The sequence below is a fragment of the Haliotis asinina genome, chromosome 12 (assembly GCF_037392515.1).
Source record: "Haliotis asinina isolate JCU_RB_2024 chromosome 12, JCU_Hal_asi_v2, whole genome shotgun sequence".
NCBI classification, from domain to species: Eukaryota; Metazoa; Mollusca; class Gastropoda; order Lepetellida; family Haliotidae; genus Haliotis; species Haliotis asinina.
Genome location: NC_090291.1, coordinates 15,049,334 through 15,193,512, shown reverse-complemented (window position 1 = coordinate 15,193,512; position 144,179 = coordinate 15,049,334). Strand labels below are relative to the sequence as shown.

Here is a 144,179-nt window from a genome sequence, read left to right as displayed (position 1 = left end):
ACCCTTAAATCCTTTAAGCAAAGCAGTGATATTTCAGCGTCGTCACATAATCACTGTCTATGTATTTTCGGAGGAGGGGTGGGGGAGTGGTTCTTCTTTAAAGTGGCAACGTTCATAATCAACTGTACTTATCTGTCTCACAGATCCGTGCCTTCGTTTGTATTGGGATTTTTTGAGTGCGTATATGATCCGTATTCATTTATAATACTTCTTTATGGGCATAAACGATGAATACTTACCCAGGCCCTTTCCCCGGGGTGTTTATGTCTGCTGTTTTACAGACTGACATCCAACGATCACTCTTAGCTCTTCTTAAACCAAGGAATTAGGACGCAGGTGAAGTAAGCATACACGACATAATACAAAACACTGGTGTCGGTCCGGAAAGGGAATCAAATTACATCGGGACGTTTTATGAGGACGTGTATCTTTAGGTCCCCTAGCATTTAGGTTCCCTGTTCCCTGTCGTCATATTGCCTGAATACAGCGGCGTAAAGGTAAACTCAATCACTATCTTACTTACTTTCTAAACGATCGTTGGTATTCCAGCCCCGGCTCCTGTGTGCCGACAGTTCCTGGAGGTGACCCCCTCCCAGCCAGACGGCGTCCTGTCCTCCTCCCGCCTAGGGCACGAGATCACGTCCTACCAAGTGCCACGCCCTTACGACTGCACGTGGGAGCTTCACACGGACAAAAGCTACGGGGTAGGTTGAGGATCCCTGTCGACTTAAGTCGCCTTCAGTCACTATAGAACTACCTGAAGGTTTCACACGTAAAACTGAAGAATAGAAATTCTAGATTACAGTTATGGTTGGAAATATTGAAAATTGTGATTAGCAACACTCAAGAAAAAGGTTTAGATAGACACTAGGAATCGGTCCACAAAATACTTCCTAACGTAACCGAAAGCAGGGCATTGTTTTTTTGTCAGCACCACAATAGTTTGTTGTTGTTGTTCCTGTTGTTGTTGTTGTTGTTGTTGTTGTTGTTGTTGTTGTTGTTGTTGTTGTTGTAACGAAACAGTTCTAACTGGCCATAACCGGAAGTTCAGAATTGTTTCATAATACAACCCGACGTTAAGGGCTGGTACATGGTATTCTTCAGAATCTAAGATGTATAGCTTCCTGAAGCCAAGGTTTGGTGACTGTGTCGAAAGAAAAGTCATGTTTGGTTTCTGCTAATATAACAGTGTGAAGAGGCTGATCACAGAAACACCGTTTAAGATCTGGTTTAAGCTTCAGTGAAAGCGTGGATGAAGGCGTGGTCTGAATTACATTATGTTATCAGTCATCATCATGATAATCATCGTCGTCGTTATCATTATCATTGCTATCAGTATCATTACAGATCTCCAGTCATCATCATGATATTATTAGCGTTCGACGTCATCATAATCATCGTTACCACATCATTACAGATCTACATGCAGCCACGCAATATGAGTTAAGACATAACAGGGCGGTGGGGTAGTCTAGTGGTTAACGCGTTCGCTCGCCACGTCAAAGACCCTGGTTCTATTCCCATCATGGGTACAATGTGTGAAGCCCACACTGAACATACAAAAAATACCCCCCGCCGTGATATTGCTGGCATATTGCAAAAGACGGCGTGAAACTAAACTCACACACTCACTAAAACATAACCAACCATCATAATTATAATCATCAATATCATTACAGATCTACGTGCGGACACACAATCTGACAATGCGTCGTCCTCAACGTTGCGATCAGAACTTCATCGCCCTGTACAAGCGCACCACACTAGACAAGACGAAGTATGTTCAGTATTGTGCCGGGCCCAAGGCGGAGATGAAAACCAAGGAGAACAGGGTGTTTGTCCGGCTGTATGGCAAGACCCCCGCCAACCGACCGGACGTAGAGATGGTCTACACTATATACAAACATGGTCAGTATAAGCGATGGGGCGGCGGAGCCTAGTGGTTACGTGTTCGCCCGTCACGCTGGAAACCCGGGTTCGAATCCCTTTATGGTTGCAATATGTTTAAAGGTCATTTCTGGTGTTCCCCGTGAAAGCGCTAAAATATTGCTAATAGCAACGTATGACCCAATATACTAATAGCAACGTATGACCCAATATACTACACCCTGGTGAAAATACCCGGATGCAGACATGATATCGGAAAGGTTCATTATCTGTTGTTAGCTGGTCAAACCGTACCTTTTCACCTTTCCCTACTTTAAAAAAACAGACTTTCGAAAATATTGTTTACGAAAAATATCATGAATTAATACAAGTCAGCTACTACAAGAATTGTTTTAATTATCTTATACTTTTTAGTTCGTGTTATTCAAAAACCCACCTCATGTGCATAATCGGTCTGGACTCTGAATACATAACTCTTGACATGTTTCAGTTTCAAGAACAAATAACGCCAACTCCATCTGAAACCGAGACAGACTTGTCTACTGTACCTTTAACTCGCTCAGTAAAAAAGCATTAGTTATATTATATATTATTTATCCCCTTCCGTTTGGTCACGTTTATATACAATGGAAGCTCCCCAAACCGGCATCTGTCCAATCCGGACAGTTGCCAGCAGTAGCATAAAATCTCATTCCTGTCCGTGGTTTGTTCCTTTATTATCAGCTCTACAATCCGACACATTCTCGAAACTGGGTTATTTCTTTATCAGTCCCAATGAGTGCCGGTTTAGACAGCGTCCACTGTGTATGTGAAGTTGCAACTGATGAATGTGTTTCTGTTGTAGTAATGGACTGTTATATACCTCTCAAATGATGTTAAGGAATGAGGAATTCTTTCATATTACTACTGTTAATCTGTCACGTACTTTTGAGCAGTATACACATGTGTTCTGTCTGTTGTGTCGGTAAAAGTGAGCTTTATGTATGCAGTTATGTAAATTTGGGCTTAGTGTTTTGTTTTTGTTTGGTTTGGTTTTTTAAGGTGTGAGGGTGGGGGCAGTCACATATTTATTCACAGTCTGTGCATGAAGGTCAAAAGAAGGGGGTCATGGTACCCGTTGTATCTGCAGGTGTGAAGGTATTCTTTATTGTATTCTTTACAGTAGTGAGTTCTGGTGAAGGTGTGTCCGGTTCTCCGGACAGGTATGAAGGTGTAATCCGCTCTCTGGATAGGTGTGAATATGTGTTCTGTCCTCTGAACAGGTGTGAACGGATGTTCTGTTCTCTGGAAAAATGTGAAGGGTTGATCGGTTCTCTGGACAGGTGTAAAGGTGTGGTCTGTTTTCTGACCAGGTATAGAGCTCTGTTCTAATATGTTGACATGTGCTCTGGACTGCAATTTGTGCCTAGACGTTCTATGCCTATATGTTCTGTTCTCTAAACAGGTGTGAACATGATTTCTTGTCTCTGCAGGTGTGAAGGTGTGTTCATCCGGTGAGTTCAGCTGTGGAGAGATGTGTCTCCCTCGCAGCCTCCTCTGTAACGGCATCCCCAACTGCCCCGACGAGGAAGACGAGGACAACTGTGCAGGAAAGGAGGGTACGTACGCATAGTGACGTCACTGTACAATAGGCCTCACGAATAACATGCATTCAACGCCATTCAAGCCATTTCAATTTAACAGGGCATTGTTTTTTTCTCTAAACAATGTTGTGTTGTATATGGCAGGCATTCAAAACATGTCCTTTAAACGTTCCATTGGACATTTCAAGAGAAAATATCTTAAATGTGAGGTTGTATTAATATGGCACCCGAATGTCAAATATTCGTAACAAAAATATACATAGCTCAGAGAGGAAAGAAGATAAAAAATATAAAGTGAGTTTGATATTTTCAGTGGCTTCGTCCGGAACCACACTTCCCCTTCACGCTATCATCGCAGGAAGTATCGGTGGGGTCTTACTGACAGCCATTATCATTGGAGTGTGCGTGTCTTGTCACTACAAACGCCGGGACAAGCGCTACGAAAAGGAGCTAAACAAGAAGATGCAACAGAGGAACGCCCTGGAGATGGCCGTCTCCAACTCCTCCACAACCACCTACTCCTTGTCCAGACAGGGTGGCCCAGGGGCCGGGTCAAGCCCCGCCTCCCACCACCCCCAGCTCTCACCCCGCAGCAAAGACAACACCCACCGGTACAGCCTCGGCAGTTCCATCCAACACTCGTCCGAGGGGGACCCTGCAGAAACTATGTCCGACGTCAGCAACTACAAACGTTTCCTGACAATGGAGATGACCCCGGATGAAGAGTCTAGCCCCTGCCCCTCCCTCTACAGTCAGACGGGCGTGGTCACGGTGGAACGGCACCCAGCGTTGGAAACTCCCTATCCTCGCTTCACCTCCAATGCCTGGCGGCCGGAGGACCCTATGCTCTACCCCTACACAAGCTTAAAGAAACCGCCACAGTTTAACGTCACCAAACCATTCTCATATAGCCCCGAAAGCAAGTACATCACAAGCATACCCTCTTTAAAATATACAAATAATGATATTCGGCCCGACAATTAATTTTTTCAATTGTCAAACAATTTTCAATTTTCAGTGTCTTTCATTGTAAATGACATTATGTTTTTCAAATGACATTAAGTGTTTTTTTAATGATGTTTGTATCATTGACTGTGCCAATCATGAGATGTTCATACTACGTTCCGAGAATACTGTTTCCCTATCGTGTAAGCCTGATGTAATTATATTGAGTACGGGTTAACATTCGGAGCTTATCGTTTCATGGCCTTCGTATGATCATATTTATGTGTCATTTTTCGGTAAATAAACAGAAAAAAAATTCCAAGTGCCAATTTTTTTTCCTTTGTGGTACGGTTATCGAGGCAACGCATGAGTACCTAATACAAGCGGTATGCGAGTCCCCGCGCGTGTTGAAATTATTTCTCGGAAAGAAGACAGTGAAGTAATTGCAAGTGACAGTCTACTGTAAAACGTCTAGTCGACCTTGACGGACGCATACTGCCAATAGTTTCTCTCTTTGTAGTTAGTAGTTACGAGCCTGAACCAGGTCGTGTTAATCAGCTGCCGACATGTTTTAAAGGAGGGATTCCTAAAGGGCGTGTCCTCTGCCTGGGGGACGTGTGTGGTACGGTTATGGGCAATTAAATAGCCCGCTTCAAGGACAGTGTTTTTTGTGTGTCGGATTCCTTCAAAAACATTTTTTTAGTAATTAGATGTTTTACGCCCGCTGTCATGGCGGCCCGTAAAAGTTGTTGTTTTGTTTTTTCGTCATTAACTGCGAAATAAGTTGGATTTTGGAGATGTTTACGTTTCTGAACTCCCTGTGGAGAATCCCAGGGGAATTGTTCCATGTTTGTTGTAACAGTCGAGTAATGAAGAAGGGTGAGGTTACGATGTGTGCTGTGGCTGATAGTGTGACAGTTTACTGGCGACGGTAAGCGATTAGCGTTCCGTCTGGGGACTTTGAGAGAAGCCCTGCGGTTGGAGCGGCCGCATGTCAAGGTTAAGAGCTGGGTTCGATCCTTTACTTGGGTAATATATATTTATGGCATCTGAGTGCTATATGATAGCTTAAAGCGACAAAAAAAGCTTCATTCACTCATCATTCACATCATAGCCTGTTATGCAGACCTAAGACAAATGTATCAAAGAAAGCACATGCAAGCATATAGTATGTGAATAATAACATAACATGAAGGGAGTATTTTATGTTCTTCCTGTTATATTATATTCTGTTAATTGTTAAAACTTATTTTCTGCCACATGTGTTAATCTCCGGCACAAGATGCTAGTCCCCGCTTTTTCCTGGACTCAGTTGAATCCGTGAGGCCTGAAATACCCGATGTTGATCTGTGTTTGGACTGCACTTTAGCAACCCATGCTTGTCGTAAAAGGTGACTAACGGGATCGGATGGTCAGACTCGCTGGTTGACACATGCAGTCGTATTCCATTTGCGAAACTCAATGATATCAGTCAGTGGATTGTCTTGTCTAGACTCAATTATTTACTGACATCGTAATATAGCTAGACTATTGCTCAGAACTGCGGTAAACAACAAACAAACACGCTATTGTCAATGGTTCAGATCACAAACACAAACAATATAACAAATCGCTGTCAAATATTTGGAATATTGTTGAACAATGTACCCTTATGTACACATCTCCAATTTACAGATACATCACGGAATGTCGTGCAAGATATTTACTACTTTGGCGCAACAATCAGAATTTATTTTCAGTGATCACGAACGATCCGACAAACCTACAAACCTACTACACACGATCCTGCGTTTCTTTCACACCAAAGGGAAGCAACTCTGCTAAGCGAAAGAGTACCACTAGGCAACCAGGAAACCTTCAATTGTCTTCTGGGTCTTTTGTTATGAAGGCTTTTTTCGTTTGTTTTCCTTTAAGGACTTTGTTTTCTCGATTAACAACTTGGATAGTCGATAAGAAAGATAATTAATGTTCTCTTGCCCGAAATTAAAAGTGAAAGCAAAATCATACACAAGAAATGTCTGGGTTAGTGCATTGTAGGTCTGTTAAGTCATTAAGTCTTTTAAATCAAAATTCAACATTTTCAAACTTACAGTTTTATTTAACGGTACGTTGAGCCTGCAAACCATTTAACTGAATTAAGTTTGTCAACAGGTCCAACCAATAGCGGTTAGGTCGTCACCTTGTAAAAAGCACGGCCATACCAGCATGTATATCTCCGGTAATGGCTGTGCTGCAATGCTCACAGCATGTCTGTTACCTGACTTCCGAGATTCTTTCATCACACAATCTACTCCGACTGCAAGGTAACACAAACCGCGCAGTCAGACAGCGGCATGTTGTGAATGTGCCAGTCTCGTGTCTAACATTGCAGCGTGTGGAAGCCTCACTACCTGTCCTGATCAACCTATGCTGTCAATATCCATCTTGATCAAGCGTGAAATGGTTTCTACCTCCGTGTTAGTTCCGCCATCTTACATTGGTCACCTTTCGCCCCTGTCCGTAACCTGCCACTCGGCTGTTCCGGAATGTCACGAGTGGTCACGAAAGTCATTTGTAATAGACGTGTAACTCATGGGCCAATGGCGAATGGTGACGGAGTAGCACAGGTCTGTCTGAGTAGCATCGATCCATTATGAATGAGAGAGTGAGTTAGTAAGGTTTTACGTCTCTTTTAACAATATTCCAGCAATATCACTTGTGGAGGATACCAGAAATAGGCTTCACACACTGTACCCACGTGGGGAATTGGTTCTGGGGATTCGGCGTGGCGAGCGAACGCTTTAACCATTTGGCTACCCCCACCGCCCCGTGCAATCAGTAAATGAATGTGTTAGGAAAGAATGAGTGAGTGATGACGAATTACGTCTTCGAGTGAGCGCATGGTGTGAACAAAGGAGTGAGTGAAAAACTGAAGGAACGGGTGAAAATGAATGAATGAGTTGATGAATAGGTGAGTGGACAGATGAATTAGTGGATGAATAGATTAGTGAGTGAATGAATAGTTGATTGAGTGAATGAATAAGTGGATGAATAGATTAGTGAGTGAATCAGTGAGTGAATGTATAGGCTACCTCTTCGCCCCACTTTAATCATGACCGACTCGTGCAAGGCCGGGGGAACAGGACCCAACGAAATCAGCCCACTCGCTGACACTCCCACCGGATCCACCTTAGTATGAAGTAACGACAGAGAATGAGGCCCAAAGATCCTCAACCTCACAGAAATCCCCTGCATAATTCACCTGGAAATGCGCCTCGTTTGACAGGTTTTGTTTTTGTTTGGTAGTGTTATTACCGCTACACTCAGCAATATTCCAGCTTTATGGCACAGGTCTGTAAACAATCTAGTTCGGACCTGACAATACAGTGATCAACAGCATGAACAAATGTTAGCCATTCAGTTCAGCTATCCTGACCACCCGATCCCGTTAGTCGCCTGTTACGAGAAGCATTGGTCGCTGGGAACCAATTCCAACCCGAATCATCACATGTAGTTTCAAAGGTTGTTGACATGTCGCTTGAGTACAACATTAACAAGTCAGTCCATGATTGTAAGATCCGACCAATCGGGAATCAGTTAGATACAAGAGGTGTGATCAACTGTAATGATTTTCGTTACCGTGTCACTTGTTCCCGCTTGTTCTCAACCCCTTGCTGTTCATGTTCAAGTATCCACCATTATCCAGAAGTACTGTCACGGCTGCGGCGAAAAACAACATTCTCTCCCTCACGACACAGAGCAACAAAACACGCACCATCACAATACTGCAGTTCAGTTTAACGTTAAAGTAACACTGCATTCTCTAAGCGCTTCCCTGTTAGATTAGCTTGTATGTTTTTAAATGTCACACTGAACAACATTCCAACTATATCAAGTCGGCCTGTAAATACTTGTGTCTAGTGCCATGTCAAGTGCCATGATCAAAATCTCATCACAATCAGATCTTAGTTTCGGATTAGAACTGCATGTTTTGCTGAAGATTCGGGTTGGTACTGGTTTCCAGCAACCCACGTTTGCCGTAAAAGGCGACTAACGACCTGAGGCGAACAGGCTCGCTAACTTGGTTGATATCATAGTTTACCATTGTGTAGATTGATGTTCATGCTGTTGATCACTGCCGGTTACTTAGTGACCACTGCCACAAAGCTGCCCTATTACTGAGCGTTAAACAACAAACAAACAAACTAAACTGCTGAATTCAATATTAGAATGGTATGCTATCAACAGCTAGACTAAAGCATATTTCAAAACACAATAGGTTTACGTCCATTCTACCATCACAACAAAAGCGCTTTGAAAAAGGTGGGAACACTTCATGCATAAAAGCGGCATGAAAACGTTCCGAAAAGGGCTTACGAACTAAACCATAGGACATCGATAATGAATTTAGAAATTAATGAGATTTCAGATGTCAGAATAACTTTCCGAGAAACTCAGAGAAAAGATTCAAATTTTCATAAAAAACACACATATGTATAGAAGTACGTATATAATTGAGCACACGAAATGAAAGCATCGAATATTTCTACCTACCTATATTTTCAATAATTTATAATTATTGAAATCATATTCTACATCTGTTTGGTTTGTGTGGTGTTCACGAAGGAAATACGGCTCTACTGAGATTATTGACTTTAGTCGATGGTCGAGTAAATTCTTAAATTTGAACGAATCTACTTTTTAAAAATATAACGGTTAAAAGGAGAGTTATTTAAAACTTATAAAACTTTACTCGGCTGAAAACAGTCGTTGAAACAATATCCACCAAGATTCAAACAGAAGTTTGATGTTATTAACTTATTACATTATCAAGTCCATCACTGTCGAGACACAAGTTACTGTTTGTTTCGTCACCATTTTAAATGTATTTGACAAAAACAGTAACGCAGCAACGCAATTCTAACTCTTTGTAAAGTATTTAAATAGAAGACGTAGGCTTAATTTAATGAGATTTAAAATTTTTTTTCGAAAATAGATGGGGGGTTTCCTGGTCAGTATAGGTGTTTAAATCCTTCATGAGGCACTCCTGGTCGTTTATAGTGAGCACATGAGGTCGTATTAAAGAGATATTACGGTAAGAATCACAATTGAGCTGTTCTACTTGGCATGGTCCATACCTGACACCGATTGTACAAGAAAACCCAACATCTTTCCTTACACGTCAGTTTGGGTTTAATGGTAAATGTTTTTAGTGTTCATCCTCGCTAGACCTCACACCAGGAACTCCGGTTTTTATCATCGACCATCTGGCTTTTCCATATGTTTTTACAGGATTTTAAGTTATTGGACGTTCTTAGCACACATCAATCAAAGGTATGGTAACGCCCTTGGGTAACATCTAAACACGCTCCCGTGTATTCTTTGGGGTAGAACAAAGGCAAACACGTGAGAAAAACAGCCTTTTCACATTGGTATTCCTTCGCCTGCGACCGTTTCTAAACTTAGGGTAGTTTTCACTAAGAATCCGTGACAAAATGTAGTTTGTACAAAAGAAAGATATTTACAGACACTTTTAGTAGCAAATGAGTCATAAATTACGCTACTTGATGTTCAAAATATCTTTTAAAAAGGGATCGTAATAACAATCACTGGAGGGAAAGGTGCAGAGGTGATGAGTTCAACCTGTGTTCCAAAGAGGGTAGAGATTTCCATAAAAAAACTAGCAAAAGAACAGAGAAGCTATAGTTTAGTTTTCCCCAGGGCGCCGATTCCTCCGATAAATCGAAACATAAACAGTGTCCCCTGTTGACAAAATGCATAGGCCTTTATCATTAATACTTCTAAAGTCGAATTTATTTTCAAAGAAATCTTCCTTTTGTATATTGTCCTAGGTTTTTTCCCTTTGAAGAAAAAATCAAATAAACATCCCATGATACAACCTTTATGAAGAAGAAGGGAAGATTCTGAATTCGCAGAGAAAACATGTTTTTAACCAAATTAAACATGTTTCTTGGTGAGATAACACCTTGTTATCTATACCGGGTGAGTAGCAATTCTAAATACTGGGTTTATGACACAGACAGCTGGTTTATCCTGTACTCCCATCCACTACTCTCTTCAACCTGTCACCTGACACAAGCTATGCTTTCTTTAGCTTATTAACAAAGTAACAAATTGCTGATAATATGATGATATTCCAGCCTCATTTCAGAGACAGTTATGTTCACACTGAGTGAGTGGGTGTTTGTTATGCCGTTTTCAGCGATATTCCAGGTGAATCTCGTTTTTATATGTACCCGTTTGCATTCTGGGTTTTATGTGAAGAGCATGGGGAATAAAACAAAAAGACTGAGTGCCACGTGGAGATCGAATAGTGAGCTAAACCGTTACTCTCCATGTGAGTGATGAAATCAGTGTACAAGTGACTGAGAGTCAGAAAGGTAATGCCACTTTATTATGATATCAGCGAGTGAGTGAGTGAGTGAGTTTAGTTTTACGCCGCACTCAGCAATATTACAGCTATATGGCGGCGGTCTGTAAATAATCGAGTCTGGACCAGACAATCCAGTGATCAACAACATGAGCATCAATCTGCGCAATTGGGAACCGATGACATGTGTCAACCAAGTCAGCGAGCCTGACCACCCGATCCCGTTAGTCGCCTCTTACAAGCTGAGTCGCCTTTTATGGCAAGCATGGGTTGCTGAAGGTCTATTCTACCCCGGGACCTTCACGGGTCTGATATCAGCGAAGGAACAGTTTATCTATTAGGTGGTTGTCAGTGTTTTAAAATCAGATTAAATATAAGCTGTTTTCGTGTATTTGTCTTTGAAACATTGACAAATCAGAAAGTGAATCAGTTACGTTGTACGCCGCATTTAGTTATATTCCAGCAACATCTTGGCGGGGGACACCAGAAACAGGTTTCACACATTGTACCCATTCGCGGAATCGAACCCGGATCGTGGAGGGCAAACGCTTTAACCACTAAGCCTTACTATGGCTCCGGTTGACATACAAAACAATACATGATCAGAACGTTGCTCACCCATTTAATCCAAAATATATCGATGAAGTTATAGGTTTTAGTGTCAGCTGTGCAGCAATCTTGCTCTGCACAGCTGCTGTGTAAACTTTTGTATTGGCATTTTATACACTTATCGACTCAACTATCGATTTTTCGGACCTCGTGGGATGGTTTAATTCGTGTCGTGGACACAGTTTCAATCGATCGAATTTTCTGGTCGATTCGATTATGTAGTTATAGTTAGAAAGTTTTGGATAAGGAAATACTAAGCAGTGTCAGAAATACATGTACACACAGTCTTAGTTATTTCCACAACCAACGCATTTTACCAATTTTGGGTCTCTGCACCAACACTGGGAACTGATTTCACGGAACCATCTCGCCAACAACACCGACGATAAGAGGCACGTAAAAAGCTTGAGAAATATAATTTGGATATAAACTGAATATTCCAACCTCGACAACTGCTTATAGGGACCTCACGTACCAGCCTCGACAAACAACACTAACGTTAAACTTAACGCGAAGACATCAAAGCCGGCAACAGCCTCAGGAACTAGGCAAACAGCCTCAGGAACTAGGCAGACAGGCTCACGTACCAGCTGCAGCCTCGAAGGATATGAAGGTTCCAACGTCGACAACTAACACAAATGATAAAACATCACTGGCCAACCTCGGTAACCAGCCTCAGGAACAAACCACAATTCAAACCCTCGTACCAACAACAAGTAACAAGTAACAGATATGCACACGTGTGTGCGCGCGAGTAATGCGCACGCACACAAAACTGCTTATTTGCATGCTGCATGTTCGGGCGAAATGCGTTGTGAAGAATTCCATTCAGAAAGACGTTTATCACGGAGCGCCCTCTACATACCCCTACACCCCACACCCCTAAACCCCTAATTTATGTTCACCAAAACATTCACCCCGAATTCAGGTACAGGCAGAGTTGTAGCGAGACGCCCCCAGTAAACCCATGGTTGGCTGCAGGTATTCCCAGAAGTCTTTACCACACAACTAATACCTTCACAGCAATTTCCCATCTGCTTTTTGAATTGAGGAATCTTTTCAAGTTTTACGAGGAGGACTGAAATACCACCTTAAAAAACGCCCAGTGTTTATCTTACGGGAAATGCTGTATGGAACGAGTTAAGTACGATATGACGATGTTATCAAAGAGACCCAGAAGTAACGAAACGGGTATGTTTTTAAAGCAAGCGCTTTGACGTTTTGAACTAGCAAATGTAAACAACCTATTACGAGTTAAATCTGTTGGATTTTATGTTTCCGCGTCCTCCTACCTACAAGTGCGAGATGTTTTTTCCACTGCGGTTGGTTGTCAAGATTGGTTCTCGAGGCTGGTTGTTACCTAAAGTTTATTGTCTGCTTACAGTGAGTGAGTTTAGTTTTATGTCCCCTTTAGCAATATTCCAGGAATATCACTTCTGGGGACATCAGAAACGGGCTCACATATTGCACCCAGTGATTCGAACCCGGATCTTGGTATGACGAGCGAACGCTGTTACATCTTGGCTACCCCGTCCCCACTGATCAGCTTGTTGGTTGGCGTTCTTGGTTGGTTGCCGAGGTGGTCCCTGAGTCATTATGACAGGTTTGGTTTGGGAGAGGTCTGCTGAGAGCTGTTTGTCACGGTTGGTGATTTAATGTCACCTTTGATTGAAGGATAGAACAAAATGATTTTTAGTACAGAGGCATTCCTTCACAAAGTACTAAGGTGATCGTAAGTCACGAAGGTAACCTTAGTGCAATGTTAAAGATTGGGAGCTAAGGTTAACCTTAGTAAATTTTGCTGGCTATTGTCAATACTGTTTCTTGACATTGGTATTTGAAGCTGATAGTCAGAATTGACAACGTGTACGAACCTGCTGCTAACTTCAGGATGCTAAAGTAGGTAAGGCTGGCTGTGGAACCTGGTTGTCGAGGTTGGCACTTTATTTTGAGCGTGAAGAAAGGATTTACAAATGCCTCATGTACAATGGCTGAAACTGTAAGTGCTATTTCCGGTCACGCCGTGCTTGATGATGTGCGTCGTTCTGATGGTTGATATTGTACTTGAGAAGCGAATACCTGTACACCATGGATGTAAGTATAATCCTGTCTAAGCGTGCGGACCTCAGATATCGTTGACAAGTGTCCACATGTGGACTTTACCTTTCAAATGCATGGCTGCTTTCAAAGTACTCGACGGTCGAAACGATGCTTCCATATTTCCGTAGCGCAACTCCTTCATCTGTGGAAGATAACGCCTTGAAACCGTTCAACGATCACTTCCGGTCCAGGGCTGGGTAAATCGGAAGTACACTGACTGGCCTAGTGTAATGTCGGTCTACACGACGCACCTTGCGTTTCACATATTTCATGTCTTCATTCACATAAAGACTAAGACTTTCATCAAGTTTCTATGATCTGACACTCTGAACACGCTAACGACCTCGTCTCCTCAATGTGTTTTTGCCTTTTGCTGGAAGTGGGGCAAGTTCGAACAATCATGGCTGTGTTTTCACTTAAATCTACCAAGCACAGTTAAATCCGGAGTACTCAGTTTCTCAAAATAACAATGTCTTAAGATGATTCCTGGTTTTCATTTTCTTCAGAACAAATGACCTCAGGTGCTACTAAGCGAGGATACAGGTCTTGTAGCATTGATGAGTGCCAGCAATGACTGGAATCTTAACAGATTTTCAGTTTGCTGCAATTTGAAAATTATTAAATAATTCTGTCAGCATATGGTGTGCCCTGATACCACGAAAGTGTGGAGTGTTCAGATGATCCCATTACACTTTCGAGGCTAGGACTGTGTAGATATAAAGCTATTTGTAGTGTCAAGTATTTCTATCTCTGTGGGCCTGGGGCTACCTTCACGAAGCTACCTTTACTGGTTAACCTTAACTCCCATTCTTTAACATGGCACTAAGGTTACTTCGGTGACTTACGATCACTTTAGTGTTTAATGAAAGGAGGCCCTGGCCTTCTAGAAATGTCGTTTTTGCAGATGTGTATATGAGTGTGAGCTTGGACCAGAATAAAGGTGTGAAGCTGTGGAAATTTGTGGAAATGTCGCTGTTGTGTGGCTGAGTAAACTCATTGCCAGGTGTATACGTGTATACCTGGGTGTACATTTAGATTCGTAACTTATCGGGCTGACACGAAAATATTAGCTAGCTACACGTCTGTACACGTGAAACTGTTTGTACGTGTATAGCTGCATATAGGTATGTATATGACAAGTCAGCTAGTCTGACCACCCGATCCCTAGTCGCCTCTTACGACAAACATAGTCGCCTTTTATGGCAATCATGGGTTGCTGAAGGCCTATTCTACCCCGGGACCTTCACGGGTTGCTGAAGGCCTATTCTACCCCGGGACCTTCACGGGTTGCTGAAGGCCTATTCTACCCCGGGACCTTCACGGGTTGCTGAAGGCCTATTCTACCCCGGGACCTTCACGGGTCTGAACCTGATAGTACGTGTGGAGCTGTGTGCATGTGAGTACCCAGCTGTAGTGTTTACCTATAGTTGGATTGGACCTGATTCTACGTTTGGGTTGTACGAGTGGATCTCTGTGCGTTGGACCTGACTGTACGTGTGGACCTAATGGTACGAGTGGACGGTTGGACCTAATGGTTTCGTGTGGCGCTATGTGCACGCTTGGACCTAATGGTTCGTGTGGCGCTGTGTGTATGTTTGGACCGAGTTTTATATGTGGTCCTAATTGTACGCGTGGACCTGAGTGTAATTGTGAGCCCAAGTGGATCTGATTCTACATGTAAAGTTGCTTTTGGATTGTAAGTTTGAAGCTATAATGAGAAGCTGCAGATCAGGGGCTCATGTGAAGACCAGTCTCTGCGATAAACCTTCGATCGCGTGGACAGATGTGGATGTGTAGATTACACTTTCAAACACACATCTATTCCTTAAATTCAAGACATTCGTTTTTTTCAAAAGTGATAGTGTACCCACATTCGCCCACTAGTGATTTTTTGAATTCCACATTTCCACTCTCGTGCAAGGTTTGAGACCAAGATCAATTACGCAGACCCGAGATGATTTATTACAAAAAGATGTGCGAATAAGGTTAAAACATGAAAATCTTGAGCAGCTGCAGTGTGAGTGTTGAATGAAAACCCACGACAGTGTTTCATTATTTTATTTCACCCCAATAAAAAAGGTTTCGGAATTGAGCACCGTTCACACAGTTTACACAGCAGGTGCGGCGACCCGCACACATGGCGAGAGGTGAAGTCGGGTTAAACCAGGCTGAACGTCGAGTTCAACATTAATGAGAGCATATGTAATTCTCCTTGAACTATTCCAGACCAATTTTGGTTTGATAGAGATATCCCAATTACATAGCAGGCAACAATATAACAGTACTACTGGATGCCAAACTCAGACACATTTATGTGACATTACATTGACTCCTGACTATCAGTGATCCGGATTGCAGTTGCTGTTCAGCAAACCAGTGCTTGCTGACTTGGTTGCCATGTCATCGTATCCAACTTACGTAGATCGATGCTCATGATGTTGATCACTAGATTGTTCGTTCAGATTCGATTATTTACAGTTCGCCGCCATATATAGCCCTGATATAGTTGGGCGCGGCGTTAAACTACAAACAAAGGAAGTGATTCCAAACGGACAGTGCTTCCTCTTACCCTTAATGTCAAGTACAAGGCAGGGTAACAAAAAGTACCATCTTTTAACGACACTAGTCCATGATCGAACAAAGGACTTTCTGCCGTCCTAAAAGACGCTCTAACCACAGAGCATTGTGTAACTCTGGTAGAAGTCACATGCTTTATTCCAGGAAATGTACTCCATATGAAACACCGTGTCATTGTTATAGAGATATTGTGCCATTGCCGATTTTGATAAACATCAAATATTGATTGTATACTTAATGTCCTGGTATAGTCACACTCCATGAACCACATTTTCTCTCCTGTCTCTCCCTGGCTCCAAATGAAGACAGTCTAGATTCTCTCGGAATTTCCTTTCTCACTGAGGCTCCTTTTTCATGTTTAATGTTTCTATTAAAATTATGCATATTCAGAGATAAAGCGTTAGTCTGTACCGAGAAACTGTGATGCACACCGAGTCGTTACGGCCTAATTCCAATGTCGGACCCCCAAATGTGACTCTATGTATCCTGTTGGAACATAAACTGTTCACAGCGCCAAACTCTACACTTTCCCAATATTTTAGAGCAGCCCAAAGAAATCCAGACAGTGGTTGATCTCATGAGCATCGGTCTGCACATTAGGGGTGCATTGACATGCGTCAGCGAGTCAGACCACCCGATTCTGTTGGTTGTCTTACGACAAGCACTGGTTGCTGAAGATCAACTGTAATCCGGATCTTCATGTGCCTTTTCAGTGGGCAAAGACGGCGCAGGTAACCAACCACGTGATCCATATTTTCGCCAGCTATTCAAAGACCAGAATCGCCAGCTGGCGCGCCGGGATATTGGGGTTCAAGTCTTTTTATCAAGTTAAAATATCACTGACTGAATCTCAACAACTTGTGTTGGTAAATGGATGGACCTAAATACATCAGAAGCTAGAGAACTGACATGAGACCTCCATTAAGTGATCGCAGGAACACAGACGTGTGCCGTTCCAGCGCCAGCGTACCATTTTACTGGTGCTTCACTTCTTTCGGCTTTGGTCGCCATGATTTACACCTCCCATCAAATCTAATTTAGGCTGCGTGAGTTTAGTTCTACGCCGCACTCAGCAATATTCCAGCTATATGGCGGCGATCTGTAGACAATCGAGTCTGGACGAGACAATCCAGTGATCAGCAACATGAGCATCGATCTGCGCAAAAGTGTCAACCAAGTCAGCAATGGTGACCACCTGATCCTCTTAATCGCCTGTTACGACAAGCATAGTCGCCTTTTATGGCAAGCATGGGTTGCTGAAGGCCTATTCTACCCCGGGACCTTCACGGGTAAATCTAGTTTAGAACAGTTGAAGGAAGTAAGTTTACAATACTGAGTGTAAACTATTGGTGGGTAGTATACAATGTCTTAAGTGAGTGAGTCTTGTTTACTGCTGCTTTCAAAGAGAATTTTGAAAAGAACTAAATATAATTAACATTTGGGATGGTCCTCGAAAGATCCATGTCATGTCAAATCTGTGCTTTAACGCTAACCGGTTGATTCTGATAAAGTAACACATCAATAAAGACCACTGGGCCATTTGTTTCAGTGATTCAGTTGCAGATCAGTCTTCCTAACAGAGCGTTCATCATTCATATGATCCACAAGAGATTTGGTTTTAGTGTATTTTCTTTGTTTTATACATCAAAACTCATTTCAAGAATTCTATTTGATGTGGGATGAAATGAGGTTCAACATTTCCATTACAATTACTAGTTTGCGTGTTTGTGTATCGGTATCACAGCGTGTCTTTGCCATACTGCTGAGTGCGGCGTAAACCTAAACTTGATGTGTATTTGCGAGTCTAACTGCATGTCTTTGCGTATCTAAATGCGCTTAAGAGTCTGTGTGTTTGCATGCCCGTCTGCATGTCTATGTATTAATGTTCAGTGTGTTTGCTAGACTGAGTGTCTACTTCCATGTCTTTGCGTACCTGTCTGCGTTTGTGTGTCTGTGCGTTTGCATGTCAAAACATTGATCACAGAAAAGTCTCGTTTCCTGTTTACTGGGCCCCGTCCAACTGCGCAACTTAGTGCGATAACCAGTCCAGAATTTCACTGGATAAATAAATATTAATCAGTATGTTTTAATAAGTCTAAGCACATGTATGTTGAAACACTACCCGTGAAGGTTCCAGGGTAGAATAGGCCTTCAGCAACCCATGCTTGCCATAAAAGGAGACTATGCTTGTCGTAAGAGGCTACTTACGGGATCGGGTGGTCAGGCTTGCTGACTTGGTTGGCACATGTCATCGGTTCCCAATAGCGCAGATCGATGTTCATGTTGTTGTTGATCACAGGATTGTCTGGTCAAGACTCCCGCCATATAGGTGTAATATTGCTGAGTGTGGCGTAGAACTAAACTCACTCACTCACTCAGTGTCTGTGAATCCATAGTTAAGGTGTGCTTCCTGAAGCTCGACATTAAGTATAGAAAGACAGTGTTATTAAAGTTTCGAATTAAAATTCATTCGAGAAAATTCGGATCGGATGAAAAGTATGTCATTGTCTGAAAAGGGTAATGAGACATGTTTCGGTATGAAGTCTGCATGTTTATGCATTAATGTGTCTGTGTGTTTGCGAGTCTGTTTGAGAATCTTCCTGCATGTCTTTGTGTAGCTGTCTGCATGCTTACTGGAGAAAGTGTGTCTATACGTGAAGTACTAACACGCCAACTCCAAAGCTGCAAATATACATGGAAACCCGAACTGATAATTGCCATGTTCTATAATACTTACAGACAGGTTGCAATAATGCTGCCCTTTTTGTGTAAAGAACCACCACCAACCATCTGCTCCCAAATGCAAAAGTCTTCCTGTACTCAACAGCAAAAGAAACACATATCTATTGTTTTTTGGCAAGTGTTTAAAAAGAAGACATAAACATCAACACTTACTTTTATGAGATTTCTTTTTTTCAAAATTTGCGTTTGTTTTGCTGTTCAGCTCATTTGTGCTTGTCATCAGTAGGTAAGTATGGTTTTACACTGCTTTTGGCAATATTCCAGCTATAGGTTACCTTTGGGGAACACCAGAAATGGGCTTCACACACTGTACACATGTGGGGAATGGAAACTGGTCGTCCCTGTAAGTTTGTTATCAATTACATCCAAAATTGTCATTTACAACAAATATGGGAGAGTGCATTGATTATATCAGTCTATTTATTGATCTCCATTATGTCAAAATATATAAACCTGGTACCAGTCTGCCGAAAGACATCCACTTGTGATGGCACACTCATGATGACCTAACATGATAGATGAATGTACATGTGTTATACTCTACAGGACAATGCCAAAACTGTTCAAAAGAATCAATAATTCATAGTATTAATTCAGTGTGAGTATCACATGGTTCCATGTCTCCTTTGAGTTCTATGAAAGAGTGTTAGTTCATCATGGTCAGCAGGAAGGGGAACCTGTGAGGGTTACGCCCTGTTGGTTCAAATTCACCAATTTCATTGGCTACAAGACATCCACAGTTCAGCAATTTGGGTTCTGTGGACAAGGTTCAACAAAAATCTGTTGGCAAAATAGGAATAAGGGACCATTCATAATGTATGGTTTGGGGGTAGGGGTAAGAAGCATGTACAATGTGCATGACACCCTGCCCCCCTAACATTCAAGTACATAGTAAGTGACCCATACTTCCCGCAAATTATGAATGGTCCCTTAGATTTGGCACATATACAGTTTGTATTCAAGTAGCAATCACAGTTGGCATCAATCTTCGGATAATACTCTTTAGTGAAACACCCTGTTAATCTGGGTCCTGAACAAAAGGTTGGTCTGGAAGCAAATCTGTAACTTTAAATCAAGACAACAACAACAATTTGTGAATCAACAAACACTACGTAAAATTAATATCCTGGTAACAGTAGTGTAGAACTTGCAGGGGCATGTCTCAAATGTCTTTGCACTAAGGTATCACTTAATCAACCAACTTTTCAACTTCATTTGCTACTGAGTGAGTGAGTGTAGATTAATGTCGCTTTTAACAATATTCCAAAAATATCACTGCAGGGGACGCCAAAACTGGGCTTCAAACACGGCACCATTTGGCATCATCATCATCATCATCATCATCATCATCATCATCATCATCATCATCATCATCATCATCACCACCACCACCACCACCATGAATAACAGTCTCATTTTAAATATCAACTATCCAGTAAGAAGGGTTTCCAGACTAACAGGGTGTCACTGTCTATCATCTCACACAATCACTGATGAAATTCCCATCACAAATCATTTGTAGAGGACAATCCAATTTGAAGATTATCTAATGATGAAGACATTAGCATCAGTCAGTAATATATTTACTGCACTTACAAGTGTGGAGAACCTGCATCAAACAACAGTCCTTATTGGAAACAAAGATACGTCAGGAACCAGTACAAGATCAAGCGTTTGATATTAAATGACAATTACATCTGGACATCACTTGGCACATCCAGAAGATGGGAGCTAGGAGCAACTCTCCTTAACCTGAAGGCTTTATAAGTCTCCTGAAATGAACTGTGTAGCCCCCAACATCCCACCCATGAGTTTTGGGGGTTTCTTCAAATTATAAAATAGACATTTGTAAATTTCTCACCTCTAAGGAAGTACTAGAATGTTAGGAACATAAATTTCTATTTTATTTTTATGATAAATCCAGTCATGACTTGGAACCAGCTTTTGGTGCTTATGAAACGGAAATTTAATGACACACACAAAATCAGCATTGTGAAAAATACTGTTAATCTAAACAAGTGTTCCAAAATTGTTTGTGTTTGATTAGGAGAAAACTATGATCAACTGCCTTGTTGTTTAGTCACTGCGAACAATCTTTGATTATTTCATTTAATAAGATCACCACATCTAAGCATCTGACCCATTACCCACCAGATGGATCTGCAATATTAAAGCACTACAATCATCTGAATATCATATCCTAAATCATCATGGAATGTCATTCAAAATAATATGGGACAATAAGATAGCCTAGTGGTTGAAGCATTTGTTCATCATGCCTTCAAGGGTTTGATTCCCTTCATGGTGCATTGCGTGAAGCCCATTTCTACTTCATAAATATCACAGCAGACGACACCAGAAATGGGCTTCACACTCTGTACCCATATTGGGAATTGAACCTGGGTCTTCAGTGTGAAGAGGAAAGACCTTACCCACTAGGCTACCTTACCACCCCTCCAGTACTGATGGTGCATTCAGGTGGACACCTTTCAGAAATGGAATGAAATTATAACACTGAATGAGCCCTCTGAAACAGCCTAAAACAACTATCTCATTCATCATTCAAGCACGTTCAATATCCAATTCATGTGAAGATCTATGAATATCACAGAGTCTATGTCGTGAAGAAACTAAACTTATGATATTTGTTGTCATAAAAAACTATCTTATTAAGAAAATCACACAAGACAAGGTTCAACAGTCGTTGCACAACTGAAAGTGTGTGATTTTGGTTTAACCTCACTTTGAGTGAGATTAGTTTCATTCTAGCAATATCATAGCTGGGGATACCAGAAAAGAGCTTCACAAGTTGTACGTATGTGCTGAATCAAACTCAGGTCTTTGGTGTGACAAGCAAATGCTTTAAGCACTTGGTTAACATGAATAAATCTCCATCATACCCTGGATGCATACACAGCTCAGACCAATGAATTTATTACCTCCCTTGGCTGGCTTTTTATCAAAATCAGGTACCTACGCTAGGAAGCTGAGCATGCACATCACAAATCACCTGTTTTGACTTATCTAACCAATAAACTTGTCAACTTGTCTCATACAGAGGATCTCTGAAAGAGGTAGAAGGAGTTCTTGCATATATATTTTTAAAGTTTCAGACTTGTCAAATTGTCTGTGTGATTTCCCACAAATCTGAGTCACATTGCAAACAAACCTTCACAGCTGCAAATGTTTATCTTTACAGACACTGGCAAGCTCGGTTGTAATGGCAGCTCAGCTGATTGGCTACTGTGAGAATGCGGATCCATCAAAGGGAGGTAATAAAATTATCAGGCTGAGCAGTAGATGCATCTAGGGTTTAGTGGAGATTTATCGGAACACAGACATGGAGATATCAAGGATGCCTAGTCACCGATTGCCCCAGTAAGTTCAAAGTACCACGTAAACAAACATGGCAACAATTGTCAGCACATTATTTCTTTACAAATCTAAAAGATTTTAGTGCTAGAACACATATGTGTGGTTGATTCAGATATAATTGAAAATTTAAAATTGGAACAGAGCTCTTTACACCCCATGAATCACCTTGTGTGTCAGTTTATGATATATTGTACATACATTTTTTTAAATATTAGATCTTCTACTTAGATACCACTCTCTCTCTGTGAAGACTTGATACCCCCCTAACCTGCCAATCAGGATTCGTTCTTCTAAGTTCACATACAAATGAAAGAAGTGTATATAAGACAAGAGTATTGTTTGTCTGTGTAGAAACAAAACATGATTTTAAAAATGAACACCAAAGTGTAAAGGGCATTATAAAGGACATGGAAACTTTTGAGACAGTCTCTCAGACATCAGCATACTCAAAAAACCAAAAAAAAACCCCAAAAACGAAACAACAGTAAATATGTGCAATCTTTGTACAGAAAATTTCACAGAATATACATCAGCAGCAAACTTACATGCACATCTAAAAATGACATGGAAACCTTTGACACAGTCTCTCTCATATATGACCTATTCAAAATATTACTATTGGTTATATTAAAAGTTCTTGTACAAGCTTAATGAGCACCAGTTGGATATGTTAACCCTGTATCACATGTTGGAATGATGTGTAGCAAAAATTCAATAGACAGGATAACAAACAGGAATAGATACTAGCAATGAAACTTTCCCTCAATTATAGTACCAGTTTTAGAAACTAAAGGTGCCCCTTGTGATCAATTAAGTACATATAGTAACAAAACCATAGAATAGCCTTTCTTTGCTCATTTTGCTAAGATTCTGACTATGGCATGTTGTGAACAGTGGCCCATTTCAAGCTGTCTTAGCACTAATATGATTGTAAATCCCATACTTTAACAAAAGCTCTGGTGCTGAGACAGTCACAACCGTACACTTTAACATTGACTTATGACAGTCGCAGCACTCTCATGATTGTAAATCCCACACATTAACATTAACGAACGACAGCTGTAATGCTGACATGGTCATAAAACGTGCACAATAACAATGACTTTTGACAGCTGTGGCACTAATATGATTGTAAAACCCTTACTTTAACATAGCACTAATGAATGCTGAGGCGGTCACAAAACGTACACTATAACATTGACTCCTGGCTGATTTGGCTAAGAATCTGACTTGGAAGCATTGAGAACAGTGGTCCTTTTCACAAAGGTATAGTAGCACTAAGATGTTCTAACTCCCATACTTTAACATTGACTTATCACAGTCATAGCAAGGCGATAATTGTAACTCCCCTTCTTTAACATAAACAAACAACAGCTGTACTGCTGAAATGGACATTAAGCTTATTTTTTAACAGTGACTGACAGTCGTAGCTCTGAGACATTTGTAACTCCAATTCTTTAACAGCTGTAGTACTAAGAAGGCAATAAAATGTACACTTTAACATGTTTGAAATGCCTCTGTTAAATGTAAGCCTTCAACATAGGGAAAACCTTTTTCTGGTCAACATTACTGGCAAAGAAGGATAAGCTGGGTCAGCATAGAGAATATGCATGGCAATGAGCAAACTCATTTGGGGTCTAGGCTAACTGCCCCCTGGACAACTGCCCCCTGACAACTGCCCCCTGGCTATCTGCCCCCCATCCATTGTGCCCCCTGGACAACTGCCCCCTAGGCTAAATGCCCCCTGGGACAAATGCCCCCATATTAACAACACACCAACTAATACATGTAATTGATAGCCTTATGTACCACACAATATATCAGTCTTCAGATTCATTTACAGTTCATGTGTTCAAAATGTTTATAAATCTCATGTTATCTTGGAGAAAGTTAATCTTGGAGATGGCTGTTCAGTAATATGGAGAAAGTTAATGTTGGAGAAGGTTGTTCAGTAATGTGGCCTTTGCTAGATGAGCTCAAATCACTAATTGCTGTGAAAACTTTCATTTAATCTGGAGTCACATCTTGAAAACCACAGAATGTCATAGAAAAGGGGGCTATTAACCCAGGGAGCAGCTGTCCGGGGGGCACAATGTATGGGGGGCAGATAGCCAGGGGGCAGCTGTCGGGGGGCATTTGTCCAGGGGCAGTTAGCCTGATACCCTCATTTGGTTTGAACTCTGGGGCCCTTTACTCACTATTACAAGCACAAGAGGGCGGCCCTAATACATGATAATACCAGTTATTGCTCGACTTGTCCTTGTTTGCTAACAATCTTTCCATACACATAAAGTGAGGTGAGTTGGCAGCATAGATACATGAGCATGTTTATCTCTTAAAGGAAGACGACACTCTGCTCAACTGGCAGTACCAGTTGGATTGAAGAAGGTCAGTCAATAGTATAATCGGTTAACAGATATTTTTTTATCCACTGCTAAATAACTCAAGATTCTCAATAAACACTATATTTCGAGGTGGGAGACATTTTTCATGCAATCAAAGAATCACTTCCCACAAAACAATGCCTTGTGAAAGTGTAGAACATGCCATTGTCAAGCATAGTTCATATATATTTCATGGGATATCACCCTCGATATCTCCAAGATATACTTTCCAATAACTTTCCACTACACCCTGGATGCATCTAAAGCCCTGAATGATGAATTAATTACCTCCCTTGGCTGGCCTTTTACCAAATCAAGTGTCAATGCAGGGAAGTTGAGCGAACCAATCACAACTCATTTTTTAAAGTTTCGAACCTGTCAGTTTGTCGGCATGATTTCCCCAAAATCTGAGTTGCACTGCGAACAAACCTTTACAGCTGCGACTGCTATCTTTGTTGACAATGACAAGCTCGATTGTAACGGCAGGTTAGCTGTGAGAATGTGGAGCCAGCAAAGGTAGGAAATACGATTGTCAGGCCAAGCCATAGATGAATCCAGGGTATAGTGGAGATTTATCGGAGATATCGAGGATGATGGGATATATGAGTTTGCCATTGCAATATATGAACTCAACAAATTTAAATTATTCACAACTGAACTATTTCGATCTTAATCACAGATTTGTTTTTTTTCCACAGAAAACAAATATTGTGCATGGAACAAAAGGCAATCTTTATAAAAAAAATCAGGAGAACCTTCAATGCAAGATGTATTCGACTCACAGACGATGCAATCTGCAGGTTCAGCTTCATACAAAGTCTTTCTTCCAACATCAAGACCAGCAAACATGGGCAGCACAATGTGACACTAGTTTTTCTTTCAACAATAACAGCATCTGTGGAGTTCAGTGTATACATCCTTCATCCTTGATTATCATATTATCATACACTCATGATAATTACATTGGCCTATTTTACTGATCTATCAGACATCATGTCACCATGTAAGCCTGTCTTATATATAAATGGACAATACTCGTAACACTGTGTTATCTCAATCTGCTCATAAAAATATAAAACTATGAAAACGATTTGTCCAGGGAATTTGACAACATTGACTGGAAATAAAATACCCTGTACTGTAAAGGATGTGACTGAATGAAGTATTTTCAGGTGAGAATTATGGATGTGATATTTCTAAAACCATCCCTGGTGGAATTCATTACAATCCCTATGTCAGTAGTTGTGTGTTTATCCATTCAGCCACTGTGGGAGCAGTTATCCACACTGCCACACTATGACAGTCTTGTCATATCCTCCTGACAACAGCCTCCCATCTTCAGCAACATCGATACTTGTCACAGCATCTGCAACAGATATCATTCACAGGGTCCAGTTTGTTGAATGAGTGAATGTTGATAAATGTGACAGTCATCAATAGTACATCTACATCACTGTCACACTAAACCCTTCATGTCCGTACTGGACACACTAGTGGTTGACGACATGAATGCCCCCATGGTAATGTAACATGTAATCCATAACATCACCTGGAGTCATCACAGCATCCTCCTTAGTTCGTGAAGATCTGGATTAGAACTGATCTGAGTGAGTGAGTAACTGAGTTTAGTGAGTTTAGTTTTTACTCCACAATCAGCAATATTACAGCTATATGGTGGCGGTCAGAAAATAATCAAGCACAGACCAGACAAGCCAGTGATCAACAGCATGAGCATCAATCTGAGTAACTGGGAACCAATGGCATGTTTCAATGAAGACAGAGAGTCTGACAACCCAATCTCATTAGTAAGTCGCCTTTCACGGCAAGCATGGGTTACTGAAGGCCAATATTCTAACCCAGACCTTCGTGGGTCATTTACTGTATGAGAACACACACAGGGAGTGAGGGATGTGGGGACCTTCTTGATACCGAAATACCCACATCGTAATATATGAATGGGATATTGGGGACCTTTTCCACACCTTAAGCCCGCATAAAGATAATCATTGGGTGTTGTGACCTATCTACCCTGTAATCTCCAAAGGAATGCCACACCTTGATGAGCCTTTGACTGGTGAAGTATCTGCCCCTTGTCCATGTCCCAGACCTGAACAAATCCAGCGCTGTTCCCCGACATCACCAGCCCACCTGCCCACTGAAGACAACTGAAACAACAGTGGCAACATCGTGAATGCATTATGTTAGATCCAAACGAATGGTGCAGTATGTATGTTCACTCACATTTTACACATGTTGTACTGTTGGCCTCATGGCCATCCATATGGAATACATGAGTGAGTGAGTGAGTGAGTTTAGTTTTTACTCCATAATCAGCAATATTCCAGCTATATGGCGGCGGTCTGTAAATAATCGAGGATGGACTAGACAATCCAGTGATGAGCAGCATGAGCACTTGTCTACCAAGTCAACGATCCCGACCACCCAGTCCCATTAGCTGCCTCTTGCAACAACCTGTTCTACTCCAGATTTTCACTGGCTGAATAGATGATGATGATGATGATGATGATGATGATGATGATGATGATGATTCATTAAGATTAAACTGAAGAGTCCTTACAGTATTTCATCATGGACGTCCTTGGTGAAGATCTCAGTGCCGGTTCCGGTGTCCAGTACTTTGATGTAGTTGTCTTCTCCACAGGACAAGATCCGTCTCACATCTGCAGCATTCAGACACAGTACATGGATAGAAGAAGGAACATAGCACTAATTCAGAGATGCCAACCCGAAAGTGTTGCAAATAGTAGTTTCAACATTCAAAATTAGTAGTTTGACCACAAATTTAATAGTCAACTGAATAAACAAAATCATGATGGATTCTGAGAAAAAAATGAATGATATTACGGTCACGTGGTTAAATTTTTTCTGCTGGGACTAAATGTGTCAAATCGCAAAGGTATTCAAACCAGCTTTGCTAAAATTACGTTTTATTTGCAATCATTCCAGTTCAAATTTGTCATTAAATATGATGAATGGAAGGTATGTGAAGTCCGAAAATGTATTTCATCGTTGAAAATATGTTTTTGTCTATATATCCAAATTTTAATGCGTTTTATTCAAATTTCGTAAGATTTCTAGTGGAATCGTGTTGGCGTAGTTTGAAGTTAAAATTCGTAGTGACTACGATAAAATCGTAGAGGTTGGCATCGCTGCTAATTATAGAAGTATACCACTTATCTGACAGAGAATAAGCATGCCATGCAAGCAAAAAAATATGATATCCTCTCTGCCCCTAAAATGTACTTAGCATTTTTATGATCTACTCTAAACGTCAGTATCAAAATCATGTAGTCTGGAGGTCTACATCAACATCATGTACTCTGGAGGACATCAACATCAAGTAGCCTGGAGCACAACATCAACATTATGTACGCTGGAGGTCAACATCATCTACTTTCAAGGCCAACAAACCATTTATGTCCTTAACTCTTAAGAAAGAGGATGCTGTTCCTGACATATCAGAACAAATGGGCAATACAAACCAAGCAGGGTTGTATCAACAAAGGCAAGCTGTGTAACATATATTCACCTGGACTCACAAGGACTGCGTTGATTCTCCCATGATGCACTGTAATTTAAAACAGTGTTAGCTTGTATTGTGTAAACAAATGTAAATGACTATTACACAACTTCATGCAGAGTCCATCATCACAGAATGAGTCAAAAGTCTTGTAAAAAAAACTTAGAGACCAGCTTTTACTGACCATGGACTATCTTTCTAGTGTTAATACTAATAGTTTTGGCCATGACTGTGTGGCGACCTCATGTACCTGCTAGCTGGTTGCTGATATACTGAGTGTAGAGATCCCAGACACACAGATGGCCATCCTTGGTGCCCGTGACCAAAAGGCGACTCTCGGGATCCAGGTCCAGACATGTCACCCCCTCATCATGATCCAGCTGGCCCTGAAACACGGACCCAATATGCAGACATTCCAGATTGGTAGAGGTGAACGGAAAACGTAGGCATAAACAAACAGAAGGTTTGAGCAATGGATTGCTCGACATAGCTGCCTGACCACTCCAACCCAAGAAGGAGATGTATGACAATTTCAAATTGCAAATTATTATCACCATGGGATATTTATACAGTGCACATATCAGGCAACTATTGCTTGCTCAAGGCGCTTTTCAAGCTCAACAGTCCATCATATTATCAATCTCAACTCCTTTGGGAGTATCCAACTCTTGCTGTCTCTAGGCATTCTGAATTAATTGTGGCTTTCCCATGTTAATGAGGATGTGTGTGTGTGTGTGTGGTCTTTCGCATAGAGTCCAAGCCACAAAGCAGTTAAGAGAGTCCTTGGATGGGTAACTGACTCCTGAGAGTTTCTGGGACTTCTGTCCTCCTGTCTTGCCCCACAACGAAGCAAACATGTGGTCTCACCTAAGGCTAGAGTCTGTTCAAAATTGTTCAGCCAGCAGAAAATGGGTACCCGGTGGGACAAATCATGTGCTTAATAACCTTCTAATGCTTCACAGGCATGAAGGATGAAATAAGATGTCAAAATGATGTAAGTGATCCTATGGTCCACAAGTTCTATGGAGGTACAACTGTGTTATCTTGAACCACTACTGTTCCTAAACTCACCAGGTATTCTGCTGATGAGAAAGCCTGGCCAGGTTCTGGTTGGGGCAGCTTCCAGATCTGAAACAAACAGCACAGTACATGCACTATCCACAGTATTGTACTGTCAGCATTTATAGCATTGTTTTACTTCTATTATAGAAACTCGTAATACAGGCTGTCTGTCCTGCATACTACGTAGACCAATGAAGATCCATCTGAGTTATAACATTGGCCTTCAGAAACCCATGCTTGTCGTAAGCGGTGACTAACCGGATCACTGCATTCTATGTAGACAGTGGACTAGATACAGGTTGTCCAACCTCCATGCCTGTGATAGAAAAGACCGACTTACCTTCACTGAAGAGTCCCATGAAGCTGTATACAGGGTGCCTGACCTCCAGGCAATAGACGACACTGGAAGCACAGATTTAGTTGCCATATCATAAAGGATATAAAATGATTTGATGACATTAGCCTATATTTCGGTGTGTTGGAAAACTATGAACCAAAATCCTGAGTGGGTTAAGATTTACCATCAAATCGAAATTATTTCAGTCATATTGTGACCAAAGCCTCCTATCACAAAGCACTAAGGTGATCGTAAGTCACTAAGGTAACGTTAAAGAATGGGAGTTAAGGTAAATCTTAGTAAAGCTTGCGTCATGAAAGGAGCCCCAGAACATTTAATTGAGTTACAAAGTAATTTATGGTAAATTATATAAACCTGTCATCGAAGGACAGTAAAACCAACTTGAATATCAGAATATCAAGAAATAAAACTAGCATATATCAAGGACAATAAAGAAAAGAAAGGGCTGAGGATCGCTAACTACCATAATCCTGAAGGATTGTTTAAATCTCACACCTGCATCATCATGGCCATGAAGAGTGTCCAACACCCGGCCGTACTCGATACTGTAGAAGTACCTGAAACACACAACAGTTTTCATAACTGGACAGAATGTAAGCCTCATCAAGTTGCAAATAGTCTATATTTTGAGTACAAAAGCTTTGTCGGTTCAGTATCATCCACAAATTATTTCCAGCCATATGTTGGTTATCTACCAACCTGGACCAGACAAGACATTTTTTAATATTGTGACCAACTGAAATAGAATTGCGTAAACATTGAACTCATTCACTCACTAGCTCATTTCACCCTTCCACTCATTCAAGTGTTCCAACAAAGAAACAGGGTATATGTTGCTCTGGTGACAGGAGGCTGCAGCACTGATACTCACACATTATTGTCCCAGGAACCCACAATGATGGTCTTGTTGTCGGGCATGGCTAAACACGAAGACAGGGCCTGCAGGAGAGGAAGAATGGATGTCAGCAAACAAACGACTTCGGTTACAACATCTGCCTGGTTTCATGTCAGTGAAACAAAACAATTCAATTCAGGTGCACTACAGATACTGTCAGGGCTTATGCCACTGTTAGCAATATTCCAGCAATATCATGGCAGGGGACACCAGAAATGTTCATCACACATTGTACCTACACAGGGAATCAAACCTGTGTCTTCTATGTCATGTGCGAATGCTTGAACCAATAGGCTACCCTACAGGCCAACACAGAAACTGGACAAAAGCAAACAGATGCTTGAATACTGTGTGTCAATATTATTCTTATAAACCTGAAACATGTAGTGTAGGGAAAACCACCACTAACCTTACTTTTGTGATAGACTTTACATGTAAACTTCAGTAAATTAGAATTACAGTAAAACAGTCAAAGGCAAGATGGTGTCAGCTACCATCCAGCATCCTTCATAGTTTGTTGCTTCCATGGGAGACATATTTGTTATATTTGCCTAATCTCACAAACTGTCTGTAACAAGTTTGTGGAGGAAGAAGGACGTACCATGCTGGACAGATTGACACTGCGGAGTTGACGTTGTTCTTCCAGTGAGTACATCTTCAGCAAGCTGTCTGTAACAACATAAGACACAGAACTGATACTTGTCTTACATCAGAGCGAGTTTAGTTTATGATTAAGTATACATCCGTCATCGTGCAGTGTCAGGTTTTCCAGAGTTGCCTCCCCTGGGTTGTGAAACTCCTGTGGGAGCTGGCATGGGTGAATGATCGAATTTTGTTTTACGCCGCTTTTAGCAATATTTCAGCAATATCACAGTGGGGACACCAGAAATGGGCTTCACACATAGTGGGCAAACCCAGGGCATGAATAGAGATCCCTTTAACCACCCCACTGCCCCTGTTACATAAGAAGGGCACAAAGTACATTCATGTGCAGGCAGGTGCTACTTGAATCATACACATGAAAACTATAATTATCTTCAATAGAATAATGCTGTACCTTGAGAGACTGAGAAAACATTCTTCCCATCAACTGAGAGTTTGGCATCAGTCACAGCACTGAAACCAAATAATGCTCCCATAAAAGCGAAACATGTTTCAATAATTTATATACTAGTATTACATTATTTTCACCATTCCTGATTTATAATGTGAAAGGATCCATGAACAAACTTATGAAAACACATACCACCAAATGATTAGTACTTCAGGATTAGCATATTGGAAAAGGTGCTGTATTCAGTGACCAGTCGACAAGTCTTTCAGAGGTATTTTGACGTTTAGCTAACTGAATAAGTTTACTCGGTATTCACCTGATGAGTGAGTTCAGTTCTACATGGATTCTTGCAACGTTCTAGCAATACCCTGGCAGTGTCGCCAGAAATGGCGTGCACACACTGTCACCATGTGGGGAATCAAACCAAGGTCATCAGCATGACAAACTCACGCCTTAACCACTGGGCTACCCTACCACCCCTCGCGTGATAAAAGAGCAAGGTGTTGCTCTGAAATATTGTCACAAAGTCTTCATGAGCTGTATGTCTTAAGACCAATGAGCAGACCCCCAAAACATCTTTTCTTAATGTTAAAATAAAGCATAATTGGAAAGAGAGCCATAGTATGCAGAACTTAAAACTGGTGTGACAAAGATATCTGACTCACTCTTTATGCAGGGTGTATTTAAGATGTGTTCTGATCTTGGTGAAGTCGACGGTTTTGACGATTGGCTCCACTACCTCCAGACTCTTCTCAAATGATGACTCTGAAACCAACAATTATGAAAGTTCGTTATTCCAAGTATCAAATTATACAAAAGTATGTTTATGAAATTCTGATTAGTTTTCACCACTTTTGACATAAAATAAATGTAACTGTTTTTCTGCTTAAATCATTATAATATATTCTCAAATGATACGATGTCAGATTTATGATTACCTAACATTGATTCACAATTTTAGTTTCATACTGACACAAATCAATTTATTGCATTGAGTGTAATGAAAATAAAGAAAATACAAACTGGAATAAAACATCAGACAAAATAACTTGTTTCTCACCTAATGATCGTTTATCTGAGTCAGAGTCTCCTCCCACTTCCACTTGTGGTCCTCGTTTGGGGACTGTGCGGGACATAGGGTGGGGCACTGGTGTGGTACAGAAACGCCGGGGGTGAGGAGTTGTGAAAAGCTGTTTGGGGACCTGGCCAAACTCCATGATCTGGGTCTCCAGGCCTGCCCGCTCATTGGGGTCCTCGATGCTGAAACATGGTACAAAGACAATAGAAGCTAGACTAGGCTTTAGGAAAATAATGATGAGATATACATACCACATTAACTGACATTTCCAAGGAAATTGTACGTATAGTTCAGGTTAAATGCAGAATTTCCATCTTCATTCAGGATCATCCTTCTCCTTATGTTCCTAACCATCCCCAGCATCCTACCCTTAACCTTCCTACTCCCCCACTTCCCACTATCCATCTTTCCACTCTCCATCTCGACAAACTCCCAGTCATCATTCCCCAAACAACCTTGTATCTGCACCTCCTAACTCTGTCCCCATCCTTCCTACTCTCTATTTCCACTCACCCTCCCCTCCTCTCCCCCACCACACCACCCCACTGTGCCTCTTTTCACAAAGCACTAAGGTGATCATAAGTCACTAAGGTAACTTTAGTGCAACGTTAAAGGAAGAGAATTAAGGTTAGCCTTAGTGAAGGTTGCTTCATGAAAAGAGCTTCTGACCTGCATGTCCCCACTCTCCCATTCTCTCTCCCTCCCTTTATTTGTCTCTTTCCCTAACTTCCCGTTTCTCTCCGATCTTTTCTCTTCTCTTCCCCCACTTTATAACAGCTTCCTCTATCTGTCTCTGTCAGTAACTTTAACTTACTCTCCTATACTTCCAGTTCTATTTCTTTCTTACCTTCCCGATCTTTCTCCCTCTTTCACACTTTCAACCTTCCAACTCTTCGCCCCCAACTTCCAACATGCTCTACCCCTTACAACACTCACTGCCTTACCTGTCCAAGTCAATCGCTCCCTCGTATGTCAGATAGTAGAACACTGAAAACAAAGGACGATATGAGAAACCAACAAAACACAGGCAACTGAAAACAACTAAATAATACAATCATTATCTCAAAAATGGAACTGAACAAATATCAAGAACAGTCAGACTTGATAATCAACATGACTCAATTCTCTCCTGAGTCCTGCAACTTACAGTTGTCAGCTTTCTCTGCCTCCTCGCCCCGCTGCTGGTAGCCAAAGATGAGGTCAATCCAGTGATGGATGTTGGACGACACATACTCTGACTCAAGAGCATCTTGAAGTTTATGGACAAAATCTGCTGGACCTGTGCAGACAACCCCAACTTAGACATGTGTATCGTACACAAACTTGTCTGTCTACATATGGTAGGGATAATGTAGGACTCTAGGCATGAAAATAATTGTCTGAAGTAATCACTGCAATCTGTTGACACTGCTTTTAACAGATTCCAGCAACATCATGGCCACAAAGGACATAACATCTGCAAGCTAACACTACTCTATGCCAGACTTCCAAGTGAGTGTTGTTTCAATGTCAATTCAGTAATGTTGTGGAAATATGATAGTCACCTGAACAGGAAATCCAGTGATTGGTATCATTAGCAAAGAACTATGTCATCAAACTACACTGACACCTTCTCAACAAAGCCAATATGTCTGACCAGCCAATCCACTTAGTCACCATTTAAAATAGCAAGTTGCTGCAACCAGCGCCAACACAGAATCACCACAAGAACTGGAAATAGTCATTACATGACCTGAAACATCATGACTACTGCTGATTTGCAAAACTGAGACTGAGTGTGGTTTTACGTCACTTTTAGCAACATTGCAGCAATATTACCACAGGGGAAAACAGAAATGGGCTTCACACATTGTACCCACATGGGGAATCAAACCCAGGCCTATGGCGTGTCAAGCAAAAACAAGCAGCTACCTGACTGCCCTGAAATGATCAGGAAGAAGAAGATAAAACATAGAGATGACCAATGGAATGGGTGTTCTGGCTTGGTAATTTGCTTCAGTGAATGTCATTATATACAGGGGGAGGCGTTAGATGTAAATGTTGGTGGAATGCATTTCCATTCAATGATCTATGCAGGGTCTACGATTTTTAGGGTCTAGACTACGTTTTTATCTTTTCTACATCAGCTGGATCCAACTCACATGATGCCCATGGAGGAAGCTCAACATCAGCAACAGGCCGACCATCTTGTTTGATGCCAAAGTTAATGATCTGAAAAAGAACAAGAGTCATCAGAAGATGACAAATTCCCCTGGCCCCTACAGATTTGCAAAACAAAAAAAATCATCTGCCCATAACTTAAAGTCCTATCTTTTTTCTAACTAGTCCAAATCATTTCCATGGAAATCATGAAAATATCAATGCCAAAAGTCTGCATGCAGCAAAAATAACCTCTTTGAGATCTATTTGATAGATCTGCCAAACCTTGTAGAAAGATACTGAACGGTTTTTGAGTAGTGCTCCTGAAACGAGCCAACCCCTCCATTTGAGAATAATTCAATTTGTTTCCATGAAAACTGACCACATTGACATCTGTCTCATATATCTGCCAAGTTTTGTTGAAAAATATTTTTGAATTATGCCCCTGAAAGGCAATAATCATGGACAAAGGGGTGGATACACAAACAGAAAAATGACGCATTGTCTACATGATGGGGTGATATCAATTTCAATGAATGACTTGTGACAATACTTAAACCTGAACACCTCATGAACACTCAACAAAGCCACTCATCCACAAGGTCTTAGACATGAAAGATTAAACTGCTCTACAAGTCTTGTTACTTCAATAATTTACAGTTGAAGAGGCAATACTAATCTCATAGCACCTATATTACCCACACTTCAATCAACAATTACGTCCTCAATCACACTTTATCAGTAATCATACAACCAATTTAGAACTTAGCTCCTTGAAGCCAAAGGGAGACGACTCACTATTATAGTAGCAGCAGAAGTGTGTTCAGAACCGCGAGCGATCGCATGGGTCCTGAATGGATGCAAGCGCTTGCTTACATCAAACCATTTGTGACCAACTCGTGTTATTCTGAGAAAGGATGAATACCTTATCTTCTTGTTGGAGGTTACGGAAAGGAGCGAGTGGTGAAGAATGACATTAAACATGTATAAGACAAAATGTTATGGATGTCAACTTCTTCTTCGTGCTTTACGCAACGTTTCTTGGCTATTCCTTGCCCATTCGTCAGGTGGATGCTAACTAATGACATGGTCATGGTCACCATCTTTGTTCGCTGTGAGGATAGTTTGCAAGTGCTCACAGGCGCTCATCCGCGCACAGGCGTTCAGGATTGAGCGCTCATGATCGTGGGCGAACGCGATTCTGAACACACACCTGAGTTGTTGCAAATCTTGGGTCTCAGCTCCTCCACACCAAGTGGAGATAACTCACCCCTTTATGTACAAAGAAGTCTGTGGAACCATCGTAGAATTCAGGTATCAACTCTTTGAAGTCAGCGGCTCCCTGAAGGCAGTTGTTCCAGGTGTCTTGGAGGCTGTTGAGTACATGTGCATTAAGTGACAACAGTACAGAAGAACAACTGACTTAATTCTCAAAATAACTACTTTTAGTATGTACACATTATCATTTACATTAAGGTATTGATAGTTTTCTACTGGCAATCAACTTTTAGTCTCTCAATCTAGGAGTCATTCCATTAAGTGCATTTAAACACATTAGTGAACCTTTGATAAAATAGTTCTGTGGAAACCATTCTGTTCTACCAAATCTTACTATGGCATGTGCCAAGATCTAGTCCCTTACTCAAAAGCAAAACATATCTTATTACACCCAGACTTAAACCCTATTCACATTATTTACTTGAAAATACCTGTATTTGTTATGCCTTCAATCAGTCAAATCAGATGCTAACACCAGCTTGATTTCTATTAGACTAAGTTCAAATCATTTCCATGGAAATAATGAAAAAATAGAAATGCAAAAAATCTGTAAATAGCAAAAGGCATCACATCAAGATCCCTCTGTCTGCCAAGTATTGTAGAAGTGAAAGCTTTTCAACTTGTGCACCAGAAATGAAACCCACCCCTCCCTTTTGAGCTTAAGTCATTTCCATGGATATAGTGAATAACAATATTGCCCCAAATCGGCAAATTGCAAAAGGCACCACTTTAATATCTGTTTGATATATCAACCAATTTTTGTTGAAAAACACTGCATGGTCTTCGTGTTATACTCTGGAGAAAAATGATTATATGACAAAACCTCACATTACTACCAGACGAAACCATTCTGCAGCCTCAGCGAGTAAGGATATCATGTGCACACACACAATCCTGAAGTACCCACATTTTAATAACATCAAACCAAACAAAGTGAGACAAATTACTCATAGTACAGGGATTACTAATGTTTTGTTTGCATATTTGTTGTTTAACGCCACACTTAGCAATATTCCAGCAGTATGGCGGCTGTCTTTAAATCATCAGGTCTGAACCAGACAATCCAGTGAACATGAGTATTGAGCATTGGGATACAATAATATTTGTCAACAATAACATTTGTCAACAATGTCAGTGAGCCTGACCACCCAATCCAGTTAGGCACCTCTTACATTGGTTACTGAAGATCATTTCTAACCCAGATCTTCACAAGTGGACTACTAATGTAGAATACTGAATAGCAGGCACTGGTGCACGTTTCATGTCACTAACTCAAGCCCCCAAAAGTCTCAATAACAGGCTTACAAATGATTCCAAGAGATGATAAACTCTGTAATGTTCATCTGATGATGTCTTAATCATGTAAGGCCATGACTGACACATGTAATTCAATTATACACATGATACTGACAAAAGGAAGATCACAGATCAGTTTCATCATAGCCATGGTTTGTGTGACAAGTAAAGTTAATACAGTATCTAAAAACATAGAAAAGATCTGATACGAGGCTAAACGGAAAATACAAGAGTCTTACCTGTTGAACATTCTGTCGGGATGGTCGAACTTTCCATTCTGGAGACAGAGCACATACTCAGGACCTGGCATGAGAAGAACCTCTGTAGTTACCATGACAACTATATTGAAACACATGACAAGCATTGTCATTACTAAGTTCCTTCTTTCAATGAATACTATGTTTTGATTTTCTTTTTCACATTTTGTTTGTGTAGATTGTGGCCAGTTGTAAGTGTGCTTGATGTCACATACAGTAATATTCCAGCTCTCTGACAGCAGACGAATTAATTGTATCTGGTCCATCTCATTCAAGATTTTACCAAACATGGCAGTCTAAGTAGACTTAGCTCCAGTGTTATTTGTTACGCTCCTACACTGGGTCTAACAAAACCTAGTACTAGGTTGCGTCAGGTAACATTTGAGTGACCTATGACCATCCAATCAAATGCGAGACAGCTGAACGTATTTAACCAATTAGAAAACAGCTACTGTTTGGGGTTTGGTGGGACTTACAAAATACACTGGTCACTGACACTGAATTCTCAACAAACGAAGATCCACATATACACTATTATTTAACATGCAGTATATATGCTTTTTGGTTTCTGTTGACATGGTTACCATTAGCCAATATTTCCGCAAGCTGACATCCTTGAATGTTGCCCAAACCGCTATTTTCAGTGACTGTTTTTTCACTGTTGTAGCATGCTCCATGTGCATCACCCAGAAGCAATTGTAGGAAAAATAGCATTCAGAATCATTCGGGTACAAACCTTTGCGTGGGTAAAAGTTCATAAGGTATGTTCGAATGTCCACTTTCGTGATTTGGTAAGACATGCTCTGATTGGTCAATCTCAAAGGTTACCTGACCCGACCTCCTACTAGGTTTTGTTAGACCCACTGTAGGAGTGTAACGAATAACACTGGGGCTAAGTTTACTTAGACTGCTAAGCATGGATTACTGTCCTGATTATGATTTGTTTGTTGTTTAACATCAAAGCACACATATAACAGGAAAATGGCAGCAGTCTGTTAATATTCGAGTCTGGACCAGACCATCAAATGATCAACAGCATGAACATGAATCAATGCAATTGGGATACAATGACATGTGTCAACCAAGTCAACAATCCTAACCACCCGATCGCATTAGTTAGAAATGTATTGTGCCATCTTTTCACGAGTTGTGTATGGCACAACCAGGAATCTAACATCCTGGACGACATTCTGTTCACTATATCAGTGAGGATAACACAACAAAGCATTTGATTTTATTGATAACAGGCCCTTTTTCACTGCAGTTGATATAAAATCATGATTCATTACACGGTATCCTTAAAATTGCTATTTACATCAACCTCCAGAAAGCTCATCAGACAATTATGATGAAACACTTACATATTCTAGCAAGGAAGAACAGCACATAGCCGGGAGTGGAGTAATGGGAGCCATACATGAATCTGGGTTCCGGCATGTCGACAAAGCGCTCCTGGAACACATCATCAACATCATCGTCATTATCGTCATCATCATCATCATCATCATCATCGTTGTCAGTGTCATAAATCACCCTTATCCTTTCACCCAACTCACCCAAATCCTATCCCATAACTCACCTCATTTTGTCCCACCTGTATCTTACCCCACAGGTCACACCCCTATCTATCCTCCCTCTCACCTTGATCCTATACCCACCCCAGCTCACCTTCCTAACTGCCAACTCACCGCCTTCAGGTTTCACAATTCATCCTTATTCCCAAACTCACTCTTGTCTATACCCTAACTTACCTCATCTCCCCAACTCACATCATATCCTCTAACATACCTTGATCCTACGCCCAAACTCATCTTCTTTTCATCCCTAATTCACCCTTATCCTGTTCAATTCACTCTTGTATTCCTCAACTCACCCTTGTCTTATTCCTCAAATCACCCTTGTCCTAATCCACAACCTAATCTTGTCCTATTCAACTCACCCTTGTTCTATTCCTCAAATCACCTTTGTCCTATTCCTGAACCTAACCTTCTCCTTTTCCACAACCCACCCCTATCCTATTCCTCAACTCACCTTGATTCTATCAAGTCTCTCCTGGTTCAAAGCTCCGATGGGCTTCTTCAGATCACGGTAAACTTTCTCATCTTGCAAGTCTGTGGAGGAATATGAGAGAATGTGAGATCCAAATAGCAAGCAACTACATCAAACTACAACTCCGTGTCAAGATTCAGACAGCAGTATCTGAGGACATACCTAAATGATCGCTGGTGAAGTCTGATATCACCCATGGCATTACCGGGTATTGGGTCAAGTCATTAAAACTGCGGTCCGCCAAACTGAAACACATCAATATGACATCATAAGCATTTCAAAGTTTTGTATCAAATTAGATTGATTAACTTCATCAACCACAAACAAGACAGATGATCATGAGTATTATTTCCAATCATTTAGTGAGGAAGGTTTTTGTTACAGCAATATGACAGCACACTGTCAGTAATCCAGCCTGGACCAGACAGTCAAGTGATCTACCACAAGGAGATCTACCAAGAGTATACCACGAATCTGTTGGTACTATATGACCAGATGGTGGCCACATGAATATATGCATACACCTAGTTGCGGTTACAGCAACGTGTAGTAAACTTGGGCGAAGTACTGTTATTATGTGTCTCAGTCCACCCCGCTGTGAATGGGTACCTCATAAGGATGAGAGTGCCACAACACTCAGTGCACCTAGTGGCAGCAAGAGTTGTATACTCCCCAGGGAGTTGAGATGGATAATACGATGTGACGTTGAGACTGACATCCGAAGATCGAGGGAGCCATATACCAGCACCTTGAGCAAGCACTAGATGCATGGATATGTGTGTTATATAAATATCTGTAATAATAATATCATTTACATTGGTACATGAGAGTTTGGTGCAATGACAATCAACCATGTCACCAAATCTGACCACATGATCCCCTAAGACAATACTTTCAGTGACCAGCACTGGCTGCTGGAGACTATTTCAAGATCATAGTCTCATGGGGTCCAACCTGTTCAGGTAGAGGAGGTACTCGTAATTAGAGATATAGCCACTCTGCCACCTCAGGGTCATGTCTTCTTGGCCCACTTCTTCCAGTTGGACATCTGAAACACAGTAAGTATCATTTGAGTTAAGTACAGTGTGGAGAAGTATTTCAGAAATAATAACTGTCAACTTAATATGGGAGGACAGCCCAAAGAAATGCAGATCTTACCCTGCTGTGATCATAGAGTCACAGACCCACTTTACCTTGTTGTAGGATGTGATCACAGAGTCACTGACTGTCTTACCTTGTTGTAGGATGTGATCTTAGAGTAAGTGACCCATCTTACCCTGTAGTAGAATGTGGTCAGTCACTGACCTGTGTTGTAGGATGTGATCATAGAGTGACTAACCTATCTTACCCTGTAGTAGGATGTGATCACAGTCACTAAACTGTCTTACCTTGTTGTAGGATGTGATCATAGAGTGACTGACCTTTCTTACCCTGTAGTAGGATGTGGTCAGTCACAGACCTGTCTTACCTTGTTGTAGGACAGGATCATAGAGTAAGTGACCCTTCTTACCCTGTAGTAGGATGTGATCACAGTCACTGACCTGTCTTACCTTGTAGGACCTGATCATAGAGTGACTGACCTATCTTACCCTGTAGTAGGATGTGATCACAGTCACTGGCCTATCTTACCTTGTTGTAGGATGTGATCATACAGTTGGTTCCGTATCTCCTCAGTCTTGAAGGACAGATACAGATGTGTAACAGGTGCATTGTCACTGCAGTAGATCTCTAGACCCTGATAATATATAAATCTGCATCAATATCCACTTGTACTATCCTTTTTCTAGGTAAATTTATGGAATTTCACACAAAAAGTGAATTTTGTTAAAGATGACTTAAGTTTCTTCAACATCCGCTTAAATGTCATCCAGGCATCATTTTGTCTGTGTCTGTGTGTATTAGTCTGCATTTATCTTTGTGTGAGTGAGTGTTTGTGTTCATTTATCTTTGTGTATACATGTATTTATGTATGTGTAAGTGTGGCTACGTCTACTAGTCAACCCATTTTTTATACCATAAGAGTTTAAAATGGAAGCACCATACTAGGAAAATATATATTGATCCTGTCTCATCCCTTAATGCAACTGCAAAGCACTAGACTGTGTATCAACAAGTACAATCTTTAATGAATATGGTGATACAAGCATGAATTACAACCCCAACCGTCCACCCGACACTCTTAAGTATTGGTGCCTGGTCCTGTGCACAGAGCTCAGGTTATGAATCAGTTGAAGTTAAGCACCGCTGAGCTCATGGAGTCATGGGATGGGTGACCATGGATGACAACTTGACTCCTGAAAGTTTGTAGGACTTCACTCCTGTCCCACGAGGTACATGTGATACATGTGGTCTCATCTTAGGCACGTGAGTTTGTTCAAACATGCCTTTGTTCATCCAGCAGAAAATGGGTACCTGGTGGGACAAGCCATGTGACTATAACCTTCTAGCACCTCACAGGCACCTTGGGTTATCTGGGGTAAACATGAACTGTCTGCTTCAAGTATGCACTTTTGGTTTGGAATTTAGTGCTATGTGTGTACACATTATTATCACATTATTATTCACTGTACCAAGTTTCAGCAACACTATTTCATGTCAAAGCAAATAATCACAACAAAGTATGCTTCTGTTTGGCAACATGATCAGGCTTTGAATTCATGAGCTTACCAGCTGCCGGAGCAGGTATCGACGTCTTATAAGCCTTTTGATTTCTTTCAGTCTGATTTTCAAAACTGGCCACTGAAAAATTGAATTAATTGGAATTCAAACATTGTTACATTTCAAAGTGTTTGAAGAGAGACTCATTCCAAAATAACACAAATGATCTTGGTTCAGTTCCACTGACTTACTTCTACGCTCAGTCCAAAGTAATAAAAGACATTGATAGGTGACAGCTTCTTATCTGAGTATAACAACAACACTTTTCAAAGTAGCACCTTTGCGACAAACAAACAAAACCTGGTTACCAAAACCTTCAAAAACATACAAGAAAATTAACCGTTGTTTTCCTTTCAGCAGAAATGGATCCTACTCCCTAGAGTACTCTGGCTATGCTCTCAAATACTATGATTTGCATACGTTCAGTTGTACAGAGATTACAACAGACATGCCAAGAGGCTGAATAAATGTTGTTCCTAATGTAAAGTGCTCAGTGAGTGAGTGAGTTTAGTTTTACGCCGCACTCAGCAATATTACAGCTATATGGCAGCGGTCTGTAAATAATCGAGTCTGGACCAGACAATCCAGTGATCAACAACATGAGCATCGATCTGCGCAATTGGGAACCGATGACATATGTCAACCAAGTCAGCGAGTCTGACCACCCGATCCCGTTAGTCGCCTCTTACGACAAGCATAGTCGCCTTTTATGGCAAGCATGGGTTGCTGAAGGCCTATTCTACCCCGGGACCTTCACGGGTCGTAAAGTGCTCAGACCACTGACCCTGTCGATGTTGTTGAATGGCTGGAAGTAGAGTCTGGAAGAAGTGAGCATGATTCTCCCAGGGTTCTTGGCCAGGGGAGTGTTCCTGTCTCCCTGGGTCTCAAGCACAATCTTCTCATACAGGTCCTCAAGCCTGAAGTCAAAACAACACACCATACAGATCCTTCTGTATTGAGTTAACACAACATGCCAAATCATACACACCATAGACATAACACATCACAAGGTCCTTCTGCTTTGAGCCAACACCCTCCATCATACAGATAAAACACTACATCATACAGATTCTCCAGCCTACAGTCGACACTACACACCACACCATACAGCTAAAAGACTACATCATACAGATCCTCCAGGCTAGAGTCAACACTATGCACCACATCATATAGCTAAAAACTACCTCATACAGATCCTCCAGCCTACAGTCAACACTATGAACACCACACAGCTAAAACACTACATAATACAGGTCCTCCAGACTAAAGTAAACACTACGCACCACATCATACAGCTACAACTCTACATCATACAGATCCTACAACCAATCAATAGTCACCCCAAACCTATTTCATACATGATTTTAACACAAACCACTTTATTCCCCGTTAATCACTCTTCCACTGTGACATAATTTATATTCAACACAACGTTGCAAAGAAAGACTGAAGTAAACTAACCAGCTGGTGTTGAACTTGACTCTCGATTGTCTCGACAAAACAATGGCATTGATCTGAAAGAGTAATCATCAAAGCCATGACAAAGGACAAACAAAACAAGACATTCCGCCACTTCAGTCTTAAAACTAACACAGTGGTGCGCACTTGGATATGGAATCAATAAGTGTAAAACTGTCACAGAGATAGAACTTAACAGAGGTTGCAGGCATTACTGATAGTCAAATATTTTCATTATAAAAACATAGAGAATGAAAAGAAATATCTCATCATTCAGAGAATCATTCCTGATTTCTGCCTCTTCAGTCTGGCTTATTTACACACCCTAAATGTAATTAGAAGAATACTCAGTTTTCCATTTTGCAGTCCATTATTGCTGATTTGATACCATTAAATATAACTTAAAAATCGAACACATACTATATAATTTAATATACAAGAGCAGGTCAAATATTTAATTAGGGAGCAAAGAGTGATTAAAGGTTCATAATTAACTGAAAAAATACATATTTTCATATGTCTTGTACCAAAATGACTGAGGGGGACCGTTTGCCATACCATGTGAGATTGGTCTGCTGGCGGGAGGGTGGAAGCTCTCTGCAGCTGACAGAATAGAGGCAGACAGTCGTCCAAGGTAGCATAGTTCAGAGAGAATCGATGTTCTGCTGTTTCCTGACAAACAGAGCAGTCTCCATTTCATAACTGCTAACATAATGCCACTGCACAGAATATGTTACTGATAGTCATTATAAAAGTGTTTGTCCCGTTTATGGAACATGTCTTTCATGCGTCATATTTTAAGCCTCATGGAATTTTCTGTTCTTTCCCAAACTGATTACCTTGGTTACAGATATAAACAGAATGTAGTCAGGCTTAGGATAAACCTACCTTCCTGAAGACAAAAGGGGCAATGATGTTCTTCTCCTTCATCTCCACAGCCTGCTCAGAAACAACCTTCAACACACGGTCCTTGATGTCTAGCCTTTAATAACAATGACGATAATTAACCCTTGATGATGACATGGAGGAGGAGGAGGAGGAGGAGATGGAGGAGGAGAGGGGGTGGTGGAGAAGAGAAGGAGGAGAGCAGGAAGAGGAGATGAGGAGATGGAGGAGGAGGATGCAGAGGTGAGGAGGGAGGTGGAGGAGAGGAGGAAAGGAGGTATGAAGGAGAGGAGATGAGGAGATGGAGAGCAGGAGGAGATGGAGGAGATAAGGTGAAGGAGGAGGAGAGGATGAAGAGGTGGAGGAGGAAGAGGTGGGGAGGAAGAGGAGGAAGTGGAGGATGAAGAGGAGAAGGTGGGGGAGAGGAGAGAAGGAGGTGGAGCAGGTGGTGGAGGAGGAAGAGGAGGTGGAGAAGGAGGAGGTGGAAGTGGAGGAAAGAAGGAGAGGAGGAGGAGGTGGTGGAGCAGGTGGAGGAAGAGGAAGAGGAGGGGGAGGAAGAAGAGGAGGGGGTGTGGAGAGGAGGTGGAGGATGAAGAGGAGGAGAGGAGAGGAGGAGGAGGAGTGGTGGAGGTGGAAGAGGAAGAGGAGGGGAGGAGGATGAGGAGGTGGAGGAGGAAGAGGTGGAGGAGGAGGTGGAAGAGGAGGTGGAGGAGAGGAGGAGGTGTTGGTGGAGGAGGATGAGAAGAGGAGGAAGTGGAGGGGGAAGAGAAGGCGGTGAGGAGGTGGAAGAGGAGGAAAGGAGAGGAGGAGGAGAGGAGGAGGAGGTGGAGGAGGAGAGGGAGGAGGAGGAGGACACCATCATTTGTCTTGAAATGATCAAACTGCATGAGATCATAAGCCCAGCCAAGATGTATAAAGGTATTCCAATAGATTTTCTGCAGTGAAAAACAGAAATGCTACTTTATCATATTAGACTATATTATTGTTGATATTTTTACACATTTAATATACATATACTTTTAACAACATGGCATCAACTCAAAAAATGTGTGCTGTCAACATGGCAAAGGGTATATTTGTGTTCGGTGTTCTGTCATAATTTCAAAAACATAGGCCATGAAAAATGTTATGCTAAATCATTTTAGGGAAACATGAACTCTGATTGGCCCAAGAATTCTGGCTGCTTTGATATAGATTGGGAATGAATGTTCATGAGACTGATAGGCATATTTGACGTTACCGACTTTCACTGTGTCGATAAGTATGGGCATCGTTCCTCTTTTCCCAAAGTGTATAAACAATTCTTACTTTGAAAACAGTCCTCCAGACCATTCATCGATCGTTGTTACGCATCGCATCGGGAACTGAAATGATAACAACCAGTTAGTGTGGTCAGTCTCAAAGGTACTAGGAGAAAATGTCTTCATTGGTTGGTTTGTTACTAAGCATCTCGCCCAGCAATTTTCCAGCTACATCACGGTCTGTATATAACAGAGTATGAATCCTGTGATCAACAGCATGAACATCAACCTATGCAACTGGGATACAATGACATGTATCAACCAACTCAGCAAGCCTGACCACCTGATCCTGCTAGTCCCATCTTACAACAAGCATGGGTTGCTGAAGACCTATCCTAGCCAGAATCTTGATGAGTGACAAGCAGAGAGAGTCATCCAGACAATCCATGTGTGATCAGCGGATCCATAAATCACACAAGAATCCAAAAGACAGTCTTTCTCCAGACAGTTATGCCCAGTAATGTCTTAGTAACTGAAGAGTTCCAGCAATATCACAACAAGGGACACCAGACACAGGCTTCACACATACCAATGTAGGGGATCGAACTTTGTTCTTCGGCATGATGGGCAAACGCTATAACCCCTAAGTCACCCCATAGTCCCTTTATTATCAGGAACACAACATCCCATATTCATTTGATCATTCAACCTAAGGCACTAATCACAAATACACTGTTAGTGTTTCCTCCAGAGCGTTTTAGAAGGGCGCTGCACCATGCCCTTTTCTTCTGGCGCCATGCCCTTTTTCCTGGCGCCCTGCCCCTTTTTACTGCACCCTGCCCGGTACTTGATGGTTGTGAAAGAGCACAGGAACAGACTGAAAGTCCACAACTGTAACAAGCATCTTATGATCAGCCTAAACACTGACAGCCACAATGACATCGACTTGGAAGCTGTTGTGAAAAACTTCCTGAGATAAAAGCAAAGGAGACTGTAGGTTAATAATACATGAGGCTCGGATTATCTGGATTTGGTTTTTATTGTGGTTTGTGTCCTTTTCAAATTAGGGTGCCCTTTTCTGTAGAAACTTCACCCTGCCCTTTTTGTGGTCTGGAGGAAACACTACACTGTGGACTAAATGGAGAGAACCAATATTTGGAGAGGAACATTTCCAGACTTCCGATGTGTCTTGGACAAATCCCTCCTTGTAACATTCACTATATACTGCACCTACCTTAATAATAGGGAACTGTATATCCTTCGGGACAAAAACAATGGACTTGGAACACATCTTGAGATGCCCCCTTTGTTTCCTACAAGGGAATGAATATTATTCTGCAGCACTGTCTCTTCCATCCTCGATATCTCCAGGGCATACGTTCCGATGTATCCCCACTATACCTTGGATGCATCTATGGCTCGGGACAAAAATTTTATTACCTCCCTTTGCTTTCTGCGCATTCCCACAGTAGCCAATCAGCTAAGCCGCCGTTACAACTGAGTTTGCCAGTGTCAACAACGGTAGCGGTCGCAGCTGCGAAGGTTTGCTCGCAGTGCGACTCAGACCTGGGGGAAATCATACAAACACATTGATGGGTCAGAAAGATTTTATAAATACATGCAAGAACTCCTTCTGTCTCTTTCAGAGAACATGTGCACGATTTGTGTTGCCAGTTTTTATCAGTTAGACAATTTAAAAAGTGAAAGTGAGTTTTGATTGGTTCGCTCAACTTCCTAGCATATACACTTGATTGGATGAAAAGTCAGCCAAGGGAGGTAACAAATTTATCGGGCTTAGCCGTAGATGCATCCAGGGTATAGTGGAGATTCATCGGAACGTATCCCCTGAAGATATCGAGGATGTGTCTCTTCAAGCAAGGTGTACATTTATGATGTTTATTTTAGGATATCCTTGTGTCTTCTGGCAATGTGCATGTTACAGAAGGAAAACGGATGAGTAAACATGATAAATGATTATTATTATTATCTACTGATAATATCAGTGCTGTGATCCTTTATCACATTTAACTATGGACTAGGAAATTATTAATGTCAAATACTTTGAAACGACCTCAGATACCAAACTATGGTGGTGTCAAGTCAGAATAGATAATTTTTTTTCTGGAAGTATTTCACATCTCGTCCAGATTCAAACTGCAGCCAAAAATTAATGCACTTTCTGCAATAATGAAGGAGAAACATTCCTCATGTCTTCTGCAACAGTACTCATACTCAGACATTTTGGAGGCTATTTCCAGACATGTCAAAAGAGGTGTATATGTATGCAATCTTGGACTAATCCTTGAGCTTATCATTGTTTGTCTCAAAAAGAAAATTGTTTCACAGTACACCTTTGACTTAACATTGTTAATGGTACATTCACAAATGCATACCAGTACTCTAGGCTTAAGGTATCGTAACAGTCTTTGTGCCTGTTGAAAATTATCGCATATTGAAGCAACAGATTGCAGCACACTTCATAACATTCACTTGTTTTAGTACAGAGACCTGCCATCATTGTAAGGATTCATGAATAAACACTTCACACTGTACATATCAACTTATCAAAATTCATTGCAGTCACACTCACCCATATGACATCACTTCATATATACTATATATTTTATTGATGATGTTTTTTTGTGTTTTTTTATTAGTGCTAATAGTAGGAAAATTGAAAAAAAATGAAATTACTCTTCTTTGTCTGTTGTTTGTGCAATATCTAATAATTTCTTCAACAGAGTAAATGCGAGAAAAAATGTGTTGTCCTGGATACTTTTTCTTAGACAAAAATAAGAAAATCTTTTTTACACTATTTTCAACATCTGCTCATGCTTTCTTGCTTTTTCGTTGTTGTTTAACACTTCACCCTGCAACATCATATCCATAAGCATGTGGTCTGTAAATAATTAAGTCTTGACCAGAGTATCCAGTGATCAACAGCATGAGCATCAATCCAAGCTCTTGGAATGCAATGCCATGTGTCATCAAGTCTGATCACTTGATCCTGTTAGTCGCCTCTTACAACAAACATGGATTCTCAGAGACAACCAATAAAACCAGAATTTTCAAGGATCTGGAACTTTTACTTGTAACAGGCATTTCTTAAATAAAAAGATAACTGGAAAAAGACAAATGTCTAATGTTAACCTCACCTTCTGATAGCATCTTGCTCTGATAATCCTGTGGGATAGTAAAACACACTGAAGTCCTCAAAGTAGATCTCACCAGGTTCCAGCAACAGGAGGGAAAATCTAAAATAAATGGCTTTTAGTGTTAGAATTATATGTTACTGCACTTATACTAGTGCAGCAATGAACACACTATGTGGCGATTATGATACGTATCACAAATATTGGGTAACAAATACGAATAATCATTCACAAATATATTACTGTTGTTAGGTGATTGATGCACAATATGTTGACTGTTAATTTGTCGGAGTAATAACTAGTTATGTGACTTGACATTCAAATTTGGTATATAATAGACTGACAGTTACAGTCCACAGTACCATGTGCAGCCACTGCAAACTAACATAACTTTCCCTTCTACAATTGGAACCGCTACCAGCAGATCCACATGTGACCTTCCCAGGTCTGGTAGACCACATATAACCACCCCTGCCCAAGACTGCTCCATCCAGTTGTGCCACCTACGCCAGTGGACGACAACTGCTGCCTCTATGGCGACTGAGCAGGATCTTGGACCAAACTGTCCAAAACCCATCTAAGAGAGGGGTTGCAACCAAGACGTTCGAGGCATAGTTTTGCCTAGGCAGCATCACTAGCTACGACTGCAATGGTGTTGAGTGCACAGGGTATGGCCTTAGGGACAATGGAGACATGTATGGTTCAGCAATGAATCCTGGTTGATGCTCTGCAGACAGGATGGAAGGGTCCATATTCCCACCGAAGAGGTGAAGGTGAAAATTGCATACAGGAAGTGGACAGATTTGGTGATGGTTTGTCATGATATGCTTATCAGGTAGAGGACACATAACGAACTGTACGTCAAATGTGATATTGGGGCATTCTGTGACTCTTACAAAAGCGTTAGTTGATGTTGTTTAACCGTACAAAATTTCATATTTCTTTAATTTTCGGTTCATAAAGTAGATATCTTTGAAACATGTTACTTTTTTTTAAAAGTATATTTGAAAATGTCTCAATGCAAAAAATTGGAAATACTTTGTGAAAAACCTCATTTTTTTGCTGTTAAACACCACACTCAGCAATATTTTATGGCAGTGATCTGTAAATAATCTAGTTTGGTACAGACAACCCAGAGATCAATAGTATGAGCATCAATCTACCCAAAAGGGATGTGATGACGTATGTCAAACAGCAAGCCTCTTCTGCAAAGTATAGTTTGATGGAGACCAATTGCAACCTGAATGTCCAAAGGTGAAATACCTTTGGTATTTTGAGGGGCTTAACCATGTCAGTTCACCATAATCTTGTGCTAGTGTTTGAAATCAAAACAAGTTCATGGGTCCTTCTCATCTAGTACAGTCAGGCCACGTTAGTCCGGACCCCGACAATCCGATTCCCGCGATATCCGAACGATAGCTAACTGTAACCAATCTTGTTTACTATGTAAACTCATTACCTGTTGATTCAGTAATCCGGTGCTTCACTCTCCGTATCCGAACGTTAATCAGCGGTAACAGATTAGCTAATTACACATAGTTTTGCTTCATTAATCCGGCGGTGCATCAAAAAGGTTGGGATAATCCCTTCACACCATGAGCCCCATTCAGTAATAATTGTTAAGTGACACTTGCGAGTTGAAGATGTCGTTAGTTTGTGATTTTGATCAATTAGTTGGTCTCACTTTTGGTTAGTTGGAGTAATACCTGTCATGGTTACTTCCTGTATAAAACACTGATCGTGTCAAAATGAGATCAGCTGACGCTTGTCAGTCATAATGGAAAAGTCCCGCCCCTAGGCGTAAAAGATGTGAAATTACTGCCGCACAAAGAAAAAGAGAAAACCTTAAAGCCAACTTTGATCTTATGTGTAAACATTTTGGTCAAGAATTCAGACAGTCTATCGGCAAGAGCACAATTTCGGACATCGGATATGTTTTGTGATTGGTATGATCGTTTGACAGACAGATGCAATCACGTGGTTGACACGTGATCTCACTTCGTAACAATGCTGCTAGTCACAATTATGCCAGTGTCAAACTGACCAACGTGAAAGTTGATTTCTTGCCCCCAAACACCACATCGCACATTCAGCCAACTTGTATACGTTCGTATGTTTTTGTATTGCCATGTCAAAGGGAAGTAACCCTACTGTAGTTGTGTCCATAAAAGTTCATTTCAGTAGTCCGTATGTTTCACTATCCGAACGTTTTTGATGAAAACGGACGTGTTCGGATTAACGCGGCCTGACTGTATTTGTATCCAGGGCTCTCTTATCATAAGCTTTTGACAATTGGCTTACTAAGTGCCAAGGGCTCCTTGACTTTCATGTTTAATTAACAATGTTTGTTAACTAAAATGAAATCAGCAATCTTCCAGGTTATCAAACTTGTATTACATGGAGGGCCTTCCTCCGAACAACGTCATGGGGACCCGGGTTTCAACAATGTTTAAAATATGTTTACCAAAACAAATTTTAGACATCAGGCGGCACATAAATGTTCAAGATGTTTACATGTTTTAACATTTAATAGATTTCAACATATATATTAAATTGCATGCAAATTATGTGATAAGTTACTTCAAGAGGAACTCAAACGTATCATAAAGCTAAAGTTAACAACAGTGCATAACTGACATTCTAAAGTGAATCTGAAAGTATTTCAAAAGTAATGACATGCTCTTCGTGCAACAGGTTCCGATCTTGCTAATCAGTCTTAAATGAATAAAATCACAGTGTACACGAAAATATACCTTTCCTGTCCAAGTGTATCAGTTTCCAAAAATGCCATCACAGACAAAAACGCCCTTTTCTTTCGAAGGAAGACAGAATTATCTTCCCTTACAAATAGGAAATCACGTGATTGATATGTGGGATCATTGGATATTGTAAACTTCACGGTTTCTAAACAATCCCCGTGTTCATCTCATGTTCAGCTTGTTGAGTGTATATAATATTTCATACATCTAATAAGACCTTTTTACAATATATAGAATCAAAAGACATTGAAACTGAACATTTTGTAACACATAACCTTTTGCGAAAAGGAAGAGTCCCTTGTGCTGGCCTTGAACTAACAAACATGGCGTCGAAGAATAAGTACACGGTATTGCTGCCAACGTACAACGAGCGAGAAAATCTCCCACTAATAGTGTGGCTGTTGGTTAAATATTTCTCTGAAAGGTATGACTCAATTTAGGTAAAACACGTATCAATCATTGGAAGATATGACATACTTGTCGTCTGAGACAAAGATTACTAGCAGGGTCTGTCAAAAATGAGGTGGCACGATTTCATCAGAAAAAAAAAACAAATAAAAAACTCTTACTCTTAGCTTCAGATACCTTTAGACATTAATTCTACGTATTGTGAATCGGTGGCCGAACATGTGTGAAGTTGATGGAAAAAATATCATTAATGGTGGTGTTTTCGGATAAACTAAAATTCCATCAGCTGTTACGTGTTATAAACACGAATACGTGGTATTCACTCATATTGATTATTGTGGAGTCTGATTGATCAGTTTCCTGTTTAACCGCATATTTTGCTTTGTTGTGAGACTGTCATGTTACCCATTATTTATGAAATTTACGTGTGGCTGGGCAGAGACCATGTAGTAATACATAAAATGACTCAATAATTGCATGAGCAATTGTAAAATGTTGCTGACTCGGGAGTGCTGTACTTTACTATTCGCACCTTTTCAGATTACTTAACGCTCCCTAAAGATGAGAAAGGGTACCTAACCCTAACCCCAAACCCTAACCCTAAGGGAGCCTTAACCCTAAAACCAAACCCTAAGGATCAAAAGGGTGGAGGTGCCGTAGTGAGATATTTGCACTGCGGCACTGGTTCATGCTGCGCCCGGTAAACTGCATTTTAGCCTATGACATGTAAAAGCTAACTTTACTTTATCCAACACACAAACTATCTTTCAGCTTGGGTTATTCCTGTTCCACAGTGCTTAATTAATTATGATTTTTACAAACACACTAATGAAAATGAACACATATATAAATGATATGTCAAAACTTGCATCACTTCCAACTGAAAAAATAAAAGTACTTCACCTGCTTTTCCTAAATATTTTACATGCATCGTTACACATGATATTCATCTCAAAGACTTTTCTCTTCAGTGACTATGACTATGAAGTGATTATCATTGATGACGGCAGTCCTGATGGAACTCTTGATGTTGCCAAGGATTTACAGAGAATATATGGAAAAGAAAGAATTGTAAGTTTTTAGTAACTTTCAATGTATGATTCTTCTTCTGGTCAGGACAGAATCTTACAGCTGATTTGTACAGAGCAATATACAAATGCATGTTCGTTCATTAATTTTGTGTTGAAGGTATGATTAAGTTTCTTTTAAAGAAAATGTGGAAAACCAAGAATCTTGATGTTATCATGTTTGTTTGTTTTATAACCATAACCTTAAACCTTTGCAGAATTCATGACTTTTTCAGTATTGTTCTACCATTGTTCAATATATTTTACTGTAGTAGAAGTAGTATGAACAGAGAGTTGCCTCTTGTGTGAACTTGATACATGTTTATCCTTAATATCTGGATTAGAATTGCTCTTCAGCAACCCATTCTTGTCATAAGAAGTGAAAAATGAGGTCGAATGGTCAGACTTGCTGATTTTTGTTGACAAATTTGATTGTATCCCAGTTACGTAGGTCAATGCGCATGACGTTGATCACTGGATTGTGTGATTCAAGCTCCATTATTTACAAAACTCCATAAATGTGGAATATTGCAACAAACAAATCAGTAGAAGTTGTATGGCATGACATTTATGTCTGCAGGTCCTCCGACCAAGGGAAAAGAAACTTGGATTAGGTAGGTCAACATATGCTGATTTTTCCAGCATCGAAACATTTGTCATCTTGTGAGTCAGTGTGACAGGATCATCAAACTGAAACTGTGCATTTTAATCAGTCTTAATCCCTGCAATGGATTCAGTCACGAAAAGCATGTAAACTTTATTCACATTTCCAGCCAAAATCCCAGGGTAATTTCAGGAAAATGAAAACATGATATTTTAGTATCCCTTAGCCCAAGCCCTGAACGTTAGTGTTTTGAAGGGTTCATTAAAAATTATATTTGTAATTATGGGTGTTATACTTTTTCAGGGACAGCCTACATCCATGGCATCAAACATGCTACAGGAAACTTTATCTTTATAATGGATGCAGATCTCTCACACCATGTGAGTGCATGTTCTTGTCATGGTTGTGTCCAAAATACTGCACAGCTCATCAGTGATCATCATTGCACATAGAATGCTGTTATTTATGATTGATTTAATTTCACAGCACATTTATCAATCAACTGTTCTCAGAGTCAGGAAAGTGTATGATCTTAGAATCATTGTTACTCCTTAAGTGAATTTGAACTGGGGTCAAAAGTTATTTTATTCTTTCTTTGTGTACCATTGTCTACCAATCATGTATTTGTTTAAATGTGTAAGGTGATAAATGGTGAAAAAGGTTGCAAAAAAGACATAGATATTGGATCTTTAAAAGTGAACACCTACTTTGGGATTTTTAGCTTGCTTTAATTCTAATGAAGAAAACTGATTTTATTTTCAGCCAAAATTCATTCCAGAGTTTATTGAGTAAGTATAATCATGCCAGTGTTGCCACATTCCCGGTCAAATGTTTACCACAATTGTCTATGTAACTGTACAAACCTAACTGGTAACTAAATAAAAAAGAAGGGCAATTTAAAAAATAGGTATGTTAAAAATAGGTAGAATTATCATATCAGACTTTCCCAATGTGCATAGTCAAGGGGAGGTAATGAAAATTATAAATGTCGTTATTATCTCCCCTGGTTTCTAAGTTTTTTCAGCAATCTCAGCACTGCACACTCAGAAGCAAATGACGCATATTATTATGATCGTATCTTATTACTGGCCAGATGATACCTATTCCTTTTTATCTAAAAATGTATACCTCAATACATTACCTTACAGGAAGCAGAAGACACATGATTATGATATTGTGCTTGGGACTCGCTACAGTGGTGATGGTGGAGTGTTTGGCTGGGATTTGAAGCGAAAGTGCATTAGGTATGTTAGATAGTTCAGTGATTAAAGCATTTGCTCATCATGCCAAGAGTCTGGGTTCAAGTTCCTTCATTGGTACAGCATCTGAAGCCAGTTTCTGATTTCCCTGGCTGTGATTTTAGTGGCATATTGGTGAAACGTGAGAAACTGCAACCCACTCTTGTTTGTAACCATGGTAACAATAACTAACATTTTGAATTTCTCATCCAAGTCATACCTAAATTCATATTTTACATAGAGAAATTATCTGCTCTTTTGTTGGTTGTCTTTGAAGTAGGTGGTACCTTCCAAACAGGTTGTGTTTTCAAATTGAGTCATTTTGCATCTGACCAGATGCTGGTAGTTGATGTCAGAACTACATGTATCTTTGACTCATGTTACTTAGTAGTGACTGAACTGATCGATGATGTTGATGTTTCAGTCGTGGCGCTAACTACATCACACATGTGTTGCTGCGTCCTGGAGCCTCAGATGTAACCGGCAGCTTCAGGTATGTACTCATAAAGTATATTCAAAGTTGCTGTTTTTATAAATAAACATATGCAGTGATAAGTATCAGTGATTAGTCAGTTCATGCTAAACAAATATGAAATCAGAAACATAATTATGAGGTGATTTATTAACTTTTTTAAAGCAAAATGATTTCATTATAATTTATACTATTTTACACTATTGCAATACTGATCTAGCTATCAAAGTGGGGTTTACCACAACAGTGAAACCTCAATTATCCAGACACTCACATTATGGAAACTTCATATGAAAATTATTGACTTGTTATTTCAAACATCTGCACATGATTATTTAAAGCAGCACTTCTAGCTACCCATGTTCTTTTTATCCAGAAATGAAAAAAATCCAACCATACTTCTAGTGAACAGTACTGTACTTTAACGTATGACTGGGATAAGCAAGAGTGAGTGAGTTAAGATTTTGAGTCACATCAGCAATATTGCAGGCATATCATGACTGTTTGAGCAAGAAGTTGCCTCTCGTGTGTGCTTGATATGACTTCACCTGAGTTAGAATTGGACTTCAGCAACTCTACAACTAACTACTAACAGGATCGATGGTCAGGCTCCCTGACCTGGTGACACATGGCATCATATCCCATTTGTGTAGTTTGATAATCGTGCTGTTAATCGCTTGGCTGTCTGGTCCAGACTCAAATATTTATGGACTGCCGCCATATTGCTGGAATGATGCTGACTGCAGTTTTTGACAACAAACATAAGATCCAGAGAAAGATGATATATGCTCTGATTGCAGGTTGTACAAGAAGGATGTACTGGAAAGCCTCATTCACTCATGTCGGTCCAGGGGGTACATGTTCCAGGTTGAGATGATTATACGGGCCAGACAGTTTGGAAACTCCATAGGAGAGGTAGGGGAGACAACTCTCTAATGTATTGAAAATCATTCCCAGAATCCTCGGCTTTTCCTTTAGTAAGTAAAGTAACATTTTACATCACCGGCAATGTTTCAGCCATATCATGAGTTAGCCTTGTGGTTAAAGTGTCCACTCGTTATACCGAAGACCTGGGTTCAATTCCCCATGTGAGGACAGTGTGTGAAGTCCATTTCTTATGTCCCCTGCCATGATTTAGGTGGAATATTGCTAAAAGCTGCGTAAATGTTACCACACACTCTCACTCACTCTTTGGAAGGTGGTCCTTTTGTAAGAGGTTCTGCAATGCAATGTGCAGACATCAAACTGGCATGCTAGAATATTATGTTATGGGTTCAAGTTCATCAGTCTTGAATAACTGTTTCAGAGTGTGTCTGCACCATACAAATAAGTTTCAACGAGTCTCTTCTGTATCAGTTTGTCTTTACCTCCAACATCAAGATATAACTGAAGTATTGTTTAAAAATTGTGTTAAGCACCAAATGAACGAACAAATGAGTGCAACGTCAGTGGCAGATGTCATCGAAAAGTATGTTTGTTTAAACTGTTGGATCAGTGTGGGTTGAATATTCATCATTTTTTTGTAAAGCATTTAGGAACCTGCCAGTTAAGTTTGGAGAATAGTAGGATAAAATCATTTCTTTTATGATTACAAATTATTTCACAATTATACAGGGTTAGACAGCCTTGATTTTGCTTGTTTTTCTTGATGTAATCGGCTGTTTGAGTTTGGAATTACTTTTCCTGAATTTTCAAATAGCATCCAGATTATTGTGCTGATGTTAACAGTGATGTATTTGTTTTATCAGGTTCCCATCTCATTTGTTGACCGAGTGTATGGAGAATCTAAACTTGGAGGAAGTGAGATCGTTGACTGGATCAAAGGCACACTCCATCTGTTTGCAACAACCTGAATATGTTGTGATGTTGTTAATAAATCTATACCTTACTGTTTCTCTTTATTTTGCTTTTATTTATGGTAAATATATCATGGCGACATTCCAGGGTGAATATCTTGCTTATAGCACTATGATTATTACCTGGATAACCCAAGCTGCCTGTGAAGGGCTAGAATGGCAGTAATCTCTTGACTTATCCCACCGGGTACCCATTTTCTGTTGGGTGAACATAGGCAATTTTAAACGAACTCACTTGCCAAAGGTGAGACCACATCCATCACATGTGCTTTGTTGTGGGGTAGGACTGAAGTCTTAGAAGCCCGCAGGAGTCAAACTGCGACACTCTGTCACCCATCCAAGGACTTTCCAAGCCTGTCCTTGCTTAACTTCAACTGATTTGTGACCTAAGCTCTATGCATGAGCCCACACACCACCATGGTGAGACAGGGCATAAGTCTTTTATGACAAACAAAACTGGTATACCTCAAAGAACAACTTTATGAACTGGTTCATCAGATCATGAAAGCATTCATACAAGATTAGCATTACGTCATGAGTCAGTGCTAACTATTGTGTTTTGTTGTCTTGGAAACAAATTATTTTTACGAAAGTCCTAAATTGACCCATTCTCTGACAACAGTGGTTGCCTTTCATTACTTCCTGTGTAAGCTAGGAGGAGATGACAGGAGTAACCTCTGTGGGAAGAGAATGACAATATCAAGAAGTTATACAAGGTATTTCAACGTACATTTTGCTAAATCCATAACAGATAATTTCACCGCTGCTGAGAAACAAGGAACAACAAGATTCAGAGGATGGAACAGTTTTGTGTTTTCCGTGAGTGAGTTGAGTTTTACAGTACACTCAATATGCCAGCTATATGGCAGCCGTCTGTAAATAATCGAGTCTGGACCAGACAATCCAGTGATCAACAATATGAGCATTGACCTGCGCAATTGGGAACTGATGACGTGTCAACCAGGTCATCGAGCCTAACCACCTGATCCCCATTAGTCTTATGACAAGCAAGCACAGTTACCTTTTATGGCAAGCATGGGTTGCTGAAGGCTTATTCTACCCGGGACCTTCATGGGTCTTCATTTTCAGGTTCACAAACAAATTGTATAGTAAAACAAAAATGATTATTTGTTTTTTAAGCTCCGTACCCAAACTAATTTAGAATCTTTAGCTGACTGTGAGGAACAGTATTGGCAACTTAAGAAGGGGACTGGAGATCTTGTTTCACATTTCATTTACTCTAGTGCATTCATTCACCATCCGCTGTGGTCTTGTTTCCTCAATATCTGGGAGAGCAGTCACCACGTGACCCCGAACCCAGAAAGGACCAGAACGTTCCCGAAATGAGGACTGGGTGCCTCAGTTTTGTAGAAAACTGAAATGGAGTTCTCACATTGTACCCGTGTAGGGAATCGAACCCAGTCCAGTGATGAGAAAGTGCGTGAACCACTAACCTACCCAATCTATTACAGATTCAGAACAGGATAGAGTAGAAACATTCAGTTCAGCAATAATTCCAACTCAGTGTGATGCACAAAATAAATTTCTGCAAATAAAGACCCTAGTGGTCTTAGAAAGATGTAGTTTGAGTGACGTGAACTGTTGCTGATCTTATGAATATAGATCTAATCCCATGCAGGTGATGACAAGCAGGTTTGTATGTTGATGTATGTGGAGTATCAATGTACAGTTGAGAACAGTCTTGATTTGTGAAACCTGGAAAACGTTTCTCCACAGTAAACACGCACACGCACACACGCACACACATACACACACTTGTGGTGTAGAGCTCTTTTTTAATAATACTGTCCCTAGCCGGGAACTGAAGCTATTCAGGATGTCTTAGCTGTTGTCGATTCCATCGTTTCTATTTAAAGTAATTACGTACACTCTAGTGTGAAAAGTGGGGGTTTCAATTGTCATATAACAAAAACAACAACAACACACCGTACCACGCAACACCACACCACACCACACCACACCACACCACACCACACCACACCACACTGGATCCGCCTATGCAAATTAACATACACAAGACCATCAGAAACACAATGTCACTCTCGATTGTAATCTAGTATATGGTCAATGGAACCACGCTCATCCGACTACTTGCGTTTTCTTACTTTTTGTCCAGAGATGTAACAGCAATAAAGTTACCACCACCCTTTTACCCACATACTGCGTGTGTTCATTTTGACATTACAATATTATTTACAATTTAAAACATGGGCTCTAAGAATTACTTGTACACATATATGTGGAGTCGCGAATAAGCATGAGAAACATCTACATGCCTACGCACACATTCGCAATACTGGTTGTGATGCTTGGCGTGATTAATATTTTACTTCTTTTTAGGGAGATGGTCGGGTTCAAAGCCACTTTCAACAATATTCCAGTTATTCAAGGACATACACATAATGAAGGAGCAAGAATTAGCTCTGAAATGATGTATAATGAATAAAAAGTTTAAACGTGTCTGTATTCAGGACGTGTTAACTTGTTGCGGGTGGATATCACTGAGTGATGCAGGTCTCAGTTAGTTGTTTGGTTGTTCAACGTCGCGACCCGTGAAGTTTCGGGGTAGATAAAGCCTTCAGCAACCCATACTTCCTATGAAAGGCTACTATGCTTGTCGAAAGAGGCAACTAACGGGTTCGGGTGGTCAGGCTCGCTGACTTGGTTGAAACATGTCATTGGTTCCCAATTGTGCAAATCGATGCTCATGCTGTTGATCACTGGATTGTCTTGTCCAGACTCGACTTTTTGCAGACCCTTACAATATAGCTGGAATATTGCTGAATGCGGCGTAAAACTGAACTCACTCACTGTTCAACACCGCACTCAGCAATATTCCAGCTATATTTAGCATCGGTCTGGAAGTAATCCAGCCTGGACCAGATAGTCCAGTGATCAACAGCATGAGCATCAGTCTACGCAATTGGGATACGACATGTAGTCAGCAAGCCAGACCACCCGATCCCGTTAGTCGCCTCTTACCACAAGTATGGGTTGTTGAAGACCCGTGGTATGTATGGTTGTGCGTACATGTATTTGAAAGTTAAGTTTAAACTTAGCCTGTTTTGTATTAAAACATGTACTATTTATTATGTGTTATATGATTCTAGATCGATATATTCTAAATCCACCGCCATATATACTAGCATTTTTAACACTTTTCTTATGCATTTGCCTCATACATGTTGAGCCAAAATTCGATTAGAAATTCTCTCTCAACAATGTAGTACGTCAATCAAAGGTCACACTAGATGTTCTGATTGGGGTGTGCCGACTGCATTTAAGGGGCGATAACTCTGAAAGTACTTTGCTTGGCGGGAACGTTTATGATTATACACTCGAAGTAGATTATTGGAAGTTATAATTGCCAGAACTCACTTCATAAAACGGTGTTGCGTTTCTCAGGAGGGCAACTAATAACATAGCGAACAAGTAAGTGTAACACAGATACGTTTAAACAAACTTTAGCTTAGCTTTTGGCACCAAACTTCAATCACGTGAAGAGACAGCGCAGCCATTTCTGATTTCACAGCAGAGATTTTTATCATTTCTTACAAGCCGTGTCAGTCCAGTTTTTACAAGTTGTAGAAACGATATGTGATGTAGATGAGACGAATAATGGTGATGTGCCGGAACCAGAGCAAATGCAGCCAAACGAAATTGCCAAGAAGTATCATACACACGTCTTATTTGATTTTCACTTGGAACTGATTATCTCTCCTTAGAGAATAACATCCTCGTTCCACAAATGGTGGACTGGCTCCACTGTAACCTGTGTTTCATACAGCCTGGTGCAGGAGCCCACTTCTCCCTCACCAACTGTGGACATATCTACTGCGAGAAATGTTTGGTGGACGGTGAGTCAAATAATAATTTGTGTTTGCCAGTTGATACAGTTAATATGTATGTACTTTGGCTGATTGGAATGTTCAGGTTTCAGGTGAAGCAAGATCTTGTGAAATAGTATTCTGCATTTAACATACAACATTTTCTTGCTGAAATAGCAAAAGTACATGCACCAGGTACCCCAATTAGACATGGAACACACCCTCCGAATGTTCTAGGAGAGGTCCAGATTTTCTACCCTACATGTTAATTCCTTATATCAAATTGGTAAGTAATGGCAACATATTCTTCAGCTCAGATGCTTAACTTTCGAATATTTTAATATCTTAACCCTGTATCATATTCAAAAGAAGTGACTGGAATTATGCATAAATTCTCAACGACAATACAACCATTTAATAATGAAAGAATATAACATTGTTTAATCTAATAGTCACAGGATCATAATGGATCCATGTACTGAGACTGGTATTAGGATCCAACTCGTTACCCACCTGTCCCAGGTATCTGGTTACCACATGAAAGTCAGTACTTTATGATAGGGGACATGGTCAGTGCAGTCATCTGAGGCATAGGAATTAGCTTACAGAGCCCATGCTCAAATTGTAACCCAATTCTTTTGCTCACTATTTTCTTATGGCAAACAATCTTGGACATAAGGTGAAATGTAAAAAACTTTCAGAAATAGATGATGTTTCAGGCTGCAAAGAACGATGTCGAATGTGTGGATCCAGCTGCACAATCATCAAGCTGTCTGCAAATGTGAGTATATTTCTGAATAATTAGTTATTGGACACGTAGCTGACTTTTGTTGACAATTTTAGCTTTTTGTTGAAACATACTGTCTGTTCAGATATAATTGCGTACCTATGGTATATTGGTCCAACAGTAATTGATAAAACCCCAGATTAGAACCCAGTTTGATGTCAGTTTAGAGAATAATAAGGATAGTGGCCATAACATAATAACTGTTGTAACATAATAACAGTAATATACCACAAAGTCAGTTATCACTAAACCTAGGTCTTAGGTGACAGCAGACTGTCATTATAGTCATAGGATGCAGAGATGTTTTTATTTATTTCTCAACGCTGAATGGCAGGGATCTTTTCCTAAGTAAGGCCAATTAGACAAATATTCTTGTTTCTCATTACTGCTTGACCCCAAATTCAACTCGACCCTAACAATTATTTAGTTTTTACCACAAGAGAAATTCAACTTTGACTCTCAAAATGTGCATATACATTCTTCTAAGTTTTGATTTTCTATTGGAGGAAAGGTGTAAATTTCAACAGAAATCAAGGCATTTTGGACTTAGTAAAATAAAACAGAATGTAAAAAATAAATCTGCCTTTCAGACCAATATTTATTTTGTAAAAGTGACGAAAAACAAGATTAACAATTTTGTTAGGTGGTCTAATGAAACATACAACTTTCTGTACATGAACTTCTTGTTTATTGCAACCAGCAATGTTTTTGTGTGAAGATTTTTACTTTATTTTCAAGCTAAGTGTGCCTATTAATTGACCAACTTCTAGAATGCCGATCAAACAACTTTGATCTAAATCCTAGGGTTATGGGGGAGTTGAGTGATCCTTTCATGCAGGTAGCTGTAACTGGATATGTATCATGTTTACTGTTATTAAATTCACACAGTGATTTGTTTGGTATGCTGATATGAAACCTTACAACACTTCAGATGAAACCAGAAGTGGAACTGTTTTTCACTGACCCTGTGGACATACTGCGGAAATGTTTGAAGCAAGCCATACAGGTACAGTAGGCAATGTCACCCCTGCTATTTGTCTTAGGTTCAAAACAAATAATTATTGTGCACAAAATTTTGGGTTTTTCTTTTTTAAAGTATCTAATTTCAGAAGTGTTTTAATGTTTCATCCATTGGATGAATTACATCTAAACCTCTGCACCCCATCTTTTTTATGCATAGGTTCATCAACTATAGTACCTTATAGGCAACATTGAATGTATACTCCCCAAAGAGCTGAAATCAAAACTGAAATACAAGTCAGGGCTACAAATCCAAATAATAGTTAAAACTGTAACAAAGAGTATTTGCAAATAACTTAAATTTTGCTCAGGGCAGTGGAAGTGTCTTCTCAGACAGATGATTGTATGGTATCTCCACATCTCAGTTGATTGTAATGTGACTGTTCACCTTCGAACAGCTTGGGTTGTAATCACCGAAAGGAGCTGAGGTTGAAAATTTAGAGCATTGTGGTCTGTATCATCATCTCCATCATCATGTTGCTCATTATGTTGCAGGTGTTAGACTTTCAGAAGAATCATCGTGCAAGGATGCTGAGTCACTTTAAGGGAAAGGTACTGTTCCAACATAAATATAATATTCAGGAGTTTGTAAAGACTGTCCAGTGTTCGAAAATAACTTTTTAAGCTTGTAGCAAGTACTTGCTACCTGGTTTGAAAATAGGTAGCAAAATCCCTTACCTGGGGGCAGCATTCTTTCTTATTGCTACCAATCCCCCACCTCCCAGATGTATTATAGTCATATAGAACTGTATTAGGTCTCCTGACCCTCTCTTCTCTCCCCCACCACCAGTTCACTAGTGGTCTATTTGATCAAATTCTCAGGACTTTGTAAAGACTGCCTCAGTGCCTGTCTTCCTTACTGAATGAGTGAGTGAGTGAGGATGGTTTTATGCTTTTTTTAGCAATATTCCAGCAATATCACAACATGGGACACCTGGTAAGAATGGGCTCCCAATATTGATCCGTGTATGGGAATCGGAACCACGTCTTTGGTCTGGCAAGCAAATGCTGAACCATTAGGCTACCCCACTGCCTCCTTAATGAAGAAGCTGACTACAAATACAAGTACTGTTCCTGGAGAAAAGGGAAATGTCTGTCCCCTGGCATAACAGCTTGAATAGACAGGAATTAAGGAAAATTGCACAGTCCATTTTGTTATAACAATGTTAAAGTATATTCCTCTCAGGTCTCGAAGCAGCAGGAGGTGTTGGACAAGGCACAGCAGTCTATACTGAAATACCAGCAAGTGGAGAGGTAAGACTTGGAAGTGTTAAATGTTGTTCAGTGCCTTCCACAAGATTAGTACTTATGTCTGTCCTATTTTTAATCAAATATCATTAAACAGGGCTGGAAGCATTATAATTATTATGGAAATTTATGCCTTAGTGTAATACGTTTAGGAGCTTGCATGTGTTTTTCTTATAAAAGGACCAGTCCAATAATGACAAAGTGGTTTAAAAAGCTTACTTTTATGTTATTGAACAAAATGATGATTGTTTCCGCAAATGCTTTCGAGTCAGTTATTTTGGAATCCTAGGTTCAATGACAGTGTCACCCCTAAGGGAAGGTTGAGGGGCGAGGTGTCAAATCATAGTAAAGGGTGTGTAAATGAGATTCATTATGATCATCTTTGATCATTATATGATAGTTGTATTTGTACTTTCAGAGAATTGATACGACTGAGAGAAGAAAATTCATACCTGAAACGATTGATATCAGAAAAGGTAATGATGTAATTTGCTTGTTTGCCTTGTAAGAACAAGCACTGAACTTGGACTAAAATTGGGCTTGAGAGATCATTATTTATAAAAGTGTTATAAGCCATGTTTGCTTGTGTTGAAGATGGAAAATGAGATTTTCTATTTTGGGTTGTTGAAAGTTATCTCAAAGTTATATGTGAAAAAAATATTGAAATAAAGTAATAACAAAAATATTAAAATTTGATACCATAATTATAATTGTTAGATTCCTTTGGAGGCAAGAGATTTCCTTCTGTAAGACAGACCTAGTCAGCCTATTTGTCCTCTTCTTTACACCAGCAGTTAACAAATTGTGCAGAGCACTAAGTTTACAGGCTCTTATATATTTTAGTGTCGAAATAGGATTATGTAAAGTATAGACAGTAAGAAAGACCATACAGAATTACCCGTCAGCTGTGACACAGACCTTCAATAATATGTGGCAGTGAGAGTTAGATTGGCCTTTAGCCCCTAGTCTGAATCTCTGAGATGACAACACTGGTAGCTGCTTTTAATCTCTTGTCATGCCAAATCCAAATATGAACTAGACTGATCCGTTACGCTTTTCAATTTGAATCATTGCCTTATTGTCCATCTTAACATGTTAATTGAAAAAATACAGTTTTGTAACGAAAGATTAGTAATTGTTAATTTGTGTCAATATGGCAATATTATATTATTAATGTGATATATGTTGACATCCATTTTATATTTAAAGAATGGTGAATTTTATTCTTTTTCTTTTATGTTTAGGGGCTTGGGAGTCATTCTAGGTAAGTAACATTAATAATAAACTATACTTTGTGTGATGTGCATATGAGGATATGGGCCAAAAGTCAGTGCTGGAACTTGTGTTGATGGGAAACTCTTGCTGTAAAATGATAAGAAGTAATATAAAATCACCTTGGGTATTCTTGCAGTAGTTGACTAAGGCCCAATTTGAATTTATGAATATGTGGGAAATATTGTCTGTGTAATATAATGTGACCAGAAAGTATTGAGAATTTAAAGATTGTAATTTCTTCATTTTTTCACTCATTACTCACATACTAAAAGTGAATATTAGCAGAACTTAACTCCAGACTCTAAGACAGGTGAACAGTTAGTATTATGTCGCCCTGGGCAGCAATGCAGGCTTCAGTGTGGTGGGGCATACTACTGATCAAAGAAGTAGGGAAGTCATAGTCCATGCTGTCCCAGTATTGGACCACCTCTTCTTTCATTTCAGCAATATTTGTCAGATTTCTGTTATTGACACTTTCCTTCGTAAGTCCCCAAACATTTTATGTTGCATTTAGTTCAGGTCTATAGCTTGGCCAATCTATTAATGTCATATTTGGGGTCTGAAAATACTTTGAAGGATGTTTTGGGTTGTCCTGCTGGAAAATCCAAAAATTTCCATAGAACACTTGAGCAGATGGAAGTAAATGTCCCTGGAGAATGTCTGTATACCGCTCATCAAATACTCTTCAAATACACAAAGTGGTGTTGCCCTTAACACAGATTTTGGACTGTACTGAAGGTTTTTCAGTTTGTTTGGTCCAGAATTTCAGTGTATTAGGAAACAGACGCACAGAACTTTCATTTGAGAAAATCACTTTGTCCAAGTTCAAATTTCTATGCTTAAGCACCAGTTCAACCTTCGCCTTTTGTTCAGGTTTCGTGATCGATGATGGAATTCCTCGACTTTTCTGCTAACTCATTGCATGCAGCTTAGTTTTTTAATTGTTTCCTTACAGACGGCTACAGTGCCTCTATCACTCATATCCAGCCTTAAGTTTTCTAAACTCCTTCATTTGTTATTAGAAACAAGAATACCAAGCTGCCTCTATCACCAACAGTCAATTTTCTGGACCTACCTGTGCCTCCCTGGTGCTCAGTACCATATCCATTTGCAGTATTTTTCATAACACTATAAACAGTGGACAAAGGGATGCCTGTTCTGCTTGAAATCACTTAAGCTGATCTGATGTCCTTGTTATAATACTCTAAATCATCCCTACTGAGTGTCACTGAAAGTGTCATCTGCTATCAAGTAAACGAAGGGGGATAACTCTTCACAAACTAATAATAGGGATTATCCGAGTTACCTCACTTGAATGAAACCAAGCACATATCTGGTTAAGGTAGTTTATACTAGAAATCCAATTAATCAGATTCCTAAAAACCTGTGTTCTCATATGCAAGTCAAGTGTAGTTTCTGTTTACATTGACGGGGATGCCTTTCACTCCTATCTGTTTCACAGGCCAGGGTCCAGCACAGGGAGTATGCGTCCAGCATCGTCTTCCCCAGGGAGTTATCGAGGTATAGGGGCAATAGGGTGGCTTAGTGGTTCAAGTGTTTGCTTGTCACACTGAAGAACTCTTTTAAAGTCCCAAGACGTTTGTGACTCAAAATTGTATTAACATGTATGGCTGTGCATTCTTGGAGATTAAGCACAGTAGGGAGACTTGGTTAGAATTAGTCTTAACCAACCTTTAATTTGTTCAGACATCTGTGTTGGTTCAGACCTATTTGTATCCAGACCACAGTCATGAGAGGCAACACAGACTGATTAGTAACATGGAATTGTTTGTTTGGAATTTAGGTGAGACTGGTCACTGCAGGATTTATCTTGACTTTCTCAGAGCCCGATATTTGGCCAAATTCGTAAATAATTTTCTGCAAAAAGAATACTGAAATTGAGACTAGAGAGTTAATAAATTAGGTATTTTTCAAATAATTCATGTTGCAGCTGTGTGTAAGTGATTTGCATTTCATAACCAAGAAAAATAATCCAATGAGTCTTTGTCAACATGATCATCATCATAAGATGCTGTGTTTTCACCTTGCAGCTTCTCCAACTAGATCCCCTGGCACCCAGTCTTCACCCTACAAGTCCAGGGGTGGGGCACACTCTGCCCCCACGCAGTAAGTTCACTCTAATTGGAGGAGTATAGAACAAGGCCTCTATGTCCTGTTACAGATTAGGGAACAGGGCACATACTCACTGTCTCTGGCCCTAGAAATTAGCCTGAATGCTGAGTCTAGAAAAATATAAAAACAATTTTGTTGAGCTGAATGAGTCCAACACCTGTGACCACTGGTGACACAAGCTCTGGCACAGACTGGCATCATGCTGTATCCTGCGGAAAGAGAAAAAACATAATGACGAGTGAATGTAAAATACAGTTGAACACTATGGTCATGATATTTACGGAATCAGGAAAACATATTGACTTTTGGAATATCGACACATCTAGGTTTGGCATATTATCACATACCATCATGAAAGAAAACATAAAAAAAACAGTAGATTGCGCTTATCAGACTTACCAGAGTTTGACATAAAGTGTTGGACTGTACTATGAATTACCAAAGAATGGAGAATCTTAGCATGCTAATATGTTGAATTAGATCATCTTGGTGAAGAAGTGTTCAGGAAAACAAACAAAAAACTAAAACCATTTCATCTTTCAACAAAAACGTAGCAATTTGCATTCATTTGACCCATGAAGGAAAAATAGACCTTCAGCAACCCATGCTTGCCATAAAAGGCAACTATGCTTGTCGTAAGAGGTGACTAACAGGATCGGATGGTCAGATTCGCTGACTTGGTTGACACATGTCATCGGTTCCCAGTTGCGCAGATCGATGCCCATGTTGTTGATCACTGGATTGTCTGGTCCAGACTCGATTATTTACAGACCGCCGCCATATAGCTGGAATATTGCTGAGGGCGCTGTAAAACTAAACTCACTCATTTGCATTCACTTATGATGACATACCCACTGGATGAACACCTCATTTCATGACAATTGTCCTTACATCCATAAAGGTGATTGTTCATGTACACTTTTTTACTTTCAAATACAGTGGAAGCTGTCAAAAACAGGCATCTGTCCAATCCAGCAAGTTGTCATCACTGGCATGAAATCACAGTCCCCTTGTGACTTGTACATTTATCACCAGCTCTACAGTCCGGCACATTGTCTAAACTGGATTATTTCAGTGAGTGCCGGTTTAGACAGTTTCCACTGTATAAACTATTAGTAAAAGAAGTGTAGACTGTTTGGTAAAGATTGCTCTGATTTTCAGTTACTCCAGTTCCAAGCCTCAATCGGTAAGTTTGAAACTTGATTTTATACCACTTTTAGCAATATTCCAGCAATATCAAAGCCGGGAACACTATTAATCAGCTTCAAATAAGTATTAATAATGATTAATCTATTTGAAATTAAACTTTGGTCTTATTTTTGTCGTTGGGATGTCTAATTACCCTTTAGATGCCCCCCAAAAGACCTTGAGTTTGGGGGGTAACTAACAGTTTATTATGACTCCTACCTGTGTTATATTCTATGTCCTTTCTACCAACAGATTTCTGGAAGCTCACCGATGACATCTGGACGCATCTCTGTCAGGACACCGCCTTCTGGTGGCAGAATAGGTACACACTTCATCAAGATACTTGTATCATCTTTTATATTCATTTGTCCAGATTTAATTGAGCTCTCTTTCAAGTCATGATAACCCTCATGCATGGTCCTTGCATACTGACCATGATGCCCCTTGTGTAATGACCGTTTTAAACCAGATGTACTGACCATGATAACAAGGGATGCACTTTGAAAGCATGAGAAAAGCCAAATTTATGGAAGTCAAGGTCTTTATTGTGGAAAAGGTGATGAAGGAGCAAGCATACGCTCCATAACTTTGTTTTCCACAATAAAGAAGTTGACATCCATAAATCAAGCTTTTCCTGATGAACAGGCTATTGATAACAAGGGATTCACCTTGAGTCCTGTATTTCAGGGTCTCTTAGACTCATCCTCTTTATTTATAGGGGTCCTGGACTATGAAATGGGGGTCCAGACACTTACATACTATTATTAATGTTATAATATTGTTGCAATTCAGTCACTGTTATTGCATTGTGTATCATTATCATCACAGTCATTAAACTGCAAATGATATCATAACCCAGCCAGTAGCAGACGCAGTGATACTTATTGTTACTTGATCAACGTTTTAAAAAAAATATTAGGACTTTGTGTCCTTTTAGATGCGCTAATCTATTTCATTGCATATGCTGTCAGTTTTTATGCATATAGGGTGCAGGAATTTGCATCCTGTAAATGCCTGCATGATAACCCTGTGATACCTGTCTGGTTTCAGCCAGCAGCCAAGTGACACCGATACAGGACTTCCACAGGTCACAGACACCATTGTAGGTACATCTGTACTCAGATACCACCCACGTTTTTCCTTAATTTCGTTCCATGTCTTATCAGAGTTTGACATAAAGTGTTGGACTGTACTTTGAATTACCAAAGAGTGGGGAATCTCAGCATGCTAATATGTTGAATTAGATCATCTTGGTGAAGAAGTGTTCAGGAAAACAAACAAAGGCTAAAACCATTTCATCTTTAAGCAAGAACGTTTCCAGCAATTTGCATTCACTTGACCCATGAAGGTCCCAGGGGAAAAATAGGCCTTCAGCAACCCATGCTTGCCGTAAAATGTGACAATGCTTGTCGTAAGAGGCGACTAACGGGATCGGATGGTCAGACTCACTGAAAAATTCAAGTGCTTCAAGTACTCAGTAACACCCGGAAATTGGCCAACACAGCATGTTTATTGACATTGTAAACAAAGAAGTAAACCAAAGGTTTTTACTGTCTGCACTTGTTTACATGGAGTAGGGGTATAGCATTGAAGTGTCATCAGCTGGCCATTTCAGCTGGTCCCCTTGGTAGCATCGGGAGCTGCTCATTTATGACGTCATTCTGACTTTATGTCACAATATGACTTGAATGACATCACCACTGCTGATGACATAGCAAAACAATTGTGTCCAATGTTTCTACTTCTCAATACGCAGTGAATAGGCTTGCAGTTTCCGGGAATTGAATACCATTTGGTCATGTCTTTCAACCAATCAGATTACAGAACACACTGAATTTTGGTTTACAGTGTGTGATGTTCTGCATTTCAGATCTGTCCCACATCCCATCAGTCTGCCAAGTCCATCGCCTAAACGTCCATTTTGAAGAGGACCATTCAATAACAAGAGAGGATAGTCTGTAGAGTCTACATTCAGCTTGTATGCTAGGTTGTACAAAGTCTATATTGTTAATAAACTAACGAATATAGAAGAATTGTTGTTTTGAATAAACAAACAAATTAGGGAAACTGGGTCCAGAAACATGTGAATGTTGATAAGATCAGCTAAATGATCTGTCTAGTCAGGATATTATAGCTGTTGATAGCATGTAATTTTAACATTAATTGGGATGGTGAACATATCTTTCAATACTTACTGCATTCCAGAAGATTAATGATCTGTTTCAACAAAACAGACCAGAACTTATATTTTGCTCAGGCAATGATTCCGGGCATAAGAGGAGCCGACAGACACTTCAGAATTGGGCTTACATCGAGGTTGTTGTTTTTTTGTCTTTTATTTGTTTTTTTACATAGTTTTACATGATGTTATGAAAAAATGTGCTCAGAGTCTTTAAACACATTTGTTTACAGATAAACAATTAAAAAGAAAATTTCACATTGCTTTTTCGTAACATAATGGCTTAGGATATATGTCGTTTATGTATGATTGATAGGTTTGGTAACCTTTTAGCTGCATTTGTGTTCAGCTAACCACGCTTGTCATATGAGTCAACTAATGTGTGATCAGGCTGACTGACTTGGTTGAAACGTCATGAAACATATCATCATATTCCAGTTGCAAGTTTGATGCTCATGTTGTTGATCACTGACTTGTCTGACTCAGACTTGAGTATTTACAAACCAAGATTACTTTTACCTGTTTGAAAGCATTTTCATATGACTGGGGGTTTAATTGCAATTTCTGCAGAAGAAATGACTGGTGGAAGTCCCGGGGTAGAATAGGCCTTCAGCAACCCATGCTTGCCATAAAAGGCGACTATGCTTGTCCTAAGAGGCGACTAACGGGATCGGGTGGTCAGACTCACTGACTTGGTTGACACATGTCATCGGTTCCCAATTGCGCAGATCGATGCTCCTATTGTTGATGACTGGATTGTCTGGTCCAGACTCGATTATTTACAGACCGCCGCCATATAGCTGGAATATTGCTGAGTGCGGCGTAAAACTAAACTCACTCACTCACTCACTATTCATGCTAAAGTTCTGTCATGGTACAAGCGACTGAGGGGTATGAAAAGTTGAAATCAAGTATTCTCATTGCTTTCTTATCGACGCATTAATAGGTCAACAGTGCTGAAATTGAACTTTTTTGGACATGCCGAGGCGTAGGCTTTCAGAAAATACCAGATGGCAGATTATTGGCATGCATGAGGCTGGTTTGTTCTGTCGCAGCATTGGGTCCAGATTGAATATCAATCACACCGTCATTAGTCGCACTGCAAGGAAACATGCGGCCACATGTTACGTCAAGGATCGTCCACGATCAGAAAGAGCGAGAAAGACCACTCCGTGTGATGACCGTGCCCTAGTTAAAGGGGCACTAATGCGGAGCAATTTCCGTGGACTGGTGTAAACTTTTGTTATTGTTTTTCTCCCGTGAGTACCCGGATGATATCCCAGAATTCGTGACTGGTTCGTGACCTCTGCTGCGCAGTCCGTAGGCGCAACTGATAGTTTAATTATAGACAGATCAACTGAGGTGAAGTCATTTTTTACTTCATTACAAAGGTATTATGAAAACAAATGAAACACTTTGAAGGTTAATCATCTGCCAGTGGTAGAAATGGTAAAAAACTATTAGGACGGAAAATAACGAAGCCAATGTACGTCTCTATATTTTGCCTCATAACCCTAATTAGTTTATTGTCATATTTGTATGATTCTGAAAATTAACAAAAGAACACACGATCTGCTTATACTCATAGTAAATTTCTAACATAACAGCAACATTTATACATTGTATAGATTGCCAATGTGGATCCTATTTCACACACATACGGGATCTAGTGTCTGTTTTTTGTCATACAGATTCTGCTGAATGCTACAATAAATAAATTAAAACAAAATGCAAATAATGAATGTAAAACAAACTAATTTTATAGCAACAATGTCAGGCTACTACCTTGTTCAGGAGTGTATCCATCAATATCCACGTAAAAGAAATCGTATTCCATTCATCTGCAGCTGGTAAACAATCCTGCTCTGTGTCGCGTGTCTTACAACTGTCTCATTTGCGAAAAAGTAACACATCGTTTCACGTCTTTCGTTGGTGAAAACCAGATAAACCTCTCATTGGTCTCCCAGATAGCACACCTGGCAACTAATTGTATGATGTCCACTATTCTAAGTAATTTAGTTAACCAATAATGAGTAATCAATCAATCAACGCAAGGGTGGTTAATTCTTTGAAGGGAGGATGTTGTTTTTGCACTCACACTTTACGACAGGGTGTTGTCATCTACACACTCTGCCTTTTGACAAATCCGCTAGAAGATAAAAGTAATTAATCAATCAGTGTGTTATCGGTTAATCCTTTGATCGATGTTTGCTTTTGTAACTCAGCTGATAAAACCTCTTGCATCACATACATGCACATATTACATAACATACAATACATTTGCCATTACAGACCTTATGTTGAGTATTTACTCCAGACAGGAGAAATGCCAAATGGGAACCTTTGTTGAGTAACCGAAGTGGTGTTACTACTAATTATACCTGTTAAAAAATCATTAATTGACCATCCAGGGAATGATGACAAATAACACGTGTATTTACACCATCATGCGCGAGTTACAGCAAGGAAGATGTAATCTCTGTGTCGCATGCAGCCTGAAAACACTTATGGGCCGAAACTGTTTTGAGGATACATACCAACGGAATTTCGTTACATAAGGAATACACACAGGCATTTGCTGTGTACTTGGGTAAATAGGTGAAATAAGGGTTTTTTTACGTAAGAAAATTTTCAGATTTCTCTACCAAAGGCAAAGTCATCGTTTTTTGTTTACGAATTCAAATAAATCAACTGTGTGTTTTTATTATCATAAATAAGAAACCATTGTAGCTACCATAGCTACCAAAATTTACGTATGATATTTGCTATCACAGCTCTACCAACACTCAAAACTACCTAAATATAAAGCTTTGCAATCTTCCGTACTGAAACAAATGGCTTGCTACGTGTCTGTAGACATCATATTTTGATGTAACATGATTAAATATCGAGGTTAAAAACACTGAAATAGGATCAAATTGGATCAGTAACTATACCATCCAAGCATCCTAAAAGTACTACACTGCTGGGATATTTGGTTACGATCGGACAAGGAATACCATGGATATTTTTAAACAAATGGCATATGATGGGCATCCGGCCTCCTGACAGTTTAGGTGAAAAAATATGGACAGGAGCCCAGTTCCTTTGTCCGTCACGGTCGAAGGAGCGGGTGCTGACCAAATTGCGGTTTGGTTTCGTAATTAGACCGTTGGCGAGAAACATTATTCGCTCCGCATCAGTGCCCCTTTAATGAGACGCAGTTCCATGACCAATGCCAAAGATCTCAGAGAACAATGGAGAGTGGGTGTTCGACTCTCAACCAGCACCATCCGGAGAAGGCTTAGGTCCGCTGGACTCCATGCACGTTGTCCAAACAGACGTCCCTTACTCACTGATAAGACACAAGGCTCAACGTTTGGCGTGGTGTAATCAACGGCAAAACCACAATCTGAGGACATGGCACAGGATCCACTGGTCCGATGAAAGCCGTTTTCTTCTTCGCGTTACTGATTGGCGAGTTTGGAGAAGGGGTAATGAGGCTTATCGACAGCGGATGATCCATGCAGCTGAACCCTTTGGCGACGGCTCTGTAATTTGTTGGGGTGTATCTCCTATGACTGTATAAGCTGAATTGTAGCATTTTAGAAGTTGGTGAGTCAGCAAAGAAGCATACGACTTTTATGGATGAAAACTTATTTATTGCTTAAAGTGACGTTTCAGTGTATTTATTCTTACACCGATGTCAAGCAAAGAATGTGAACCGAAACGTCGCTGTAAGTGTTCAAAACAATGCAATTCAAGTTGTCGTATGCGCCATTATATTTCAATATATTTCTAGCAAAGGCGGAACCAGATAGGGGTGAGCGAACCCAGGCCATGAAAACTCGCGAAACGGCTGCGGACACACACCGCCACCCCCTTTTTTTCTAAAAGCCGTATCTGCCTCTGATTTCAAGGTTTGTAAACCTACTACCCCTGCTTGTGGGATTTCACCAAACCGACAAGCGACTAGCACCACTTTGATCAATGCTCACACTTTTAGGTGGCACATTGTAATATACGGGTACAAAGAGCTGCCTAACTGGACCGAGTGGTCACAGTCGCTGACTTAGTTGAGTCTCGTGATTGCGTACGTAAATCTATGCTCATGATGTCAATCACTAGATTATTCACAGACCACCGTCACATAGTGGGAATGTTAGGGTCTGTGTGCTTGTTTACTGCCAAAATAAGCAAACTTAGCAAAAAGTAAGTTAGAGTACGTGTCAGTTATTATAAATAATTCAAAGTGAAAATAACCAGAGAAAAACGAACATAAGATTATGCTAACTGGTTAATCATTCTTTTTAGTGAAAAATGAAACACGCTTTTCTCTCTGCTGTTGGTAAAAAAGTCGTTTTTTCCAGGAAAGGTATATTTCGAAATATTAATTGTCAGGTAATATTAAGTGTTAACACTGCACTTATAACCATCAGCAAGTTATCTAAGGTTAATGTATTTCATTGTCTGTCGATTGAGTTACCGACATCCTCGCGCAATCTTAATACAGTTTATCCTTCAACATATTGATGTTAATAAGCGAATTCAGTGCATTCGATGCATTTGTACCATCGAAGGAAGTAATCGCCAAGCGATCTGTGAAGGTTGGATGTGTTGTCATGACAACGATTAAAGGAGGATAGGGTAAGAGGAAACAAAACAATAACAGTATTTGGGGACTACTTCAGCGACGTATAAGAGTCATAAACCCAAGTTTATATCTCAACACTGTTCTGTTGTTATGTATCTTCATTTTTAAGCGTATAATGTGCGGTTATGTTACGCAGCTTCTCTCTCCGTCCGTTGTAATGTTTTGTCTGTAACGAAAACATCTCAACTATGTGAAATGTACTGCATCTTAATTGGGCAGTACCACGAAGTGATTTTTAAAACTGTAAGCCTTGTTAAAAAATATTATGACAGAACAGCACAACATCGTCTTTTGTGGTCTGCAAATATGTGTGTTTGGTTAGAGTAGCCTCCCTTGGAAATTGTTACAAAATGGCGACTTCCATGCGCACATGAGCTCGCTAAACATGTCAATCGTGTAATGCTGATCAGCTGTGGACTGACTCGCCTGTCATATTCAACCGAAAAGCTCTTATCACGATTTGTGTCAAAGATGAGCACTTTTGTCTCTCATGCCAACCCAGTTACAGGCAAAATGGACTGGATCATTCAAGACGAAAATTATGATTACCACCAAGAAATAGCCAGGTCAGTTTCACTACCGTGATGAAAATATAATTCTTCGCAATTTTCTTTGTTAAAGTAACTAATAGGCAGGTAATCATATAACCTGATTACATATTTTAAGAAATAGCCGACGATTGTCGGTTTGGTCTATTTGTTCTCGACCTGTGTCTGTGAAAAAAATCAGAATCATCAGTTGTTGTTGAGTTGTGTAGATCGATGCTCATGCTGTTGATCACGGGATTGTATGGCCCAGACTTGTTTATTTACAAACTGCTGTCATATACATTAAATATTGCTGAGTGTGGCGATAAACAACAACAAACAAATAAACAAAATGAATTCATTAACATAATCCTACTTTCGTTGGTGGTTCTGAAAAAAGTAAATCCTGTTTCAGATCAGCGTACGCAGATATGCTACATGACACAGAGAGGGTAAGGAGTTTATGTACCAAACAAGTCTCAAACATTACTTACCGTTTTCACTTACAGCTTCAAAAATTTATACAAGTGGTCATTGTAATTTCTGTCCCATTTGAGTAGATTGATGCTCATGCTATAGACCACTGGATTGTCTGGTCCAGACTTTATTATTTACAGATCACTGACATGTAGCTAGAATGTTGCTGAATGTGGTGTAAAACTAAACTCACTCACTATAAAGGTGGTGCCCGTGACACAAGTTAAATTTCATGTTTAAGATTGAAAGGGTGCTTAATCATTTTGATGTAGCAAATGTGGCATATTGCATTAAATAATGGATGTTGTAGGACCTTACTTATTATTATATTGATATCAACATGAATTAATATGAATGTTTGTGATGGTAACTTCTATTATCATCATCGTCAGTGGCTATCGTACATGGTTAACCTAAGTAGCAAATAAGTTATGTCAGTTAGAATGAAATGATTGCAATATAAATTGTTATTTGATATCTCAAGTTGAATTTGCATTCCAAGCAGTCCTTAAATGCTCACAGATTTTAACAAAATTACTCCATTCTCTGTCAAGGTTAAATCAATAGAGGTAATAACAATTACTTAGTTTATAGATTAATGCTGTTTAATAATTTTCTAACTGAACCTGATATTTTCAGAACCAAAAGTATTACGATGCTTTGAAAATAGCCATCAAGATGTTACATGATCGAGGGCAAAAAGCTCATGTCCTTGACATTGGAACAGGAACTGGTCTTCTGTCCATGATGGCCGCCTCAGCTGGGGCTGACTCTGTAACTGCATGTGAGGTGAGAAAAACTGCTCAGTGGAATAAGGGTTGTTATCTCCCATGTTCACCACTTGCCCCTCTATGTAACCATGAAAGCTATATACAGAAACACAACAAACCAACCAGGATGTGTGCATGACTTTAAGTATTAGGGTGAAAGTATACTTCATGAATAATGTTATGCTGTTTTACATTCATCCTTTATCTGAAATTACACAATTAACTACTAAAATCAATAGAATTTCAAATGCAAAATGTTAATGGTTGACTGATAATCCATAACGTTCAGAAATTCCTGGTGGGATTTAAACCACAACATATCAACCAAAGTCAAGCACCTTGTCCATATGACCAAAGGGATGAACCCATTTATCAAACTCCAATCCAGAGTTTTGTTTTTGACAGAAACTGAAAATAAGGATCTTGCTTGTGATCATAAGTGTTGGGAATTGGTTGAATTTTCGTGATCAGTCATTGGATTATCAGAACGATCAATCATCAGTTAATGATTGATCATTAAGTTACACATTAATGATCAATCATCGATTAATGATCGGTCATTAAGTTACACTTAAACTTCCAGGCAGACATGATTGTAAAAGATAATGCAAGATGATACACGACTGTGGCAAGTCTTGGCACTGGCTGTTACCAGTGACATGTAGATGTGTGAGCCAATCAAGGATCTCCTTATTATGTGCTTGTATACTTGCTTTTATTATGAAATATTGACCTACATGACCCAAGATAGATACACATGCCGTGATATAAGTATTAAATGAGTGAAATTCACATTGAAAACAGTGTAAATACTTACTGGCTTACACTGCACAAAAATGTCAGTACATCTTAGCCAGTCATGATCGATTATAGATTTTATGACCGATTCCTTGATTACTACCTACTACCGATCAATCATCGATGAAATCGTTTTATCAGAACACCAATAACAATCATGATCTGTTCATATTTATATGATCTACTTCCCATGCATTTCCAGGCATTCAAACCTATGGCATCATGTGCTGCAAAGATTATGCAGAGAAATAATTTGGGGCACAAAATTAATCTGATTCCCAAGAGATCAACTGACTTGACAGTGGGTCCAGGTGAGTTTTCTGTGTAGTGTTACAAGGGTCTTGAAATGTACAACATTGCCTGACATGTTGACCGAAACTGTGATCGACCTGATATACATATTTTTTACATACTTATCAGGTAAGAAAGCCAACAATGCCCAGCCAACAATGCCCACGTGAGTGGCGCTTACTCAATTTCTCTCATAACACAGTCTACAAAAAGTAGAGATGCGAGGTCAACATACGGGCAGTAGGTCACCCAGGTCACGAGATGACCTGGACACGTCATTTCCCTTACTAGAGACGAGCGAGTCAAGACGTGTTGCTTGGCTGCTCTGCTGGATTCTAGTTAAGTGTGTGCTTTGTTTATTGCATTTTTCTATATCTCTCTCTCTCTCTCTACTATCATCTCTCCAATCGCTTTTAGGTGTTTTTCGTTATCTGCGACTAGCTGTTTTTTTCTTTCTTGCCAGCAGTTTGTGGGCGTCGTCCCACTTGCACGTGCTTTACGGGTGTCCCGATTGTGTCTCGGTTCACGCTTGTGTGGCTCGTGCACTCGGACCCTTGTCGGGCTTCCGCGTTACTCGCTGGCGGATAGGCGGGTTGGCGGATAGGCGGACCTTCCGCCTTGACGGAGAGGCAGAGGACAGGCGAACCCTTCGCCCGAGCGGACCTTTCGTTAGGGGTTCCTTAACAATCGTTCACCTGCGCCTTTGTGCGCAGTAGCGGAGGTCAGGCGGACCCTCCGCCTAGGCGGACCCTTCGCTAGGAGATTCTTCTGTCGTTCCCCTCAACCCTTGTGTGGTGTAGAGGAGCATTGGCGGACCTTTCGCCTTGACGGAGAGGCGGAGGACAGGCGAACCTTCCGCCTGGTCGGACCATTCGCTTGTGACGTGCCTATCCTCCTCGGATAGGAGTTTACTCTGCCGTCACCCCTCGGCAGCGTACCCTGTCGTGCGTTCCACCATGGTATTCGCCTCCTTCTGCACTCAGTGCGGCACTAGGAAGTCGGCTAAGTGGGATCCTCACACATTGTGTAGGCTTTGCAAGAGTCCCTGCGCTGCGGATAACACTTGTGCAGAGTGTGAGGTCCTCTCTGAGCGGGACTTTCGTCAGTACCTGGCAGTACTTAGGAAGAGCGAGAGGGAGTCTCTTCGGAAGAAGGCAGCGCCTTCCGCAGGTTCGCCAGTGTCTTCGGCGTCATCTAGACGATCGGTGCCTCGCTCTCCCATCCGCCCTCCTTCTCCCTCCGCATCAGAGGAGTTAGTTATTCATGAGGAGGCGGAGGAGTTCGACTCTCAGTCAGGAATGGAGTCGGACCCCATCAGGACTATGCCAGAGGGGAGCGCTACTCGCTCCCGTTCCGTCTCTCCCTCTCGGCCCCTCCTGAGGGAGGACGTAGCCGTATCACCGGAGGGGAGGAAGGAGAAGAAGAGAAGGAAGGAGAAAAAAGCGAAGAAGTCTCGTGACAGGGAGCAGGTTCGCTCAGAGAGGCTTCTCCTTTCCGTTAAAGGGTTAGTGGAGTCCATCCTTGATCAACGCCTTGGTCCGCCCACATCGGCACGTTCCGCGGAACCCTCCTCTCCGCTCCGCCTCCGGAGGCGGACGCCTGTTCACTCCCCGAGGCGCTCTCCTTCTCCCAGGTCCTCCCCCTCTAGGGAGTTCATTAACACAAGAGACCTTCCACTTATTCCTATCCTCCCGGAGGAGGTGGGGGATGACAGCGACCCTGTCCTTCCAGAGCCTAACCCTCCAGTCTCTGACTCTGCGTCTAGACTGGAGGCAATTGCGGAATACACCGGTGTGGTGTTGGCGGAGGTGGACGATCAACCTTCTGCCGCTTCTAGGGCGAGAGGCGAGTCTTTCTGCCCTGAAGACTGTGTTCTCTCCCCTCGGAAAGTCCTCCCTCCGCACCGCTTCCTTGAAGCAGCCGCTAAGGAACTGAAGGAGGCTGTTGCCACCGCCGGACCAGGTCGCCTTACCCCTCAGCTCCTCCTCTCAGACAAACAGAGGATCAGGCTTCCAGTGGCGAACTCGCCCATTCCTTTAGATCCTCCCTCCTTGGATCCCGATATCTCTCGTGTTGCTTCTGCGGGGGTACCCCACAAGGTGTCGGACAATCACCTTATCCATTTGGACAAGGAGGCCAGATCCATTGTGGGGCTGAGCAACTATGTTGCTCACGCCTGCCAAGCTATGGCCACTTTCGCCAAGGAGGCAGGGATGGAACAGGGTGAGGAACCTCTGTATAGGGGATTTGGAGTGGTAGCTGGCGGAGTGGCACAAGTCACCCTGTCGGCTGCTAGGATTTCAGCTGCCATTACCAGCCTCAGACGGGAAGGCTTCCTGGGGCGCACTAATCTCCCTCCGGAGATTAGGGACTCCCTCCGTCACGCCTCAGTGTCGGCAGACACCTTGTTCGCGGGGGAAATCCCAGAAGCTCTCCGCACTCGCCATGAGATCCAGCAGCAGGACCTAACCAATCGGATCATGACGGATGGCGGACCCTCAGCAGGCTCCACCCCCCGCAAGCGTCAGGGAGGTCCTCCAGCAGACCAATCCACTCCTAGGAAGCGGACAGGGAAGGTGGACTTTCGGTTCGGAGGTCGTGGCCGAGGACCCACGAACCAGTCCAACCAGCCCAGCCAGGCTAACCAGGGATTCCAAACCCCCAGCAAGGGCACTCCGCGGAAGCGGAACAAGGGCAAGTGGACGTCCAAGAAGAAGTGACTCTTGGTGCCCGCCAATCCTTCATCCACCTATCATTCCTCCATTCGACGGACCCGTTGGCGGCCGCTTCAGCCTCTTTGTCCCAAACTGGCGTCAGCTAGGACTAGACCCATTCGTGTGTCGGATCCTGGAGCGTGGCTTCCGCATCCCGATCTCCTCTCCGCCCCCTCTAACCTGCTCTCCGGTGGAACGTTCGATGGACTCGGTCAGGTTCCACATCACCTTAGAGCAGGTGGAGTCTCTAGTCTCCAAGGGGGCAGTTCAGGAAATCCCCCTCCAGGATCTGACTCCCGGGTTCTATTCCCCCGTTTTTGTCAGGCCCAAACGCAACTCGGGGAAATGGCGGCTGATTCACGACTTGAAGGAGTTCAACTCCTCCTACCTTGAACAGCCGCCATATTTTCGACTCTTGACTGTTCCATCAGTCATGCGGTTACTGGAGCCCTCGGACTACATGGTGTCCCTCGACCTCCAGGATGCGTACCTGCACATCCCCATTCACTTGGCGGATTGCAGGTACCTCCGTTTCGTCCTGGGGGGCAGGCACTTTCAGTGGAATGTCCTCCCGTTCGGGATTTCCTCTGCTCCATGGCTGTTCACTCGTGTGACCCAACCCATCGTCCAGTTCCTCCACGAACTCCAGGTCCAATTCCTTATGTACCTGGACGATGGGTTTGCTCACAACCCTTCGCCCTCCATTCTCGAGGCGCAACGGGACCTCGTCATCCACCTCCTTCGACGCCTAGGGTGGCTAGTGAACCTGGAGAAGTCGGACCTGGTACCAACCACCTCTCTCCAATACCTAGGTGCCATACTGGATACAGTAGCCTTCAAGGCTTTTGTACCCAAGGAGCGGATGACCAGGCTAGCGCCCCTGATGACTCGGGCACTATCAGAGCCCCTGTCCCTCAGGCAGTGGCAGCGGATATTGGGCCTCCTGACGTCAGCCCAGGACCTAACCATAAGGGGGAGGCTGATGCTCCGACCTCTTCAGGTGTTCCTCAACGAGCACGTCAGGGAGACCCACTGTCTTCACCCAATAAGTCTCTCACGTCACCTCAGACACTTCCTCACCTGGTGGCAAGTGGACGACAACGTCCTCAAAGGAGTTCCCCTAAGGACACCTCTCCCCACCAGTCACCTTTTCGTGGACGCCTCCAACCAAGGATGGGGCGCTCACTTGGGGTCGGACCAGACGGCAGCTACCTGGTCGGCAGCCCAGCAGGACCGGCACATCAATGTGCTGGAGTTGGACGCCGTACGACTTGCCATCCTCCATTGGTCCGTTCCCCTCAGGCACCAGACCTTACTGGTCCACACGGACAGCTCAGTCGCAGCCTGGACGATCAACCGTCAAGGCTCCACCAGAGCCACTCCTCTCCTAGACCTGACCCTCCGCCTGTTCGAACTGGTAGACAGGCTCTGCCTGAGCATCCGTGCAGTTCACATTCCAGGAGCCAAGAATGTCCTGGCAGATGTTCTCTCCCGGCCGGACGCGCCTCCTTCGACAGAGTGGCAACTGAACCCGCGGACGTTTCAGTCCCTCTGTCTCCAGTTCGGCAGGCCCATGTTGGATCTGTTTGCCACCAGGCTGAACTGCCAGCTCCCGATCTATGTATCCCCCGTGCCGGACCCAGCGGCCTGGGCCGTCGATGCACTGTCGTTAGAGTGGGAAGGGATGGACGCTTATGCCTTCCCTCCCCCAGCGGTTCTAGCACAGGTAGTGGCCAAGCTTCAGACCACCAAGTCCATCAGACTGCTTCTGGTGGCTCCCATGTGGCTTGCCCGGCCCTGGTTCGTTCCCCTTCGCAGACTCTGTCTGCAGGATCCCGTTCAGATCCCTCACCGGAGGGACCTTCTCATAAGCAAGCCAAGCGGCCGTGTTCACGAAAACCCTCAGGTATTCGATCTGCACGTTTGGCTTGTATTCAAAGGGGGCTCAGGAACAGTGGATACTCCAAGCGAGTAGCCTCGGCCTTGGCTTCCTCACGGAGGAAAACCAGTGGGGTTCCTTTTCCTCCTTCTGTGAAGACAACGGCGTGGAGGCCGGTTCTGCCACTCTTCCCCAGATAGCTGATTATCTGGTTCACTTGCGCAACGTTCGAGGGCTCAAGGCCTCCTCCATTAACACCAATCTGGCGGCCATCATGTCCGTTTTAAGGAAGAGGTCGCCGGGACTGGACATTTCTGTACTGAGGGAGCTCATCAAGTCTTTCCGACAGGTGGAGGGTCGGCGCAAGCCGAGGGCTCCTGAGTGGGATCTGGCAGTGGTCCTTGACCACCTCAAGTCAGATTTTTATGAGCCTCTGGAAGAGGTTCCCCTCCTCCGCGTCGGAGGAAGACCACCTTTCTAGTGGCCATGGCCTCGGCGGCCCGAATATCGGAGCTTCACGCTCTTCAGGCGGATCTCCTGAGATTTGAGGCCACGGATGGAGGATCTGCGTCCTTGGGCCTCGCCCCCGACTTCGTTTGCAAGAACCAACAGGCAGACGAACTGGGACGTACCTTCCACATCCCTTCCTTAGGGCTGTTGGTAGACCCGACGGAGGAGGGAGCACTCTCTCTCTGCCCTGTCGGGGCTCTCCGAGTGTATACCGACCGTACCCGCTCCCTTAGGCGGGGGCGGCGGAGGCTCTTCCTCCCTCACTCCCAGAGGAGCAAAAGGGAGATTGATCGGAGAGCTCTTGGGGTATACCTTCGGTCGGCCATCATAGAGGCCTACAAAGGCCAGGACAGACCTCTTCCGACTCGAACCAACCCACACGAGATCAGAGCCGTCTCGGCCACCATGGCTTATCACCGCAACATTGCGGTGGCGGACATCATGGCGGGCTGCTTCTGGAAGTCTGGCTTGGTGTTCGCCAACCACTATTTACGAACCCTCTCCAACGAGGATCTGGCGGGCATTTCAAGGCTAGGACCCCAGGTCTTTGCCCAGCAAAGAACGGGGGGTCCTTACCCTTTAATTCGGCGCGGGGCTGTTCCTCTTTAGGCGGCCTACACTCCCCCGCCTCTCGTATGGTGCCAAGCTGGGGACCTCAGCTACACACCCTTTTTGCCTCAAATAAACTTTTCTATTGCTTCTCTCCACTCCTTCAGTGTTGAGTTGTCTTTTCTCGTGTTGGGTTTCGTTTTGGGGGTTGTCGGCCGATCCCTCCTCCTTATCGGAGATGTCCGGACAGCGGTTGGTGTCCTACCCGCCCTCTAGTGCGGAGGCGGATGCCGGTGGATCGCTCTCCTCAGGGTTTCTTGGTTCCTCTTTACGTAGAGACGCACGGGCGAGGTCTCGCGTCCACGCTCTCAGCCCTCCGCCTCTGTGCCATTCTGGGCATTGTTGGCTTTCTTACCTGATAAGTATGTAAAAAATATAACATTTTTTATTAAATGTCATTTTTTATACTTACCTGGTAGAAAGCCAACAGTTGGGAGTTCCCGCCCAGCCTCCCCTCCTGAGGGTTTTGTTGTCTGCCTCGCTGGGTAAGGGAATGACGTGTCCAGGTCATCTCGTGATCTGGGTGACCTACCGCCCGTATGTTGACCTCGCATCTCTACTTTTTGTAGACTGTGTTATGAGAGAAATTGAGTAAGCGCCACGCACGTGGGCATTGTTGGCTTTCTACCAGGTAAGTATAAAAAATGACATTTAATCAAAAATGTTATATTATGTAAACAAGACTTGATGCATGTTACACAGTAACACATGATATACACAATGGAAAATGATCATTATGATCATACATGAAACACACTTGATATGCACATGATACAAGCGATATCTGTAATACTCTATACAAGACTCTATGCAAATTATTGACTGTTGATCAATATATTACAGCAACTAAGCGATTCTCTGAATGGCAAGATTCCATTTTCATTTCTGGTCAGCACGTTTCTTACCAAGTTGCAAGTTTTACTCTTTCCTGTTGCGATATGTGAAATTTAAAAGCAGAATATGAAGGTACTTAAGTTGTCCTTTTATCAAAATATGTGCACATTAAAACTTGTAACACTTCAGTTGATTCCTCACATCCCTGGAAGTTATAATGATTACAACCACTTGTTATAACTGATAAATAATAAATTATAAAATAAAATGCAATATGCATGATATGCACAATATTCTTTTTCCTCAGATGGTGACATGCCCCATAGGGCCAATGTTCTGGTCACAGAAGTGTTTGATACAGAACTCATTGGGGAAGGAGCCATTGGAACATTTAACCATGCTCACAGGGAACTGCTCGTGGTATGTATCATGTATATATATGAATCAGATCTTGTTGTTAAAATGTTCAGTTGTTAACCAATCAGATTACAGAACACATTGACTTTTGGTTTACAATTACAGTTAAAATTCCATGTTGGAACCAGAAAGTTAGGCTGGAATATGGAATAGACAGTTGCCAGATGAGACAGTGTTTTAATGATCACAATATTGTTGCGAAATGGCAGGACCAAACTTTTATGCGGGACTGTGTGCCAGATTTGACAGGTGTTGGTGTTGGCAGGTTTCACTGTAGGTGATCATTGGACGTTGTGGTGCTTGTTTTTAGCCAAGGCACCATTTTCTATCAGGACTTGATGTCAAGATATTTCCTCTTTTGCCAGGACGACTGTATCGTCATACCCCGAGCTGCAAACATGTTTGCACAGCCAGTGTCCTCAGACTTAGTACGACGCTGGAACCAGATTGACACCTCCAACATTGAAGGCAGCGTTCCATGTGAGGTGTCACGGTGTGGTGGAGCACCATCACTGCACGACCTCCAGCTGGACCAAATACCGGCACAACAGTTCACAGCATTGTCGGCAGCATTGAAGGTGTTTAGGTAGGAGACCTTTGTAAAAGCTTGACACTTTATCTTACCTCACACATATCTGTCATTTTCTGATTGGCTGAGCGCTCTTCTGTTATTTTCAATGTACTCCGCTTACAAGCGTGGTATATTGTAGCACTCACTCAGTACTTTGTGTTAGTTACTTTTTTTATCTTGAATAACATTAAATGACCCATGATACATAGAAATTACCAATATTTTATGAGTGGAAATCAATGGAAGGGAGATAACTCTAAATCTGTTTTTCATGTGTCATCTGCAAAATCTAGTCAAGGCTGCGAAAACATTTGCATCTATTTCCAATACGTAAATTTTGACAAAACACCCAAATGTTGTCCCAGAGAATATTAGGAAGGGGAATTACATCGCAGCGACTTTACAGAGACAATACATATGGGAAAAAACAGCAAGATGCAAGATTCGAATCATGTGCTTCACACAGGTTGGCTGAAATGTACACTCCGATAGCCATGCTTGAAACAGTTTACAAGGTTATAAAAATATTTCTTATTTTGAAGGGATGTAAATATGATGCCATGTAAATCATATTTGCGAGTCTGTCCAGTCAACCCAGGTCAAACTGATGATTGCATTTACAGGTTTGACTTCAACTGTAAAGGGGGCTTGAAGCCTGACCGGAGGAGTGAAGTCACAGTGTCTGCAGACAGTGATGGGACAGTGGATGCTGTCTTCATGTGGTGGGACTGTGAGATGGACCCCAAAGGGGAGATAATTCTTAGCTGTGCACCTCGATGGGCCCATCCAGATGGAAGCAAGTTGCCGGTATGGAGATATCGACTGATATTTGTCCCTCTTGTAAATATGGTGAAGTGTCTGGATCATGTTACTTTTATACCCATGCTTTATTCCATTTTTTGTTTTTGTAAAACAAACAGTTCAAACATTGTGCTGATAGCTGCCTTTCAGAATAAAACATTAATCATTTATCTCCATGTCTTTTCATTCCCAGAAATGACCGCATAGTGAAGATGCTGTTTACTGGGGTGATTTTGATGGTGTTGGTGGTATTTGATGATGATGATGATGATGATGATGATGATGATGATGATGATGATGATGATGATGATGATTTTCAGTGGCGGGATCACTGGATGCAGGCTATCTACTACCCCAGCAACCCCTTACCTGTTTCTAAGAGTGAATCTTTCACACTTGTCAGTTGCCATGATGAATACAGCCTCTGGTTTGATGTCACTAGGCAAGGGTAGGTATTGAATTTGGGGAATCACTTTGTCTCAAGTAAACAAGATAATGCCTTTCTAGTTTCTTTATCAGGCATGAAATGATTAAGTATTTAGCTGCTTCAGCATGAAGTAGGTCCTTAGTGACCTAAAATTTTTACGAGATCAAGAGATGTCCAAATGGATTGGGTGGTCAGGCTAGAGGACATCCTGTACAGATTGGGTGGTTGGATGGTTGGTTTGTTGTTTAGTTGTTTAGCATGACACTTACCAACATTCCAGATATATGGCAGCAGTCTGTACCTAATCGATACAGGACCAGACAATCCAGTGATTTACAACTTGAGAATCTATCCAGGAAACTGATCCATTTGGTAATCTCTTAGCAACTGGATACCTGATCCTGTTACTCATCAGACTACTGGATGTCTAATGTATTGGGTGTTTGTATCCTGTTTGTTCCAGAGATACATCACAGGTATTGGAGCGGCCATTGTGTACCTGTGGGTTCCACACCACTCTGAGTCGGACACGCATTGGAATGATGGGTGACCCACACCGAGTCAGTATCCTCAAGGCAGCTTTAAAGAAGGTTGGTATGAGAGGCTCGCTCCATCTTCAAGTTGTGCTACACTGGGGGATCATGACACTGTGTGCTTGGGTTACACTGGTGGATCGTGACACTGTGCTTGGTACACTAGTGGATCATTACACTGTATGCTTGTTACGTTTGTGGATCGTGACACTGTGTGCTTGTTACAGTGGTGAATCATGACACTGTATGCTTGTGTTACAATGATGGATCATGACACTATGCTTGTGTAATATTGGTGGATCATGACAGTGTGCTTGTTACAGTGGTGGATCATGACACAATGCTTGTGTTACAGTGGTGGATCATGACACTATGATTGTTACAATGGTGGAATATGATGTGTCATGACACTCTGTGCTTATGTTATACAGGTGAATCATGACACCTTATGCCTATGTTACACAGGTGATTCATGACACTGTGTGCATGTGTTACATAGGTGAGTCATGACCCTGTGTGCTTGTGTTACACAGGTGTGTCATGACACTGTATGCTTGTATTTCATAGATGAGTCATGACACTGTATGCATGTGTTACAAAGGTGAATCTTGACACTGTGTGCTTGGGTTACAGCATGTAAAGGAGACCAGTGTGTGTCTGTGCATCAGTGATGGAAGCCTGTTGCCTGTGATGGCCGCTTCAAGAGCACGGAAGGTAATGCATACATAATCTCAGTGAATGAAAGAATTCATTAGTATGAAGATAACTAATCAGGAATTTTCTGTACATTTATGTTCATGATCTTAACAGGTGACCTTTGCAGGAAACATGACTGATGTGAGAAGGCAAACATCATAAAATTCAGCAAGTGATAAAGGCAGCACATTTGTTTTGATTCCTGCTCTTCAACAAAATATGAAATGGTTCAACAGAAAAGTCTTCTCAAAAGTATGTTATCTTGTAGCAGAGAGAATAAGAGAAATAAATGTGTTTCTTTGTATTTTTTGACACTGTGATATTGTTGCTGATTTTGTTGCCAGGTGTTTGTCATTGAGACGAACCCCATGTACAAAAGGATCACTGAGGCACTCATCCAGCAAAACAGTCTCAGAGATCGAGTCACTGTCATTGACAAACAGCCTCATGAGATTAACCAGAGTGATCTCCACAACCTGCAGGTACATACTATGGGACACTGAGCAAGTGGGTGGGTGGATGGGTGGGTGGGTGAGTGAGTGAGTGAGTGAGTGAGTGGGTGGGTGGGTGGGTGAGTGAGTGAGTGAGTGAGTGAGTGAGTGAGTGAGTGAGTGAGTGAGTGAGTGAGTGAGTGTGTGAGTGAGTGTGTTGGATTAGCAGGGCTGTGGTCAGTGTATTTTCAGGGGAAATTGATTTGATTGTTGCCATATATTTTATGATGGTAAAGTAAGATATAGTCAAACAAGATATTTATTTAATAAAATACATACTATGTTTTCTTGACAACATGATGTCAACAAAGTTTCTGATCAAGATCAATCTATCAGGTGTTCATGCTGATGACAAGCATGAGTGCTGAAAGGCTGGGGGTGGCATTGGTCAATGGGGTAGCCTAGTGGTTAAGACGTTTGATCCTCACACTAAAGACCTGGGTTTGATTTCTCACATGGGTACAGTGTGTGAAGCCCCCTTCTGTTGTTCCCCATTATGATATCGCTGAATATTGCAAAAAGAGGTGTATAATTAAGCTTACTCACTCACTAGGGGACTATTGAGAAAACTGAGAGATGTCCCCCTATTTGTCGTGAAAATCTTATTGCTCTCCATTTGAAGTACAACTGTTCCTGATATAGGTGTTCAGAAAGCTGAAAAAAGAACTAGAGAGCCATGAGTTATTTGCGATACCTTTCTGTGTTTGAGGATTTGGAATAAGTAACATGAAATTTATAAATCTTTATCTGTACATCGATACAGACAGAGAGGCAGTTGAGCATATTAGGATACATTCAGTTCCTGGAATCTTTCAATCTTAGTTCAGGTATCATGAGTGTCCATAAGTAGGGATTTTATGGCTGAGCAATATGCGATAAGGCTAATGATAATAGATTTGGTTGTCAAGGACATAAACTAGTGGCTTTGGGGTTCTGTTTGGCCTTATGCTCAGATTTGTATCTACTTATTTTGGACTTACAGATTTTATCAGCATTTTAAAGTTTGTGAATCAGTAATAAAACATAAGACATCATGAACAACAACTTTTGGTTTGCTGTAGAAATAGTGCTTCATAACAGTGTAGGAATCTACACAAAAGCAACAAGTGCTTCATGACAGTGTAGGAATCTACACAAAAGCAACAAGTGCTTGATAATGGTGTAAGAATATAAACCAAACCTGAATTATTTTGGAATTATTTTTTATGTTTATGTCTCTAAATTAAGATAATATCAACAGATAGCTGAGTAGCCAGAAAAACATGGTACAGGATTGTACAAAAAGGGTTAAATGTTTTAATTTATTTATTTTTTAGATTATTTGAGGTAAGTTGGAAGTTAAAACCTAGTAATTTTATCTTTCTATAACATTTAAAGTTTGAAACAAAATATTGTTCTATTTGTAGGTGGATGTAGTTGTAGGGGAACCCTATTTCTCTTCCTCCATGTTGCCATGGCACAATGTGCACGTGTGGTATGCCATTTATGACCTTGAAGCTCATATTGCTGCCGATGCTGTTGTTCTGCCGGGGAGGATGGTGATAAAAGCTGTTGCTATGGACTTTGACCACTTGTGGAAGATTCGGGCTCCTGTCGGTGTTTGTGAGGGATTCGATATTACAGAGTTTGACCGACTTATTGAAGTAGGTGCCAAGATATACGTAAATTCCTGTGTCATTTGATGTCAAATATATCACTTAAGTTGATAAATGTTTAAACCTGAGGATTGTCCTGTTTGTGAGACATGATTTAAGTTTGACAAAGCAAATAATGTCTTTTGTGAAAGTGTCCTCTCATTCCATATTTGAGTATAGTTTCTCTCAGCTTGTGTTATTAAACTTGTATGTATATTTGTCCTTTCCAATTTTAAAGTTGATGTTTCAATTTAGGTAAAATGGTACTCAGTTGAGAAAATAAAAATACATAATTAAACCAGGGGCATGGAAATGTGCAGTCCCTATTGGTTGTTCCTGGACAAATATTTGAGAGTTGTTTATGATTTCACCAGTGAACATGCATTCTAGAACTGATTTTCACCAACCCAAGGTGATCAGGCCAGCTGCCTTGGTTGACACGTCATCATATCCTAATATGCATAGATTGATGCTTATGCTGTTGATCACTGGATTGTCTCACCAGTATTCCAGTTGACGGTCTGCAAATAAACAAGTCTGGACAAGACAATTTAGTGATTAACAGCATGAGCATCAATCTACACAATTCATGACCATGACCATCCAATTCTATTAGTCGCCTCTTACACTCAAGTTATAGATGAAGCCATTTCATTTTTTTTCGATTTCATCAGGATGGGGGGTCATTGTCTTTTTTGACAGAGTTCGTCTGATATATCAGACAGTAATGTTGAGCCACAGCCTCTGTGGGAGTATCCTGGTAAAGCGCTCTCCTCCGCTGTTGACGTCATACAGCTTCAGTACAAGGAGGTGATGGAGAAGAGTGTTGAAGCCAGCGTAGAACTACAAATGGAAACGTAAGCAGTGCTGACATTCTAAATATGTCCAAGTTTCATGTCCAACTGATTAAATTATCCCCGTACAATGAAGCTCCGGGATACACAAACAAGCTCCGTACATCCATCGTGTTTCTTGGAAATACTTGAGAAACCATTCTGTATCTAAGGAAGAGAATATATGGATATCGTCTTCTTTATTATGAGGAACCAGTCTAAGCAAACTTAGCCCCAGTGTTATTCGTTACACTCCTGCACTGGGTCTAAAAAACCTAGTAGGAGGTTTGCGTCAGGTGACCTTTGAGCGACCCATGACTGTCCAATAAAATGCAAGATGGCTAAATGGATTTAACCAATCAGACAACATCTAGTGTTTAGGGTTTGGTGGGACTTACAATATACACCAGTCACCGTCAATGATCTCTCAGCAAACAAAAATCCATATATAACACTGATATTTGACATGCAGTATATACGCTGTTGAGGTAATAGCTAATATTTCCGCATGCTGACATCCTTGAATATTGACAAAAATGCTATTTTCAGCGACTGTTTACTCACTGTTGTTGCATGCTTTGTGTGCATCACCCCCATAGCGATTGTAGGGAAAATAGCATGTGGAATCGTTTGGGAACAAACCTTTGCGTGGGTAAAAGTTCAAATGGTATGTGTGCATGTACACTTTTGCAGTTTGGTAAGCTGTGCCCTGATTGGTCAATCTCAAAGGTTACCTGAGACAACCTCCTACTAGGTTTTGTTAGACCCAGTCTAGGAGTGTAACGAATAACACTGGTGCTAAGTTTACTTAGACTCTATGAGGAACAAACCACAACACTGCCATTTTACTAATGTAGACAGACAGTAAGTGTTTGATCACATTCACAGTTACTCTCATGTAACCCTCTAAATTACTATAGTAATATAGTAATGAATTACGATTGTTAGTACAGTGTCGGGCACCAACAAGGTTCTCGCAAACTTCATTTGACATGTGGAAGGAGTAGGGCCTTGTCAGATTTTGAGGTTTTATTTACAGGAATGGCTGCCTGAATGGCATTGCTCTATGGACAGAGTACGAGTTCCGGGACACAGGGACAGTGACTACAGGTCCACGGAAAAGTCTACGCATCGGGGAGAATGTAGACTGGGATTACTACACAAGACAGGGAGTGCATCTGTTGAAAACTCCCCGCATCGTCAGTGCAGGACACACCATCTCACTCAAGATCCAGTTTAACCCACAAACTGGGGAATTTGACTTCTGTTTTAAAACGTGAACATGGTTGGACAGTCAGAGCAAGATACAAAATCTGAAGGGAACAATGTGCTAAATATATGTCCATGGTTTACCTGATTTTTTTATTCATTTTTTTGTTTTAATTCAAGTGTTTTTCGAGAGCAGACTGTGATGAGCTTTAAAGAAGTAGGGATTAGGACCAAGAAAGGGATCTCAAGTCAATGATAATCACAGATAGAGCTGGATTAAAAGAAGTTGCCAACAATATCAGCATTTTAAGGGGCATTTGCTCGGCAAACTTAGTGCATGTTGTAAAACCCGAGTCTGAGAGCATTCCAACAACTCACGACCAAAACTAATTTAAGAGTTCTCAAACTGTTGTCAAGAAATAGGATCAGTCTCAATTCTCACCTACTTTTCCATTAAACTTACCAAACTCAAGTTTGATGTGTTTTCAGAAACAACCAATCGCAATGAACAAAATTGTCACGTGATGTTTTGGTCGACTCAGTGTACAAAATGTCATCACTCAAATGACAGAAGAGTTTGACAAAATGTGCTTGACTTGTGAAAACCTGACTCTAACAACTTGAAAAATTTTATCGTGTGTTGTCAAACTTAAGTTTGACGTGTGAAGACCACTTTTGAGTTCAGCAAAACTTTTTAAGAAGGGAAATGCAAATTATCTGATGTATTCATATGAATTTCAACTTGATCTTTTACAATTTAACAACCACAAGATTGCGACAACATTAAAAGCATAGGGAAAGCTGAAATATGACCAAAATTAATTGGTACAATTTGTGAGGCTCCTTTCTGGCGTCCTGTCATTATATTGTTGCTGGACTTAACCTAAACGTGTCATTTTTCAGATGAACAAAATCTAACTGTCATATGAACGTATCTGATATTTCATAATGATTTCCAGTATTTTTTTTTTTTATCTCACCAAGGCATTTAATGCAAGGGGGATAAAGTTGAGGCCTTGTCCGTCTGTCCATCCTTCATCATTGGATCTTAATCATTTTGTGTGTGGAGCACTCAAACCCTGTTCAATATATTTCAACAAAATTTGGTAGACGTAACAAACAGGACAGAAGATGGTGCCTTTTGTTATTTACAGACTTTTGTCTTTTCTATTTTTCTAGGTTTCCATGGAAACGATTTGGACTTAGTCTCAAAAGGGAGGGGCGGGTTTCGTTTCCAGATCACAACTTGAAACTTCTTAATATCATTCAGCAAACTTTGTCAGATATGTGAGGCAGATCTTGAAGTGGTGCCTTTTGTTATTTACAACTATTTGTCATTGATATTTTTCCTTGTTTAGATGAAAACAATTTGGACCATGGAAACAATTCAGATTTGGTCTCAAAAGGGAGGGATGGACTTTGTTTCCAAAGCACAATTCGAAAACCTGTAAATATCTCTCAACAGAACGTGACAGATTTATGAGGCATATCTTGAAGTGGTGCAGTGTGCTATTTACAGATGTTTGGTATTTTGTATTTTCATGATTACCATAGAAGCTGAGCAAGACTTTAAGCAAATGTAAGTGGGCACTGTGGAGGTACGTCATCCTCTGATGACTCTCATTTAATTTCAAAATATCAACCTTCTCCAAAGAACTTGTTCATTATATGAGCATGCCTGTACCTGGTGCAGGAAGATCAAATGGCACAGTTATTCACTTTGGTATTCTAGGAATTGTGTAGCCTATGAAGATATGGGTTAAAACTTCAGTAAGATCTTCAGCTTCTAGACTAACTGGACCTATTTGCTGACTATGGTCAGATTTGCTGACTTTGTTGGCGCTTGTCATTGGTGCCCAATTGTATCGATTGATGCTCATGATGTTGATCTCTGGATTGTCTGCCCCAGACTCGCTTATTTACAGTCTGCAGGATCCCCTTCGCTCAAAATGGCAAGTACTAGTATACATACATGCTAGTATCGGTCAATTGTCAAGCTGTTCCTTAACTTATCTTTATTTAACAGTAAGCGAAGCAGCCATTTATTGTATTACAAATATTGTTACATATTAAGATTACAATATGAATTGCAAAAGGTTCAAATGAATTAATGCAATGTTGCATTAAATCGACTCTCGAGCCCTCTACCGACCAAATGTTATTATAAGCGGAACCCGTAGATTTTCTGTTCCTTGGAATGCAACTTGTGATTAAGGCCACTTCGGCAAACCCCGACAACATGTGCAACAGTTTTTGATGTACAGTGCTTTGGTTACATTCCTTTGACTCCTAATTTTTGTGTAAAACAGAACAAATTCTGAAGATTATATGTTTTAATGGTAACAGGAACAAAAGACATAATGCAGACAACAGACAAACTGCAGTTATTGACAGTGAAAATTTGAAAGTAATATATATTTATATTTATACTTTGAGTGCATATACTTAATCTCTCTTATTGCTTTAATATGTTGTCATACAAATAGTATTACATAATATTTGACTTCTCAAAAAGTTGTCCTTGGAACAGTATTAAATATATTGATTATCTTAGTGATAGTTAGTGCTTAATAAAAAAACGATAACACAATAACATATAACAGATAACAAAATAATATAAACAGATAACACAACTTTCTCATAATGTGCAAAATTTTGATCAACAAATATACTATAATCAAAGTCAGCTCAGGAAAGACAGTTGCATCATATTGCAATATTTAGCAAATGTTGACAGTTTTTTATTTTATATGCTAGGGGGATATAGTCAACGCCTTGTCCATACGTCTGTAATCTTTTTGCTTCTAGAGCATAAGTCTAAAACTATTCGATATTTCTCAACAAAAATTGGTAGAAACAGAATCTAAGATGGAACCTTTGGCAGTATGTTGATTTCTGTCTTTTTTATTTTTCCTGGCTTTGATGGAAACATTTTGGACAGCAGGGAGGAGTGGGCTTTGTTTCCAAAGCATTACTCAAAATCTGTTTAATATTTTTCTGCAAGACTTGGTAACTATATCAAATCAACCTTCACAGCTGTGACTGCTGTCTTTGTTGACACAGCCAAGCTCGGTTGCAACTGGGGCTAAGCTGACGTGCTACTGTGAGAATGCAGAGCCAGCAAAGGGAGGTATTAAAATAATCAGGATTTATCAGAATGGGCTCGGATTTGTTCGGAATGTGCCATCATAACAATACATTAGGACAATGCAGATGACTTAAGATACATAGAGCAAACTTATTTCTCCATTTTGTTTAAATTACCCTCTAATGCTAATATACAAGCAGAGTGCTCCTCCCCAAAACTATACTCTCCAAAAAATGTACAGCATCTTCATTTTTTTATAATTTACAATTAAAAATATTTAGGAGATTTATTGGAGTCAGTCCGTGTTGATATGATATTACTGAATGTTTGAGGGTGCATCACCATTTCAACTTCCTTACAACCATAGTTATTTGGAATGTAGTCGCTTGTGAAAGATGATTGGGGTATGGCATGTAATTTGCATGTATACAATTTTCATTTTAAAACAACTAGAAACAAAAACTAACAAATGTGTGTTGCAAGATGTGTGTCAAAATTTATGTTCTTGGTGATTTCTCGACCTTCTTGATAAAACGTCAAATCAAGAATGGGACCCCATGCACCTGTATGGGACTACTGCGTTGTGCATGTGCATATCATGCGTTGTGGGGTGGTAATAGAGGGAAATGGTGGTGCGTTCATAAGATGTCTGTCACTGAAACGTTTGTTAACGTTTACACTTCCTATCCAAACTCAAAGTTCATTATCCCCTACATTTTTAAGAGTATATCTGTGAACCCCATAAACAACTGAAACAATGGTACTCTTTCAAAATGTTTCCAGGTGATCTCAGAAACTTGATCATCCATATTGTCAACTGAAACAATGGTCCTTGGTCCAAAATATTTGCTTGAATTGATAAATTTGATTATTGATTAATCCACACTAGCAAAGCACCAGCATTAGCAGTGTGTGCATAGAAAATGTTATATGCTTGTGAGCAGGGTATGTTGAAAATGACAGATAAGTGCTCAGCCAATCAGAAGAGGACATTTATATGCGAGGCACGATAAATATTCATATCGCTAGACACTGGATCATGCATCTGACAACTGGTCTCTGGTGTCTGTTGTGCAATGACAGCAACAGTGATTACTTGTCTGGCAAGTCGGAGAAGTCCTTTTCCTGCTGGTCAAGCAGTGTAGACATGACCTTCGGAAGATCAGTGCCCATCTGGTCCTCCAGGAAGCGTCGTGACTCACGGGTGTCTTCCAACCAGTACTTCTTGGGCAGACTGAACAGCTCTTCCCAGTCAACAGGCTTGTCCAGACCATCCAGGTTGAAATCACCTGCATCACGGCACCACATGGCTATACCACTCATGGATCACATGGCTATACCACACACTGCATCACATGGATATACCACAAATGGGTCATATGGATATACCATACATGGGACCACATGGCTATGCCACACAGTATCACATGGATATACCTCACAACGGGTCACATGGATATACCACACACTGAGTTACATGGCTAAACCACACAGTATCACATGGATATATCATACACTGGGTCACATGGCTATACCGCATATGGAATCACATGGTTATAAACACACAGGATTATGTGGATATATACCACACATGGAATCACATGCCTATACTGCACAGGACCACATGGCTATACCACACACGAGGTCATGTGGCTATACCACACATGGAATAGCATTATACCACACAGGGTCACATGGCTATACCACACATGGAATCACATGGTTATACCACAAATCTGGTCACATAGCTATACCACACGTGAAATCACATGGCTGTGCCACACATGGGTCCCATGTCTATATGACACAGTATCACATGGATATGCCACACGTGGGTCACATGGCTATATCACACAGTATCACATGGATATACCACACACTGGGTCACATGTGATCCGCAAGAACCGCCTCCATATAGCTGTCATATTGATTATTGCGGCATGAAACAAATCCACTAGTCTTCTGAAAAGCATTTGTTTCTGAAGACCAGCTCTAACCAGGATCTTCAGAGGTCAATGATAACTGTCACTAAGACATGCTATACCTTTCTTGGGCACGTATCCAGCAGGGGTCTTGATGGCTTCCACCTCTCCATCACACCGCTTCAGGATCCAGTCAAGGACACGGATGTTCTCACCCAATCCAGGCCACAAGGGCTTACCATCACCATCAGCACGGAACCAGTTCACATGAAAAATCTTGGGCATCTGGACACCACACCAAGTTTTGATATAGTCACATGGTTGAACATAACACAAAGAAATTTGCTCAAACATTATTCGGGTATTACATGGGCAAAAGAGATTTATAATTCTACCTTTCTCTCTGGCTTCTTCATGTCCAGCCAGTGCTGCAGGTACTTCCCAAAGTTGTAGCCAATGAATGGCTGCATCCCCATGGGGTCATGCGTCTTCCCTGAAAATGACATTTTAGAGATCTGTTGTCCACATGCGACAAAAGACTGACATTGTGATCTCTGTCACAAGGGTAACCTACTGACATTGTTACCTCTGTCACGTGGGTGATCTGACATTGTGACCTCTGTCCCATGGGTGACCTACTAACATTGTGACCTCTGTGACATGGTAACCCATTGACATACTGACCTCTGTCACATGGGTGACCTACTGGCATTGTGACCCCTGTCACATGGGTGATCACTGACATTGTGAGATCAATGACCTCTACACGCATTCTGACCACATCAAATGTTTGAGTGAGTACGTTTTTGCACCGCTTTGAGCAACATTCCAAACATACCACAATAGGAGACACCAGACAAACGGCTTCACACATTGTAGCCATGTGGGGAACAGACCCCGTCACGAGCGGACATATCAACCACTAGGCTATCTCACCGGCCCGTGACCACTACTGACATTGTGACCGACGTAACATGGATGAACTGTGATGACATTGTGACTAGATTTGATAAAAGTACATACGTTCATGTGTGTTCTGCACTTTCACAAGACGACACAAGGACATTTTGCCCTGCAACAGGATAACAAACCTGTGTCTCCTGCAGCTGTAGCTTCAGACTTGACACAAGCTCCCAGCAACACCCCATGCTCCCAGCTGAATGACTCCACCACCAGGGGAACACCTAGAAAACCCACAGGTTCCATTTAAGTCCTTATTACGGTCATTTCAGCATTCCCTAAAAGTCATCAGTTTAAGAATCTTATCCTTGAACCAGAAAATAAAGACATGAGTATTTTCGCGAATTTCCGGGATTTTTTTTCATTGGTTTAGGGATTTATGTAAATCCGCAATAAAAGACCCCGTAGACCCCCGGGTAAATTTTCACTGTTTTTTTATCCCGTTCTCATGTCAGAAAAAAAATTACAAATAATCTGAGCCATATGATGTCTATCAGTATAATAGTTCTTCTCCTTGAAAGCCTGTCAAAAGACATTCCCGTTGGATGTTGTGCAACTAATGAAAGGCGTGTAAATAGGGGGTGCTGTGGGAATAAAAAATAGAATTCGATTATTGAGATTCAAATATTAGTTTTCTTAATTCACAAATACTGACTTATGACATCCATTAAAAATGTTTGTTGGTTGTCAACATCAACCTCTTGGTCTGCAGCCGCCGAAGATAATGGCACTGATTGGTACCCCAGCTGGATCCTCCCACTTGGGATGAATGATAGGGCACTGACTGGCCGGTGCCATGAACCGAGAGTTGGGATGAGCAGCCAAGCCAGGGCTTCCAATACGCCATTCCTGGTTCAGCCATGTTGTCATTCTCATATTCTGCACAACATACAGGGGTAAATCCTGCAGTTATGAAGCTTACTTACATTACTGGCAAACAAGGATAAGTTGAGCACCTACCTGACAATTGACCCTTATTAGTATGCATGATTACCACCCACTGGCGCTTGCCAGCGAAGGGACCCCAGGTAAAAAAAAGTATCGACTTGCTACACAGAGAGTCCTATGAGCAGGGCGTGTACGGAATCAGTTTCATCGTCATCTACTGCATGTGCACTAGCCTCCATCTGCTCTACCTTTCATAAACCTTTCACCAGAATCCTCAGAATCCTAAGAGTGAGTGAGTTTACGCAGTTTTTAACAATATAACGTCAGTAAACACCATAAATGGGCTTCACACATTTTACCATTGAGGAATCGAACCTGTGTCTGCGGTGTAACAAGTGAACGCTTTAACCGCCTGGCTACCCCACCGCTCTCAGAATCCCAAGAAGTTCAGCAAACGTCACCTGTGGTTTGACTGAGAATTAAGATGCCTGTACGTGCAGTGAGTATGATTGTGCACCACTTTTATCAATGTCCCAGAAATGGGCGTCACACATTGTAACCATACGGGGAATCAAACCTGGGTCTTCGGTGTGACGAGCGAACGCTTTGACCACTTGGCTACCCTACCACGCGCGTCTAAGTACAGTAAATTAACTGATTAGTAAGTCAAACAAACATGACCTGTTTTACTGAGACCATAAAAAAAACCATGTGCACCAACTGATTGAATTGGAATGTTGTCAAGCAAGATATCCTGTTTCTATGAGTTCACCAAAATAGCCTCTTCTATGATATGTCCTATCAAAGCAACAGGTGCGTTAAATGAGGCGCCCTTTAGACTTTTTTATGCGTTGAATACACAACATCTTCAAATAATGCTTCCATCAGCAACTGAAGGATAACAAAATGACCTAAGGTTTTGAAACCCATACATCCACCATGTGATGTAGTGAGTGAGTTTAGTTTTACGCCGCACTCAGCAAAATTCCAGCTATATGGCGGAGGTCTGTAAATAATCGAGTCTGGACCAGACACTCCAGTGATCAACAACTTGAGCATCGATCTGCGGAATGGGGAACCGATGACATGTGTCAACCGAGTCAGCGAGTCTGACTACCCGATCCCGTTAGTCGCCTCTTACGACAAGTACAGTCGCCTTTTATGGCAAGTATGGGTTGCTGAAGGCCTGTTTTTCCTTGAAATTTAGAAGCCCCTGCAGCACCAGCAGACTGAGCTGAAGGGTTGTTTCATTGAGCTCACAAAATGTAATCCACCCTGTCATGAGGTGTCCAATGAAAGTAATTGATTACTGACTCGTGTTAGGAACAGGTTAATATCTCATAAATGATGACTGGTTCATTACTAACCAGTAATCATTGAAAACAAATTGGTTAGTATCATTTTTCAGATTTTCCTATTCAGGTTGCAATTGCAGATAAGCTTGACATGATGCACCTTTAACGTGATGAATAATATATCATGAGCATAAACTTCCTTGAGTCTTCATGAAATATTCAGTCATATTTCAGTTAATGCAGTGAGTTTTCTAACATTTGAACACGTTTTTAGGCCCCTGGAGCTTCACAGATATGTTCCGTTGTCAAGTGTTTCAAAGACGAAAACCCAGTAGTTCCAAAATCGTTTGTGTTCGATCATGAGAAAAAATGATCGATTGCTTGGTCGTTTGGTCAAGGCGAGTAAGCTTCGATTCCTTCAATTAAACAGAACACCATTATGACTTACCTTATCCACTTCATCTTCCATTCCCTCCCAGAAGAATCCTCCGTCAGCAGTCTCCGCAACATTGGTGAAGATACAGTCCTTCTGGAATGTGAGCATCGCATTGGGATTTGTCTTCGAGTTGACCCCTGGTGCCACGCCGAAGAAGCCTGCCTCGGGATTTATGCCTCGAAGCTCACCGTTCCCTGCGTCGTTAAACTTCATCCAGGCGATGTCATTCCCTACACATTAAAACAACGTCCATGATGTTGAACACAGAATTGTCTGGTACAGAGTAATTTGTTACAGGTAACTGCCATACAACTGGCGTAGCGTTAAAGAAGAGTCGTCAGCAGATGACAAAGAAGAGTCGTCAGAAGATGACAAAGAAGAGTCGTCAGAAGATGACAAAGAAGATGACAAAAAGAGTCGTCAGAAGATGACAAAGAAGAGTCGTCAGAAGATGACAAAGAAGAGTCGTCAGAAGATGACAAAGAAGAGTCGTCAGAAGATGACAAGGAAGCGTCGTCGGAAGATGACAAAGAAGATGACAAAAAGAGTCGTCGGAAGATGACAAAAAGAGTCGTCGGAAGATGACAAAGAAGATGACAAAGAAGAGTCGTCGGAAGATGACAAAGAAGATGACAAGGAAGAGTCGTCAGAAGATGACAAAGAAGATGACAAAGAAGATGACGAAGAAGGGTCGTCAGATTATGACAAAGAAGATGACAAAGAAGATGACAAAGAAGGTGACAAGGAAGAGTCGTCAGAAGATGACAAAGAAGATGACAAAGAAGATGACAAAGAAGATGACGAAGAAGGGTCGTCAGATTATGACAAAGATGATGACAAAGAAGGTGACAAGGAAGAGTCGTCAGAAGATGACAAAGAAGATGACAAAGAAGATGACGAAGAAGGGTCGTCAGATTATGACAAAGAAGATGACAAAGAAGATGACAAAGAAGGTGACAAGGAAGAGTCGTCAGAAGATGACAAAGAAGATGACAAAGAAGATGACAAAGAAGATGACGAAGAAGGGTCGTCAGATTATGACAAAGATGATGACAAAGAAGGTGACAAGGAAGAGTCGTCAGAAGATGACAAAGAAGATGACAAAGAAGATGACAAAGAAGATGACGAAGAAGGGTCGTCAGATTATGACAAAGAAGATGACAAAGAAGGTGACAAGGAAGAGTCGTCGGAAGATGACAAAGAAGCTGACAAAGAAGGTGACAAGGAAGAGTCGTCGGAAGATGACAAAGAAGATGACAAGGAAGAGTTGTCAGAAGATGACAAAGAAGAGTCGTCAGAAGATGACAAAGAAGATGACAAGAAATAATCATTAAGTCCAATTTGATTAAATTAGGCAAAGTTGGTCACCTTCTCTGGTACAAATCAAATCATGAAAAATATCGCGGAACAAACCAAATCTAACACAGCTAGAAACTGTCTGATATGAACATGTTCATGCGTTCATGGGTCCTCTAGGCATGTCTAGGCGACTAATGTGAACTGGTGATCAGGCTAGCTGACTTGGTTGACACATGTCATTGGTTCCCAGGTGCGCAGATCAATGCTCATGCTGTTGGTCATTATTTACGGACATCCGCAATATAGCTGTAATACTGCTGAGGGACGTGTAAAACTGAACTCATTCACTCAGTAACATTGCACTAAAGTAACCATAGTGACTTACGATCACCGTAGTGCTTTGTGAAAGGTGGCCCTAGTTTGCAATTTCTAACACAAACTAATAAATGCAGACCTGAACAAAGAGGAAGAGGGCACATCATAAAACCTACCAACAACCTTGACCTTGAACCCAGGAACGCTGGGGTTGATCATTGCCAGGTTAGTTTTCCCACTCTCACTCGCGAAGGCAGCAGACACGAACTTCTTCTTGCCAGCTGGGTCTGTGACGCTCATGATCTGACAAGGAAACAACTCTGTAGAATTTTCCTGAACATATCTGCACAACATGGAAACTCAAAAACAATCTTTACTGTATATTTGTCTGTGAATAAAGTATCGATCACTACATACTAAAAATTACGGTTTTTTTTCACTTTATAACCCAGTTGCCACAGTAAATGAAACACAGATTAGCCCAAATTATTTAGGATTGTCTCAAATTAATACATATCACTACTGACTGTGAAGGCTTGACTGTTTCTACAGTGCCTTCTAAACCTGACAGCAGGTAATAGGCCGGATTTCCACTTGTAGGCGGTCCATATTGGGTCCGTATAGGACAGGAGGTATGTGCATTCCAGGACATTTCACGATCCTGTAAAGTTTTGTCACTTTTGTTTCACCCTTGCTGTCCGTTCTGTCCCGGTTCTCACACCAAACTTCCTTGTGTGGTATCCGATTCGTCCCGTTTTATGACTACACATCCAGGCTTCATTCCATGTCTGCAGCTGATGCTTGCCTTCTTGTTGACGCAAGGACTCGATGGAAGCCCCCAGCAAACATACAAACACACAATCTTCTTCATGTTCACTGAACCTAAGGTGATGTTGACAAGCACTTTATAAATCGATGTTAAATCGGATGTTGGTAACTCAACCGACACACAAACTCTGAGTTACCGACATCCTCGCTCGATTTTATAAACGCTTATTCCTCCACACATAGACCTAAATAAGCAAATTCAGTGAACTGAATGTATTTGCACCATCAAAGTTTATCACTGTGTTAAATAATTTTGATAGTTTACACGTGGAAGACTGTTAACTCGAGGGAAATAATCGCCAAGCGATCTGCCGCCATTTTTGGCATGCTGGTAACGCACCTTAAGTACAGTGATAATGGGGGTTCATGCTGCTCAGCGTCTCCTTTCACAAACCACCAAGGTGATCGTAAGTCACTAAGGTAACCTTAGTGCGATGTTAAAAAATGGGATTAAGGTCAACCTTAGTAGAGGTTGCTTCGTGAAAGGAGCCCCCGGTGTCTCAGGATACAACGGCTGCTATTACTTGGGTGGCCTTATTTTTATACCTTGGTCACAAAAGTGGTCCAAAGCTGCTCTGCGTCCACGTTTCATCCGTAGAAAGTCTTGACAGATTGCACAAAATATGTCAAAACCTTGATCGAAACGCGAGGGACCCCTCCGAACGCGACAGGTCAGGAGAAAACGTAATGACATCACTTGTGGACTCAGCAGCCTGTTGTTCCAAACGGTCCATCACAGATACATTAACAGGACCAAACCAAACTTGACTTTGGAGGGAAAAATGCCCCAAATCCCACGAATGCACTGTAAACAACCCTGACTATATGGATCCTACCAGGCGTCTATTCTGAATCAAACCCTGAACAGGACAAGCAAGGGGTACAGTGGAACAATCCTTCCCTTTAATTATCACAAGTGAAGCTTTTGGGGTCGTAGGTCTATCCTGTCCTTCTCACGAGGCAAATAACTGTCGATGAGGACCCATCTTCTGCTATCCTGCCCTTGAACTTTTAGAAGACAAGCATGGGGTGTTGTGAACACATTCTACTTAATATTCTCACAAGACAAGGACTGGGTGCTGAGGACATTCTATCCCAAAAGATGAAGCAGGTAGAGAGCCAAACTTACCAGCATGTGCTCGGCCATCCAACCTTCGTCCCTGGCAATAACACTGGCAATTCGTAGGGCAAAACATTTTTTGCCAAGCAGTGAGTTGCCTCCATACCCACTCCCGTAGGACATGACAACACGATCCTGAGGGAGATGAGCAATGATGGCTTTCTCCGGGTTACATGGCCAGTTGTTGGTCACCTTCTCTGGAAATACATGACCAATATACAATGGAAGCTGTCTAAACCGGCACTCATTGGGATTGAATAGATAATCCATTGTAGACAATGTGCCGGATTTATATAGCTGATGGTAAATGCACAAGTCACGATTAGGACGGAGATTTCATGCCGGTGTTGGCAACATGCCGGAAAGGAAAGGTTTGGGCAGCATAAAAAGTACATGTACCGTAAAACTTTCATCTTGTGTTGGAAATAAGTTAAAATCTGTGATTGGACAAATTTAGATCAGAGGTGAATGACAAAACATTTTTCGAAAATTACACTGCAATAATATGCCACTTTATGCTGCCAGTTTCTAGGGGTGAAACGGTACGTTCTTGCCACGGTACGGTACGTTTTGTGGTACAAGGCCTTCTGTTCGGTATAAGAGATGTGATCATAAGAAAAAGAAAATTGACTTGAAAATTGTTTAATAACAAGAACCAAAACAACACCCATAGTCTTTGTTATTTTGTATGAGCAAAACTGTCAGTTTATGCCTAGTTAGAAATGACGGTAGGAAAACCGAAAATAACCGATTTCAGGATTGCATAACGGTACACCTAACCGAAGGCAAAATACTGTGGTATACCGTTTCACCTACCACTTTCTCTAAGAAATATGGAGTGTCATGTCATTTTCCAGTATCACTGGGACACATAGCAAGATTACTTACAGGTTGGTCTAGAAGTTTGTCAGAAGGTGCTTATTGAAGCAGAGCACTAAATACGGTAGCAATATTCTGGCAATATCTAAGTCGGAACAACAGAATGGACTGTTCCCCGCAGGGAGTGAACCTTTGAAGATTGGATCTATGAATGATTGATTGATTGATCGATCGATTGACTCAGCAATATCACAGCAATATGGCAATATTACTATATAAACTTCCTACAAAACCATTTTCATTGTATATTGAGCAAATGGTTGGTTAGATTGTTGTCAGCAATATTTCGGCAACCTGGCAGCAGTCTGAAAATAATCGAGTTTGGACCAGACAACCCAGTGATCAACAACATGACATGTGTACAACCAAGTCAGCGAGTCTGACCACCCGATCCCGTTTGTCGCCTCTTACGACAAGCATGAATTACCGAAGACCAATTTTAACCAGGATCTTCACGAATTTGTTGAAAAATGAGCGGTGATGGTCTGAAGACTTACTCTTTACAGGGCGAGGGCATCCCACGGAATGCACGCACTTGACAAAGTCACCATGTTTGAGCACCTCCAGGACCTTCTGGGACACCTTGGTCATGATCCTCATAGACAACAGCACGTAACTGGAATCGGTCAGCAGGATGCCGATCTTGGACATCGTGGAACCCACGGGCCCCATACTGAAGGGAATCATGTACATGGTGCGTCCTGAAAAAACAGTTTGGTCCAACATTAGTGGTCGTAATTGGCACTGGAACATGAACATTAAAATCAGCTGGCCTGGATATTGACTGATTTTGTTTCTTAATGCCGAACACTAGTGCTGTATGATGGTGATTGGTAAATAATGAAATCTGGACCAGACAATCCAGTGACAGGTGACATTAGCTTCGATCTACACAATTATGATTCCATGAAGTGTCAACCAAGAGCGGACGCCTGACCGCCAGATCCGCTTAGTCGACTCTTTTGACGTGTGTAGGACGCTGAAGACCAAAATCGTATCCTGATCTTCACGCGGGCATAACCTACGATCTCATGACAGTCATCACATATGAATTATACCTTTTGCTTGTTTAAAGACTTTTGACAACCAACAATTTGCCATCAACAAAGTTGACTTGACAAGCAAGTTTTCACATAAAATATGCTTAAAGGTATTGAGAAGACAGTCCAGTAGTTATTGCACATTTGCAGCGTTCTGCGATAGTACAGAAATATATTTCAAGTGTCGTCTGTACCTAAGCAATGACAATCAGTGGTGTGAATGTACAGGTACCGACATTCTACCTGCGATGTGATATATGACGATACTAAGTCACGACGATATATTGCCGAAGTATTGTGCAGTGAAGCTGCGATACGATGTGAATCCCGATATAAGGCTGGTGATCGTATACATATCACAATACTAAAATCTTTTATGAAACACCGCGAAATAAAAACAAAACCACTTTAAAGTATTTCGTTAAATTCCGACCTTGTTTCAAAATGTTCGTACGGAAATGAGATAATTAAGTTTATTCACAAACTTTGTGAATGTTACTAAAATGCGAGCGTTATGTTTGACACAGTTCCTGTGAAGTGAAACTTATGAAGTGAAAACTAACTGTGCATATATTTAATCATCAAACAAAAGTAAGTGGTGTTTCTCTCGGTAGATATTGCGCAATAATCAGACATAAACATTGATGTATCGTGGCTCATCTGAAGTATCGTATCGGGATATAAAACAATGTAAAACTTTGTATCGATTCACTGTATCGGCGAGCCATGGATCGATGCATTGATGCCTATCGATGAATCGCCACACCGCTAGCAATAACTGACAAGTGAATTCAAAATGTCCTTGACCTTACCTTTCATGCACCCTGGAAATCGCTCATCAAGCTCCGCCTTCATGTCCTTGGGATTCTTCCACTGACCTAGGATGCCCTTGACCCCTGCTTTGAAATGTGGAACGGTCTCGTACTGATCCTCTGTGGAGATCCACGTCTTCCCTTCCACAACATCCGCATCACGTGGGTCGGGTAACTGCAACATCCCCAACTATAGTAAACTCAAATAAATCTGTAACAGTTGATGATTCTTTGAAGAGAGTCCTCTTTGGGGTACTTAAAAGCATTTAAATGCCCATTTTAAATTCCTACGACAGTTGAAACTATATTTTTACAAAACTCATATTTGTCCTGCTCGACCATCCTTACAAAGCCCAAAACGGACCCGTCCGCCATGAGCTGGAAACTCATGCTGGAAAAGTATACCTTCTGTCTCTCCTCGTACCTCACCTTCCATGCGGTCATTCTGAACTGCCCTCAGACAAGCCCTTTCTTTCTTTTTCTAACTGTACTTTAGGACGTACAATGTAATGGAGCTGCTGACGTACCAATTTTCATATTTCAGGAGTTGAGTAAGGGTTCCACTTTCCACCAACTTATGGATAACCTCATCAGCTTCGAACTGACTTCCGTCACAGATGTAGAGAGCCCTTGGCTTACACAGGACGACCTGAACAAACGTTGTGTATAGACAACTGTGAAGATCTTCAGCTACTGAAGAACTGGTCTTCAACAACCCATGCTGGTGTCAACAGGTGGTGGTCACTCTCACCAACTTAGTGAACATGTCACAGAAGCCCAGATGTGTCACGAGATCACTGTTCGTAAAGTTAATCACTGGATTGTCTGGTCTGACCCAGACTCAGTTACATGTATTTACAGACTGTTGTCTGAGTGCAACATTAAACAGGCACACAAACAAAAAAACTGGTTGTTTGCTCACTTACAACACTGCCCTGAGCAACATTCAAGCTATAAGATAGATAAGAACTTGTAAATATATTAATCTTGACAAAACAGTCCAGCTCATGAAAGTGAGCAGAGCTCCTTTAGGCCAAACCAATTATACATCATTTTTAGGGGTTTGTGTCCTCAGAAAACCTAAAAGCACGAGGGTGAAAATGTCACCAGTCAAAGTAATATTCCTTTTAAATGCTAAAAGTCGTTAACTCTCGGTAGTTTATCATGAGTATATGGGGCAAAAGGTAATGTAAGAGAATTTGATAGCAAGTTTACATTTTTGGCCCAAAATAAAAAACAAAAAACATTAGGATTTTATTTTTTAGCGGGGAAAATCTATTATTTGTTCTTATTCTTAAAAAGAAAATACAACCAGCGGATTCGTCAAAAAAGAAACAAAATTTCTCTGACCTAATGAAATTCAATTTGATGAGTAAAGCAGGTCGCTGAATCCCATATATAAATCCACTATGGCATCTTAAAGACAGATTGCTGTGGCCTTGTTCTACAGTGCCGAAGAACTATAGTCTGCATACAAAGTGCCAAACTCTGACCGAACATACATCATGTAAATACAACAAGCATCTCTGTTGCTGTCCTGTGTAAATCTTAAAAACACCACCTCATGGGTGATTACTGGAATATCGACTAAGTTGACTTAACTTAGCTTAACTTAGCTTAACTTAGCTTAACTTAGCTTAACTTAGCTTAACTTAGCTTAACTTAGATGTGCTATGTGCTATATTCCATCTGTATGGAGTCATCTATAAATAATTGGACCAGACAATCCAGAGATCAACAGCATGAGCATCGATCTACGCAATTCGGATACGATGACGTGTCAAGAAAGTCAGCGAGACTGACACGCGATTCTCTTAGTTGCCTCTTACCACAAGCATGAATCGCTGAAGGCCAGTTCTAACCAGGATCTTCCCAGGCCGTCAGACACTAGAGCTTGTAATATTATTGGGAGGTTGATATCAAGAGTTTGTATTGTTACTAGAACAATGACATACAGAGTTTGTATTATCACTAGAAGAATGGCATACAGAGTTTGTATTGTTGTTAGAAGAATGACATATAGTGTTTGTATTGTTCCTAGAAGAATGGCATACAGAGAACGTATTATCATTAGAAGAATGGCATACAGAGTTTGTGTTATCACCAGAAGAATGGCATACATAGTTTGTATTGTTGCTAGAAGAATGGCATACAGAGTTTGTATTGTTCCTAGAATAATGGCATACAGAGAACGTATTATCATTAGAAGAATGGCATACAGAGTTTGTGTTATCACTAGAAGAATGGCATACAGAGTTTGTACTGTTGCTAGAAGAATGGCATACAGAGTTTGTATTGTTGCTAGAAGAATGGCATACAGAGTTTGTAATGTTGCTAGAACACCGACACAGATGGTATTAGTTACGAGAGGACATACCTGTTTCACCACCCATTTTTGGACTTTCTTTGGCAGAAGGGGAAAGTTGCCTTTGACGATGGGAACAGTGCCAAGAAATTGGGTGACAACGTCATGTACATCATACAACTCAGAACTCTCAATCTCCTCCATCATGGATCGCTGCAAAACATGGAATAAAGTGACATTTTTATGATGGTTTTATGGATACTGATAGTCAGAAACAATACCAATCCTGCAGAGCTACAGATAACTTTCTTGGATCACTGAACTATGCAACTCAGTGATCATCTCAACTGGTGTCAATATTCCTTAATCAAATATATTAATCAAAATAAATTATGCCAAACTCACTCTAATTCAATTGGGCATTTTGCCCCATTTTCGATAAACTGTAAAAATATAATAAAATTGGTTTAAGTGTTTGTTATTTATATTTGATCTGTAATATTAGAAACGATCTGAAAGACTGAAAATTGCCTGCAATAGAAACTCTCAATATACCTCAGTTATCTTATTTATTGTTATCTGCAAAAATCCAAGCGTGCTTGTCCACAAGAGACTTAATAAGAATTGAGTGTTCACGTGAATATTTGTGTAATTTGCGCAGATACGCAGCTAATATTTACCTCTGAATCTTCTTTATAGGAAAACTCGTTGGTTTTTATCAATATGAAAACTATTTTAATCATAATGTCTTTCGTCATTGTGACGAAAATAGGGTCATAATTTAATTACCCAATATACAAAGATGCATTAACTCATGTTCATTATCCAGTGTTTATTTGTAATCTATGCATAACTGTGTCACCACTCACCTTTTGAAAATATACTGATCAGCAAAAAAACGCAAAACTGTTTTTGTGAAGTTTTTGAATATAAGACATAAACAGGGATGCTTACTTTTAAGAGATTTTATTTTATCGAAAATTGCGTTTCTTTTGCTGTTCGGTATATCTAACATTTTTAACAGCTCACCCTACTTTTTATCACGAATTATTATTTTTAGACCGAAAAACCCAAATGTTGTGGCACCGACTACCAGATCCCACCTTGAATGCATGAGAGCAGTGTTTTCCCTATGGCATGCCAGTTAGACTTGTTTGAATGGCTCATTCCCACTTGCTCAGCTCGTTAAAGGTCACATGCAACCGAAAAATCAAACATAATTAAAACACGATTATCACTTATTCATGGCATATAATATACATTAGTGATTATGAAAAAACAAATAAACAAAAATTATAGGTGTACAATCGCATATAAAAAGTGCACTATTTTGTACTTGGGTCTACTACGTTCGAAACGAAGGACACAGGATACCGAACCCAGTCGAGCCGTTGGGTGTGCACTCAAGTATAACGAAATATTTTCTTTGGCTGGCTCATTTGCCGATACACTTAGCCGGCTCTCTGTTTGTGGTTTATAATATAAGCCCGATAGGTGTCAATTTCAAACTGCATGTGGTCAGTGATTGAAGTTGTGCATTGCATATTGTCATTAGCAGACAGGCAGATGTGGTATTAAGTTGCATAAATGGATAAGTTATATATATATATATCCCCCAGAGAAACGCGTCAGCATCTACTGTGACGTATATCTACGGTGTTGAATAGGTCTCTGGTATGTAATTGATTCCGTATACATGACTTCACATATCACTAAAATGTGAACTCAATTATTTTCATTTTGCCCGTGTAGAGACAGGTCGTGGAGTTAGAATTGCATTTTTGTATGATGTTCTTGCTCTTACGATGCTACTTAACGAACGAATACAGCTTAACGTCTGCATTCGCATTTTCATGCAACAGTAACACGCCACGTTTAAGCGCTAAAGAACGCCAGAGAGCAATAGGGAATAGCGAGGCAGATTAGAGCTTGTAACACGTCGCCAGGCGTTGTGGAACACATCAGTCCACCATCTACACAAACACCGTCGCTGACCACCCTCTTAGCGGACGTCCACGTGTAAAGTCATACCGGCAAGACCGCTACATTGTGACCTCCCATTTGCGAAATCGCTTCATACCAGCTGCCACAACAGCCGTAGGACACACAACAGACCCATCAGCGACAATACTGTACGTCGCTGAAGATCTTCAACTGATTGCTGATGCTGATTCTAATTAAAGTCTGACCTAGGTAATGCAACGCAACGACGAAAACTAAACCAGTCCCTAAACGCCGAGATCAAGAAGTCACATATATAAATATAAATATATATGTACATAAATATACATCAGTTATTCCTGTCTCCTGTCTCAATCTGCGTAATAACAACGCCCACCTGTTGAAAGAAGTTCACACAGTCATTTACATTTTTCCTAGCACCTCTTGGACCAATTATTGTACTATTTCAAACAATAAACCTGTAAATCCTTTTCTGTTAGGCATGTAACAAACGAGTGCTGTCTATTATGCAGCTCCAAATACCTCATACAGTAAACGAAAACTCGCTTCAAGGTCAAATTTTGGAAAAGGCATTCATTGTCATATGAAAGCGCCCAGAGCGGACTGGATGTTTATATGTACTTAAATGAACAAACAACCAGCGATTATCAAAAGTATCATATTTAGTAATTCTAACCAGAGTTACGACTATGAGACAAATTAATAATCAGTTTTGTGTGTATGTCATATGTTAGAATTTTTAATCAGGATGTGCAGTGAAAGAAAGCAAGAGGTACGTACGTGCGCTGCTCAGTTCAGGTAATGTCTGCACCCTGCAGTTTGCGATTCACGTATATAACTCCTGCACAACAAATGAGCAATGTACCGTGCAAATAGACAACCTCGAACAAATAAATGCACTAAAGGGGTATAAATGAGCAGTCGGTTCCGACTGGGTGCTTTCGGAGAAGAGGGACATGACAACGTAACTGTTTAATCCAGTTTTGGAGGCTACATGTGTGTGGACAGAAAACACGACTGTTCGGGCAGTGTCTGTCCTTTATTTGTTATTCGTTTGTTGATTAAGGCAGCAATGTTCCAGCTGGCTGAGTGAGTGTGTTTAGTTTTACGCCGCACTCTCGTCTTGGAAGAAACAGAGGAAGATCCAAACCAGTAGCACACAATGAAACCAATCGTCACACAATGAGACCATCCAATAAATTACCTGTAAGTCACCTCCACGACAAGCATAGGTATCTGAGCCAGAATCCAAACTGTGTCCATCCTGGACTGGGTCTGGATCACACTTCAAGCTTGGAAGCAAATGTTCAGGTGGCTTCCAAAGAGAAGATTTTAACCTGAACACCACATTCCGGATCTTTGCATACCCATCCTGCAAGTCTGTTGGGAGGGCCTACTGATCAGGAATGCGTGAAGGAGTAAGTGAGTGAGTTTACTTTTATGTCACACAATATTCCAGCTAAATGACAGCGGTCTGTCAATAATCTACCCTGGACCTCACAATCCAGTTGTCAACCAAGTCAGGGAGGCTGACCTACCAGGGTCATATAACTTCGGAAAGTGCTTAAGTGATCGGCTGATATTTGTTCAACCGGAAACACACGTGTGTTTGAACGAAAGTTTACGTTCCCAGTACAATTTTTCCCAGATCTAGATTTGCACATTTGTGTCTCCAATGTCTATATGTCCTGTGTCTGTTCTGTTTTCACCCATGCAAGCAAACAATGCCCACGTGACGTCATCAATCATATATTGTTCCTGTGTGACACAATAGAAGCATTTCCCCTCTCCAGCAGACACCAGGTTAAGTAGGGTTTCTAAGACTATGATGTCTCACGGGTGCACTGGACTCGAACATATGTATGATTATGTGACAAACTATGAAGCTCAACAGCATGGATATGGCCATCGGTATATAGTCGGTAGCCCTTCTCCTTCCTGAACCCCTTCAGCCTCTCTTTGCTCCAACTTGCCCGCCCTAGCAAGTAAACTAGGATGTCAGCTTGACAGAACATCGGCAGCAAAGTCAGGTTATCGGTCCACGATTTCAGTTCGGGCGACACATGATGTTTATCGACACTGTAAACCCAAAAGTTAACCAAAGCGTTTTACTGTCTGTACTTGTTTACATCGAGTACTAGTACAGCAGAGTGTCATCAGTTGGCCATTTCAGCTGGATCCCATGGTAGCATCAGGAGTTGCTCATTTGGGACGTCATTCTAACTTTACGTCACAATATGATTTGAATGACGTCACCACTGTTGATGACACAACAAAACAATTGTTTGCGATGTTTCTACGTGTCAATACGCAGTGAATAGTCTTGCAGTTTCCGGGAATCTAATACCATTTGATCATGTTTTTCAACCAATCAGATTACAGAACACAGTGACTCTTGGTTTACAATAGAGATTAATACACGAGCGAGTGTGCCATATTGTTTTTACGAAACGAGTGTCCATATTTCCCGAGTGAGACACGAGTTTCGTAAAAATAATATGAGACACTCGCGAGTGCGTTAATTTCTTTATTATCCGTTTGTATCTAACTTTTTATTTCTAAACAACAAAGTCCATGTAAAATGAAATCAGCTATAATTGTTGCTTGAAGGTCAAGGTCGCGTAAGAACAGTAATACAGCACTTCGGACGTAACCTCCCTGTGTAATGCTACGAAGTAAATAACGTGATATATTGAATAGGTACAAAAATACATACACATTTTGAATTGAAATTTAATCTTTATCAGCTTAAAGGTCACATTCAACGTAAAACACAGCTTTGCAGATTCTGATACCTTTCGGTATGCAGTTATCGAAACAAATCATCCAAAACGCCAATTCAACCTATATAGTTGAAAACAGCCCGCGAAATCGGATTCACTAAATTCCCACCAGCACTTGGGGAAAAAGTGGTTTCAACAGCTGTGCTGTGCTGCGCCCAAACGCATACGCAGTAAATAGGTTCGCGGAGCTTGAAATAATAATGCATGCCCGGAGTTGATTGTGGGACGCAGCCTCTGTCACAGAGAAAGCTCAATGTCTGGTTTATTGACATCTATATGTCTGTCTGCCTGTCTGCTAAAGACACTATACAATACACAGCTTCAATCATTGACCACATGCAATTTAAACTTAACACCTATCAGGCTATACGCTATAAACAAAATAAATTGATTTATGACTCACATTGACCATATTATGTAATTAGGCAGGTGTGATATTTGTACACGACATGTTTTCATGTCTGTGGGTTGCAAAGAAACTACATGTGCATCTATTTTTCTTGAATGACTGGATCTAACGGAAACTGGTGCAAACTCAGTTTCAAGTCCTGCTTTGTACTTGGACATATGACAGTTTCCAGTAGTTCACCATCTCTGCTGAGATGATTTTTGATTGGATCGAACGCAAATTCAGAGAACATGTATTTACAAAACCCAACATCTCTACATACATTCTTTATGAATAACAACTTCTCGTGTATATGATTTTGTTTGACAACGGTATATGAATCCATACTGAAACGACGCATCAAGTACAATAAAAGAAGTTGTTATCCATAAAGAATGGATGTCGTCAGTGATATGTGCTCCACTTGTCATTGTGGAGCCGAGTGTATTTTTACCTTTTCTTGAAATCTCACAACAATAAACACTGTGTTAAAAAATGTTTGTTTGTAACGTTTACGTATTTGATAGCATTTCAATGTTTTGTTCTCGTAGTAGCGAGACTGAACATTCGTAGTAAATTTGTAGTAAAAAGTTATGAATAAAAAAAGTGGTTCCACATTCCAATGGCGTCATGGGGGTCATGGTCGGATAAATGCCCAGTGAAATTCTTTTTAGGGTTTGTTACACGTGTGCAAAATATGATTTTATGTACTCAGTTATGGATAATAGGTAGAGTGAGTGAGTGAGTGAGTTAAATTTTTACATCGCATCGGCAATATTACAGCCATATAGCGATGAGAACAAGGTAATCAATCTAAAATATCCGTCGACAAAGGACAGTAAAACTAACTAGATTATCACAGATATATTGATGTTAAAACTAGTCATGAAATCTAAAACACTTAAACTAGAGAGGACGATACAGAGAATAAAAACAGGCTATAGGTCGCCAACAACTGAAGGTAGGTCACTAATAAGTAGAGAATACTAAACGAGGTCTCTTTGAATATGAGTTATACAAGTCCTTCCTGTGGTATCTAACAGAGCGAAGGTCACGAGTGTCTTACAATCTACATGCAATGAAACCAAGTGTAGTATTTTACTTATTATCTGCGTCTAACAAGCATTAAATTGACAGCAATGGCTTATTTTTCTTATTTTCATGGTTTCAAACCGAAACCGGTTTTATAGAGAGGTTGCGGAAGAAATGTTTACATTCCCACAGTGTATATAGGTTGTAGAATGAATGAATTCACGTGTTTGTTAGGTATGGAAATGTATTTCTATCACAACGTAACGGTATTGAGAGGTCATCGGTTATCCAATCAAATCATTAGAATCTCAGGTCAAGTCGTTACGACACCGGTCAACCCGATTTGACACTTGTATTGCGTACGAGATTAGTATGCACATACACATACGTTGACCACGTGGGTAATAAGTGTCTATATGTCCTGTGTCTGTTCTGCTTTCATCCATGCAAACAAACAATGCCTACGTGACGTCATCAATCATATATTGTGACGTCATCATTTCACGTGACATATCACGTGTTCAGTCGCTAGGATACAATGCTAATAACCGCATTATAATCACGTCAATGTTATCCATAGGGTGAAACTATTTTCAGGGGCCGGATTCACCAAACTTCTTAGAATTTTCTTAAACCTTAAGAATTCTTAAATCTGCTAAGAATTCTTAGTTTCCATAACAACCTCTACAATACTAAGAATTTTGCTTAAGTCGTATTCATCAAACCTCTTAGTGCTTAAGATTTTTTCTTAGACTAAGAACCATGCATAGGTAACTTAAGCCCTTAAGAAATTTCTTAAAGTAAACAAAGATGGCCGCCAATGCAAGCACCGATAGAAACAACATTTTAGAAAAATACACTGAAAAAGAATTGACACGAAGATTTCGTTTATCCAAAGATGGCATACAGTTTGTAGTAAGTTTGATTTCCAATGAAATTTCACCTCTGACACAAAGAAGCAATCCCTTATCGGCTACAGAAAAAGTTCTGTTGACGCTGCGATACTTGGCCACTGGGAAGATGCAGCTGTGTAATGCTGATCATATTGGAGTTTCACAGTCGTCAGTCAGTAGGGCCATTACACAAACAATAACTGCAGTGTCTGCTCCTGCCATAGTTCGACAGTTTATTTCGTTTCCTACCAGTCAAGCTGAAATACGAAGAAACCAACTAGGTTTCTATGGCATCGCTAATTTTCCCGGAGTGGTTGGGGTGATAGATGGCACCCACATTCAGATTCTGGCACCATCCCAGCACGAACCTGCTTATGTGAATAGGAAACAATACCACAGCATCAACACTCAGGTTATCTTTGACCACAGTTCGCAAATCATCGATGTTGTAGCGAAATGGCCCGGGTCCACTCATGACTCGCGCATACTGACCGAGAGCGGCGTTTGCGCTTTGTTTACACGCCATGTGATGCCTGCCGGCTGCCATTTGCTTGGGGACAGTGGATATCCATGTAGAGATTGGCTCCTCACACCTTATCTTCAACCACATCCCGGCTCTCAGACAGCATACAACAGGTAAACTAAACCTCGAAAACGACAGGACTTCCATCGGGTACTAGAATAGAGTTATGCCCCCTTTCAAAAAAAACTATAAAAGTGTAACTTGGTTGCATTAAAAAAGTGAAGGTTTCTTTCCTGGAACAAATTACAATCCTCAATGATTAATTTACTTCATGAATACAATGTACTTATTGAACTGATAGTACCCATTAATGAATATTTCAGGGCTAAATGGACTATTTATCAATGTTCATAAATATCATGTTATTCATTTATGTGACAATAAGAAATTACAAATATGCTGTTGCAGATTTTAAATTATTATTCACTGCATTTGATTTTCTGACAGAGCTCATAAAAGGACTCGAAGTGTAGTCGAGAGAGGGATTGGGCAGTTGAAACGCCGTTTCCATGTTTTGCATGGTGAAGTTAGACTATCACCACAAAAAACATGCAAGGTAAATATGTGTACAAAAATAATAAATGTGGAGGGCAGTTATTCATCTGTGTAAACTCAGTGTTATTTTTAGTGAAACTATGCCTTAAGAATTACCTGTTTTGAAGATGTTATAAAGATGTTTACAAGTAGACAGAAATCTTTCATAATAATTACAGTTAAAAAAAATATTTATGTTTCAATAAAATTATTTAAAGCAGTTCTTGCATGTGTGTGTGTTTGTGAAAGTGTGTGCACTTCCATGCCTGTGCATGTCTGTAAGTATTAAGATATATGTGTTACATATGTCTACATATACATGTTCTTAAATACTCCATTTATATCATTTTGCAATCATCAAGAAAGATTGTCTTCAATTGAACCATTCAGCAGCATGTGCTTATCAACTCAAGTTATGACCAAGGCAGCGGGTCGTGCTAAAGTGGGTTTATTCCACTGTGGCATTATTGAGAACATTTTTTAACAACAATAAAATATACAATACATATTTTCACGCACATATAAGCACGTGTGCGCGCACACACACACACACACACACACACACACACACACACACACACACACACACACACACACACACACACACACACACACACACACACACACACACACACACACACACACACACACACACACACACACACACACTGAAGTTACATCTAGCAATTAACAATTATGATAATAATATTAAGTTAGTGCTTAAATATGATAGGTAGCTTATGCATTTTCAAAATTGGTTTTTACTTATATAGGTATTAGTGAATTGTCAATGATAATTAATAACATGGATCATATGCATCTGAAGGAGACTCAAAGACAGTGATGTAACTAGTTCTATCTGTGTAAACTAGTTTTGGAGCGATTGAAGATAAATACCATGTTTTTATGCAATGTACAAAATCTAATGAAATTCGCCAAAAGTACCTGTCACAGCTGAATGCCATGCCTCATTGTGAACAAAGCAAGATAAATGTAATGCAATCTGAAGATACACAAATTATTAAATCAGTTGGCCTTTTTTTGCATAACATGTTTAATTTAATTTTCCCAACAGGTCATCACATCTTGTGCTGTGTTGCACAACATGTGCAAGATGAGGAACATTCCCTTGCCTGATGGTGAATCGATGGAGCCAGACGAGGACGACCAGCCACAAACTCTTCCACCATTGTCTGGTCATAACCTCATTTACAGGGATCACTTTGCCAACACTCACTTCTAGTGTAAGACAAATTATCTGACATTGTCACCAACATGACAGTAACAGATTTAGTAGCAAATTAATATCACTGTAATTTAAATATCACTTAAAACTATAAGAATTAGTTTAAACTGAATGCATTAATAGAGAGAATTTTCATAAATGAATTCAAATGCACTTAAAAGAAATGACATCATACTTATTTAGATACATTTCAACTTTTAGGGGTGACTTGTAAAGTACACAACTGGAACAAGTAGACATTATGTTGGGATGAGTACCCAACATGTGAGGGATTATCAATCAATATCTACTTAAAGACAGGCATGAAGCCATTAAAATCTTAATAATCCAGGTAGTTTGAATTAAAATTGAAATATACATTCACATAAAATATATTTTTGATTATAAATGCTCAAGTCGTGAGTCCTGATTCATCCAGCAACTGTAACATAAGTAAATCAGATGAAGTATACCGGTAATTAGGAAGAGTTAATATCATAGATTTGTCAACTTTTAGAAAGTATTTGCAAGAACAATAACGTAACAAATATTTTTGTCAGCTTCTACATATGGTACTGTTTTTATTCAGATTTGGTAAATGATTTTACGATTCACATCTCAGCCCCAATATTTAACCACAACAAACAACAGTTTTAACCATTACTTGACATATGTAGAAAAGATTGGCTCAAGTCAAATAACCTACTCTTATTGGTATGTACAGGTTATAAAAGCCATGATGGATTTAAAGGCTTGAGAAGGCAGAGCAGTCAGATCCTCAGACCATGGTATCATTGCAGCAAAGAGAGTACCATAATATATGTAATATGAAACAATAGGGGTGTCGCAATAAGTAAATGCATCGGAACAGTTTTATTGACAATTCAAAAAGTGATAATTGCTTGACTGTACCAATTCCTATTTTACAACTTCATCAAATCAAATTTTACACTATATGGATCTCCATCAAAATGTTAGTAGTAAACTTTTTCTAGACCGCTCCGATATATAGATGTAGCTAGAATTTTGTGACTTTATTTCAGATTGAATGAAAGTTTTCTGAAAACATATGCAAAACTATGATGACTGTCACAAGAAATTATTAGTGTCTCAGATTTCCATCCTGCTTTTAGCAGACTTCCTTACTATGGCGTGAATTTGTTGTATCGCAATATGTATCATATTGTGACCTTAACATTGTTATACATACGTATTGTGACACCCCTATGAAACAACTTCAAAACTGCTACTCTTCCATAATTTTCCTTAGTTTATGTTCCATTACTTTCTTTTTGAGTTCCAGAACTTCTATTTCCAATTTCATTTTTTTGTGATGCAGCTCATCACATTCACTGCAAGATGGAACATGGGATGGTCTTGATGGTGGAGCAAATCTTTCTCTACTTCGTGAAGAGACTTTCTCTGTAGGCCTGACTGGAGTCGCTGAAGCATCTACAGGTGTACTTGGAGTAAATGCCACATCTGCCACATCTGCCACACTGTCGACAACATGAAAAGACCCCTCCACACCTGGCAGCGACTGTATGTTTAACAATGTCATGGCATCACTGAAATTAAAATGAAATATAATCAGCTTGACTTGTAATCTGGTCAAAATTGAACAGCAATTATTTATACACATATTTGATTTTTTAGTAGGTCAAGCCTAATGGTCTTTTCATGTAGGTGGTAAGACTTAGCTGGCATCGCTTTTTGAATTGTTTCATGTATAAAACACTATGTAAATTATAAAAATGACAAGTTAATGAAACTCAATGGATAAATATCATTTTTTTCTGGAGTTATTTTAAAAATGAAATTTGTTATTAATACTCTTAGTGATTTCCTTGATTTTGCGTGAGACCTTATGCTATGGCAAGAATATTTAGAATGTGATGAACCTAATTTCATTGTAGGTATTACGACAAACAATAAAGCATAACATTTTGATAAACCTTGACTCAGCAGAATCCTGAATCTGGAGTAAAGTTGAATCCATTGACTCAGGGATTCCTGATATGCACACATTGTCCTTCCCCAGAATGTCCCACACAACCTCAGCTGTTTCATTTAACAGTGGGAATGGCGATGGTCCACCACCTACAATGTACAGACACTACATGGTTCACCATACATTGATCAATAATCAAACATGTGCAAAAATCATATTTTTCAGGAGGAGGTGTTATTCAACATATTTTCTATGAGTTTGGGTGGTATTAATGTTGTTGGGGTTTTGTACAACTTAAAATGAAATTGCCTGTAAACAGCCTAATATTGCACACTTACAAGTGTCATTTATCCATAGCACTTTATTTTAAGAAGGTGTAATTGATGTTACATTAGTACAAACGTGATATGACATTGCCCAGATAATCATACAACATTCAATCATTAATATGAAAATCAGTAATTATTACTCTTTTTATTCTTCTTCAAAATAATCACTTCTCATGAACAACAGATTGACAAAAATCTGTTAGTTTAGATCCTAAATCTACATTTGAACTCTCACCTGTAGATGCAGCCCCTTTCTTGTATGCTGCGATGTCATATTTTGACTTGGCCTGAGTGTTGTGCCACTTCTTCTCCACCTCCTCGCTAGTTCTAACACATCCTGGGAAAAGGACAAATATATTCCATTAAATGTTTTGAATAAAAAATATTACATCAAATATATACATTTGCAATAAATTTACTTTATTAATTTCATGATCTAAAGTTATTGTAATCCCAGTTATGGCATTAACACAGGTTCATTGTAAGGGTGTGTATGAAAAGAGCCCAATTCAGCAAACCAAAATTAGTCACATTACAGAAAATTAGTGCTATTTCAACATAGCACTGTTAATAGTAACTTAAGGAACAAATAAACACTGACTCTGTGTATGCCTTTGGTTGGAATTGAACCAACTCCATATAATGGACTGCCATTCAAAAGCTTTAAGGGAGTCAAGATGAGGAACAATAACTCAAAGGGGTCAGTGTTTGATCAAATAAATTAATGAGACACATCTTGCAAACACAACATAACAAATTTGTCATAATGTGTGAATCTTTCACACTGGTTAAAATAAAATCATGATGTGTGAATCTTTCACACTGATTAAAATAAAATCATAATGTGTGAATCTTTCACACTGGTTAAAATAAAATCATGATGTGTGAGTCTTTCACACTGCTTGAAATAAAATCATAATGTGTCATTGTGTGAATCTTTCACACTGGGTAAAATAAAATCATAATGTGTGAGTCTTACAGACACAGGGTAAAATATAATGATAATGTGTGAGTTTTTCACATTTGGACAACAAACTCATACATGTGTGAGTCTTTCACACTTTGTTGAAATGGAATGTTTTATGTGTGATTCTTTCATGAAATCCTACAGTAGAAATATCTTACCTGCTTGGATAATACCTGAATATCAACCTGTACTTCCAAGATAAAACTAATAATTATCAACATATCAAATCAACATTGATTTATTCTTGTTATTTTCAGTAATGAAAAATTTTACAATTGACCATGCAACCAGATTAAACGATCAACAATTAATATTGTAAATATATATATACTCCACTCGCTAGTTCCATGAACATACTAGTATTTACTACATATGTGTGTGTTTTCGTATACTTGTAAGCTTTTACAAATGAAAATGCACAACATTTCACGTATGCAACTGTTACTTCAAATGATCATAATAAGCTGCACAGACAATATGTTGTTACCACTTGTCTAAGTTTTGAGATGGGTAATCGATTATGTTTTGAGATGGGTGATCGAAAATAGCACATATCGGCCATCCCACTTTTTCAGCTTGCAATTATTTCAACGTTTACATTATTACAAACAAACATACATTAATAAGTGAATTATCGTAGGAGGCAAATACTTCACAATTTCGGGCATAAGGTGATAATATCTTAAAGTATCGTCACTTACCTGTGAAGGTGGCATTTATTTGCTTCGTAATGTCCGTCCAGATCTCCTTTTTTCGGGATGATGTCACGCCCGGGCCAAATCGGCCGAGCAACACAGCCTTGTTCTGTTCCACGAGGCGCGCTAAGAACAAGGTCTGCTCCGCCGTCCAGTTTGGCTTTCTTGTAATTTTCTTGTCCATTGACATTGTTATTGTCGTCTGCGTAAATTTTCTTTTCAATCTCCACGCGAGGAGAGTTCAAGTGTGCTATTAATAGATACGGGGAATTCCAAATACGTCATCTAAGAAAATTCTTAGCATAACTTTGCATCCCATAATTCCAAGCGATTACCGCTAAGAAAATTCTAAGAATTTCTAAATTTCTTAGCTAAGATTTAGGCTTAGTGGCTTAGTGGATTGCTACTTAAGATAAATTCTCAGCTAAGAATTCTTAAGAAACTTAAGCATAAAAACTAAGAAAATTCTAAGAAGTTTGGTGAATCCGGCCCCAGGGCATCATCATTTGCAGAAGCCCGATGTCTTTCATGAAGTACCTGACGAAGGAGGGCAGTTGAAAAGACCGAGTACTTCTGCAAATTATACTGCCCTGAAAAATAGCGTTACCGTTATTAGTGGTAAAATTAATACAATTTCCAATAAAATACGAATGAAAACAAGGGCATCGGTTTTGAAGCATTTAGTGCTTACAACAAACGACGTATGTCACTGTCACATTTTCAACAAATATGGACACGTCATAGAAAAAAAAACTGGTGACTATTGAGAGTGACGACATTCGTCCGTGACCTTTGCCTATACTACCAGCCGCCATTTTGTTCAGTGCTTAACAACGTTAGAGTTCCAGTCGATGTCTTTATTGCTGTATGTTGTAATTTATGAAACTTGTAAGCAACGTGTAATTCATGTTACGGTTGGTACCACCAAGAAAGTGCATAACATCACGGGTACACGTGACAAATTGAGTCAGAAATATCGTCAATAATGAACTCGGGTGACAGGACATCAAGAGGTGAGCTACAGACCCGTGCCAGTTACATTTTTGCCACATGACGTCATTTGTGTTGACTTACGTGTTATTTCAGTGTTTCATAAAAAAAACCCAAAAAAACATGAAGTGAGTTTAAGGTGGATCTTTGTCAAATTTGAGAGGCGAATTTGAAATCATCTCTGCTCTGAGTACATAATTTCAGTTCCATTTTCCATTTGAAGGTGTTTACGGTACTGTACATGTTGACATTCGATAAATAAGCCACCGAAAATGAAACAAAAATTGTGCTTGAAGGTAAGATGATTCCTCACAAATGTGCAAAACTTCACTAGGATCTTACGAAAATTAAATTCACGCAAATTACTTATGCCATACTAAATTAACATGCAAGTCTACGTAAATTACGTCAATTGGCCGAATATAACTGGCACGGGCCTGTACTTCAGACGCTTGACGACAACCGACTTGATAAGGGCTCGTCGTCAAGCATTTTGCGAACATTATAAAGTTACAGTGGCCAGCTCATTTCGTTTTAATAATAATTCTGTCCAGTTTAGTTCTAAGTGTATTTAGACATTTAAGTACGTGACCATATTTACCTCAGTACGGGTGGTCAAGCTAGCTGATTGGCTGACACATTTCCGATTGGTTCCCAACTGCGTAGAAAGATGTTCATATTGTTGTTCACTGGATTGCTGGTCCAGGCTCGATTATTTACAGACCGCTGCCACACGGGTGTAATATTGCCCAGTGCGGCGTAAAACTAAACTCACTCAATTCTAACCCGGATCTTTTCAGTGTATTTTTCGATTTCTACATTCTATTTCTACATACATTGACATTATATGCTTGTGAAAAAGTCAGAAATAGCACATACATACATGAATTAATTAGATAAAAAAAATCGCTGTGTGCGAATTTTTTTTTCGAAGACTGTATCTTTCGAACGATATTTCTATGACTCTCTATAAACGACTCTCGTCCCGGGACTACTTTCTCAATGGGGATTCCCCACGATCTTGCGTCAGCGCACGCATTCTCGCAACGTTCGCAAAATGTCTAAAAATAGTATCGGTGGGCACAGCCTCTCTGGCTAGTGCCGGGATATGAATTACTTTAAGCACAAAGATAAATACGATTGTAAATGTATTTTGTTATCAAGACACCGAGCATTAACCTAAACCCACAGCAGCTGAAAGTGAATGAGTACGTCACAGGGGCAATATGCCAGTCCTAACGCGACGAGTCAGCTGCTGAAAGGCATTTAGAGGTTGGAACAATATGGAAGGATAACAATATATGTGGCTCTCATAGAAATAAAGAAATTGTTCATATATAGGTTGTTATCCTTCCTTCTTACCGATTTTGATCCACGCATAACGACATGTAGTGGTATGAACAACAGTTATTTCCAATTGACGCGAACACAACGTTCTTGGACTGAAAAATGGTGATGGCTAGTTTTTTTTTGAAAATATATCACCAGTTTTTGTTTAATGTTTTTTTCAGTGCCGTCATATGACTATTATGCCTCGTCAAAGAAACTTCCCACCCATTGATGCTATTTGTATGGTGTGTATGAGTATGGTTTTACTCCGCATTTATCAATATTCCAGAAATATCACGAAGAGGGACACCAGAAATGATATGTCATTGTATTAAATATTTAAATAAGTAGATACTACTTTTGCAGATGACTGGTTTTTGACGATCGATCATAAATTAAGGAGATCTGCAAAGAGTGTAAACGCACCATGTATAATATGGTTATTAAATAACATAAAATACTAAGATATTATTTATATCATGATTGATATAAACACGCCTTCGTGATGTGGATATCAAAACCTAAACCTCTTATCATTTTGAATTACAAATATCCAAAGGATCACAGAAGTTGCCATGCTTTATAGAAATAACATTTTCTGATGAACAAGCAAGCATACGACGTGTTATTCACAATAAAGAAGTCGACATAAATAAATCTTGATTTTCTTATGCATTCCACTTCTAAATGCCTTTGAGTGAGTGAGTGAGTGAGTTTAGTGTTACGCCGCACTCAGCAATATTCCAGCTATATGGCGACAGTCTGTAAATAATTGAGTCTGGACCAGACAATCCAGTGATCAACAACATGAGCATTGATCTGCGCCAATGGGAAACAATGACATGTGTCAAACAAGTCAGCGAGCCTGACCACGCAATCCCGTTAGTCGCCTCTTACGACAGGCATAGTCACCTTTTATGGCAAGCATGGGTTGCTAGTGATTCTCAGGAGTGGTTTAAAACAAACTATGCTTATCTAGTTCTGTATCACAGTCCCTAAACCACATCCTTTTCCCTACTGCCAGACCCGTAAAGGTCCAGGGTAAAACAGGCCTTTAGCAACCCATTCTTGCCATGAAAGGTGACTCTGCTTGTAGTAAGAGGCGACTAACGGGATCGGGTGGTCAGGCTCGCTGACTTGTAGAATAGGCCTTCAGCAACCCATGCTTGCCATTACAGGTGAGTGTGCTTGTCATAAGAGGCGACTAACGGGATCGCTGACTTGATTGACACGTCATTGGTTACCAATTGCGCAGATGCTGTTGGATCACCGGATTGTCTGTTTCAGACTGGATTATTTACAGACTGACGCCATATAGCTATAATATTGCTGAGGGCAGCGTTTAACAACCAAATAACCAAACTAAAAGCAATGTACCATAACATGAGCAAAACTAAACTAAACTCACTCCCTACTACCAAGCCCTCTCTGAAACGCTAAAGCAAGTCTAGATTTCCTCAGGGTCAGGAATCTCTAATCTCCCTGGGGCTCCTTTTCAGTTTATATGTATTAGTGTATTACATCAAAATTACACATATTCAGAGACTGAACATGTCTATTGCTAATCCTACAATGAATGGATTATCTCCCCTCGTATCAAGAATTGCTGGTTCAAGTTGCCTGTCAAGACTATACCATGTCATGAATACACAATGCCATTTAGAGAATGAAGAATTACATATTAAGGTACTTTTGTTAGGTCAAGTACTGCCCTGGATTGGAAGCCATACCTTTAGAGTCGTCACATATTATCTAGATCACATACTTTGTGTCTCCCCGTGACAAGATTAAATGGCATGGCTCCCAGGTCTGAAAGTAACTGATGGTGTTGGGACTTGGACACCAAATCCACTATATCCTAGGACTTGCGGTCAACAATTATACTAATCGAAATACATACACTCTTTATGTAATCACCAAGTTTTAAGGTTTTCCACAGTTTTTTTCTAATTAATGTTTTTCATAACTAATACTGTTTTGCAAAGAAATTCATGCATGCAAGAAAGGCACTGGAATTGTAATTAAACAATAAAGTGATTAAAATCTTACCAAGTGGACAGCTTTACGCTGTTGAGCAAATGTTTGTCCAATTATTCACACAACAGAATGTTATTTTTGTGAATATTCCTCAAATTAATGGTTAGTTTACTTCATTCAGTTATGGCTATACTAAAATAACAAAATTCTGATTATTTGGAAACATATTTTTTACAACCAGTTATTAATTTTAATACTTCTTTCAATCTAATATTCAATTACTTTCGATCATCAGGACACCCTTGGGACACCCAGAAAGTGGTTAATTGGTCTATGAGAGATTACGCTTCCTCAGTAAAGTGTAGATTCTAGCAGAGGCAAATTTATGCACTGATTTACACATACAACTGAAATAATGCATTAAACAATTAAATCGTTTTTGCTTTTGTCATGTAAGCTACAAATTGTCTTCATAAAATAACAGAACACGCATTAAAACAACCCTTCAGTTTATTTCCATTGCATTATGGGGATAGATCCACATTCCCCAAGTTAAAATCTCAACAGATATAAAAATACACCTATATGAAATCGAACACATTAGCAGATTGACACGTTACGAGAATGAACACATGCATTCACAGAATCACAGCCATTATCTCCTTATTCACAGAGATTATCACACAATTCTAGTCTAATACTTAACGGATAAAACACATTCCATTCAGTCAGAAGAATATGTTGAGGTAAAAAGCGAGTTTGTTTAGAGTTGAATCTCAGATAAAATGAAAATCTTTAAACATAATCTGCCATTTCTTAGTCAGTGAATGTACAATGTCCTTTTTTTCTCAGGCACTGTCGGTGACAGGGCACATTAACCAAATCAGTACTAAATATATGATAAGGAATATTTCAGTTTCTGTTATAGACGATCTGGCAGCGGTGTCCTGAAACCAAAATGGCAAGGAACCGTTTCCAAAAGGTGAATCAATTCGTGTAGTTTGGCCTAATAGTTAGGTCAGAAATAACAGCGTCTAAAACATGTTAAAATATTCTGAAAGTGGATGAAATAAAAGCACACATATTCATATAACTTGACATGGAATGTACTGACATTAAATTAAACAGAGCAATGATAAAACAGTTTATCTAAATATCAGTGAAAGTTTGATACAACATGGGGTACTAAAATAAGTAATGTGTTCCATAATCTTATTCTGATAAAATGCACATCTACATAGTAGACATTTTGTGCACAGACTATCAATACTTAGTCATAATCAATATTGAACATTGTGACACATGGAAATACAACAAAATGACCATATTTATTCTAACAATGAATATTGCAGCTATCATGCCCCCCAAATCTATCCGCTTCTGGTTCAACATATTGCAACATGATCTATCACTAATTCTGTTAGGACTAGACGTAAAATGTATTTCGCCAACAATACAATCTATTTCTCTAATGACAGTGCTTTCAAATGACTTGTTGTTCCACACATACTGGAAATGCCAGGTTTTGAGCAACAGGTGATATTTTACAAAAGATGCTCATTGATAGTGAAATGATGACATATGTCTGTGAAATGGTCGCTGTAGTTCCAGAGGGTGGGTTCATGAGGATGAAGGTATCACAGACGAGAAACTCGCTTCTCAAGGGACTTCAGTTCTTCCATGACTGCAGGAGGGAGGTCTCCGTTTACCTGCTCATCAAAATACTTGTAGATGGCGTTGACCTCTTTCTGCCAAAATTCGGCAGGCAGGCGGAACAATTCCTGAAGATCTACAGGCTTTTCAAGGCCACTGAGGTTTAAAGAGTCCAATTTGGGAATGTAACCGATGGCGGATTCATTTGCAATGTCCTCTCCATCAACACGACGGAAGATCCAGTCCAACACACGGGCATTCTCGCCAAAACCTGGCCACAGGAATTGTCCATTGTTGTCCTTGCGGAACCAGTTAACATGAAAGATCTTGGGTAGTGTCGCTTGGCGCTCTTGGAAACTCAGCCAGTGTTTCAGATAATCCCCAAAGTTGTACCCGAAGAATGGTCGCATGGCAAAGGGATCGTGCATAATTTGTTTGGCTGCAAGATAAAACAGATGAATTTTAGGATTTTGAAATAACCCAGATATGCATTTGTTTCAGATTTACAATCAAACTGTAGCAAAAAAGACATAAACATACCATCAAAAACACCATTGTGAATGAGTAATTTCTGACATTGCTGTCAGGTTAATGAGATGAAAAGCCTGAATCAATATGTCTGATTTTACAGTTATCTATCCCTGAATAGTGACTTCCTTTTAGGCCGCTTTCAGCAATATTCCAGCAATATCGCAGCAGTGAACACCAGAAATAGGGTCCACACATTGTATCGATGTAATCACTGGGCTACCCCACTGCCCCTTGCTACTGAGATCCTGTTGTCATCAGGGTACAAAGTCACATTTGAGGTGATGACACCTGTGACAATGTGATTCATGTAATGAATGAGTATAGTTTTACGCCTATTTTAACAATATTCCAGCAATATTATTGCTGTGGACACTAGAAATGGGCTTCACGCATTGTACCTATGTGGGGAATTAAACCCTGGTCTTTGGTGTGTCACATGAATGGTTTAACCACCTCATTTTATGCAATGAGTGGACATACGATTATTGGTTTTGCTCTCTGGTTCAAAGTGATTGTTCTGCATTGCACAAATGATTGAAACACCATATTAACTTGCTTACTTTTGTGTTCTGCGGCAGCTGTAGATTCAGATCTCATGGCGGCACCAAGGAACACACCATGTTGCCAGTTGAAAGACTCATAGACCAGCGGAACTCCTGTAGACAAAACCAAATTTTGAACGTGATGGAAGATTATCACTACCAAGTGAATAGACCAGTGACTGAAAAGGAAATACCGTGAAACACTGCTCTCAGCAGTATTCCAGCTGTTTGACAGTGCCTGGACCAAACAATCCAGTGATCAACAGCATGAGTATCGATCAAAACAATTAGGATACAATGACTTGTCAATCAAGCCAGGAAGCATGACCACCTGATCTTGTAAATCACATCTTACAAGCATGGGTCGCTGAAGAACAATTCCTATCTGACCTTCATAGGTTTTATATTTAGAAATGTTAAAGATTTTTAATTAGAGAATCTGATAATCAATGACAAAAGGTTCCTACCTTCTGGTCTCCTACCCCCGAAGATGATGGCTTCGATGGGCACACCCTCAGGGCTTTCCCAGTCAGGGTCCATTATCGGGCACTGAGAGGCGGGCGCACAGAACCTGCAATATGCAAATCATACAGGTCAATAAAAAGGTCAATGTTATATCTGAGAATCCTTGATATGATGGTAGCATGAGAAAAATTGAGTCCAGTAATTGATATAATGAACAACAACATGTGTAGACATCAACTAAACCAAGGGTATGTCCAGAATTTGTAAGCTGCTGAAATACAGTGTTTGTGGACCCTTTTCAAGATGAAATCAAATGAAGGTCAAGGCCAGGATCAAGTGAGTGAGTGAATGAATTTAGTTTTATGCAAGCACTCAGCAATAATCCAGCTATATGGTGGCAGTCTGTAAATAATCGAGTCCGGACCAGACAATCGGGTGATTAATAGCATGAGCATTGACATCTGCAACTGGTAACTGATGACATGTCAACCAAGTCTGGGAACCTGACCACTTGATCCCCTTAGTCACCTCTCATGACAAGTATAATCGTCTTTTGTGGCAAGCATGGGTTGCTGAAGATATATTTTACCCTTGATCTTGACAGTTCTCCAGGTTCAAGAGACATAGGAGTCAGACAAGGGTCACTGGATACTCATAAACCACAGTCAGTAGTTTTCATGCTATTACAGTGACAAGGTCAAATACAGGAAGTAACAGTTTGAAGTGTCGGAGTCCAGGCAAGGCATCAACCGATGTTATGAACAATTTCCAAACTGTGACCAAATCAAGTCAATGAGTCTGACTACCAAACAGCTCTTCAAAGAAGTCCCTCCACATGCCAAATTGGGGACATTTCTAAGGCAGCAGTGAGAAAGGAATGAGAGTCAGAGGATCGACAGTGACATCTTTACCTGGAGTTGGGGTGAGCTGCAGGTTTGCCGCTCTCCTTCTTCCAGTCTTTGTCTCCCAGCCACGACTCCACCTTGACATCTTTGTCTGCCTCATCCTCCAATCCTTCCCAGAAGAACCCTCCATCACGGGTCTCGGCCACATTAGTGAAAACTGTGTTGGACGTGATTGTCTTCATGGCGTTAGGATTTGTTTTCATGGAAGTACCTGATGCAGCAAAAAGATATTAGATACCTGTCAGAAACAAACATGCATTTCCAAAACGTTTGACAACATACAGGTTTGGAAAAAATCTGTGCAATTATAGCTCTGAATACTCAGTTCCATTTAGAATGTGGTCCATGTACCAGGTCATTTGGGAGTTTTGGAGTTGAACCCAATCCTTATTTCAACCCACATCCCCAGAATGGCACCTAAACATCAGAACAAAGAGTCGACAACCTAACCCACTCAACTACCATGGCTTCCATGAACGCCGGAGCCTGACAACTGGTAGTCTAAATAATGTCTAGTCTAGTCTTGTTTAAAGATTCCTTCAAATATCAAGCACATATGAAGAGCTGCATTCTTACAACTGGTTATTTCATATTTATCTTCAAAATTAGAGACAGTAAACCTTTATCCCATCCTGAAAAATGCAAAAAGTGACAAAGATGTCCACCTGGCGCAACTCCGAAAAATCCAGCTTCAGGGTTAATGGCTCTGAGCTTGCCATTGTTGTCGAACTTCATCCATGCGATGTCGTCTCCAACACAGGTGACCTTGTAGCCGGGCAACGAAGGGGTCATCATGGCAAGGTTGGTCTTGCCGCAAGCACTGGGGAACGCAGCTGCCATGTACTTCTTCTCCCCTTTCTCGTTCTCAATGCCCAGGATCTGACAAAACAAAGACCTACCATCAGCAAGGTAAATACAATGTCGTCAAGGTAAATACAATGTCGTCAATCAGCAGGTGGGTGGGTGGGTGTGGTTTATCAAAAAAAGAAATCTAGACAAGCTGTGTATCTACATATAAATATGCGTTCAAATATACAAAATGCGCACTGAAATGTATCTGTAGTCTCCCAAATATGTAAAGGAAACTACAGAAACGTTTTGGTTAATAGGTGACTAACCCTGACTTACCAGTGAAAAACAAGTGGAACAGAAGGTAGCTAAATCGATCGGGTAGGTTATCGGTTAAATGTCGATGCAATTGTACATTGTATTAAATTGTATGAAAACAAATACAGCTGGTATATTTCCATTGCTATATTTCAATAAACAATCTGGATGAAATGACACAATGCTGCATTTCTTGTCAGACTGCAGTCGACACAAGAAATGAGCTTCACATTACTCTAAGAAGGTTAAGGGAATGACATGAAAAGATTGGCTAGGCCATGAAGATACAATACAATGTCATTCCCTATAAACTAAATCAATACCAGCCTCCAAGCATAGAAATGAACCCACCAGCATATGTTCAGCAAGCCAGCCCTCTCTATTTGCCAAGATGGAACCTAGACGAAGAGCAAAGCATTTCTTGCCGAGGAGCGAGTTTCCACCATACCCACTGCCGAAAGATGCGATCTCATTCCTATCTGGGATGTGTGCCACCAGGGTCATTTTAGGGTCACATGGCCAGTTGTTGTGGAGAGGTTCTGTAAAGATGGGTTAAGGAATAAAGTATCTGACATGTATTTAAAGTAACAAGTATCTTAGTTTTTTAACTTGTGTGCCACTGTGAAAAACAACAGCAGTGCTAACCTTAACATTGACTTAGGACAGAGTAGAAGTAAGGTTTCTTTGTAAAACTGCATATTTGTAAAAGGAAGAACAATTTGTAAAAGAACATTTTGTATCAGTCATCACTTTAGCTGTCAAGTTGAACATAAAATATCTGTGTATGAAATAAGCCAAAAACTGAGCCAGAGATCAAGGCTGCTAACTTCTTCAGGATTTAACCAGGCCCGACACCAAGATATGGTGGATTTACCCAAATGAACGGAACATCTATAATTTTCACTAGTCCTTTCAGCAGACTAGCTGTAAACTTAGATGATCCATCAGAAATCTAGACTGTCACGAGTGGTCAGACAGGCCTTATTTCATAAACTGAAAATGTGAAACATCCCTTTGCAAATGCATATCGTCTCTCCCTGCAAATGAACAGTGAAGTTTTGATGTAAGCTGTCTCAGATACTATTCCTAGCATCAAACCACCCTAGGAGCTACTTACTTGTCAAGGGTAGAGGTCGACCCACAGAGTGTAGACACTTGACAAAGTCGTCATCGTTCAGGGCACTGAGTACTTTCGAACCCATCCTCGTCATGATTCTCATGCTGGCCACCACATAGGCAGAGTCAGTGAGCTGGACGCCAATCTTGGACATTGGGGAACCGATGGGGCCCATGCTGAACGGAATCACATACATGGTGCGACCTGGGAACAATAGTAACACGTTAGGGTTACGGAGTATGGTTTTATGCCACGTTTAACAATATTCCAACAATACCAAGGCTAAATACACCAGAAATGGGCTTCACACACTTTAGCCGTGGACGGAATCAAACCCTGGTCTTCAGTGTGATGGGAGAACACTTTAGGCTGCCCAAAAGCCCCCAACATATTAGAATCATCAACTGTCAACATTGTTACGTCATTGTGGCTGACAAGGTTAGGCAGCTGACTTCGTCTGCTGGCGATTAGGTGCCTGATTCTGAGGGTGTGGGTTTGAATACTGGATGGGATCCAACCAAAAAAATGTACTAGAACTTGTACTTTACTCAGAATGTGTAATGCCAAGTATGACATATGATACAACACTGTTAAAGACATCATTTTCTGATACATATACACTTTTCAAATAAAGTTTAAATGTTCTTTGACTTCTTTTCAAGGATTTGTAAGATAACTATGTCCACAAAACCATATATATACATATCGGCGCCAGTCAGCCAGGGCACTTTGTTTTTCCCTTGCTCACTGGATGTCCATAACAATGGCACATAGTATTTTCAATCTCATCTCCCTGGGGATCATACAACTGTTGCTGCCTATCAGGCTAGATGTTCACTTAACCAGAAATGTTTTAGAAACACATCCATCCAGTAAATAATACTGACCACAGTTTTAAGGATTTAGTACTGTCATTTTTATTACCGTGATTTTTACTTATGTGTGTACAGATATCTTCAAGTAGCTGACATTTGGTGCGGAATGGGGGTGTTCTGCTTCTTGAGCTCAGAAAATTCACCTGACAAGTGTGACAGAAATTGAGTTTTATGAAGAATGAAGATTTTATGGATATCAACTACTTTATTATGGGACGTTTTTGGAGTGAAACGAAACGTTGTGTTCCCATAATAAAGAAGTTAATATCCATAAAATCTTCATTCTTATGTATTTCACTTCTATATGCCCTTTAAAGACTTGAGTTTTATTGTGGTTTAATGGCCAGATTGTGCCCATATGTACATGGAATGGCTGTGGATAGCCTGGGTGATATTTTAAAAGATATAGGGCTACTATAGAAGTCTGTGGGGAAATATGTGGTGTAGTGTAACCATAACAGCAAGTTTCTGGCATGTCCAAGGGAAGCAACTCTGAATAGCATTGCTGCATCTTGACCACCAGGCCTCTTATACTAGCACAATGAGTAAAACGCCCAATTTTAATGATTCTGGGGATGAACAGTGAGTTAATAGGTGTGGTTTTATGCAGCTTATAATACAGCAACATCATGAAATGGGACAGAAATGGGCTTCACACATAATACCATTGTGAGGATTAGAACCTGGTATGATAAGCGAACCCCTTAACCACTAGGCTACCCCACTGGAATTAGTAAGCAAAGGCCCAGGTATATTTTGGCAGGTTTTACCATTCACCTACCTTTCATGCACTCAGGGAACCTCATGTTGAGTTCATTGTCCATGTCCTCTGGTGCCATCCAGTTGCCAAGCTGACTCTTGGCGCCATACTTGGTACTTGGCACTGTATCCCGTTGTTCATCCGTTGATATGTAGGTCAGCTTCTCAACTCTAGCAACATCTGCTGGATCCGTCCTTGCCAACCAACTGAAACAAGTTGGTAATTCTTGTTAATATCTCAAAGAGTTTGTATGTGTGTTATTTCACATATATATTGGTGTGCCACATTGAATGTTTGTTGTTTGATGTCGCACTCAGAAATATTCCAGCTATACGGCAGAGGTCTGTAAATAATCAAGATTACACTAGTCAAGTGATCAACAGTGTGATCATAAACCTTCAGCAACCCATCCTTGTTGTAATGGGCAACAAATGAGGTTGGATGGTCAGACTCACTGACTTGGATGACATGTCACAGATGTCCATTTGCATTGGCTGATGCTCATGCTGTTGATCACAGGATTGGCATGTCTTAAGTTGATAGTTTACAGACTGCTGCCATAAAGCTGGAACATTGCTGAGTGTGGTGTTAAACAAAAAGTGTCTACGATTTTATATAACCATCCACATTCCTTGATATTTGGAGCTTATCCCATCTTGAGTGAGTGAGTGAGTGAGTTAAGTTTTACGCCATCGATTTGCACAATTTGGAACTGTTGACATGTGTCACTCAAGTCATCAATGCTATTAGTCGCCTTTTATGGCAAGCATGCTGCTGAAGACCTATTCTACTCACATATGTGTACAGTGGTCTTTGTGACCTACCAGTTCTCATATTTCGGTAGTTTTTTGAGGATGCCATCTTTTTGCAACATGTAAGTAAGCAGCTCATTCTCTCGATCGGAACCATCACAGATGTGCAGGGTGTCAGGCTGGCAAAGCCGGGCATTCTCCTCGACGTAGCTGCGGACTCGGTTGGGGAGATGTTCCAGATCGCCGTAGATGACCTGGAAGCTGCGACGGGGGGCATCAAATATGGCCCTGTTCTTGATGGAGGGAGACTTCCTCAGTGCACATGAACTGAATCTGTCAGAGTGAGAGAGAGTTAGTGTTCTGGAGTAAGGACAAACATTCAATGAATGAAATTAATTCATACAAACCTGTAGAAGCTACTCATGATGTGTGATGTGTAAGGTAGAAGGCTAGAGTTACCTGCTCTTGGCTGTACCTGCTCTTTCCCTGAGGGGCCCTGTAGGGGTGGTTGCACATAACACAAATGTGCTTTTTGTTTTGTAAACATTTACATTAAAATATAGTTACAACTGTCTTAGGTTTTAATTTGGACATTTTAAAGCTTATATGAACCCAAAGGAGGACTTCTTGTAAACAAAAATACTCAATCCATTTACATACATTTAGAAGTCAAAATTAGAGGAAACGAGTTTTGCTTCATGAGATCCATCCACTGTACATTGGTCTGTGTATTGTGCGGGTAAGGAGGGATAGAATCATGATAATATAACACAAACTACCTGCTGCCAAGAAAGTGACTAGACCAAGTGTTCAAATATCATATCATATCATATCATATCATATCATATCATATCATATCATATCATATCATATCATATATCATATCTCATTAATCAACTGAACGTTAACATATCCAGTCTGCAAAATAAGAATCCATCTACACCTACCAGGTAAGTGTCAATCACTGATCAGTTGCAGCTGAAGGTTGCTATGACAACCATCAGACAACAGTTATTTATACTTAGCATGTTTGAGAGATTTCTTTGACAACAGTTCTGCATGACTTGGTACTACTTGAAGCATAAACAGCCTCTAGGCATAATATGCAGCAACAGTTTTCATCATTTTTCTTTCACCATTAGATTATTGACACTGAGGTTGACTGGTAATTTTCTTATGAAAATGGCATTGTCTTTAACATATACATCAAGCAGGTAAACAATTCGCTGACATCTCCCAAAGATTATGATAATTTTATCACATGAATGATGTCATATAAAATCTTTAAAGCATGACCATGAAAAGTATTCCTTCCATGGAAAAATGGAAAACACATCAAACACTCAAGCAATAAAACTTTATTTCAGCATCTTGAGGTTAGTCTTGAAATGCCCTGTATACTACTCAATGTTAATGAACACCTGTTGTTCCTACTGGACTATGGATAACCAGTGTTCAAAATAACCACTGGCATGCTAGCCTGTGGCAAGTAAAAATTCATTCAGGCCAGTGAAAATACCACAGTCATTAATTTGGTCATTTTGTAAACGTATAGACCCGTGAAGGTCCGGGTTAGAATAGGCCTTCAACCCATGCTTGCCATTAAAGGCGACTGTGCTTGTGGTAAGAGGCGACTATATCACTCTCTCTGACTTGTTATCATACACTTCTAAATCATGGTAGATTATTACCTGATAAAAATGTTCATCATATTAGTAGCTTAATCATGGCCTATTTAAGTTATCTGAGCATAAACCATAAATTTTAGAAATTCAGACATGTGTTTTCTTATTTATTTTTTTCAAATGGTATTTCATCTTTTTGCAACCTTCTGCTTTCATTTCTACATACAAATTTTGTGCTAGTGAATTATTTTGTTGGTTAGTAATTTTCAGGCACAGCTAGTCAAACTGGCCAGCAACATTTGGAATCTATTTCACACACTGTGGGTAGCCAGTGGTTATTTCACTTCCAGTCGAACTGGTTACAATCTACAGCCCTGAGAGTGTGAGATGTCACAAGTATGGCATCTTAGCCAGGTTATATTACATCAACTAGGTGCTGTGTCAACATGGCCCAGTACTATCACAAGGCTCGACTACACTTGATCTACTTATTGAATCAGCTGATTTCTCACAAGATCTGGGTCAACGCTTGGGAAAAATACCTGACTGGACTTTGATCGAAATAACTACTTTGTTGAGCATGTCTTGTGAGCTTTTAAAGTTCTCCACCATATTTCAAGGTTGCAACTGAAACCACTCAGACCTTTCTTATACAACATAGACATATACAACAAGGACAGAAAAATATTTAGGCATAAATCAATTTTTAATTTTCAAACAAGGCTGTCCATTACAACTCCCATTAGAAATGCTGCAAAAATGGACATGAAGGGGTGGACATAAAAAAATATTGATCGGGGTGGGATTTCCTCTTGAATGTGAATATTTGTGAAAACTTCCACAATGAACATATACCTCTACTAGAGTCCTACCTTTATCCAAAGTGCAAGAACACTCTCCCTGAATGACTACCCATGATATGCTTCATCCATGATAGTGTACACATAGAAAATATGAATGAGCAGTCAGCAGATTTTATTGCCAGGCTGCTGGTCTGCCTTGTTGAAACATACTATGATACAACAGCAATGAGGCAATATAAGCACACAAATCAAACATTTATGCAAATGCAGCAAATGTTAGCATGTAATATTCTCTGATACCTAAATGATAAAAATATTACGACAGCAGATGTTTTTATTGATGACATTTTGGTGCCTAATGCAGTGGATGCTCTGAAATAGCAATGGGCTATGAGGAAAAGGGCCTGTTAAGCTGGGGCTCCTTTCACAAAACAACCTTATGAAAGGTTGACCTCATCTCCCATTCTTTAACACTGAAGTGAGGGTACCCATGTCTAAGGTAACCGTAGTGCAATGTTAAAGAATGGGAGTTAAGGTTAACCCTAGTGAAGGCTGCTTTGTGAAAGGAGACCTTGGTCTGGTAGTGAGTATGGTTTTATGTGGCTTTTGGCAATACTCCAGCTGTGTCACTGCAGGTGACAGTAGAATTGGGCTTCACACATTGTACCCATGACATTAATCAGACCTGTTTAAATTTTACGGAAAAACCCATTTATACTGGAATGTTCCTTCAAGAGTGTCTTCCTAACTGATAAACATGTACTTTTATAGCTAGACTCAATATGGAGAACAGCTGAAAGATAAGGCACGAGAGGTTCACTTATCTTAGTCTCAACTTCCTGAACATTTTGTTTGCTCCTGGTATCAAACGAGACATTTCTCCATTCAATTTCAGAACATTTTACAAGATAGGAAAACCCTATTTATGTAAAGCTGCTTTTTGTGTAAACAAGATGTAATGAACATAAGTTCAATAAAAAGTCATATCAATATGTTTTTGTTGCTAAAAAAATGACATTGTTTGTAAGGAAACATAGTTAAAGAACTTACGTTATAGGGCCACTTAACCTTATGCAACCTTGAAGCATATTCTTGGCAACATTGCATATCAGTTCTGAATATAATTGAAAAACACACAAAATTGACTGATGATACATGTAAAACACAATATAATTCCAATGAATTACTTGCCAAGTATAAAAACTAGATTTTTGTATATTTTACACAAATGTAACATACCTCCGCATATATTTAGTGCAAAGTATACTGAACAGTAAAAACACCTGCAATTTTTTTTTAAAAAATGAGATCTCATAAAAGTAAGCATTCATGATTAGGTCTCCTATTTAAATGCTTCAAAAAAGCCAGAGCTGCATTTCTTTTGCTGTTAAGTATATTTCCTCGAAAGTGAGGTCTCTTTAGCAGGCAGGATTTCAAATATTTGGAATAGGTGGGGCCTGTTTGTAAAAAGCATCAGTAAGCTTTCTGTTTGTTTGAACACCCTCGTACAGAGACTCCTGGGAACACCTGTCATTTGTATATGTAATCAGGCCTGAGCTTGTTGAAAGATGCTGTTATCACAAGTTGTACAGGTCATTCGCTGTGACATTTTACTTTTGACTTCTTCCCCAATGTCATTATACACATCCACAGCAGTGGAGGAAAATTTTCCACGTTTAACATTTCAACATCTAATCCTGTCCTGATGAAAGTGAACTTAACAGATGGTATCATGGAATTGGTTTTACTTTCTGTTAACAAGCAAAAATGTCATGAATCTTCAAAACACTTTATAAACTCAAACCACTGTTTTCAAAAGATGCATATTTTTAGAATGGCAATGTTTTATCAATTTATTGTGTAGTTCATGTAGAGAAACATTGCCGTCAAAGTCTTTATAGGATACTATTCAAATGGAATTTCCTTGAAGGTGAGTTCAGTTTTATGCCACCCTCAGCAATATTCCAGCCATATGGTGGAGGTCTGCAAATAACTGAGTCTGGATCAGACAATCCAGTGACCAACAACATGAGCATCGATCTGTGCAATTGGGAGCTGATGACATGTGTCAACCGAGTCAGTGTGCCTGACCACCTGATTTGTTAGTTGCCTCTTACGACAAGCATAGTTGCCTTTAATGGCAAGCATGGGTTGCTGAAGGTCTATTCTACTCCAGGACCTTCACAGATCTCCTTGAAGGTAAGGCCTCTGATCATTCTAGCCACTTAAAATTAATATTGATAATAAATTGTATTTTCATCAGTTAAGAACATATATGAATGATAAATGGATTAAGTCAGGGAAGGTCTGGTAACCACAACGTACCCTAACAAATATGGCAGAAATCATCATATTTGTTTCCATATGAATGAAAAAATACAATCAACCAGGGATAATCTACAACATATGTTCATAGTCTCCCTCATTCAACTGAATCTAAAATTACTGATGCTTAGCATTTTAGGCAATGAACGAAATGGTTATAAAAAATACAACAAAAAACGATAAGCTTGTCTGTATTGAAAAACGCATTTTGAGAATTTACAGAGCGTGTCCACACATGGACCATAATCATTTAAATGCGGCTCTTTTGACAAATAAGAAATGTGAATATCTTTGGCGTCTTGCAACGGTGCGTGACCATCTTTTAAAGAGTAACTTGTTATATTGTAAGTTTTCGTTTTCTCTCCTTATAAGACTCAAACCAGTAATTTCATCAGAGCACTGTGGATCTATCACATATCGAGTGTATATGGTACAGTTAATGGGTTGGCGTGGAGCTCACGCATAGACCCAGGTGGGCCGAAAAGATACTTTGCCGACCATTGTTAAGAAATCGATTGTGACAAACACGTGGCTCAAATGACTCCCTCAATAACCACCGGTTCAACCATTCGTCCCTAACAACGGACAAATTAAAATAGAGGCGAAAAAAATACGATTTGAGATGATGGTTAGATTACAGTTTACAAAATTACAACAGCAAGTGAAAACGTAAAGTTAATTTGTCACCTGATAAGCTGGAACAGGCCGACCATTGTGAAGAGAGTGTTGACCCATCGACAGTCCAGTGACAACTGTTAATTTTAGTAACTGCGTAGGGATATGACATGTGAAATCTTTCCGCTAGGGTAGGTTATCGTGTGTCTGATAACATGCTGCAATGAGCTAGTTAAACTTCCCACTTTACATTCTAGTGAAAAGAGTTGTTTCAATGGATAATGTTTGACATATGGATCCTATGAATCCATTTAACGAAGAACTATATTTGAAAGCAAATTGATATATGTGCGTTGCGAGGCTAGGAGGAGGTGTGTCTGAATACTGGGTTTTCATTGGCTGAACAAAATCCACACGCACCGACTCACTTCTTGTAGTCAGCTGATCGGGTAAACAAAGAAATGGGCAATTCTCCATCGCTATAAGCTTTCAACGTTTTGGTTGAGTTTATGTTGGTTTTGAGAACGAAGAGGTTGCAATGAACTGATTATGCCCACATATTTAATAATGATGCAACATGTGGTTAATTATATTATTTTTGATCGGGATGATGAAATCGCTAGCTGAAGTAATCTCATATGCCGTCAACAAGGAAGCGCGAGCCATTAAATACGTTTCGGATAATTCCCCATGCAAAATGGAAATCGCCATTTTATTCATTATTAGGGTGAACGCGATGTACACATGACATGAATCCTCATTTATCTACCTCTGGATACGTTATACAATGATTCATAACACGAATTCTCGAATGTACGAAAATTCCGCTATTACTGTCAATCACTGTTGAGCCGAATGTGGATTTGTTTTACCTGGGAGACTGTCGATACCCCAACGGTAACGATGACAACAACGATGAAATGTCAATTAAATTACCTTACACGAATCTAAGTTCCATACATTTGCAAGTGAATACATTTAGATATTAAATGAACATTGTGGTATGCTTCATTAAAATAAAAAGTAAAGTTCTGTTTGTTTGAGTCTACAAAGTAAAGTAAGAGAAGACGATTGCACGTCGACATTTCAAACTCAGAACATCAGAAAACCTTCATCTAATTGGTAAAACCTTTAATACATATTCATGAGATATTACCTTACACGCATCAAAATCAATACATACTCGTCTGTTTACGACTAAAATTTAAATGTTAAATATTTAAATAAAATTCAAGAAACATGTGAACATATACGCATCAAAATTAAAATACTTACTCGTCCATTGGCGTCTGTGATTCCATAATGTCAGTTTCAGGCATATTTCACTAGCTTCAAACACAGTGTTCATAGGTGTGTGTTGTCTCCGGAGATTCATTCAAATTCTGAAGCGGATTCGCCCTCAGCTTGTTTTATACGCTCGACTGGTGCGCGTCATCAGTACATGCACATGTTGACGAGAGCGGAATAACATCTATTTTTAGACAATCGGTCAAGCAACACTTCTGGAACTGTAGCTGGTTGGACTTTGACCTCGGAGGAATCATCGTTCGCTGCCAGGTGGGGTAGATTGAACGAGATATAGGGCGTTTTGTTCAGGGATAAACACCTACATTGTCAAAGACATTGCGTCCACATTTCACGAGGTTGTTGAGTATTTTTCATTATGTTATCTCATTGGCGAAACGTTGGATCCATTACAATAACAAAAAGGGTGTTTATTAGAATATTCGTTGCATCACTCGCTCGGTCAAGTTACTTGGTTGTTTCAAGTCTTGGGGGAGAATCGGTGACTAAGGTATTACTTACGTCGGTAACAGATACGACAAAACAACTTGTTGTTTTCTTTCGAAAACACCACAGTGTCTAGCTTAACTATACTCTGCCTCCCAGTCCCCGAAGCTCACGTTCTGTAATACAAATCTCTAAATGAAGCAAGTCTAACACAGGCCAAATTTTATGGATTGCAACTTCTTGAGTTTATTTTACGACGTTTCGGGGCTTATCCTAGTGTGACAATACACAATTTATCTTTGTATTCTTCATATTTGAATATTTTTGTATTTATGTATTTGTATATATTTGCCACATATTTTTTTCTGTATGTATGTATTTTGTACGTATTTGCCTGAAAGTTCACATTCATTTTGAAGATTGCTAATATTGAAATGTAGCTTAACTTAGCCTTCATGTCATGGCTCAAGATGATGTAAGGCACTTAGCAAGGATAATTAACACAGACCATATACCATTGAGCACGTCAAACTTAAAACTCAAGCTATTGTTTATTGCACCAGTAAATGTCTTAATGACCATTATATAGACATCCAGACCACAACTGCAATACATCCAGTCTAAATAGCCCCAACTATTGTTGTCACGGCCAGGTGATGTTTCGGCTATAAAAAGAGGTCAGTGATTTCCTATCAACACACTTAACCTCACAATAAATGTTGAAACATCTCCTTGACTGACCATTGACTTACGGAATTCTACATTCAATCTTTCTTGTACAAACCTGTTATGACTAATGTTTTATTTATGAATAGATAGTGGTAATATCATATATATAGTGTCTTCGCATGAACATCGTCATGCATAATATCTAAGTCGTTATTTGAACATGTAAGTGA

At 40.4% G+C, this 144,179-nt stretch overlaps 9 protein-coding genes across 10 annotated transcripts in view; 5 read left to right on the top strand and 4 right to left on the bottom strand.

Annotated features, from left to right (window-relative positions):
* Positions 1-4,737, top strand: part of LOC137258466 (neuropilin and tolloid-like protein 2) — a 76,383-nt gene extending 71,646 nt beyond the window's left edge. Inside the window, exons 6-9 of the mRNA XM_067796151.1 lie at positions 550-704; positions 1,680-1,908; positions 3,360-3,485; positions 3,784-4,737. Of these exons, the coding sequence (XP_067652252.1) occupies positions 550-704; positions 1,680-1,908; positions 3,360-3,485; positions 3,784-4,454 (1,181 nt within the window). The 3' untranslated portion in view covers positions 4,455-4,737. The remainder of the gene's footprint in view (positions 1-549; positions 705-1,679; positions 1,909-3,359; positions 3,486-3,783) is intronic.
* Positions 4,738-25,289: 20,552 nt separating this feature from the next.
* On the bottom strand, positions 25,290-51,790 carry LOC137257971 (protein FAN-like). Its single transcript, XM_067795496.1, has 32 exons — positions 51,727-51,790; positions 48,977-49,075; positions 47,056-47,134; positions 45,889-45,944; positions 44,584-44,677; positions 44,254-44,367; positions 43,699-43,751; positions 43,022-43,154; positions 42,247-42,318; positions 41,209-41,314; positions 40,534-40,627; positions 39,742-39,824; positions 39,562-39,641; positions 38,892-38,982; positions 37,513-37,576; positions 35,970-36,072; positions 34,702-34,771; positions 33,708-33,839; positions 33,505-33,547; positions 32,543-32,742; positions 32,148-32,247; positions 31,486-31,544; positions 31,030-31,097; positions 30,405-30,472; positions 30,029-30,090; positions 29,516-29,577; positions 29,185-29,241; positions 28,364-28,499; positions 28,123-28,161; positions 27,151-27,253; positions 26,628-26,737; positions 25,290-25,938 (listed from the first exon to the last, which is right to left on the bottom strand). Exons 1-32 carry the CDS (start codon positions 51,762-51,764, stop codon positions 25,850-25,852), a joined length of 2,757 nt encoding a protein of 918 aa, XP_067651597.1. The 5' UTR covers positions 51,765-51,790; the 3' UTR covers positions 25,290-25,849.
* Positions 51,791-51,825: 35 nt separating this feature from the next.
* Positions 51,826-57,414, top strand: LOC137257741 (dolichol-phosphate mannosyltransferase subunit 1-like). Its single transcript, XM_067795157.1, has 9 exons — positions 51,826-52,156; positions 53,112-53,211; positions 53,788-53,821; positions 54,115-54,191; positions 54,574-54,599; positions 54,960-55,055; positions 55,474-55,542; positions 56,322-56,436; positions 57,270-57,414. The coding sequence occupies exons 1-9, from the start codon at positions 52,056-52,058 to the stop codon at positions 57,372-57,374; spliced, it is 723 nt and encodes a 240-aa protein (XP_067651258.1). The 5' UTR covers positions 51,826-52,055; the 3' UTR covers positions 57,375-57,414.
* A 3,288-nt stretch (positions 57,415-60,702) lies between these two features.
* On the top strand, positions 60,703-70,896 carry LOC137257348 (RING finger protein 212B-like). Its single transcript, XM_067794662.1, has 13 exons — positions 60,703-61,255; positions 61,945-62,006; positions 62,944-63,018; positions 63,528-63,584; positions 64,219-64,286; positions 64,699-64,756; positions 65,525-65,544; positions 67,018-67,076; positions 67,607-67,682; positions 68,850-68,874; positions 69,129-69,214; positions 69,925-69,978; positions 70,747-70,896. Exons 1-13 carry the CDS (start codon positions 61,147-61,149, stop codon positions 70,799-70,801), a joined length of 804 nt encoding a protein of 267 aa, XP_067650763.1. The 5' UTR covers positions 60,703-61,146; the 3' UTR covers positions 70,802-70,896.
* Positions 70,897-76,017: 5,121 nt separating this feature from the next.
* LOC137257908 (protein arginine N-methyltransferase 7-like) lies at positions 76,018-95,233 on the top strand. The gene is made up of 14 exons (XM_067795412.1): positions 76,018-76,254; positions 76,631-76,667; positions 77,332-77,481; positions 78,463-78,571; positions 85,405-85,517; positions 85,880-86,100; positions 86,709-86,892; positions 87,207-87,334; positions 87,777-87,903; positions 88,480-88,560; positions 88,887-89,024; positions 90,440-90,676; positions 91,370-91,524; positions 92,540-95,233. Exons 1-14 carry the CDS (start codon positions 76,088-76,090, stop codon positions 92,778-92,780), a joined length of 2,088 nt encoding a protein of 695 aa, XP_067651513.1. The 5' UTR covers positions 76,018-76,087; the 3' UTR covers positions 92,781-95,233.
* Positions 95,025-107,807, bottom strand: LOC137257909 (phosphoenolpyruvate carboxykinase [GTP]-like). Its single transcript, XM_067795413.1, has 10 exons — positions 107,592-107,807; positions 106,237-106,440; positions 104,870-105,057; positions 103,089-103,215; positions 101,311-101,528; positions 99,378-99,558; positions 98,811-98,903; positions 98,115-98,212; positions 97,842-98,004; positions 95,025-97,086 (listed from the first exon to the last, which is right to left on the bottom strand). The coding sequence occupies exons 1-10, from the start codon at positions 107,773-107,775 to the stop codon at positions 96,890-96,892; spliced, it is 1,653 nt and encodes a 550-aa protein (XP_067651514.1). The 5' UTR covers positions 107,776-107,807; the 3' UTR covers positions 95,025-96,889.
* An 8,871-nt stretch (positions 107,808-116,678) lies between these two features.
* LOC137257392 (putative nuclease HARBI1) lies at positions 116,679-118,898 on the top strand. The gene is made up of 3 exons (XM_067794723.1): positions 116,679-117,590; positions 117,925-118,033; positions 118,884-118,898. Exons 1-3 carry the CDS (start codon positions 116,872-116,874, stop codon positions 118,896-118,898), a joined length of 843 nt encoding a protein of 280 aa, XP_067650824.1. The 5' UTR covers positions 116,679-116,871.
* Positions 118,899-120,230: 1,332 nt separating this feature from the next.
* LOC137258806 (nuclear apoptosis-inducing factor 1-like) lies at positions 120,231-123,521 on the bottom strand. Its single transcript, XM_067796497.1, has 4 exons — positions 123,185-123,521; positions 121,752-121,853; positions 121,192-121,336; positions 120,231-120,804 (listed from the first exon to the last, which is right to left on the bottom strand). Exons 1-4 carry the CDS (start codon positions 123,366-123,368, stop codon positions 120,483-120,485), a joined length of 753 nt encoding a protein of 250 aa, XP_067652598.1. The 5' UTR covers positions 123,369-123,521; the 3' UTR covers positions 120,231-120,482.
* Positions 123,522-127,966: 4,445 nt separating this feature from the next.
* LOC137258929 (phosphoenolpyruvate carboxykinase, cytosolic [GTP]-like) lies at positions 127,967-143,082 on the bottom strand. 2 transcript variants are annotated; one of them, XM_067796624.1, is made up of 10 exons: positions 142,825-143,082; positions 136,254-136,514; positions 135,451-135,635; positions 133,795-133,998; positions 133,029-133,216; positions 132,236-132,449; positions 131,577-131,781; positions 130,668-130,771; positions 130,219-130,314; positions 127,967-129,566 (listed from the first exon to the last, which is right to left on the bottom strand). In XM_067796624.1, the coding sequence occupies exons 1-10, from the start codon at positions 142,866-142,868 to the stop codon at positions 129,112-129,114; spliced, it is 1,956 nt and encodes a 651-aa protein (XP_067652725.1). In that variant the 5' UTR covers positions 142,869-143,082; the 3' UTR covers positions 127,967-129,111. The 2 variants fall into 2 exon arrangements, with proteins under 2 accessions (XP_067652725.1, XP_067652726.1); XM_067796625.1 differs by lacking the exon at positions 142,825-143,082 and adding an exon at positions 141,622-141,897.
* Between the last annotated feature and the right edge of the window lie 1,097 nt (positions 143,083-144,179).

What these genes read in the sequence shown, in the direction of transcription:
- LOC137257971 (XM_067795496.1), bottom strand. Translation starts at nt 51,764, where the DNA reads ATGGCATTTTTGGAAACTGATACACTTGGACAGGAAAG. An exon ending in GGAGCGATTGACTTGGACAG is followed by an intron (nt 32,743 to 33,504) that starts GTAAGGCAGTGA and finishes ACCATGTTTCAG; the next exon opens with CATCGAGGACCCCAATGAGC. An exon ending in CGCAGTCCTTGTGAGTCCAG is followed by an intron (nt 27,254 to 28,122) that starts GTGAATATATGT and finishes TGAATGCTGCAG; the next exon opens with ATGTGAGACGGATCTTGTCC.
- LOC137257741 (XM_067795157.1), top strand. Translation starts at nt 52,056, where the DNA reads ATGGCGTCGAAGAATAAGTACACGGTATTGCTGCCAACGTACAACGAG. An exon ending in GGAAAAGAAACTTGGATTAG is followed by an intron (nt 53,822 to 54,114) that starts GTAGGTCAACAT and finishes ATACTTTTTCAG; the next exon opens with GGACAGCCTACATCCATGGC. An exon ending in GATGTAACCGGCAGCTTCAG is followed by an intron (nt 55,543 to 56,321) that starts GTATGTACTCAT and finishes CTCTGATTGCAG; the next exon opens with GTTGTACAAGAAGGATGTAC.
- LOC137257348 (XM_067794662.1), top strand. Translation starts at nt 61,147, where the DNA reads ATGGTGGACTGGCTCCACTGTAACCTGTGTTTCATACAGCCTGGTGCA. An exon ending in TTCCCCAGGGAGTTATCGAG is followed by an intron (nt 67,077 to 67,606) that starts GTATAGGGGCAA and finishes TTCACCTTGCAG; the next exon opens with CTTCTCCAACTAGATCCCCT. An exon ending in CCAGTTCCAAGCCTCAATCG is followed by an intron (nt 68,875 to 69,128) that starts GTAAGTTTGAAA and finishes TTCTACCAACAG; the next exon opens with ATTTCTGGAAGCTCACCGAT.
- LOC137257908 (XM_067795412.1), top strand. Translation starts at nt 76,088, where the DNA reads ATGCTGATCAGCTGTGGACTGACTCGCCTGTCATATTCAACCGAAAAG. An exon ending in ACTCTGTAACTGCATGTGAG is followed by an intron (nt 77,482 to 78,462) that starts GTGAGAAAAACT and finishes ATGCATTTCCAG; the next exon opens with GCATTCAAACCTATGGCATC. An exon ending in GCAGCATTGAAGGTGTTTAG is followed by an intron (nt 86,101 to 86,708) that starts GTAGGAGACCTT and finishes TTGCATTTACAG; the next exon opens with GTTTGACTTCAACTGTAAAG.
- LOC137257909 (XM_067795413.1), bottom strand. Translation starts at nt 107,775, where the DNA reads ATGTTGCAGTTACCCGACCCACGTGATGCGGATGTTGTGGAAGGGAAG. An exon ending in ATGCCCTCGCCCTGTAAAGA is followed by an intron (nt 105,058 to 106,236) that starts GTAAGTCTTCAG and finishes ATGTATTTCCAG; the next exon opens with AGAAGGTGACCAACAACTGG. An exon ending in CGGCGGCTGCAGACCAAGAG is followed by an intron (nt 98,904 to 99,377) that starts GTTGATGTTGAC and finishes TGGGTTTTCTAG; the next exon opens with GTGTTCCCCTGGTGGTGGAG.
- LOC137257392 (XM_067794723.1), top strand. Translation starts at nt 116,872, where the DNA reads ATGGCCGCCAATGCAAGCACCGATAGAAACAACATTTTAGAAAAATAC. An exon ending in TCTCAGACAGCATACAACAG is followed by an intron (nt 117,591 to 117,924) that starts GTAAACTAAACC and finishes ATTTTCTGACAG; the next exon opens with AGCTCATAAAAGGACTCGAA.
- LOC137258806 (XM_067796497.1), bottom strand. Translation starts at nt 123,368, where the DNA reads ATGTCAATGGACAAGAAAATTACAAGAAAGCCAAACTGGACGGCGGAG. An exon ending in AATAAATGCCACCTTCACAG is followed by an intron (nt 121,854 to 123,184) that starts GTAAGTGACGAT and finishes TCCTTTTCCCAG; the next exon opens with GATGTGTTAGAACTAGCGAG. An exon ending in GAAAGGGGCTGCATCTACAG is followed by an intron (nt 121,337 to 121,751) that starts GTGAGAGTTCAA and finishes TGTACATTGTAG; the next exon opens with GTGGTGGACCATCGCCATTC.
- LOC137258929 (XM_067796624.1), bottom strand. Translation starts at nt 142,868, where the DNA reads ATGCCTGAAACTGACATTATGGAATCACAGACGCCAATGGACGA. An exon ending in TCACAGACGCCAATGGACGA is followed by an intron (nt 136,515 to 142,824) that starts GTAAGTATTTTA and finishes TCACTCTGACAG; the next exon opens with ATTCAGTTCATGTGCACTGA. An exon ending in CTACCGAAATATGAGAACTG is followed by an intron (nt 135,636 to 136,253) that starts GTAGGTCACAAA and finishes AACTTGTTTCAG; the next exon opens with TTGGTTGGCAAGGACGGATC.